The sequence below is a fragment of the Cavia porcellus genome, unplaced genomic scaffold, assembly GCF_034190915.1.
Source record: "Cavia porcellus strain 051 isolate PalLab524CR breed Dunkin Hartley unplaced genomic scaffold, mCavPor4.1 scaffold_27, whole genome shotgun sequence".
NCBI classification, from domain to species: Eukaryota; Metazoa; Chordata; class Mammalia; order Rodentia; family Caviidae; genus Cavia; species Cavia porcellus.
The window spans coordinates 5,419,498-5,539,671 of NW_026947510.1; the positions used below are offsets into that span (position 1 = coordinate 5,419,498).

Here is a 120,174-nt window from a genome sequence, read left to right on the forward strand (position 1 = left end):
AAAACGAAGTTATTAGGGTGGCCCTCAAAAAAAAAAAAAAAAAAAAAAACGTAAAACAAGAGATCTATCTATATTATTTATATGCTCAGCAGCATAAGCGCCTTCCTGGTAAGCACAAGGTACAATTCTTGATACCAAAAAGCCCAACTAAACAAAAAGATCTATCTAGGTTGGCCCTGACCCTTTGGACAGGACTCTGGGATTCCAGGGACCAGGGCCAGGGGCAAACTACGATGGCGCGTGAAGGGGTGGCCTCTGTAAAACCAGCCCCAGGACAGTCGGGCGTGGTGGCTCACGCCTGTAATCCCAGCATTCGGGAGGCTGAGGTGGGAGGAGCCTTGCGAGTTCCAGACCAGCCTGGGCTACTAAGTGAGCTCAAGGCCAGCCTGAACTGCATAGCGAGACCTGATCTCAAAAAAAAAAAAAAAAAAAAAAACCAAACCAAACAGTCCCAGGAACATTGAACAGCTCTGTTAGGCTCCTAGGCGGCCTGCGGCGCCCCCTAGTGGCTACATGGTTCCTCGCGGCTCTTAACTCGACCGGAAGAACTGCGCTACAGAGCGAAGGAAACCCCCCCCCCCCAGCTGCCCAGCATCTCCAAGGTCCTTTTTCTTTATTTTTGCGTTAAGTATTTTTGAGAAAAAAAAAAATAACATGTGTGCTGGGTATAGTGCAGCATATTTGTGATCTCAATACTCGGGAGGCTGTGGCAGGAGGATCGCTGCAAATTCGAGGTCAGGCTGGACTGCATAGCAAGACCTTTTCTCAAAACACAAACAAAACAAAGTGAGGGGAGGCGTCGCTCAGCGGTAAAGTACGGCCCGCAGTATGGCTCTGCGTTCTAGTGGCCTCTAGACCCTCCAGCTTCATACCCTTTCATCGACAAGCACTCCAAACTTCATGCTCTCTAAGCTGCAGGGCCCACACCCTCAGAGGCTAAAGTGAAGGGGAGGCAGTGGGGTGAGATTAGTGTTAAAGGTCAGGGCTAGGATTACGTTTAAGGTTATAGTAATGGTAATAGGAATGAATGGTGATGGTTAGCTCACGCTAAATCCCGGGCTAGAGCTAGGGCTAGGGGTGGAGAATGGGTTAGCTAGGGTCAGAGTGGGGTCCAGTCCCTCCGGGCCCCCAAGCTGCTCGAGGAGTGAAACTGTCTTTGTCCTGCCAGTCCTGCGAGAGCGACTCCGGGATCCCCTGTTTCTGCTGCCTCTCTCGCGAGGTGACTCTTGGAATATTCAGTGTTGCGGTGTGGCAGGAGAAACGCTGCGTCTTTGGTGGGGAAGAGCCAAATGCCCGCGGGCCGGAACACCGTTTTACACGCTAGATATGGAGCCTAAATGGCAGAGCGCGCATGCTCCCCATTTAAGCGGACCGGCTCCGTTCCACAGCGCCTGCGCGGACCCGTCGCGTCCCGCCCTCTGTAAGCGATAGCGCGCTACGCGCTCGGCCGGCGTCTGTCAGCCTCCCTTCCGGTTCCACAGGCGCGCCTGCCGAGCGCCGAGCAGCCGATAGACATGGCGGTCGCGGCCCTGTGAGGGGCCGAGCAGGCCCAGAGCGCGGGTGGCCGACGAGACCGGATTTCGCGCCCCGACCGAGCGGGTACTGAGTGCTGTTGCTGGGGGGCTCTCTCGGCAGCGGTGCGGCTCATTTCGGTGTCCGTGTGTGGGTCGCGGTCGGCGGCGGGTGGTGGTGATGCGGTAGAGCGGTGGTGGTGGGCGGGATGTTGGTGCGCTAGGTTCAGTGCGCTCCGCAGCAGGCTGTGTCGTCCGTCCTCCGCCGGGTCCTCCGTGTCGCGAGTCCTTCAACTGGGTCTTGGGGGATAGTCGGTGTCCCTGCGATACCTCCTGATCGGGTAGCCCTGAGGCTCGCGGGGGCGCTGAGCGGGGTTTTGGGGAAGGGTTTGGTATGCTGCATACATTCAGGGTTATGATTTAGGATTCATACATTCATTCATGGACTCTTCTTTTTCTTTCTTCCTTTTTTTTTTTTTTTTTTTTTGGTACTGTGGATGAAACCAGGGTTTTCACACTAAGGTGCAACCCGACCCTTTTTATTTATTTTGAAACAGGCTTGCTGAGTTTCCCAGGCTGACCTCCAGCTTGTGATTCTCCTGCCTCAGCCTCCCGAGTGGGCCTGTGGCGCCAAGCTTTTTAGTTGTGTGTGCCAGGCACTCAGGAGGTCTGGTATTGCGGAAAAAGACATTGTCTGACCCCTCACAAGTCTTAGGCTTGTACTATTTAGTCCCTGTGATGCACACTGAGATCAATGGCTCTTGCTGGAAACAGTTTTGAGTAAGAGCTGGCTCAGAGGAGCTAAGGTTTGGAGAGGTGGGTGTGTGGCAGGGGCATGGGCCCTGAAGGAAGCTGCCAGTCACAGCTGGCTGCAGACGGAACAGGTCGGACCTGGAGGTGCACTTTCAGTGATGAGCTGGGACAAGGGCTGGGTTATGTGTGGATGTGGTCACTAGGTTTCTTAACAAGAAGGAAAAGCAGGCCAATGTCTCCTTTATTTTCTAAGTTGCTGCCACCCTCAACTTTGAAGGTGTTCCCCCTCATTGCTCTACTAGGCTATCTGCAGCTGAAGGTCACACATGCTGCACTGTGATTTGTGGCCCTTGCGACATGGGGGAGAAGTTCTTTCAGCTTTGTCTGAATTCTCTTTATGACAGGGAGTTCTTCTGAGGTGCCATTGGAAATTACTACTAAGTTTTATGTTTGAAGTAGTGAGAACATCACGCTTGCTGTTCAGCTGTCACTGGTTTATTAAATGTGATAAGCTGGTTGAAGAGGAGTTACTTTGCAAATACTAAATAGGTTTTTCTTTCTCCTGTTTACTATTTGTTAAGAGAGTGTCTTGCTGCGTTGGGCAGGCAGCCTCCTGTCTGTCTCCTGGGTGTCTGGGACCACAGACTTATACTACTGTACCTGCATGGTTTTCCTTTTCTCACCACTATGTTTCTACTGTTTCTCCTTAAACTGTGGTTTGGTTCAGGTTTTGGTTTGGTTTTGATTGTGTGTGTGTGTGTGTGTGTGTGTGTGTGTGTGAGAGAGAGAGATACTGTATCTTTTTCATCTCATTTTTTACACATAATGCTTTATAAGTACCAAGATTGGTTCAATACCTGAACATGCCCAATCTTATCTGATCTTAGAAGCTAAGCAGCATCCGGCCTGGTGAGTGCTTGGATGTAAGTTTGGCTCAATATAGTATATGGCTGAATAAATGATCAAGGTAGAAAGTCAGATAAAACTTACACTTGTTGATAAGTACATGAAGTATTTTCTTAAGTGCGATAGAAATGATGAAGTTCAACCATTTGGAGTAAATATAAGAACAGTCTTGTTTGCAGGAAGTGCTTCCCACTTCAATTAGGTGTTCCATGAGGTCTCACATTCTGGGTTTTGTATCCTAGTCTAAGGAAGTGGGAAACAGTTTGTTTCTATAGATTTGCATTGAATGTGCAACATGTAGGCTGTTGAACTGTGAGAAAAACAAAGAAGATTCTTTGTTAATTTGCAGTTAATTTGCCTGATTGGCTTTTCCCTCTTTTTCTTAGAGTTCCTTCTGCTCCAGAGAGAAAACTTCACCCAGGACCGTAACACTACTTCCCTGTCATCCATGTGCTGGTTGGCTCAGCTAATGTTCCAGGAGCCCTGGTCTGGGGAGGAATCAAGCTAACTGTTGGTATGAGGCCCTTGCCTTCCTGGAATTGAGAGCCCACTGCCATGGCTTCTCTGGATGACCCAGGGGACGTGAGGGAGGGCTTCCTCTGCCCGCTGTGCTTGAAGGACCTGCAGTCTTTCTATCAGCTCCAGACACATTATGAGGAAGAGCATTCGGGGGAAGACCGTGATGTCAAAGGGCAGATTAAAAGTAAGAAGGAAGTCCTGGCTTATTCCATTCTGTGACTGAGGGCTTTTATTCATGGGATGGTTTTTGTGGGGCTTCATGGTGGCACCAGCATATGATGGTAGTAAAAGTAGCCAGTGGCTATCTTGTGCTATCCACGTGCTTGCAAGTGTTCAGAGTCTCCTTGCACGTTTCTTTGAACACTCCCCCTGGTTGTGTGACTGTGAGCACCATTTTGCTGATAAAGGTATCAAACACAGAGATGAGATAACTGACCTAAAGGCACAGCATGAAGCAGAGCCTGGCTTTCAGTGGAGTGGCTATAGTCACTGTGATCTGCTGTCCTTTGCCAGATTGTTCAAGTTTTCTGATCCCTTGCTGCGAGGATTTGGACAGGAATGCCTTTCATCTACTGTGATTTGTCTTTCACAAATTCAGGCTTCCCACCATCTTTCCTTTCTCAACTGGACCTTGACCTCTGTAGCCCAGAAAGGGAAGGTAATAGTTGAAAAGCAAAAAATAAAAAGCATCCCCTCCCCCTGTATAACCTATAAGTTAAGATCTTGGATTTTGAGCTTCCAAGGACTCAGATTCTGACAAGTTACAGAAAGAATTTTTCAGAGGTGATTTTGATTATGTATGCTGTGTCTCCTGGATTTCAAGTTCTGTTTCCTAACTGAATTGCTGCTCCTCCAGCACCTGTTCTTCTATTTACTTAGCTACCTTGCTTCTTGTACCTAACAGCCTTTCAGAAAGCCATGAGGATATGGAGAGACTGGATGTTTGTATTCATAATCTTTACTGGGTAGAGAGAAAGGAGTGATGCTGGGTGTATTTCCAAATGGGATCTGGCTTTTAAACATCCTGAGCTACATCTCTAGCTCCCCAAGAGGAGCCTCAAGTTTTCTTTTACAACAAATAGAAGTCATGTGCACATTAGAATCAGATATCTCTACCTCGAGTTCCACTGTGTGCCTGAATTCTCAGTTCAGGGGGTAAAAGAGAGTTGATAAAAACATCAACAATTATAACTTACCCCCAAACATGGGAGAAAGGCAGACATTTTCAAAGTCCTGAGAGCTGTAATGATCAAGGGGCCTCCTGGCTGTAGAGGTTGGAACAGAGCCATCACTCAAAAGAGTAATAAAAATAGCACTGCATTTTATAGCTTTTACAGTTTCTTTCTCATACTTATTACTTCAGCAAGCCTGAAAGAAGGTGGTCAGTCTCACTTACAGATAAGTGAGGCCCAGAGCTTTTTGGTAACTTATCTAAAGTCACATGGACTGACAGAGGTTCACCTGAGAACCAAATCCTCTGTCTCCCTATGTCTGTTGACACTTTTTCCACAGCATATTACTGATGAGGAAAGGCCTTGTATTCTGATCTCAGGATGCATTGCAGCTTCCAGGAGTAAAAATAGGAACAAAAATCCAAAACTGGTTGTATATATGTTCTTTGGGCAGTGGAAGGGCTTCCCTGGTTCTAGCAAGCTCAGTCATGTGCCATGCCTTTCCTGAGACAGGTCATACTGGTTCGCCAGTTGTGCAGGTAGTCAAGGCCCTCAGGTGCCTCCTATGATCTTGTTTGAAGAGGAAAGATGTTTGAGATTATTTAAAGAATAATGCATATGGAAATCTATTCAGGGAACACAACATGGAGTGAAAACTTTATTCGTGGTAAAAGAAACTTGAGGCTTCTCTTGGGCTAGAGGTGTAGCTCAGTACATGCCTGAGCTCCTGGATCTGATCTTCTACTGCAAAAACAAACAGAAAGGCCCTCTTGTTTTTTTCCCTCCTGAAAAAAACTAAGAAATTGTGCTAACCATTCCTTTAGGACTAAAGGTCACTTGTTTAATTAGGAAGGAACTCTTACATAAAATTTTTCTGGTTTCAGAATCAATGAAGGGATTCTCTGGTTTTGTTTTGTCTTGTTTTGTTTTTTGTTTTTTTGAGACAAGGACCCTTTTTTGTCTCAAACTTGTGGTAGCCTCAAACTTTGAGTGATCTTCCTGCCTTGCCCTCCTAAATGCTGGGATTATAGGCATGTACCACTGTGCCCAACTAGGAAAGTAAAGTTTTAGAGTTTGACATCAAAGTTTCTTTGAAAAATCCTTTCAAAATCAGATTATATTTCCATTTTGTCTTGTCTTTTGAAATTTTAGGCATTTATATTTTTAGACAACTTAGAAGTTACAAGTCAAAAGAGTAAACTTTGATACCAGGTTTAGAAGGCAGCTTTAAAAAGAAAGATAAACTCATCATTCCTGAAGAGTGGGCTATGGGTTGGAACCCTGGCCTGGATTCAGCTTCATTTACAGTAGGGAAGAGAGAAAGGAGTTGAAACCAGCTATAGCTCTGCTTTGTGTTTCTAAGATTTCGTGGTTGGTACTTATGGCCAGCTCTGGAAGGGTTGGACTACTTGGCAGGGTGTGGCACTATTTCAGTCTCGTGATGTGGTTACATGATGACTCTCCCCTCTCCAGTCATGTTTGCAGAAATGAAGCCTTGTTTGCTGTCTCCAGTTTCCTGACTGCTGGACCTTTAGTTCATGAGGCAGTTGACTTCCACTGTTGGCTTGAGAAGACAACTCTCACGCATTGTGAAGGACATCCTTCAGCGTAGCGTTTTTCCTGTTAGAAAAAGCCCTCTGAGTGACAGATAATGTCACACAGAGTGTGACTGTTGGGCAACTGGGTAACTGATGCATCTCTCTCCTCTTGTAGCCCCTCCAAGTCTGCGTCCACCTGACTCTTGAAAGCCCTTGGGCATTTTTGACATTCCTGAAGGGACACAAGTCATAAGAATTCTGTGAAGAATTGGTCTGTTACATGTCATGGCAGCAACAGCATTTCATATCCAATCTGACTTTTTCTGTTAGATCCTATGGCAGACAGGCGACAGACACCTGGGATTTAAGGCCATAAAGAGAGGGGAGCTTGAAATTGGAACCTGAAGCCCTTTTTCCCTGCTGGTGACCTGCTATTCAGGCCAGTGGTGGCTTCAGTGGTGACTGTCTCTCCTCAGCAGGACTGGTAGGAGCTCCATTCTGTGGAGGTGTAGGGCTGATGGGTGAAATGGGCCTTGTTTCACGCAGGCAAGGTATCCACTATCCCTGTTGTCTTGAGCTCTGTGATGGGGGAAGCAAGTTTTCCCCACTGTAATGTCACCTCCTTTTTTGTAAGTAGGGCTGTCACCACCTTAGACACTGAGCATAAACTAGCATCACATATTTGGGTGCATTGTACCTGGTGCATCCAAAGACCTGATTCGGAAAATACTCATATTTTTCTTTTTCTTCTGCTAGCTTTAAGAATCAAACACAGCCTCCCCACTGAGCTCCATCTCCACTCTTTTTAAAAGTTATTTAAAGACAGACTCTTGGTAAGTCACTAAGTTGCCCAGCCTGGGCTGTAACTTGTGATCCTCCTGCCTCTACCTGCCATAGTTTTCTCTTCTTCTTCTTCTTTTTTTTTTGGTCTTTTTTGAGACGGGGTCTTGATAAGTTGCTAAGTCACTCAGGCTTGGTTGGGTTTGTGATCTTCCTGTCTCAGTCTCCTAACCTCCCAGAGAGCTGAGATCCTAGGTGTGTATATCACCTAGTTTATAGGGAATCTTGAAGCTAGACAGTGTTAGTCTCCCAACTTTGTTCTTCAATATTGTATTAGCTATTCTAGGTCTTTTGCTTCTCCATATAAACTTTAGATTCATCTTACTGAAAATATCTTTCTGAGATGTTGATTGGCTTGTAGTCACCATCCTTATAACTGCGACAAAACACCTGATACAGTGGTAAGGAGGAGAGGTATAATTGACCTCACAGTTTCAGGGGGCTCAGTCCACGGTAATCTGGCTCCAAGGCAAGAGCATCATGGCAGGAGACAGACGTGCCAGAGAGGAAGGAGTGAGGGCCCCTATGTGGTCCGTAAGGCCATGCCTCTGTGACCCACCCAGGCACACCCAGAAGTGTGATTTACTGATGTCTTGTGCAGCTCACAAGTCAATTAAGTGGACATGCTTAAGCTCAACTACCACAGTCAGGTTTCACTGAACCTGTTGACCAACTTGGGCTGATGTATTTTTATTTTTATTTATTGATTGATTGACTTTGTCTTTTTGAGACAGGGTCTCACTATGCAGTTCAGGCTGGCCTTGAGCTCACTTTGTAGCCCAGGCTGGTCTGGAACTCGCAACGATCCTCCCACCTCAGCCTCTGGAGTGCTGGGATTACAGGTGTGAGCCACCACGTCCGGCTAGTTTTCTCTTCTTTACCAAGCCAGGTTTTGTGATGTGTGTTGTGTTGAGGTTTAGAGGTGTGTTCCTTGGAGCTTTCTGTAAATATTCTCACATGTTCAAGAAGTTTCTAGGCACAGGTGGAAGAGAGGAGTTCTATGTCTGGTTAAGGTCAGTGGGATGTTGGTTTGGCAGCATCCCATCCTGAGGTTTACTTACAAATGAGAATTGTTTACTCAAAAATTTATTTATTTATTTATTTTTGTGTTTTTGAGACAGAGTCTTGCTCTGCAGTTCAGGCTGGCCTTGAGCTCACTTTGTAATCCAGGGTGGTCTCAAACTCACGACAGTCCTCTTGCCTCCGCCTCTCGAATGCTGGGATTAAAGGCATGTGCCACCATGCCTGGCTTCTTACTCAAATTCATAGTGCTGACAGTATGAAATTTTGAGGACAGAATCTAGGACGTTATACAAGTAAGGCAAACAATCTACCACTGAGCTGCATCGCAGCCCGTAGCTTGTCTTGTGGGAAAACCACAGGAGCTTAGGGGTAGGGTGCTTGCTAAGTGTGCACCAGCCCTGGATTCAGTCCGAGCACCACAAGGAAACGAAGGAGCAAGCTCAACCACTTTATTTCATTGTGGTGTTTATACAAAAGTTTCTAAGAGTATAATAGGTTTTGAAAGTGTGAATAAGCACCCCCTGGTTTCAGACATAGAAAACTGTTTCTGTTATCCTGGTTTCCTCATCAGATTTGATCTTAACTGCTTTGTTCAATTGGACTCTTAAATTTGGTGATGAGCAGTGATTTACATTTTATGTAGCACAGAATCCTGCTTTCTGGTGATACTGACTAGTGCTCTATGCAGTTTATTATATGGTGTTCATGTGCTTACTTCTAGGTTTTATTTGGTATCCAACTGTCTCTCTCTCTCTCTTTCTCTCTCTCTCTCTCTCTCTCTCTCTCTCTCTCTCTCTCTCTCTTTGTAATAAGAATTGAACCACCTTAGGTTCTTTGCATGAAACTGTAGCCCTGGCCCTTAAAAAAATTTTTTTTTCTTTTTTGAGACAGGGTCTCACTAAGTCATTAAATTTCCCAGGTTGGGCTTGAACTGGCAGTCCTGAGCCTCCCAGAGTGCTGGTATTATGGGTTGATACACAGCTTCTTATGCATTTTAACAAGGATAATTGTTTTATCAGCTTTGTTTTTTGATGTTGCTCCTGACCTTTTATTGGGTGTTCTTGATGTGTTTACTTATGCTCTTTGTTCTGTTTTTCAAGGTCTTGTCCAAAAGGCTAAGAAAGCAAAGAATAAGTTGCTGAGACGGGAAGGGGATGATCGAGCAGAGTCAGGGGCCTCAGGATATGAGTCCTTCAGCAATGGAGGAGTTGACCCTTACATGTGGGAGCCCCAGGAGCTGGGTAAGAAACTCACTGTTGATGTGAGCATTCCTTGTGGAAACAGGAATCAAATACCTCCTACATTCTGGGCAATATTTTCAGATTTGGCTAAGGAGGCATGGTGAAACTAAGCGCTGAATTTCTCATGCCTCTCACACCTCATAGGAGAAGGAGCTGTGCCCCTTGTGTTGGGCCCTGTGTTGATGCTCCATGAGTGCATTATTGCACCCTCATGCACCAGGGGACTTGCCTACATGACGCAGCCTTGAGCTACAGAAGTAGGTATGACTGCAGCTTCTTGGGGTCACCCTGGCACCTAAGCGAGGCCTCCATAGCTCATGTCACTCCTAAGTGCATTGAGAGGCCCAGGTGTGGGGAGCCTACTTTCTGAGATACTTCCTCACTTCTTGGGGTACCATCTGCTGATTTTCAAAGGGATCATCCAATCTTTTTGTGGATCATCCACAAAAAAATTGTGCCACAAACTGGTGTTGAACTTGCTAGTCTTACCTGTCTTGTAACTGCCAGATGACAGCAATCATTAATGGCAGGCTTGTGGGTGGTAAGCATGCACTCTGCACTGAACTACATCCCCAGTAGGATGTTTTCTGTTTTCTATTTTTGAAGTGTATAAATAAGAATTCTTTCACAGTTCTCCCCCCCCCCCCCCATATATAATACTTGGTTTTTGAGATGGTTTTGCTATGTAGTCCAGGATGTCTTCAGACTCACAATAGTCCTCTTGCCTCAGATTTCTGAGTGCTGAGATTATAGGTGTGGCCACCAGGCCCAGCAATATTTTTAATTCACCTTTTCTTTTGTGCAGTGATACTGGATTGAACCCAGCAGCTTCACATTGATCTACATCCCTAGTTCTTTTATTTTTTTAAATTTTGTGACAGGGTCTTACAGAACTGTCTAGGGGGATTTGAAACTTGTGATCCTTCTGCCTCAGCCACCGACTGTGCTGGAATCACAGGCATCCACCTCCGTGTCCAGCTCATGATCATGCTTTTGTTCACCTTTCATGAACACCTTGTGAGGTACAATGGTGATGACGCTCTCTTCCGCTCAGGGAAGAGAGCCCTGAGGCTCTTAGAGAGGAAGGGATACTGGGCCACTTACTCTATCTGCTACTACTCCAGAATGCAGAAAGTTCTAGAGTGCTGCTGTCTAGTCAAGTAGCCACTAGCTATCATTGCTGTTCACATGTAACTAAGTTAGGCTGAAATAAAATCCAGCCTTTTCTTCGGCTGCATCCTAGCTACATTCTACATGTTTAGTACCCGCTGGTGCCCAGGGCCCACTGTGTTAGAGGGAAAACATTTCACTGTCGTGGGGGGAAGTAGCTTTAAAAAATATTGCTATATGTAAATGTAACTAAGAGTCACACATGAAAGCTGTTTGGGAACATGAAAGAGAAATTTCGTAATATATCTTGACTCCTACTGGCCTTTCATGATTGGCAATGTCACATTACCAGGGTGGTTTTCTAATTAGCTTGTCTATTTGAACATTGAAGGAAATCATAATTAAAGATAATATTTATAATCATACCTAGTAATTCTAAACTAAAACTTAATTAGCTGTTACGGTATGGTTAGAGAAGAAAAGACAGGGCTGGTTACAAATACAGCATTTGGAGATGTTGATCAAAGGATATAAAATTTTAGACAAGAGGTTAAGTTTAAGGGATCTATGGTACAACATGGTGACTCAAGTTAGAAAAATGTGTATTCCTCAAACTTGCTAAGAGCATCACAGCGAATGAGTGAATGAGGTTAAGACATATATTAATAAGCTTGCCATTCCGTGCTGCATGCGTATTTCAAAAGATGTGCACAATAAATATATGCAATATGTAGTTGTCAAATAACATTTCTTTCAGTTAACATTTTATATGTGATGGATACCAGCTGTGACACAGGGAAAGTGTGACTGACTGGTTACTGGGAGGAGTACAGACACTGGGTGCTGGCAGGTTGGAGGGTAGCGCTGGTTTTCAGGAGGAGGTGGGATTGAACAGGGGCTGCTTCAAGTCCACTTAGGTAACAAGTGATGCAGTTGCACTTGTTTAGGGACCTTTGATCTAGTTTTGGCTGCTGTCTGAGGAAGAGTAAACTTAGCTGGCTGCCCCCACAGGTGTCTGTGAACCCTTACCTTTTGTGGATATTTCAAGATGGGTTGCTTTTATTATGATTAAAAACTATATTATATCACCTTTAGAAAGTACAGAAAAATGGGAGAATAAAATACTGATCCATAGTGTTACTGAGCTTTTTATTTAACAGACAGTCAGGTACCTATCTGTGCTTTAAGGGCTTTATTTAGCCTGCACAACAGCCCTGTAAATAGAAAGCATGGTTATTCTATCTCAGGGTGAGTTCTTGGGGTCACACAGAGGCTGGGTGACTTGTCTGAGCTGATGGTGCCTACAGAGTAGCAGCTTGGGAACAGGCTGGCCCCAGAACCCTGGCCCCGTCTGCTGTGCTGGAAGCTTCCAGAGGCCACAGTGAGCCAGTGAGTAGACTCCTTCAGTTCTCAGCTGATCACAGATGTTCTTGAAGTTTTGCTTTTGAAGTTATTGAAGATCAGCTATAAGGTCAAGAGGCTATATCAGAAAAGTGATAGGTCTCTTACGCTCTGCCTTCCCTCCTTCTAGGAACAGTGAGAAGCCATCTTTCTGACTTCAAAAAACACCGCGCTGCCAGAATTGACCACTATGTTGTTGAAGTCAATAAATTAATAATCAGGTTAGAGAAGGTAAATTTTCTTGTTCAAAGCATATTTTTTCTGCAAGTACACATTTTCTGGGGGAAAGCCTCACATTTTATAGCTTGTGTTACACGTATCTGATGCTGGTAGGGATGCTAAGGACTCGGAGGACAGACATGGCCTGGGCTGGCTCTCCTGGGGCAGTGGCCAGGGTGTCATAACTGCCCTAGGCCTTGCTTTTTTTCTTCTGTGCTAAAGGCCACTGACTGTTAGGAAATATTTCCTTTTTTGGGATGTCCTGGGCAGGGTCACTCCAGGGTTTAGTATGTGGCATTATTTGATGGGGAATAGAAAAGTGATGGCAAAGTCTGTACTGTGCCCTCAGCCAGGGCCAGGGTACCATGTGGGGACCTGTGACTGGCCCTCTCATCATGCAGTGAGTGCTGTGCTTTTCCCTGGAGGTCATGCTAAGTATGGTCTGGATTATGTGGTGAGTGTGGCAGAGCCATACAGCTCTGTGAATTTTGTAGGTAGAAACATGTGCAATCTTGGAGAAGGAACCCAAGGTGCTGTGCTGAGCTCCTCTCCAGACCTTACTTTATGTTTTGAGACAGGGTTTCACTAAGTTGCTAAGCTGAGGCCTCCTAGAGTATTAGGATTGCGAAAATGCACCACTAATGCCAAGCTTGTGGCGAGTTTTGTTGTGTAGGAGGAGTGAAAGACGAATTCCCCACTACTTTTTTACCTCCACATCTTCACCTGCCTGTTTGTTGCTGGTATGGGTAATGAAAGGCAAGAGTGAGGCAGGGGCTCAGAGGAGGGAGGAGCCTGGAGATGTGAAGCCTCAGGGTTGGGCTGGAGACCTGGCTGGAGAAGTGCAGATGTGCAGAGCAGTGCTTGTGTCATGGACAGTGAAATGTGGCTGGGGTGACCCTGGCTAACTCACCTGGTCCTCTTTTCCCATCAGCTCACGGCATTTGACAGAACCAACACTGAGTCGGCAAAGATTCGAGGTAAGCAGAGAACTTTGTTCATGTTCTTTCTATTCCTTCTCAATTTCCCTGACCAAATCTTTCTTAAATGGGGTATGTGTGTTTATTTTGTCCTTCCCAAAGCAATTGAAAAGTCTGTGGTGCCTTGGGTCAACGACCAAGACGTCCCTTTCTGTCCCGACTGTGGGAGCAAGTTCAGCATCCGTAACCGCCGCCACCATTGCCGCCTCTGCGGCTCCATCATGTGTAAGAGGTGCATGGAGCTCATCAGCCTGCCCTTGGCAAGTAAGTGCCAGACATGCTTATTTGCCAGTAACCGCTGGCGTCACAGGGCCCTGAAGTTGATGCTATGGGGGTGCCCACACAGCCCACTGTAGTCTCCATGAAGCCCACATGGCCTGGAGACATGGAACAGGCTTCAGGCTGTCTTTTTTTTTGGTGCCGGAGATCGAACTCATGACTTCGTATTTGCGAAACAGCCATTTACACCTCTGAGCTAAACCCCCGGCCCTGCTTTAGCTCTCTTAAAAGAACCAGAGAGTAAATACTGCCAGCCTGCTGAGGGTTGGTGTGCCATTGCTCCTTCTTATTTTATTTTTTAACAACCTCTTAAAAATGTCAAAACCACACTAAGTCTGAGGCCTGTACAGAATAGGCAGCAGCTGGATCTGGGTTTAGGCAGTTGTTCCCTACCTTTATCTGTAAAGGCATCATCCACTGCTTTGAGGAGCATGGTGTGTGCGGGGCCATAGACTCCCAAATAAATAACTGCTTGGTTGGAGGGGAGGGGAAGTCTAGACCCAGGATGAGGAGAGTAGCTGTTGTATCTGCCTAGAAGTGGCAGAGACGCTTTGGGAAGAGGACCTCAAAAGCCATTCCTCTGGGGTGAAAGTTACAAGCAGCCCTCAGTATCCTCATGCAGATGTCTAGGGTACCTGGGGGCTTGGAGTGGAAGATGACATTTGAGAAGCTCTGGGCTCTGTGTGTCCCAGGGCAGTCAGGAGTGTGGGCCTGAGGGAGCACTGCTGCAAGCAGCTTGAAGACACGACAGGTATGAGGGTGGCCTGCCTTTGAGATCTAGTCAGAGGTTGATGCTGGTGGCTCCTGGCTCCTGGGACATGTAGGTGGTACTACAGGTGCCTGGGCAGCATAGAAGCTGAGGCAGGCCATTCTCAGTGGCCCTGATACCCTCCTGGCTCTCCTGGGACTGCCTAAGCCATGTTTTCTGAATACTTTTCTCCTTGGGGACTGTTGGCTGAAATTTCCCAAGTAGCTGTCTGGGGTGTCCCTGCTGGCTGTGTTCAGTGTGCAGATCAAAGTGTCCACTCCAAAGAGCTGCCAGTGTCTGGGGTTGCTTCTGTCACACAGAAAGAAGGCACCCTGAGGGAAGACAGTTTGCCCAGAAGATGTTCACTGTGAGCTGTGCTATGGAAGGCAGGGACCAGGTGGTCAGGCCAGGGATGGCTGTGAACAAGGCAGAGGGCCATTCTGGTGGTGCCCTTGGGATCTCCCTGCATGAAGGAGCCTGTGGAGCCTGGTCTCGGTACCCCCCCAATTCCCTCCCTGACACCCACATGTGGCAAGGGTGGTGAAGACTTGGGTGCCCTCTGTGTTTGCAGATAAGCTCACCAGTGCCAGCAGAGACACCCTGAGCACCCACACCAGCCCCAGCCAGTCTCCTGGCAGTGTACATGGCTCGCGCCGTGGCAGCATTGGCAGTGTGAGCAGTGTGAGCTCCGTGCTCGATGAGAAGGAAGACGAGCGCATCCGCTGCTGTGGGCACTGCAAGGACACACTGCTGCGCAAGGAGCAGCAGATGGATGAGCGTGAGCACACGCCTGCCATCACCAGGCTCTATGAGGTGACCATGCCACCCTGTCTGTGGAGTGCTGGAGTTGCCTTGATTTGCATTCATTCCTGCTGTGGGCCCCTGAGGAGTTGCAGAGCTGCCCTGGGGTGTGGTTCCAGCCCTGTCCCACCTGTTCTCATCCCCTGGAGAGTGGCAAGGCAGGGGCTAGAGAGGAGCCCTCTGTGGACCAGGCAGGAGCTGGAGGCTTGGAGATAATGAGCTGGACAATCCTGGGAGACTTGCCTGAGGAGAAAGCCCTGCAAAGTTGCATGTTCCCTGCCATGGACCAGGAGTACTCCCTCAGCTGATTCAGGCACCTCTGCTCCCTGATGCCAGAGCACCATAGCAGGGGCACATTTGAGAGATGGCACCTCAGGAAAGCTGGGAGTAATGAGATAGCTCAGGCTCCTGCGGCCAGGGAGACCTGTGGGTTGGGGACCAACCAGAGGGACCATCAGGGAGACAGGACACTGGAGTAGAAAATAGGTAGAGGAGCAGTCTGCTGTGGTCACCATAACTGTTTGCAGAACCCATGCAACTATGTACTTAGCTACTAGTGTAGCACAAATCAGAGCCAGGACTGAATGTAGCCATTTTTTACCTTTGTGGAGCCTGTGACCTCCCTGGGAGGTCCTCCCTGGCTCCCTTGTTCTGAAGGGAATAGTGACACTGTGCCTGGTCATGCTGTTGCCTGGCATCACCACGTCCTACTGTTGGCAGACTCACTGCCTGGGGACTGGCAGGCCTGCTGGTCTCGGGAAGTCTAGTTAGACTCCACTTAGTCTCATTCCCTCCTGTAAGAGCTTATGCTTGGAAAGTAGGTCTGTAAGTTAGGAAATTGATAGCCATAAGGAAAAGATCCCAGTTTTGAAAAAGGAGCATTTCTCATGTCTGTTGGTACAACCTGTTTCTGGGTGAGTGTTTGTGTTTTGAGAGTGGCACTTACCTCTCCTCTGCTCTCAGAAATTGCGGCTGTGCATGGAAAAGGTGGACCAGAAAGCCCCGGAATACACACGGATGGCCGCATCCTTGAAGTAAGCTTTCTTCATGGTGTCCTGAGGTCGGGCACTGCGTCTCAGTACTTGGGCAGATGAGTAATACAGATGAAAACCTTGCTTTGCCTCTCTCTTCTTTTTTTTCTTTTCTCTTTCCTTCCTCCTTCCTGTCTCCCTTTTTCTTTCTCCTTCTTTCCTCTCTTCTCCCTCTTCCCCTTTCCCTCCCTTTTTTTTTTGTCTTTTTGAGACAGGGTCTCGCTGTGCTTTGAGCTCACTTTGTAGCCCAGGCTGATTTCGAACTTGCAACAATCCTCCTGCCTTAGCCTCCCTAGTGCTGAGGTTACAAGCATGTGCCACTATGCCCAGCATGAAATCTTCCTTTTTACAGTGTACAATGGAGTCATTTTTACCATATTCACATAATTGAACAGCCACTTCCTTGCTTCCACACCCTTGTCTTCCACACCGTCTCCTTGCTCCAGTACAAACCTCACACCACAGGTAGTCATCTCTGCTCCCTGGCACTCTCTAATGTGCTTCCTGTTTCTGTGGCATGGCAATTTTGACATCTTCGATAAATGGTATCATAAACGTAACTTTTTGTGTCTGATTTGTCACAGCACAGTGCTTTCAGGGTTCACCTGTGTAGTTGTGTGTGCACCCTTCATTCCTTTGCTATGAATGCCCTGTGTACAGTACTGTATTCATTTATTCATTCATCAAGTAATAAACATTTGAGTCTTTTTAATTGCTATGAATGACATGCATTTAACATGTGTGTGCAGATTATTCTGCAGACACATTTCCATTTCTCTTGGGTGGATATCTGTGAGCGCTAGACTTTGTGGTAACTGTTTACTATGAGAAGTGGCCACATCCTTTCAGAAGGACTGCACCACACTGCATTCTGCAACAGAGTGAGGGTCGCATGTTTTCCATCTATTTCGCTGTACAGGGTTTTTTTGTTTTTGTTTTTGGTTTGTTTGTTTGTTTTGGTACTGGGGATCGAATTCATGATCTCATGCTTGCCAGGCAGTTGCTGTGTAACTGTTTTAGTGGAGCAGCCTTGCCCTTTGTGTGTTGCTGCCAGAGGTGGCTTTGGGGCTGCAGCAGCAGAGCTGCGGGTTGCAGCCACTGGCCCTTCACTTGCTGAGCCATGTGATCATATGGCTCCAGCAGGCGAAGTGGGAGCTAGAGCCACTGCTGAGGCCAGGTCAGTCCCACTCTTGCCCAGCCTTCAGGAAGCAGTGCTGGCAGCCGTGGTTTGATTTGAGTTCTTTACCTTTGTCTCTTTGTGCTGCCTGCCTGCCTGCCACATGGAGGGGGCCTGTAGGGCATGGGCCATGTTAGGAGAGAGTGAGGCTTTGCTCCAGTATTCATGTGGCAGTTTTGTAGGATTTTAGAAGCAGGGTGTGAACATGACTTTCCTTCACAGCCTACTATGTCTATCATGTAGTTTTCACATGTAAAGAAAATAAATTTGAAGCTGGGCATGGTGGCACAGGTTTGTAGTTCCACCGTTCAGGAGGTTGACTAAGGAGAATCACTTAAACCATCCTGGGCTACATAGTGATTCTGCCTCAGAAAAGTAAAAGGAAATGAACTTTTTGACAGGCACAGTGCTCTTTCCTGTCTTTGGAGGAAGTGTCCTGTAAATGTCTGCCACATGGAATGTGAGTGACTAAGCTCAGGTGGTTTGTTCAAAAAGTGCTGCCTCCCTTGTGTTTTGTGTTCCAGCAGAGCTCTGGGGCTCTTCTGTCTGTGCTGACCAGGCTGCATCCCTACCTGCACACAGGACAGGGTGCCGCTGTTCTGGGGTCCTAGGCTTTGTGTTCCTGCTGGCCTGGTTCCTTTCCAGGCTTCCTTGACCAGTGGGGTGACCATCTCCTGCTTCTTGGCCCAGGACATACTCTGCCAGGTGCTGCTCTAGGTGTAGGCCTGGGGCAGGTACTAGGGATAGTAATGCTGCTCGCAGGAGCATATGACAGATGAGGTAACTTTGGATGTGACAGCACTTTGAGGGATTGAGTTGCCTAATGCGATTGAGACCTCAGGAAGTGATTTCAGATTTGGGCTATTTTCCAGACTTGGAGGTAGCAAGAAAAAGCCTTTACGTCAGCTAAGGTGGACAAATCATTGAGCCCAAGGTGCAAGGCCAGTTTGGACAACATGGTGTTATCCCATCTCAAAACAAACAAGCAAAACCTATTTTCCTGCTTCCAGCCTGAGGTTCTTTGTACTACTGTGTGCTGAGGGATGATGAACCCGCCATGCTGGCTTTTTGGATTCTGTGTCATGGCAATGTTTCTTCAGCTCAAGTTGTTGGTTGCCCCAGAGGCCTAGAACCCTAGTCCCTGGGCTGCTTCAGTATCAGCAGTCTGAGAGGGGTTGACAAGTCTGAAGCAGTGGCAGTGTCACCCATGACATCTCCTGCCACTCTGAGGCCCTTTTGTCACATGGGGCACAAGCCTCAGGAGCCCTGTGAGCTGGGTCTGTGGCCCAGGCCTGCGGAGGGGTCCTTGGTCATCCTTTTCCTGCAGTATTTGAGTGTGAAGAGTCAGGGGGCTTTGTGCCCTAAGGCTGTGTGACTGACTCTTTCAGTGACCACTTTGTACATCTCACCAGACACTGTGAGGTTTCTTAGGACAGGATCTGGTGCAGCCACTATGTCTGCTACTGTGGCTGGAGCTGGTCCTCAAGCCTGGCCCAAGCTGTCCCTGTGGTCTGCATGTGGAGATGGCTTCTGGGTGATGGGGGTGCTATATCACAAGGGGTGTGGTCAAAGGGTACAGTGAATATTTAAGAAGAAAAATAGTACAATAAACCCACCACCATGAACCCACCTAGAAGTCCTCCAACCCACCAACCCCTACTCCCACTTTGAGCACACTTATCATTTTGCCACTTTCTGTAGCAGATCTGGAGTCCTCTTTGCTAAGTCTCTTTATGAGCTGTAATTTGTGAATGTTGTTGCCAAGTGCCATCCAACAGAAAGGCAGGCTTATAAAAACATACTGTGCCCTCATTTACCAGATCTTTTGGGCTCTTCCCCAAAGTCAGAATGAAAAGAGAAACATTTTAATCAATTAAGGACACTGAGACAGCAAAAGAGGACTCTAGAGTGGCTTCTGAAAGTGGCCAAGAATGATGGGATAAGTGTGCTTGAATTGGATGGGGGAGGTTTGAGGGGATTCATGGCAATATGTCTATTATGGTTTATGGATACATGTCCTCCCAAAGCCTCATGCTCTCATAGGTAAGGCTTTGGGAGGTGATTGGTTAATGGGCATGTGATATCAGTGGATTGGTCCACTGATGAATTTGTAGTTGAATGTGATGTTACTTCACGCTCTCATAGGTAGAGCTTTGGAAGGTGATTGGTTAATGGGTGTGTGATATTCATCAGTGGATTGGTCCACTGATGAATTTATGGTTGAATGTGATGTTGCAAAGTAAAGCCTAATTGAAGGAAGTGGATCGCTGAGGGCATAGCCTTGTAGGGTCTGTCTCCCTCCTCTGCCTAATCACACTCTGCTTCCTGCTATCTTGCCAGGAACTATTTCTTCTCTGTCTTGGCCCCTGCACTGGAACTAAAATGGACTGAAGCCTTTATGAACTGTGAACCAAAACAGACCTCTCCTCCTTGGAGTTACATTATGTCTCAATGATGAGAAAGAAATGAAGACAGTGTGTTTCACTGTAATATGTTTTTAAAACATGTAAACATGGTCTGTATTTTTCAATTGCAACTCCTGTCTGAGACTTGAAACACCCCTTTCCAACCACTAACCATCTTGGTATAGCCTCATGTCTTGAGTGTCCCATGCAGCCCCCATTCAGCATGACCTGACATGGCCCTGTCCTGTGCTTTCTCTGCAGTGCCGGGGAGACTACCTATAGCCTGGAGCAGGCCAGTGACCTCCGCTTGGAGGTGCAGAAAGTATATGAGCTCATAGATGCCCTGAGGTGAGACTGGGAATAGTGCCAGGAATGAACTTTTTCTGGGCCTGGGGCCTCAGGCTGGGGCCAAGTGTGACCCCATGACGCGGTGCTAGTGACAGCAGCACAGTGACCCCAAGGTCACTGAGGCCAGGGCAGTGCCTGCACTGTAGGTGAGGAAACCAGCAGAGCCACTGCTGGTTTACGGTTCATAGCTGTGCCTGCATCTCAAGTCACAGTTGCTTTCAAACGGTGGCCTGGTGATTGGGGTTCAATCAGCCCTTGGCAGTGTAGGCAGTACAAGGAACTTAGGGACAGTTGCACTGAGGGTCATTATCTGTCCAGACATTCAGGGCCAGCTGCATGATTTTCAAGACCTGGTACAAACTGAAAATGCTATTTCCTGCTTCAGCATTACCAACAGTGTTAAGAAGGTAACAGCGGAGTATTAAACAAGCACAAGTCCCTTAAAGTGCTAGACCCTGTGCAGTTGCACAAGTTGCTCACTAGTGAAACCAGGTCACTGGTGTAATGAGTTGATTAGCAACTGAGCATGTCACATACTCTGTGCTCTGTTAGGTGCTGTAGTTCCACTCAAAGGGTAGGAACTGGGCTCTGCCTTGCAGGAGACAGTGGAGTCACCCATCTTCACCTGTCTCGGCATGAACACCTGCAGTTCTGGAGACGTCTTATCTTGTTTCTGATGTTTTTGTTCTGGTCCAGTAAGAAGATCTTAACTCTGGGCTCGAACCAGGACCCCCCACCACACCCCAACATGCTGCGGCTGCAGAGGATGATCCGCTACTCAGCCACACTTTTCGTGCAGGTGAGGTCAGGGAGCTCACCTGGACACTGTTTCTCATCTTGGGCAGGTCTCTGCTAAGAGCAAGAGCCATCACGGCCACTTTTTGAAAGAGAAAAATGGGAGTTTCTGAGAAAGGAAGACTTTTAGTCATGGCTCATTCTGGTGTTTTTCCATTTGGATTTTCAGATGCAGTAGTTAGGGCTCACTTCCATTGCCAGTCTGCTTCCTTTCTCCCGAGTTCCATTTCACCAGTCCCTGTACTGCTGCCATGTGAAGGGCTATCTTCACCTGACCTTGGCCCTCAACTGGGTGTGAGGGCCCCTGGGGCTCTATGGCTGGAAGCGATAAATGGCAGGATATGGAGCCTCTTCTTGGGCCTTTGGCTGATAGTTTGGGACACCTGTACCCCAGGGTTGGACCCAGAGTCATCTTTCTGCCATATCCCCGAGTACCACAGCAACTGCCTTCAGCCTCTTTGCTAAGGTCTAGTGGGGATATGAGGCAGTGTCCCCACACAGTAGTGCCGAGAACTGGACTTTTGTCCCATTTGCTAAGGGCCCACTGGGCACCAAGCTGGTTCCCAGGTCTGTGGTTCACACTTCCTGTTCTTGGTAGCTCAGCTCCTAGAGTGGGCAGGTGATACACAGCTGAGGAGTTGGCTCATGAGTACAGTCCGTCAGAGACTGGGAGATGACAAGTATGACCCTATCGTGACCTCTGCAGGAAAAATTGCTGGGTTTGATGTCACTGCCGACCAAGGAACAGTTTGAAGAGCTCAAAAAGAAAAGGAAGCAGGATTTGGAGAGGAAGAGGATGCTGGAGAAACAGGTATGCAGAGCCTGGGAAGGTGGCAGCCACTGTCTCCTGGTGACCCACCGGGTTCTGATGTCCCCCTGCCTGTGTCACCAGAGCCCTGCTCATGCATGTGTGTGGTTGCTCTCTCTGTCTGTCTCTCTGCTTCTGTGTGCATATGTATGTGCGTGCGTGCGTGCGTGCGTGCCTCTGTGTGTGTGTGTGTGTGTGTGTGTGTGTGTGTGTGTGTTCTTTCTCTCCCTCTCTCTTGTCTCTTGAGTTTGGTTTTGTGTTGCAGCTCAGGCATGTGATATCTCTGTCTTTGGTGCATTTACTTTCATCTTTTGTTCTTGGGCAGTATGTACCCACCAGTGGAAACTAGAACAATTCTTTCTTGTTTTGTCTGTGTGATTCTATTGCTTCTCATGCCGAAAACATCAGAGATTGGTAGTATTCCCCAAGAGGAAGCACTTGCTGGGTTCCACATTGAAAAGTGCAATGTTAAACAGAAAATAACCAGGCCTGCTGGCTCATGACTGTGATCCTAGTCTTTTTAGTAGACTGAGGCAGGAGGATCACAAGTTCAAACCTAGCTTAGGAAACTTAGTGACTTAGTAAGACCCTGTCTCAAATCAGGAAAGTAAAAAAGGCTGGAGGTGTAACTGTGCAGAGGTCCTAAGTTCCATCCCCAGTATCACAAAAACCACAGAAAGTAGTCAGGGGTGGTGTCTATGTCTGTATTCCTAGCTACTTGAGAGACAGAGGCAGGAGGATCGAGAGTTTGAGGCTGTTGGGTGATTTCATGAGACCTTGTCACTATAAGGGGAAAAGAAAGGCTTATGGGTATAGTTCAGTAGTAGAATACTTGAGGGCCTAGTTCAATTTCTGGCATCCCCAGAGTAGAACCAGAAGCAGCCACTCAGGACACATTTTCTCTGTTCATTCTGAGTGGATGGCAACACTGGGGACAGGTGAGAGACATGGAAGTGTATGCCAAGTGTATAACTTGTGACTGAGCTGCTCCCTAACATGCCACTCACACTTTTGAAAATCAGAGATTGCCCACTTTTTCGGTCGGCAGAGGGGCTTCCTAATCCAAAGGAGGGGTGGTGGAGGTGGATAGAGTGGCAGGGAGCAGACTACCCGTCTCTGTAATCCTGTAACCCTGGCTCTGGTTCTCCCCAGGATGCCCTGGAATCACAGCGCAGGCTGGAGGACAGGCACCATGGCCCAGCAGCCAACGGAGACGTGGCTCCCGCGAGAAAGGCTGAGGGCTGGCTTCCACTGCCAGGGACGCAGGGCCAGTGTGAGGACCTTGACCCCCTTCTGCAGCAGATCCACAACATTGAGTCATTCATCAAGCAGGCCCAAGCTGCCGGCCGTGCAGACGAGGTGCGTACCCTGGGGGAGAACCTGCGGCAGCTACAGGATGAGTACGACCAGCAGCAGACAGCCAAAGCCATTGAGCTGTCCCGCAGACAGGCCGAGGAGGAGGCCCTGCAGCGTGAACAGCTGCAGAGGCTGCAGGAGCGAGAGTGGGAGCGGGATCGGGTCGCCTCCCTGCACTCTCGGACCCGGGCCCAAGACTCAAGGGAGGCTGCACCATTCCTGCTGGAGCCCAGTTGGGGCCCTTGCTCACACCCAGCCTTCACACTGGAACTAGGACCTTCTCCAGGCCTGGGCAGCATAGCCTCTGAGATGCCCTCACCAAATGCCACATGGGCCCTGGGCCAGGGGAGCCTCCCCCAGAGCACTGAACCTCAGCAGAGCGACAATGCTCTTAACTCCTTCAGTGGGGATGGCCTCTCCAGCCCTACTGCTGTGCAGGCCACGCTCCCCAGAGAGTACAACCCTTTTGAGGAGGAAGAGGAAGCCGAAGAAGATGCACTAGCCTCAGCCATGGCCACAGGGAACCCCTTCATCAGCCCTGACAGCCCAGCACCTAATCCCTTTGATGAGGAGGATGATGACCACAGCAGGCCCAACTGGAGGCCTGCCAGTCCACCTGTGCCAGGCAACCCCTTTGAGGAGCCTACCAGCACCAACCCCTTTGAGGTGGACAGTGACAGTGGCCCGGAAGCCATGGAGCCCATTGAGGAGGACCTACTCCTGCAGCAGATCAACAATATCAAGGCCTACATCTTTGATGCCAAGCAGTATGGCCGCCTGGATGAGGTGGAGGTGCTGACTGAGAACCTTCGAGAGCTGAGATGCACTTTGGCCAAGCAGAAGAGGGGCCCAGAGTGATAGTGGGGAGCAGGGCATGCAGCCCAGGTGCTGCTGTCCATACCAGATGTATCTCCATGACATTGGCTAACACAGAAACTCCTGAGGGACTAGCCTTCACTCAGTGGCTTTTCCTACATGCCTTGTTTTTTCTTGGGGTTTTTCCTTTCAAGGACTTTGCATTTTTTCTGGGAAGCTGTAACTTGGTGCAGCTACCTGGGCCAAAGTGGACATGGCCACTGGCACCTCATAGTTCCGTCTGTTATGCAGCCTTCGAACGACCTCTGAAGGGCAGGCATCCTGGATCCCCCAGGTTGTGCTGCTATGGCAAAAGCTTGTGCCCACTAGGCTGTGAGTCCTTGGCTTTTCTAGGGTCAATTCTGGGGACCAGTGCTGTGGTGGAGGGAACAGTGGAGCAGTGGCCATACCTTGGAGGACATGCTGCCAGTGTCCCCTTTGTTCTCGGGCTACAATGTGGCTCCCAGTGCATTATGCACTGTGACTTGTCCACAAGCCTGCAGGAAGAGGCACAGTTAATGTCTTGGTCTCTGTTAATGTATCTGGGAGAAGTTCCACCTGGACGCAGCCCTGAGCCAGGCGTCAGGAAAGGGGTAGTGTGTAATTCCAGAGATGTTGAACAGAGGACTCTTTGGAGAATTGCCAAGAGAACAAGGCCTTCTCTGAGGCTGAGAGTAGAGTCTAGCAAGCTCTGTGCTCTCTGGCCAGCATCTTCCCCCTTGGGCCATCCTAGCTGGGGTGCTGGTGAGTGTTTTCCTCATCAGTGTTAGTATTAAGGAACCAAACTGTTCAGAGGGCCAAGCAGCACCCTGCATTGGCCTCTGGCATTTGGGTCTTAGGGCAGAAAAGTCAGCTGCCCCTGTGGTTCTGGTGCTCTGGTGCGCAGGAGCTGGACCCTGGACCAACCCAGCACCTCACGGCTCTGAACAGTGTGCTGCAGGGAGCCTGGTAATGAACAGTAACTTCACTCGCCACTTTATACCCTTGCCTCCCTCAGGGCCATGCTTCCTCCAGGTTATGAGGGTGCCATATATCCACTTGCTGCTGGAGTGGAGGAGCTCTGGTGGAAAGGTTCCACTGAGTCTCTTGACTGAATAGAGACAAGTTCTGGATGTCGGAGGGGTGGGATATAGGGGACGCTGGCAACTGGGCTGTGTTCATGAAGAATGCAGCCCCACTCTGCATGGTGAGCAGTGTCAGGCATACAAGATGTTGCTTGCTGCAGGCCTCTCTCCTTCCCCAGGCAGGGTCCAAGCCCTCTTGGGCTGTGGTGCTGGGGCTCGGAGGTGCCAACTCACTGCTCTCTGCTTACTCCATTTCTCTCTTGAAGCCGGTGGCCTTCGGCCCCAAAAGAAGCTAATGTAGCTTGCGATCAGCACTTTCTGCAGGAGCCTGCACTCTCCATCAGTGGGGTTTCGTTGGAGACGACTCACCTCTGCTGCTTCCTGAAACCAGCACTAGGTAGCAATCTGCAAGGAACGAAGTATTGGAGACACACACAGAACATTTTTAAAAACTTAAGAAATTAACTCTCTGAACATACTAATCCAAACTAAAGTCAGATCCCTCAGGTTCTGTAGAACTGTCCAGTGGCTGTCGTCTTCCAGTCTCGGTCTCTATCCCTTGAGCCTGTGGAGGACAGGTGACAGTGGAGGAGAGACAGCTGTGTGCTCCACCTGTGTGGATGCCTTGCCTTTCCTCAGCCATGGTCACAGAGCTGGCAGAACCCGCAGTGGCCCTGTCTGGTTGTGTGTGAACAAATCTGTGCTCAGGTTTGTATCTCCCCATCTAATACACTAAGGATACTCCTACTTTTAGCCCAGTGTCTGTTGTTCTGATGCCAAGCATCTTTGGTGTCATCGAGAGCTACATGGTAGTCAGGTGCTGGAACACAGTGAGAAATGGGCTAGATCCTCTGGTCACAAGACAGTGCTGTGCACACACCACTCTGTTCCTTGTGTCAGAACCATTTTTGAAAAATAAACAGCTATGAGTGGTGGGTGTTTATGTGCATGTACGTTTTGAGTGAGTTACAAGTTCCTTCCTTGATAGTAGCCTAGTACCTCAAAACCCTATCTCCTGAGCCTTAGGCCCTTCTAGTGTGTTGGTTAGGGATGATGTACAACCGAGCACAGTGCAAGGTCCTGTCCGGTGCCTCGTCCTTTTCACACTGAAGAAACCGGCATTGCTGCTGGTCCCTGCTGGCACAGATGAAGGAACAGGTTAAGAGGGAGCAGGCTTGAGTTGCAGTTGCTTAGTCTTCCTGCACTCAGAGACAGAGGTCTAAGCTGACTCGGGTGCAGGGTGGATTGTGGGTCACAGGCTGTACAAGTGGTTGGTGAGCGGGGCACAGTCCAGCAGATCTGACAGGGACTGGGGCCTCATGGGACCTGTGTGGATTCTAGATGAGGGCTGGACAAGCATGCTGCATGGTGAATTCTGCTCCTGTAGCTTTGGGACAGGCGTAGATTGAGTGATGAGCTCCCACTGCTTGGGGACTGCCCTCAAGACCCTGCTGCCCCCACCAGCTGTGTGGGGTCCCCAGATTCTAGGAGAGTGCAGCATTTCATCCATCGTGAGTGTTTTGCAGACTTCCAAGACCAAGAGCTTTGCCAGTATGGTCCATGTCTAGTGTCAGTACTCAGGAGGCTGAGGCTTGAGTATCACCCTGAGTTTGAGGGCAGCCTGGAATACATAGATCCTGTTTCAAAAAATAAAAAAGACCAAAAACTTCCCTCTGTCTTTAGAGTAGGGTCTCAAACTGGGTGTGGTGGTGCACTCCTGCATCCTAGGATTTTGAGGCTGAAGCAGGAGGAACAACATGAATTCAAGGCCAGCCCAGGCTACGTAGACTCTTTCTGAAATAAAAATAGGGTCACACTGGGTGGCCAGACTGGCCTCAAACTTGAGATCCTCTTGCCTCAGCCCTCCAAGTGACTGGTGCACACTACCCACCCACTAGGAACAAAAACTCTTTTGCCTAGAACTCTTTAGTAGCCATCCTTTTGAGAATAGTTCTAGCACTTCTAGTTTTAGCTTGACACTCAAGAGCTTGAAAGTTGTTACTGTTGTTCCAAGCAAAAGCTGAATACACTGTCTTTTTTTGTATAGGGAATTGGATTCAGCACTTTGTGTTTTTCAGGCAGGCACTTTAACCCTGACTTTTGTAGACTCAAAAAGAAGAATGGGCAAGGACTCTGCTCTCCTGGGGGCAGTGAGTTCAGCTACCTTGGCAGGGCCTAGAGCCACCTTTGGAAGGAAGAGCTATTTGAGACTGCATGGTAGCATCATCATCTTTGTCCTGGACACTCTTCCCTAATGGTTGTCCCCTGAGCCTTCCTGGCTAGGGCCAGTGGGAGTTAAGAGATGCTGATGGCCCACAGAATGCCATGTGTCATCTTGAATCATGGAACCTTCACTTCTCACACCTTGCACTGCCTAGCAGGGCTCTGGGACAGTGAGAGCCAGCTGATCACAGCTGGAAACTACAGGCTGAAGACCCAGGGTAGGCACTAAACAGATAACTCCTGGCCAGTTTAACATACCCTTACTCTAGAGGCTCATTTACTTCATCCCTGTTATACAACACAGCCAGTGTTGATCCCACTTTTCAAAAAAACTACAACCATGTCTATAATGCCAGCACTAGGAGGCTGAGGAAGAGGATTGCAAGCCATTTGGGAAATTTAGCATGATCCTTTATTCTGTCTTGTTTTGTTGGATTTTACTATCTTTGAAAAAAAAACCTCGGGGCTGGGGATTTAGCTCAGCGGCATAAGCGCCTGCCTTGCAAGCAGGTAATCGTGAGTTCGATCCCCGGTACTGATGAAAAGGAAAAAGACAAAAAAAAAAAAAAAAAAACCTCCTCACCTTGGAAATGAACTTCTGGAAGACTTGAAATCCCTGTTCAAGTTTCAAAATAATGATTATAAACGTTTATATGTGTACGTATGTATTTATTACCAAATTGATGTAGAAAGGTCCATCCAAAGCCAAAGATAAAACATGATTGAACAGAACTGGTAACTGAAGCCTCATGTGGGCACCATGGTCCCCAAAAGTACTAGGACCAGCAAGTAACTGTTGCAAGCTTCCAAGAAAGGAAGGACATCCAGCATCAAGGTCCATGTAGCCCTCTGCTAGAAGGCAGGGTGGGCATAATATGATACTCAAGTACTTGGACAGTGATTTCAAATCTTCCAGAAGTTCATTCCCAGGGTGGGAAGATATTTTTTTTTTAAAGATAGTGAAATCCAACAAACCAAGACAGAACAAAGCCAATTAAAACTGGAGCAAACTGGTATTTCAAGCAGGATACCCCGAAAACAACAATAGGTACCATAGTACATCTTGTTATCTTCACAATAGTTGTCCATTCCATCAGATACAGCAAAGTCAAACCCAAAACAAAACAGAATAAAACCATTCAAAGCAGAATATTGGGATAAAGCAAAACAACCAGAACAAAGCAAATCAATGAGAACAATATTGGACTTCAAAGACAAGATAGAAGGAAATCCCCCCCACATTTGCTACACTGCATACAATCATCCTCGCAAGAGATGCTCAGACTGCTGCCCCCATGGCCTGTATAATCAACCCAACAATACAAGCCTTTAGTTGCTTTAGGTACCTTAGCCGCAGTCAACTCAGCCCTGTCCCCTGAAGCATCCAAGCCTCCAGTTTGGGGATGGGGGGAACCAACAGTGTTTTGATTTTCAACCTGGGCACCAGTAGGCTTACAGGAGATTCTATCTGACTTCTCTCCCTGGAACCCAGGCAGCTTGTGTGGCTTACTAGAAAGGCTGGCTAGTTGATTTGGTTGGTCGCCCAAGTCCTAGCATGGCTGATTCTCTGGAGATGCTGACTTTTCTCTCCCTGGAACCCACGTGGCTTGGCACAGCTTACTAGCCAAAAGGCTGGCCAGTTGATTTCTTGGTAGGTCCCCCAACCCCCAGCATCAGGAGGTCTCCTTTAAAAAACAAAACAAACTAGGTTTTTTGAGAAAGGGTCTATTTTAGTTCAGGCTGGCCTTGAACCTACTACATAGCCCAGGTTGACCTTGAACTTGGCAACTACCCTCCTGTGGCCTCCTGAGTGGTGGAATTACAGACATGCTGTACCATGACCAACTCAGGAGGTTCCATGAGAGGCTTGTGTCTTCTAAGATTTGACTCAAGCATGGTGAATCTATCTGCCAGTGTTGGGGACCCTGGAGAAGGGAGAAATATTGCAGAAAGTCCTTTCAAAAAGGAGTCAATTACTGACTTTGTGTGCTCTCTTTGGGAGAGAGTTGAAACAGTGTCTGACTATGTGATTCAGGCTGGCCATCAACTCCTGCCTCAGCCTCCTGACCACTGGGTTTATAGGTATACGCAACAATGTCCAGCTCTTACGTGTTTTAATGAGATAGTGTTCTAGGTTGATAGGCCTTTGAGCTCAAGACTCTTGTGTCAATACCTGTAATTGGGGCTGGGGATTTAGCTCAGTGGCATAAGCACCTGCCTTGTAAGCAGGCGGTCATGAGTTCGATCCCTGGTACTGGTAAAAATGAAAAAGACAAAAAAAAAAAAATACCTGTAATCTACATTTTTATAACGCCTACTGGAGAATACTTAGTGGAGATTATCTTGGCCTTAGTACTGGGCCTTCACATTTAGTGGGAATAAGCATATAAGAGAGATCAATTGTGCAGCACTTCAGATGACCCAGTGTCAAGGACCTGGGTAGGTTCTTAACCGAGCTGTTGACAGCGCTTCTTTGGCGGGGGGGGGGGGGGGGGGGCTGAGGTACTTTAGCCACTATGCCCTGGAGGTGGAAGGTGGACCATTGTCACTTTGAAGGGACCTAGGAAATCCAAATCTAGAGATAATCTCTTGGGGAAGTGTTCTATTCTGTAGCTTTTCAGAGCTAGCTGGAAAGGTTTTGTCCATGCCATAAAGATGTTAAAAACTAGGCAACTGAATGGAGTTCACCTCTGCCAGCCTCACTGAGTATGGCTTACACTCTGAGCTGTAGCCTCCTGATAAGGAGGCTTAGGTCTCTGGGTTTAGGACGAAACAAACCCCCAGCAGAGATCTTGGAGAACCTGTAACATAAAAGAACCACTAGGGGCTGGGGATTTAGCTCAGCGGCATAAGCACCTGCCTTGTAAGCAGGCAGTCATGAGTTCGATCCCCAATAAAAAAGAAAAAGACAAAAAAAAAAAGAACCACTGCATACTTGCTGTTCTTGGTTGGTCTCACACAGCAGGAGCCTTGTGATTCCTTAGTATTTTCTGTCACAGTGATGAAGGGCAGTGGGGGAGACATTTGACTTGAGTTGGTACCCACCTGGCTCTGAATGTGACACAAGTCAGGCTCGAGCACCTCCGAGGTGAGCAGAAGATGAAGCTGAGGGGCTTGGAGTGGCACAGACTCTGGAGACCCAGTTGTATTTTCACTGTAAGTCGGCAGCTTCCTCGTGGCAGTGCAGTGGATACAGTTACTTTAGTTGACAGTGGACAACTTCTGATAAGTTGTGGACATTGGGTCTGAGGTTCTCAGGTGGGAAGTGAGACAAATAGGAAATACAGTAGCAGAATTATGTGAGGAACGTCTGTGGAGAGACACTTCAGGATTATCAGTAATAAAGCTCTATAGCATTAAAGACAACATTCTGTGAGCCCTGAGAACTCTACTCTCAGCAGGAAGTTGCTTAATGAGCAGTGTGAAGAGGCGGGAGGGAGATCTTCAAGTAACTGTACAGGATTCTCTGCTAAAAAAGCTGAAACCACCTGGCCAGCGTAGGCCACAGTGTCCTGCTGCTATGACTGATGTCGTCCAGGCCTTTGAAGGCTCTGAGCCCTGGACGAAAACCCCAATGCCCTGTCTCATGCTCAGGTCCATGTGACTGAAAAGTCAGGTTGTGGCCGTCCTAAGGTAGGGCTTGAGGAGAGAGGCTTCTGGTTTATCGTTAGCCTCTTACCTTTTCTGTCCCAGGAAAGGGGCATTTGAGACTCATATAGGGTTTAGCCAATAGGCCATCTTCTGGGAATGACAGCTGGCACAGCCAAAGAAGTCTTGGAAAGCTTGAAGTTGCTTTCTGGCACCATGGGCTGGAGGGCGTGGATGGTCTGTGTGTGCTGAGGTGTATGTGCTTGATGCCCTGCAGTTAAAATTAAATAATGGGATTGTGGGAACAGCAGTTGAGCCTCAGACTTGAGACTTGATTTCCCTTGTCAGCCATCAAATTTTGAAGCAAATGATCCTTGAGCTTCTGTCAGTGGAGAGCAAAAAAAAGGTCTTTTATATGCTGTATACCAGCACTGCCTTGCAGGTATTGGAGTTCCTAGGCAAGACTGTGCAAGCCATAGGGCTGTCCTGGAGCTCTTGCTCAGGCAACAAGGAATTAAAAAGCTGGATGTGGTGGCACACACCGGTAACCCTGGCACTCAGAAGGATGAGGCAGGAGATCCCTTCAAGTTTAAGGGACTACATAGTTCAAGGATAACTTGATCTACATAGTGAAAGCCTGTCTGAAAACAACAACAACAACAACAAAAAGGAATTGGAACTGATGAGCCACACATCTCTCCGGTCCATGCCTGTAAATCATCAGGTGTAGAAGGAGCTGGCCCAGCAGTGCTGAAGACCCTGGGTATTCAGGAATGTCTGGCTGCCTTGTGTACACACAGTGATCCTTGCTGGACAGTTAGAACAGGTATCACAAGGCAACTGACAAGGCACTCAATGCTCCTGGTGTAGGGGCTTATCAGAGATTGTAACCCAGTTTGGGCTTCTGGTTAAAGGAAATACTCTTTCCAGTGTGAGGAGGTATGAGGATCTTTTAGTCTGATCACTTAGTGGTGCCAGTACCAGGGGTTTGACAGAAAGGTCAGTAGGTACAGTCATCTGCATTGCCGCAAGAGGCAACCACTGCCATACTTGGGCTGCTAGATGAGCGAAAGACAGTTTGTTAAGAAGTCTTGGTCCTTCAAAAGGACTGGAGAGTCAGATACCACCACAAAAGCATGGGTAAGGAGGAAATTATTTTATAAATGACAAAGAGAAGGAATAAAGCAGTGAGTACCAGAGTCACACTGATGCCCATAACCCAGCAATGGTCCAGAATGGGAGGTAAGAGCAGACTAAGAGACTCACTGCTGAGCAGTGAGCTGAGCAGGAAGCTAAGGTCTTTCGTGGGACATCCAGTGTCACTGAGGATGGTCCCTTGATGGTGATGATTGAACTAGGTACTGACTCCAGCCTTTGCCTCCTCATTCCAGGGACAAGGCTGGGCACTGGACCAGGGCCCTCCCATCCTGGGAACAGTGAGCCCTTCAGGGCCTTGTTTTGTCCCATTTAGGGCAGGGTGACACCCTTCTGTCAGCAGAGTGACACTGTTAAGTAGCTTGCTTTCCTTGGGGGAGGGTCCAGGAGCCGAGGTAATATCCAGTGACCAGCAATACAATGGGAAGTTCCGCATACTTTGTGTCCTCTTGTTTTAATTTAATCTTTTTCATTTTTTTTCTCATGTGGTGCTAAAGGTTGAACTCAGAGCCTCCCATGTGCTAGAGGTCCTTATTGCCTCTGCCACTGAGCCACATCCCCGGCCCTCTAATTTAATCTTTGTTTCCTTTCTCCCTCTTTTTCTTCTCTAGATCCAAGTTATAAAAAAGATTAGCTAAGACAAGTGTGATGGTGTGTACCTATAATCCTAGCACTTGGGAGGCTGCGGCATGAGGCTCACTACCAATTCAAGGCCAGCCTGGACCACATAGACCCTGTCTCAAAAATGAACAAAACAGGGGCTGGGGATTTAGCTCAGCAGCATAAGCACCTGCCTTGCAAGCAGGCAGTCGTGAGTTCGATCCTTGGTACCGATAAAAATGAAAAAGATGAAAAACAAAAAAAACCAAAAATGAACAAAACAAAACAGAACAAGCATTTAGTAGGTCATCAATGGGAGATTAGGTCACAGAGATGACATTTTTTGTAATTTCTTTTGATATCAGGAGCTGACTGGGTAAGAAATATTTTAAAAAGACCTATCCCTCATACAGTGAGGGTCACAGTATGCTTTTGCAGAACATCTTTAAGTTATTTAAGAAATATAGATTTTCATTTGGCCTCTGATATGTAGTAGCCAATTTAGAATAATTTATGGGTTTGACTTTACTGGTCTTGCTTTTTGGGGGTAGGTTTGAGAAAGTCTCACTGTGTTTTTCAGCTCAGCCTGAGACAACTCCAGGCCCTATAAGGTACCTGTGGTCAAGAGTATGTGGGTTGAGCCAGGCGTGGTGGCTCACGCCTGTAATCCCAGCACTCGGAAGGCTGAGGCAGGAAGATCGTTGCGGGTCCGAGACCAGCCTGGGCTACAAAGTGAGCTCAAGGCCAGCCTGAACTGCATAGCAAGATCTTGTCTCAAAAAAGACAAAAAAAAAGTATGTGGTCGTCAGTATAATGCCTGGCCTTGTAGTTACTTGGGAACTGACTCTGTAAGAATCTGTCCTAAGAGTTTATAACTATTAAAAAGATGTCAAAAAGCTTCTATTTTTTTTTAAAGGAATATCTGAAAAACTACTGCTTGATTTGTTTTAGGTCCTGCGTAGAGAGGTTGTTGGGCTCCAACTGGTCCACATTTACACAGCAGCTCCTGAAGTGGGCATATGTATGCTGGCATGGCCACAGCCATTGCTGGGGACCTGAATATGGGGGGTGTTGTAGTCAGGGTTTGTAAAGGAAACAATTTAATACAGGACACATAATTTGTAGAATTATTTTATGATAGTCAACCTAATAGTTAAATACAAAAGATATGCCAGCCAGCACAAGTTACTCATGTAATTCCCGCCAAACAATATTGATGCTCTTGATCTTATGTTAGTGAATGTATGAGCTGAATGCTACTGGAAAGTTTAGACCATCTTTCAAAAGGGAGATGACAATTATACTAAGGGATAATCAAGGCCCTTGTAAATCTTCCCTTATGGATATGATGTTAGAGAAGTAACCTGGGGTGGTAGGACAGCCTATCATAGCTGAATCTCTCTGTGTTGCTCTCTGACATACAGCCCCATTATTTCATTTCTTTCTCTATATTTACAGAGCTGGAGCTCACTAAAACCTACCACATCATCACACTTGGCATCTAGTAATAGTCTAATATTTCTATCCTGGATTTCATTGTTTCCTATCCTGGACATTCACAGTTTCCACCATTTTCTTAAACTCTGTTTTTCAATCTGTATCTTCTCTGGAGTCAGCAAGCATGTCTTTTATTGTGATCACCATCGCTGTAGTAATCTGAGAAATTATTTCTGATTTGATTTTCTCTAGAGTCTCTTTGCTTTGTTGTGACCACTGCAGAGCACAGTGGATTGCTCTACCTCATTGCCCGCTGGGTTTGCCTTTGGTGAGCTGAACATCTGGGGTTGCATCTTAAATGTTTTTTCATTTTTTAAAGTTTAATTCCTAGGTTGATTCCTAGGCTTGTAAATTGCCTATGGTGAGTAGCTTTATTGCCAGTAGTTAGAAACTTTAAAGAATGACCACTTCTCAGAGGGAAGGAGAGTCACCTTCAGTGGGCACCTCCTCTAGAGCCTCAGAGTCACAGCCAGGGTAGACAGAACCAGCACCTGGCCACAGCTACCCAAGTGCCCTTGGTGTCCTTTCAGCAACATGGATGTTTACTTATTTGAGAGACGTCTCTTCCTGTCTCCTGGAGGGTATCCCTGTGGTGGGCCATGTGACCTGCATGTCCTGGTGGTGTTGGGCCCAACTCCCAGCTATAAGGGACAAGGAAAGCAGAGGATTCCACATGAGTGCCCAAGAGGGACATCCAACAGCCAGGCACCCTCCTCCAAGTCTCTGTCTCACTTTAAAGTGTCATGGCTCACGTGGCCTACAGGTCCCATTGAGAGTTTTCCAATTCTATGAAAAAACTTTGTAAGTGGATGCAGGGGGTTCACTTGTGTGTGCAAAGAGGAAAAGCACAAAGTTAATGAAAGAGTGGAAAAAGCATTATTTGCAGGAAGCAAGGAGAGCTTGTGGGCTACCTGCCTGAGCATCACCTCCTGATCAAAGGAAGGAAGGGACTTAGTCATGGTATGGAAAACAGGCCAAACACTGGAAGCAACAGCACCAAAAAGGTTTAGGAGGCAGTTTATTACACTGGAAATGTAGACCCAAGAGATGATGGAAGAGTCAAAAGATTAGTAAATATTGGAAAAACTAAACTTTTTCTTATTTCTTTGAAGCTTAATGATCAGATAAAGGAAAAACAACAGAGTATTGTGGATTTTACAACAAAGGCCTTGTTCAAATGTAAGTTAAAGGAGAGAGCCAAGTGTGATGGTACACACCTGTAATTCCTTCATTCAGGACGCTGAGGAAAGGTGATCTTCCGTTTGAGACCAGCCTATGCTACATGGTGAGTTTGATGTCAGTGTGAGCTACATTATAAGATCCATCCTCAGGAAAAAAACCCCAAAAAATTAAAATTAAAAAAATAAGTTAAAGGATAGAATTGGTAAAAGGAATTTTAGTGTACTAGTTCTATACTTACATATACAGTATTGACATAGGGTATTGGAATAGGTGAGAATACATATTACATAATCCCTAGACTCTTCTTCTCAAGAGACTTCATTGTACTTTAAAGTAATTGAGAGTGTTAAAGTTCTTGTTAAATATGAAGTATATAAAAACTTAGTATATTAAACCTGAGAAATCCTAAAAATATTTTATATTAACAATAAATGATTTAAAACCGTTATGTTAATATGTATTTTAATAAAAAAAAAGAAGCTATATTTTCAGGCCAGAAGCCAAGTGTACTGAGGAGATGGCATTGTTTATATTTTTCTGTCTTTATGTCTGGCTTGAGAGAAGGGAGTAGCAGTCCTACATTTATCACTGCATGCAGTGGCTATGAGATAGTATTGTGCATGAAATTTGTGGAAAAACTGATCTTACTGTGCTTGTAAGTGGCCCAGGGGGAGGGTTTCTCATTACCTGTCCATGGAGAGTGTATAAAAGACTTCAAGGCCTGTGTCCTTTTACTGTCAGTGACTATTTGGAAAGGGCACACTGAGTCCACAGTATGTGTAATGGGCCTGGCATGTCTGCTTTCACATCAGCCACAGTGGGACATTTCACAGTGCTAAAGGGCAAAGATTGCTCCAAGAAGATGTGGTCAGAGTGAGTGCATGTAGAATTATCTACAGAATTATAAAGTATACTGTAAAAGTGAAAACACAAAGGGGAAAAGTGACCAATCAGAAATCAGGTCTTTTAAAATTCTCACTTGATAATTTAATTTACAGAACAAGAAGTCAAAAACCTATAAAGACAGAAAGTTTAATTTTTTTGACTAATAACTTTCACTAATTTGATTTATTTGATGTTTATAAAACACTCCATCCAGCTGGTACCAAACAGCAATTTTTTTCAGTGCACATAAAACATCTGCCAAGAGATTCATGTGCTGCCTAATACATTCACAAAACTAAAATTAAACCAATTGTATTCTCCAACTATCCAGAATTGTATGAGGAAAAAACAGTTTCCTAAAAGTTCTTGAAGCATAAAGAAAACACTTCTAAATAATTCATTCTCAAGGGAAAAAAATTCTGAAAAGCAATTAGAAACTATTTCAAACAAGTAGTCGAAGCCTGCCTAATAGTTCCCACTCACTGTGCACCCAGATAAATGTATACTGTCATCTGCTCTTATGGAAAATATATTTAAAATAAATTGTGCTTTCAGGCTAAACCTAGGGCTCTGCCCAGCAGGCAAGCGCTCACTGAGCTGCACCCGTTGTTTGACTACTGCACATTTCTGTATTTTCTTATTAGAACAAACATGTCTCCTTTGTTGTTTCTACAAACTCCCTTGCTCCTTGTGGACATTGTTCCCCAGGAACTTTAGAGTCAGCTCCTAAAGAATCCTGGTAGTAGGAGCAGGGGCTCCCTGGCCACCTGTGGTCAGCAGGTGCCACGCTGGGCATTGCAGATCAGGACAGGAACACATATGCAGCCTAGATCCTTGGGGCAGGTCCAGATGGTATCCACAGGCCTTCCTTCCCGTGGAAGCTGGGTGCAGGTTTGTGTGGAGCAGACTCTAAAGCCCTGGCCAGATACCCAGCTCAGCCCTGCTCCAAGCTCTGTTTCCTTCTTGGCCCTGTGGGGGCCTGGTGCCAGCTCAGGAGGTGTTGGGGGAACTCAGTCCTCTGTGTTGGGGGCAGCCAATCCTCTAGAGTTGTGTCATTTACTCACCAGTGCCTCCTCTTGCAGGTTTAGAGTCTTTCCATTTTCAAAGTCTGTCCATGGCCCTGCATTCACTGCCAGGTCTCCCCGAAGTCTCTCTGGGGCACAGAGCTGTCAGCAGGTCCCCAGAGTACAGAACCTCAGGTCCTCTGCAGCTTCTGCAGAATTTGTGAAAAGACCAGAGAGAAGACACAGTACCTGAGGCACTTGGAAGGTGTAACAACTTTGTTACACAGTGGCCTGATGGGAATCTCAGTTCCAAATCATTAGCCCTGGTTTGGGGCACAGCAGACACTTATATAGATGTTAGAAGGAAATACAAAAGGTAGATAACAGGATATTCTGTAATTGGTTACATACATTTGGTCATAGCTTGTCAGGCATTTTTACTTTGAGCAAGTTAACTGGAAATCTCTCATCATGTAGCAGAGAGGTCAAGAGCCAGGTTGAGCAGAAAGAATCAATTATCTTAGACCGAGAAGTCCATCTTCAGGTGATAAAATCTTTGAAACAAGCTAACATAATGAGGGGCATTGGTTGGTTGAGTTACACTGACCTTATGAGTTGCAGGTGGTGCTGGAATGTCAAGGCTAGTTGAGTTTTGTTACTCCTCATTTATGGGATCGGGCTGCACATCCTTTGAATAGTGTCCAGCTATTAGCTTTTAAATTGCCTTTACATTTAAAAGTGCGTTTACATTTAAAGTTGCCATTATACAGCGATGGGGCCAGAGTTGACCACTCGAGCCTTGCCCAGCTGGGCAGCAGTGCATCTTGTTTACAGAGTGGGCCATGGAGCTGTGAGCCAGGGTTCTGCTGCCCAGGCCCAGGTCCCTAGAAAGCTATACCCTATGCTCCCCACTGTCATCCCTCATCCCATCACCATCCCTTCTAAGCCCCATGTTGCTTGCACTCTCTACCCCCAGGACAGCTTACTCCCCCATTCCCTACCCCGAAGAGAGCCTCCCTTGCAGCCCTCACATTCTCCTGGTCTAAAGGGAGTGAGTGCTCTGTCTCTGAGGAACATGGAAGCAGCTCCTGGGTGATGTTGGGACTCCTGCAAAGGCTGGGAGCCGGGCACAAGACCTTTATATCCCCCAGGCAGAACTCTATGTTTGGAGGTAGCCAGCTCCCAGTGCCCACCCTACCTGCTGGAGCTGCTGCAGGATCGAGGCAAAGCCCTACAGGGACACTGGGTGATGCTGAGAGGCTGTGTCACCATCCAGCACACGTCCTCTCACTGCCCTGTCCTCAGGGTTGGGGGGTCTGAGGATGCTGGGACAGTTCGCACTTCACTCAGGGATAAGTCTGCTGGTTGCACAAACAACAGGAACAATGCTGGGATTCACCTGTGCATGCAATCTGTCACCCAGTGATGAGCCATGGCAGGAGGAGAGTGGAGGGGGTTGAGCTTGGTGAGACCTGGGTGAGACCCAGGCAGGGCCAGTTTCAACTCCAGTGCCAGTGCTTGCACACAGTGCGTTCTGCCAGGGCCTGTAGGGAGTCCAGAGAACTGGGCCTTTGGAAGTCAGAGTTCCATTTAAGAAGCAGCCACTGGATGGTGACCCTTGGTGCCATCAGAGTCTCTAGTGCATCCCTGGGCCAGGGCAGCTGGTATCATGAGCCTGGGTGGCTGGAGCCCTGTGGGGTAGACGGTGAACTGTGGAGGACCCCAGCCACCATCAGCTTGGTCCCTACCATCAGTAAGGGCTATGTGAGTATTGGAGCTGGATGGAACCACCAGCCCTTCATGATGCCTGGTCCTTCCAGGGTATAGTGAGTCAGATAAAGAAGGGGTAATGGAGGTGCAGTCAGGAAACATGTGGGAGGGCTTTTCAGTGATGATGCACAGGAAAGACAGGGAATATTTAGGGGCTTCCCAGGGAAAAGGGGTGGGTTAGAACCCTGCACTATTTATGCAGAGGGCATCTGCTTGCCAAGCCTCCCTTGTCACTGCCTTGTCCATGTCACTGTGGCATCATCCTGGTGGGTCTTCTCGGGCCTGGTGTGCTCTGCCCAGCCCTGTTTCCAGCAGTGTTTCCCGCATGCTTGAACCATCTACTATGCATGTGTGAACTCACCCATCTCTCTGGTATTTCTGTGGTATGCGCTAGTGGCCTCCCCAGTGTACACTGTCCAGCGAGGGTCCCCCAGCTTGTAATGCAGCTGAAATTGAAGCCCAAGTTCCTGGCCATGCCCAGGCCTCCTAATGCTGCAATGCCCCTCTGTGTCCTTGGGTTTTTCCTCCCTCCTTTGTCATGCTCCAGTGAGAATGTCTGTTTCTCCGGAGTGGGGGCTTGGTTGGGGATATCACTGTACTGGCACAGCCCTGACCCAGAGCAGGCACTCAGTCAGTGAACACAGTGAAGGGAGGAGGTCGCTGGTCAAGCGGACCACTCGTGACACACAACCCTCCATCACATCTCAGTGGCCAAAGCTCGTCCAGAGGGATGGGGAAGCAGGGCCCCTACAGGAAGCAGTGGGACCTGGGGGCCACCCAAGGGCCACTCTAATGTGTGTGTGATGCATCACCAGTCTATGGGACATCTGTCCTTGATCAACCAACATGGAGCTCTACAGGAGCTGCAGGAGAAGTGGCCACCTGGAAGGGCCACCAAGTTTAGGTTTAGGGGTAAGCAAGGCCTCACAGGGTTGGAGGACAGAAAGGTCCCCAGGCAGGGCTTCCTGCTGGTGAGTGCCCAGCATGCTGGCCATTCCAGGGCAATCCAGAGCTGCCCACCCTCCCTATCTGTCCTTGCTGCCCATCTGGCTAGCCTGGGCTTGTGGCCCCCACACCTTCCTTCTGACTGCTCAGCTATGTCCTAGATGCTGGTATGGCCTGGGGACAGCTGTGTCCTCCCTGCTGTCCTGTCTGGGCTGCAGGCTGGAGCATCCTGGCCTTGTGACTCTGTCCTTGCCCCCTTGCTCTTACCTGCCCTATTGTCCAGTGGCAGTGCTATCCTCTGCTCTCAGACTGTGTCCTAACCTTGTCCCCTTTTCTATCTGCTCACTTGCTCCTAGGTGAGGCCCAGCAGGTTCTCCTTGGTGGTCAGAGGGAGCTTCATAAATGTAGACACCCAACTCTTCTCTGTCCTGTGAAGAACATGCCCAGCCTCTGGCCCCACCGGTGCCCTCTTCCCCGTTCACCCAAGGCCCTTCCCCAGCCACCTGGTGATAACCTCAGGGCCCCTGGTCCTGCCAAAACTGTTCTCCCCACCCAGGCACTACCCAGAGAGCTCCTGGCCAATTGGGCTCTGTCCCTTGGTCCTGCCCAGAAGTCTCTGTGGCTTCTGCACGGCTCCTCCATCACACAAGCTTTGGCCTTCTGGGCTCCTACCTGTCCCCATGCCAGGTGTCTATAGCTGACCCTGTCCACTGCTGTCGTCCACACAGCTCTGTACCTGACAGAGCTGACACTTGGTTCCAGTCCCAGAAAAGCTGGGTCTCAAGTACCGGCACCACCTCCCCTTTCCCACTATGCTTTGAGCTGCTGCAGAGCAGAGGAGCCTGTCCTGAGGGGCTCTGGTGCCATGGGGTCCTGTGGGCAAACACAGGACGGCTGGATGGAGGCTGAGCAGGAGATGGAAGCAGAAGCTGGAATTTCCATGTCAGCAGCTATGAGAGATGGCAGTGCCCCCCACGGGGAAGGGACCAGGCTGTCCCAGGCCCCTGTGTAGCTGTGGGAAGCAAGGCCACTCTGACACACTGCTCTGCTATGACCTCCCCGTTGGTGGCTGCTGCCTGCTAAGCCTTGGAAATACTATTTGGGATGTGGCTGTTGTCAGATGAAAACAGCAGGGCCACCCTAAAGTCATATGCGCATGTTGGGGCATATGGCCACCGGGAGTCACATGGGACATGGGAGGGTACAATGCTGCCTTCACCTGCACTACTGACCAGGGGACAGAAAATGGCTGGCTCTGCCTGCTGAGGCAGAGGAGGGTACTAGGTGTGCTCCAGGGCAGAGGGGCCTCTCACAACTCAGGGAAGCACTGGATCTTGGAGGGGGCTTGATGCTGAGTAACTCCAAGGACTCAAGACAGTGGGACAGGGAACCAGTCTGGCCAGGGCATAGCCAAGCTTCTCAGCTGCTTGAGTAACCAGGTGAACTCCTGAGAAGAGGACATGTGGCTCCTGCAGGTCACACATGCAGCTGTCTTCAAATCCCTCTCATGCTACCCTGTCTCCTGGGACCTGCCTGCCTGTCAGGTTAGTCCAGGGCAAAAGCTTCCAGGAGATGGGCAGCGCAATGGAGGCTGAGGGGAACATGAGCCTGCCTGGCTCCTGTGGCAGGAGTGCCACTGCAGAGTGGGCACTGCCACCTCTGGCATGAGCCTCAGGACAAGGTGATGCCCACAGCCCACGCTGGCAGGTGCAGAAGGGCTGCACTCTGTGCCTGTTCCTGTAGTCTTGGCTCTGCACTTCCTGGTGGGGGCACCCAGCTCCGTGGGGACACAGCTCTGCTGTCTCAGCCTTACTTCCCTCTGTGGATTCACCATGAATCCTCTGGAAGGACTGGGCCATGGCCTACATGGTGCATCCTTGCAGGTCTATGATATGGGGCTCATCCAGTCCTCTCACCTGAATATGTCACAGCCAGATGAGGTCATGTGGCTGTAGAGCTCGTAGCACTGTGGGCCACCAGAGTGCTGAGTCCCAAAAGTGGGGGTTCAGGGAGTGCATTGTGGGAGGGGGACACAGGGGCTGCCTAGGAGGGCTAGCAGGCAAGACTGGGGATGAGGCTCCTGGTGGTCAGGCCAGCCCTGTCCATTGGCTTAGGATGAAGATTTCATTCCAGTACCTCCCCGTTTCAGGCTTGAACCCAGTGCTATGAAGGAGGGACAAGAACAGGGCCCCAGGCTGGGGCAGGAGGGAGGAGGCTGGCACCTGGCCCTGTGCAGAGACCTCCCCTGGCACAGGCCCTGGGCACTGAGCTGAGCACATTTCTCGTCTCCCAAGAAGCCTGAGAAGAGCGTGCAGTACCATACTGAGTGTGACTTTCTGCCTGACATGCTGGTGGGCATGGCCCACTTCCTGCTATAGTGCAAGGCCCCAAGCTGCCAGATGGTTGGAGAGTTCCTGGGCAACCTGCAGAATCGGTTCAACCATGATGTGCTTGAGTGAGCTCTGGGCCCAGGGCTGGGGACACAGACCTATGTTGTACTGGCAGAGCCATCCTCGGAGCCCTTGTGTCCTGTGTCACCCCCACTCACAAAAATACCTTACCAGGCTCATCCTGTTGGCTGTGACATCACAGTCGTGCCTGGGGCCAGGTGCCAGAACTCTGCAGAATCCGCACTTCCCGAATGCTCTGCTCCCTTATGTGACACAGCCTGGTCCTTTATGTACACACTTGTGTGCAACATTGGTGTATATAAATATCTGTTGTGCTGTGTGATTTAGGAAGTGATGCCCACCAAGCAGTCTACATATTCAGGATTAATGAGAGTTGTTTTTATTTTTCCCAGGAGATTAGAATGTGTTGTTGTTTAAATTTGAGGATTCAAACCTAAGGATCCAGAGGGCAACTGTACTATCTCCTCCCCTGCCTTTTCTCTTTGAGTCCTGCACACATAGGTTTTCACCCATGCAGGTGCTCACATAGCCATCATGCTCCACTCACACAGGTGCACATGAATACAAACTCAGACACTCAGACTGAGTGACAGGACCACTGGCAATGGCTGTCACATGACGAATCCAGAAGTCTGTGTCCTTCCTGAGCAGGATGCAAGCAGTCTTGGCTTCCTTTTGCCTTCTTCCCACTCTGTTCCTCCACAGCGAGGTCCCTGCTGTTTTGTCAGTGTGGCCCTCCTCTCTGAAATCTGTGGCCTGGGTGACGAGAGGCAGTCCGCACCGTCCTCTGCAGTCCTTTCTGAACTGTGTCCCCCTAGCTGGTTCCTGGTCCCTAGGAAATCCGGGCATTGTCCACCTGCCAGAAAACAGCAGAGGCCTCAGGAAGTCACGCGGCTCCCCTGGCCCATCAACACCCCAGGCCCGCGTGCTCTCTGCCTGCCCATCCTCCCACCATGCACAGCTGCTCAAGAGGCCTGAACCCACTGCGCCAGGGAAGGGGAGGCCCTGGAGGGAATGAGGCCTTTGGTGTCTTCTGCCTCTGCAGCTAGCGCTTATGATAGTGGCTGCAGCTATGTGACAAAGATGAAGCCTGGTTTCGGGAGGTAACTCTACCCTGGGACCCCGGTACAGACCACCCTTCTATACACATGGTCACTATGCCTGGAGGCAGGTGCTGGGTCGGTGTGAGAAGATGATGACCCTCCGAACCCATGTACTGGCTGCTCCGCAAGTTGTTCCTACAGATGGGGGTGCTTCAGCTCCCCAAGATACCCCAGAAGAGACTGCCCCAAACCAACTCTCTTCTCCAACCTCCACCCCACCCAGAAAGCCTGGGCCTTGAGTCCCAGTTATCAGGTACCTGGGAGCCTTGGAGAGCTGAGAAGATTTGCAGCCATGGCCCATAGGCTGGAAACAGCTAAATGAAAGGCTGTCTTCAGGAAGGGCTTCCTCTGCAGTAAATTACACACGTAAGCAGAACACAAGCATTTCCTGAGGTTTTGGAGTCAGTTGCCTCAGGAACCCTCATGCTTTCTGAAGTGCTCTTTGCTGATTTCAGAGCCTGGATGCAACCCTCCCTGCCCAGAGGCTACTGTCCCCCTGGGTGGTGGCAGGGCTGGGGACAAGAGGGGTGAGCAAGCTGTGCAGAGGGGTTTGAAGGCAGGGACACTGCTCACTGTGGTGCTGCAGGTGTGGATACACATCCTCAACACACCTGTCTGTACCCATAGATCGCTAGCACACAGAGTGAACCCCCACATGAACAGGGGACTGTGGGTAACCCCTCACTGGGCAGATCATCAGCTGTAACAGACAGACCCTCCAGGGCCCAAGTCTGTGGGGGCTCTCTGCTTTCTGTGGGATTTTCCCAGGAGCCTTCAACTGCTCTTCAAATCAAGTCTGCATTAAGCAACCAGAAAGTCCTAAATGCTCCATAGCCAAGCTCTCCTCTTTGCCACCCTGCTGCCCAGGTCATACCCTCTGCCCTGGACAGCCACACCTTCGCCCCTGATGTCCCCTGGGCTCCCCTCCCAGGCTGTCACATCTTTGCTTTACCTACTTGGTACCTTGCTATCTCCTTTTAATAAACCTTGGAGAAACTGGCCTGCCCACCACTCCTGGCTGTTTGCACCAAGCACCCCCTGGAGCTGGGAGGAAGAGAGATTTCTTTCCTGCAGGCCAGACTGAGGGCCATGGGGTCTCTACCAAGGGCACAGGGACTGTGTTCCCCAGCCCAGGGAAGGCTCAGGCTGGGCCTGTGCCACATCTGGCTTCTCCCTAGGGTTGGTCCCTGAAAGAACAAGAACCTTGACTGTCCGTCCTGTCCTCCAGGTGCCAGGCCCCAGGCAGGAACTTTCTACTGTGACAGGCCTTTAAGGGGGCCACATACAGTGATGGCAGAGTCTCTCTGCTGTACTGAGGGACTGAGTTGCCAGCCAGGATAGCATCACAGAGACAGGAACTACTGTCCCCAGCATACTGTCTGCCCAGATCAGAAGCCTGGGCCCCTGGCCTCTGGTCTAAGGAAGGTTCCCAGGTGCCACGGGGTCCTTGCAGTCCCAAGTCCTCACTCTGTCTCTGTACCCTCAGATCATCAAGATCTTCCAGAGGAAGAAGAACTCAGTGGCATACAGCTTCTGGCAGTCCTTCTCCATGTACAGCCTGCAGATCTTGCTCTTTGAGAACCAAAGTGAGTCTATGCTGGGGGCACCTACATCCCTTACCCTGCTCCTGGTAGGGAGCATCTTCCCCTATCTGTTGCCCACCTCAGCACAGTGGGCATCTGAGAGTGTGACTGGGCGTAGACCTCGGGTTCCCAGGCACAGCCCCAAATCCTGGAACATGGTTGAGCCCATATTTAAGTCTTCACATTAACATTTAAATATCTCGTTTTTACTGATTTTATCTACTCGTATACATTTCTGATGCATATGTGTTAATATCTCCTACAATGTTCTGAAATTGTACATATCTGCATTTAATTCTGAAAGTTTTTTGTTTGCTACATTTTGAGGCTCTGTGAAGAAATGCACAAACATTTTATGGGTGTGTGTGATCTGCCTGATTACTTTTTATCATTTTGAAAAGTCTCTTTGGGTTTGGGGCAGTATGCCTAGTGTTACTTTTAGCTGAAACAAAATAGCTGTAAGGCGGGGTGATGTGACTAGGGGCAACCTTTCATGGCAGCTGCAAGCTACAAGACTGAAAAGGGCAAAAAGGGACAAAGCACACCTCCTTGCCTTCCTTATATTGTATGCTGATTACCTGCTCCTGGGCAGATGAAGCACTCACATCACCAATCCCAGCACTAGACAGCAAACCAATCACAAATGCTAGATTCAGCTGCCTTCGTGACTGCATGAGGCTTTGGAGGGACACTTAATCAAGCCATAGCCTGGCCCCCCAAAGACTCATGCACATTCTTTATGCAAAAGACATTTAATCCATCTCCAAGAGTTGCCTAAGTCCTAACAGTTTCAGTGTTCCTGGAAAGTCCAAGTCTCCAGCCTCCTCTGAGATGTAAGGCAAGCTCTTACAAATGAAAACAAAGTTAAGTTAAACACTTCCAGCATTCGATGGCACAAGATAAACATTAATAATCCAAAGGGTAAAAACAGGGACACAAAGCAATGAGACCTTTAAAAGAAGTCCGAAATCCAGCATGGAAAACATTAAGTCCTGGAGTTCCATACTCAGCATCTGAAGCATTCTGGTTGTGAGCTCCAAAGGACTTGAGTGACTCTACTCTCATGACACTTTTGGTGGTTTTAGCTCTTACAGTTTCTCTTTTAGGCCCACTTTGCTCCCTCACAGGTTTCCTTAGACAATCCATGCTCCTGGCTTTTCCAAACTTTTGGGTTCTCCATTGCCCCTTTGGCTTCACACTCACAGCTTCACAGACTACCCTCTCACGGGCCAACTGCCTGGCCTCTCAGGCCCTTTGAAATCAGAGTAGAAGCCTTTTTAACTTCTGAACTCATGCATTCTCCATGTGTCTAAAACCAGTGCCACATGGATGCTGCCAAGGTCCACTGCCAGCTGGAGCAGTAGCCAGGTTTTCCTCTTTATTGGCTGTAGGGGCTGAGTACCTGATTGCTGAGCACTCTGAACCTGATTGTGAGGAACACATTTCTATGTTGCCACCATTCCAGAACCTGGTGTGGCTGCCACCATTTTGGGAACTCATATGGCTTCCACTGCCATTCTGGAGCATGGCACTCTGTGGCTTTCTCCTCCAAACAGTCTTTTACTTTTGCAGTTTTGGGGCTGCAAAGCATGGGGATTCATTGCTTCCCCTGATGTCTGCAGGCCATCTTTTTTATTTTTGTTTACTCTGTCTTTACAGTCTACAGCTTTATTGAAGCTTCCTTGTTGACCAAGCTTATAACATTTTAAATCATCTTTCTGGGCTTTTGGCTCTTGATTCACAACATAAATCTGGCTAAAATCCTTCCCATAAGCCATTCCCAAAGGCTCTTGAACCACATGGTCTGGTACAGTCACAACAATGACTTCACTTCTCTGGTACCAATCCTAGCACTTGAGAGGCTGTAATGTCAGCACTTAGGAGGCTGAGGCAGGAGGATCACTGTGAATTCAAGGCCAACTCAAGCTACACAGATACACACATGTTGATGAAACGCTGAGATGAAACAGAAGTAGGCTTTTCTAGTTGCTCAGCTTTTTACCTTTGTGTAACCCTCTTTCCCCTGAAGATCTCTCTGGATCACTTGCCTTCAGAATAAAGTACTTTGTTTAGCATTTCCTGTGGGTAATATTTGATACTGAATCATTGTTTCAGATTTAGTTCCAATGGGAATGTCACTTTCAATCCTGAAGGACATTTTTAATTGTAGGTAAAATTCTGGTTAACCGGCTTTCACATTGTTTGAAAGGTCTTTAGAAGATATTTTTCCACTTTCTTCTGACACTCTTTTGTTTTGTTTTTTTTTAGACATAGATAATTCAAAAAACTGTCCTTATATGTAATATACCAATTATCTCCAACTGCTTTCAAGATTGTTTTAACCTCTGGATTTCAGTAATTTATGATTTTCTAGAGTATGGTTTACTTTAAATTTTGTCTCCATAGCGTGGTTGCTGAGTTTCCAACTCTATAATCTGTTTCTTTGATCAGGTTTGGAAATGTTAGAGCCATTTTTCCTGTGTTTTTCTTCCCAGTCTCTTTTTTCTACTATTAATATAACTGCATTGCCATGCATTTTTAGACTTTTTAATATAATCTTATAGGTCTTTGAAGCTCTGCTCGCTTCTTTCATATCTCATATTTTTGTGTTTTTTCTATTGCTTTATCTTCAAGCTCACTGGCTCCTTAATTCACATATAGTTTTTCACTTCTAAAATTTCCACTTGGTGATTTTTAAAGATTCTGTTTTTCTAGGAGAAATCCTGTTTTTGTTCCCAAAATTTAAGTGTATTTCTAATACTTTTTGAGGATTATAATGAAAGGAAAATTAAAATGTTGAGTAAAAGCCTGCTGAGAGAGCCTGCTAAAGATGCTCATCAAGATCAGGTGGACAGATTTGTGTCTGGACAAGCCTGGTAACAAAACATTCCTTCCTTTATAATAGGTGGCTAATAGATGGCCATCAAATGTAACTTACATTGAAATGTATCAAAGATTTGATGTCCATAGCCAACCTGTTAAATTAAATGAACCTGCTTCAGCCCTGCTGTGGAGGTGAGGGAGGCTGGGGCCCTTTCCCGAGCGTGCTTGCTGTGGGAGTCCTCCCTGTCTTCATGGTCTCAGCAGTGCTGCTCCGGGAGATGCTTCTGCACTGCCTCCAGGGATTAGCACCACAGACTTTCCCTACGGGTCATGCGAGACCAGAATCCCAGCACTGGAGAAGCTGGGGTCTGCTCAGGGCACAGTGCTAGCCCCACCAGCTGTCCAGATTCTGTGGATGGCGGTTACCACCTGAGGCCTGAGAGCGGACAGTTATAAGATCTTTATGGGTTCTGGGAGCTGTGATTCGGCTGCCATGGGAGGAAGCCTGGGCTGGGTTGAGGCTGCTGGAAGTGACCTATGGACACTGGGGTGGTGGTGCCACTGTGAGAAGAGGTTTGGCAGGCATAGATGTAGTGGGGACTTAGTGCCCAGGGTCCTCCTTGAGGCTGGAATCAAGATTCTATCACTTGGATGCCTTTACCATACCCTTCCTCCCCCAGCCTGGCTGTTTCCTCTGCAGGAGGACGGTGACAGTGACACTGCAGGGACTTCTGCCCAGTCTATGGCTTAGAGACTCTGAGTGCAGGCCTGTCCTCTGCCATTGCAGGAGGCTTGTAATGCCTCCTGGCTGGAAGCACCTCACCCGACACCTGGCACCTGCCTTCCTTGGGCACTGCCTTGGGGAGCAGGATCTCTCTTGGCGTGGTTTCTCTGTCTTCTTAGAATGCAGCAGGCATTGGGACCTGTGGTGAGGGTCCTGTCACTAAGCCTTCTGTGCAGTTCCATGACACCATTCTCCACTCAGAAGCTTCAGTGATAATTTTAGTGCATCCACCTTTTCGAAGCTGGGGATGGAGCCCATGACCTTGAGCAGTTAAGCATGTGCTGTACCTCTGAGCTTCACCCCAGCCCCTGAAGTTCCTGGCCTTCCTGGTCTGCTTGGATTTAAGTATAGGGCACCTGCTCTGGGGACACTGGGAGGTGCTGGCCAGGGCTGCATCCTACCCCTGGTTCCTGTTGTGGGCAGAGACTGACCCTGACTGAACTTTGGGGATGGGGGACATGTCTCACAGTTGCCCTTCTATGGGGTAAAGGGGAAGCTCTTTGCACCTGACCCTATAAGTCAGGGGGATTCTAGGTGGCTGGCCCTGCCTGTCTGGGTCATGAAGACGAGTGCAGGTGGCTTCCAGCAGGCCACCTCAGCCAGACTCTGGTGTTCCAGGGCAAAACAAGGCCTGTGTAGTAGGGGTCACCTGTGTGAAACTGGGTGCTACAGTGTGACCAGAGAGCAGGGACCCTGATACAGTGGTCTGCTTTGGAAGTCTGCAGCTTTTTATTGTCATGACTATAGAATCCTTATAAGATCCTATGTGGGCTGACTCCAGCTGACTGCCTGACACATCTTCCTCATATCCATCTGCACACTGCCCTCTGTGTCTCTCACATGTTCAAGCCTTTTCCTGCTGCTGGACACTGCCCATGTGATTAATACTCATTATCTAGGCCTCTACGCAGAAGTCAACATCCTGGCCTTCCTGGGCCACGGAGGTGGCCTTTGCTGCCCTCGGAGTGCTGGGCACCCTCCACCTACTCAAAGTGTGTGTAAAGGTTGTCTACCTGCCCCTCCTACAACAGATGCTGTTTGTGCTTCATTCCCTGCTTCTCGAACAGCTGAGAGATGTGGCAGGAGCTCAGTACAGGTTCAATGAAAAGCCAAGGAACCAGGTATGATAGATAGTATACTTTGGGAGGCAGAGGCAGGGAATCACATGTTCCAGCCCAGCCTGGGCTACTTAGCAACTTAGCAAGACCTTATCTCAAAATTTTAAAACAAAAAGGGCTGGGTGGTAACTCATTGCAAAGACCCCAGTACTTACTGCCAAAAAAACCCCAAAACAAAACAAAACAAACAAACAAAAACAATGTGCACATAACCCGACAGTTTTCTTTCGTTACTTCATATACTCTACTTGGCATATATATCTTTCTTTTTTTTTTTTTTTGAGGTAAGGTCTTGCTATATAGTACAGGCTGGCCTTAGACTCACATGTAGCCCAAGCTGGCCTCAAACTCACAGTCATCCCCCGGCCTCAGCCTCCCAAGTACCGCAATTACAGCACCACCATGTGCACCACCATGCCCAGCTATTTGGCATTATAGAAAACACTGTTAGCCACAAAATTACAGTAGCTCAAAAAATATTGTCCCATGGTCACATTTATTCATATCAGCACTGCACATTGGTTTCATCCTCTGACCCGGCAACACCTTTATTGACAGATGAAAATGGAATAGTTCAGAGACACAAAACAGATAAGTGACAGAACAGGGTCACAGCTCAGGCCTGCTGGGCCTGGGGGTCCACAGTGTCCTTCCCTCCCCTTCCTCTAATTTAGGGGCAGGATGGGAGCTTCACCTGTCAGGGAAGCATGTCCTTTCCCAAAACACCTCTTCCCTAACATCCACCGTACCCCAAGGGCTTGGCCTAGAGTCCTTGGACTGTAGTTATTTTGCTGGTTTTCCATTTCATTGTACTTTATTTTTAGTGTTCTTTTTTATTATTTTATCTTTAAATGACACTGTTTATGGGGTCTGGTATGAATTTCAGTACATGTATTCAATGGGTAAAGATCAGATTACAGTGATTATCTGCGGCCTTGGACATTTTCACTTCTTTGTGTTGTGAACATTTAAGAAGCAATTTGGAACTTTTCCAGTCAGGGTTGTTAAGCACAGTTCCCCGCCTGTGCTGGAGATGTTAGATGCTGTTGCTCTTGTCTACCTGCACCAGTGATGTCCTCTCCCGTCTTCCCTCCCTGCCCTACCTAAGCTCTGGTTTCGCTAGCCAGTTAATGGCTTTCAGTTCTGTTCACCCAGAGTACTGCTTTTTAATATTTTGTTTATTTAGCTGGGTGTAGTGGAACATGCCTGTAATCTCAGCAAGCCCCAGAACGCTTGGGAGACAGGCAGGAGGATTGCTGTGAGTTTGAGGCCAGCCTGGGCTGCAAAGTGAGTTCAAGGCCAGTCTGAACAGCATAAAAAAACTTTGTCTCAAAAATGAAAAAAGATTTGTTCACTTATATTTGAAATAGAATCTATGTTGTCCAGGCTGGTCTTTAACTCCTGGACTCAAACAATCCTCCTGCCTCAGCTGTCTGTATAGCTGGGGCTACAGGTATATACTATTGTGGTCAGTTTGTTGCTTTTATTTGAAACAGACTAAGCACTGTATGTGGTTTAAAGAGTTATTTGGCTCTAGAAGGATTGTTACAAGGTCTGAGGATACCCTTTCCCCACCTCCAGGGTATCACCTCCAGTTCCGTTTGTTGACAGACTTTTCCGTTTCTCTGCTTATACTGATTTTTATTCCTCTCCAGCTGTAGGCATAATCCATGAACTTCTTGCTTCAGAAGATGAAGGTGTAAGGAACTCTTATAAGTACAGTTGCTAACCTTGTATTGCATCCTCCCAGTAGTGTGGGTTGCTGATGTGGATTAAGTCTGAATTCAGGCCCTTGCAGCCTTATTTTCAAACTATCTGCTGACTCTGGTCACTCCTCTGAACCTTTACTGCCCTGGTCTTAACCATTCTGTCAGACCTGGATGCTGGCACTGGTCTGCTCTTTCCGCCCTTGCTCTCTCTGTATCGCCTCATTCTCTGTCATCCTCCGTGCAGCCATCAGAGGCATCCCATTCAAAGAGACCTGAGGGGCCCAAGACCCGCCAAGATTCTGCCTGTCCCACTTCGCTTTCATCTGTGCTCGTGCCCTTTCCTTGCTGCAAACATTGGCTTTGCCTTCTTTCTGATAGAGTTTTTTTTTAATAGACAGTGCCTTGCCACATAGTTCAGGAGGCTAGCCTTGAACTCACTACGTACTCAGGGCCATCCTCAAACTTGCAGGGATCCTCCTGCCTCAGCGTCCCAAGTGCTGGGATTACAGGTGTTCGCCACCATGCCTAGCCTTTTTTCTGTACTCTGTTCCCAAGATACTTTGGGCAGTGTGGTCCACTCACATTCGTATGACAGTGTCCTGAGGTGATATGTTACCAGGAAAAGATAACATATTTCAGCATTTTGGCCTTTAGCTTTGGATGTCCGTGCAGGACACCAGCACTTGACCTGTACTTATGTGGGTCCCCTTGTGTCTCTTGGGAACATCGTGACCTAGTAAATGGTGTCAGGGCTGGAATGCTGGTGAGAGGGACAGAGGGCTCTGGTGACACAGGACCTGGAGCTGGGGAAGGAGCTGTGTCTAATAGAGTAAGCTGTTGTCATGGAAACCATCTGGGGCCCCTTCCCAGGGAAGCAGTGACTCACTCTCCATAGTCTCATGACTCAAAAACACCAGCACAGCATGGCCAGGCTTCTCCCCCATGAGCCTGTGGGACACTCAGGCTGCACCCATATCACACAGGGCCTTGGTACTTGCTGTCAGATGCCCAACACAGGGCCTGAAGCCTAGACACTGGTGCTGAGGCTGGATGGGTGGCTGCTGCTACCTAGGAAATGGCTTCAGCTTGGCTGTGGGGACCTCACGGCCACAGGCAGGACTTGTTCTCCCAGGGGACTCAGCTGTGCCCTGATGGATCATTGGTGAGACTCTAAGTGATGGGAATGAAATGGAGGAAGAAGATGAGGGTGGGGGGAGAAGGGTTGGGACAGGGAGGCCCGGTCAGTTGGGGCAGCACAGGATAGGACAGGACAGAAGCTGAGGCTGAGTGTGGACCCCGTCCAACGGCCCTGGGAATCCTAGACCATGTGACCTTTCAGACCTGCCACTGAGCCTGTCATGAATGCTAAGAAATTTATGCTATCTTTGTTTAAATATTACAATGAATAATAAAATAAAATATAATCTAGCATTTTACATTTTTCTCTAAAGGGAATTTTAGTGTCACAAACTAACAAGTACAGTGGTATTATTATAGACACTAAGTTAGATAGAGATAGTCTAGGGCAGTCAGATGGGGTTGCACCCTTGAGGGAGGCCAGACAAAAGGTAAAATCCCACTACAGCTGTAGCCGGAGAGGCCAGGCCTCAAGGTAACTACAAAACAAGCAAACCCACACACTCCCCAAGGAGGTAAGTGAGAACATCACCTTGAGGTAAGTGATGACACTAGTCTAATACAAAATCTAGATGAACATCGGTCACCCCAGTAGGTGGCCACCAACTCTGAATCCATCATCTCCCTGAGAAGTTCTTTGTTCTTTCCTTACCCACTTGTTATGTCACTTCTTATCCACTGGACAATATTACCTAACAGTTATATTTGTAATTTTATTGGTTGAGCCTAACTGTAACCTACACTGTACCCATGTGGATTTGCTGTATAAAATTTTCCTATCAAGTCGGGTCCCTGGGTTCCCATTTAGGACCGTTTCTGTTCCTCTGACAGGAGCTTTCTGTCTCTCCTTAAATCTTGCCTATTCTTACTCTTCATTGTTCCTAGAATTCATTCTTTGATTTTTAGAGAACATGAACTTGGCATACCAGACATCTAATAGATTAGGAGATATAATATTTTCATATTTCATCTCCTATTATATCCTGTAACAGTATCTTCACTTAGGAATGCTTTTGTCTGTGACTAATTTGGTTTGTAAACAAAAGTGCTTGATAGAGTTTTGTTCTTGTTTGAAAACTCTACATCAGGTGACAAACCTGACAACAGTTATCTTTCCTGCATAAACACAAACATGGCCATCTTTTCCAAAATCATGGAACTAATAAAATTTGTGAACTGATGTACCTCTGAATTTTATATAATTTGAGACCTTATCAATGCTTTGTTTTATTTTTAATGAGCACAAAATATTTAAGGTTATTTATATGGTAGATTAAAACAATTTGATAAATCTACATAGTGTGTAATCAAATAATGGCTATTATCATTTTCATGTCCTGAAGCTTTTATTATTATTATGAGGTAAAAATTGGAAAGTTTGGTGTTACTTTAGTAATTCTGAACACATACTGTTCTCTCAGTACCATGGTGTGCTATAGAAGACTACAACTAATTCGTCACATCTAACTATATTTTGTTACCCATTTTATAGCCTTTCATTGTTCTATATAGCCCATGAGGGTTTTTTTGCTTTTTTTTTTAATCGGTACCGGGATTGAACTCACGACCACCTGCTTGCAAGGCAGGTGCTTGTGTCCCTGAGCTAAATCCCAGCCCTTAAAAAAAAAAAAAAAAAAAAAAAAAAAAAAAAAAAAAAAAAAACCCTGTTATAATACACTTTAATCTAAATCCACAAAAATTCTTCAATTTAACTCCTCTAGATTTTTTTTTAATATAGAGGACTGGAGATCAGATGTAATGCATCTCAGCTGAGTTCCGGATTTGGGTGGTCTGCAGTCTCCACTGGGCCCTGTGTTCTTTTCTTTTCTTTCTTTCTTTCTTTTTTTTTTTTTTTAAGTCACTAGGGAATCTTCCCCCAACTCCGCAACAGGTTTGTATTTTGTCAATACCTACATGTAAGGACTACTGTTGGCATCTGACATACACTAAAAGATTATAGCTGTTTTAGGATCTGTTGGCGGGAGATAGAATTCTCAGTACATTAAAAACACTTGCAACAGAAGGCAGATTAAGGGAAAGGCGGCAGGGCCGTTGACAGTGCGCCATCTTCTGAACGAAAGTGGCAGGACAGATTGCAGAAATGTGACCAGTGAGTAACAGAAGCCGATACAGAACGCCAAGGAAACCTGGTGGAAACATCTATAACATCACAGCCTGTGGTGTCACCTTGCGAGGCGACACCTCCGAGGTGCCAAGGCTCGAAAATTTTGAACGATCTTAAACCCATGGGCCGCTGATGCACAGCGCAGACTGAAGGGAAAGAAAGGCTCATGACTTAACTGCAGAGATAGAGGTTTTGAGGGAGACGAAGCTTAGCTCACCACCGGGTGAATCCAGCATCCACGTCAGGGTTCTGACACAGCGAGGAGCGGCATCATAGTGTGATTCCTCATGTTTTGACGAACGGTTTCAGACAAGACAGCCGTTACATGGAGTGTAGTCGAGTTCATTGCAAAATGATAGCTTTTCAGAGAGAGAGAGAGAGAGAGAGAGAGAGAGAGAGAGAGAGAGAGAGAGACAGAGACAGAGACAGAGACAGAGAGAGACATAGCAGGCAAGTACCGAGAGGGCAGCTACTATGAAGTCTCAGGTTGTGTTCACACGATCACCCTGGTCTTTCAGGAACATCCTCTCCTGCTTTGAGATCATTGCTTACTGACCTCCGAAGGGAGCGTGTCTTGCTTACTCTTAAAGCTAAGGATTATGAAAACGAAGGGTGAGCAGAGTCCTTTGGAAGGGGTGAATTCCAAGCCATTCTTGTTTTCTCCTTTGGAAGTCAGTTTGCTTTTGAGTTAGAAATTTCGGGTTCAAATTTTCAACTTAAAAACTAGAGATGTTGAGACAAAGTTGGATTTACCTGGAGCCGAAGAGCCAGCCATCAGTTGACCTACAGACGTTCGGACCCTGATCATGCGTGGCAGACTACAAGTCCCAGGCTGCCTCGCGGCGCGCGCTGCTGGTCGGGAGCGCCTCCCATGATGCCCCGCGGCGTGCCCGCTCCTGTCAGCGGTCACCATGCCTATGAAGGGCCGTTTCCCGATTCGCCGCACGTTGCAGTATCTGGGACAGGGCAAAGTCATTTTTAAGGACTCGGTGAAGATCATGACAGTGAACTACAACACGCACGGGGAGCTGGGTGAGGGCGCTAGGTGAGTGGGGCAGCCCCTTCCCAGCGCGGGACGAGAACTGTCTTGTCTCCTCCCGGGTCCGCCAGCACCGCCACACGCTCGCGCGGACCAGGATCCCAGGCGGCACCTCCCACCCTGGTTTTGGGCCCCAAGGTGGACTTGCCTAAGCCGGAAGTCATATTTTTCATGTCTTGAGTTTTTGAAAGGCCAGCCTATCAAAGGAGACCTCACCCTGGTTTTCTAGAGTGTTTTAATTGCCTCCAGGTAGGTAGGTAGGATCCCAAGTGTCTCTCTGGTAACCGCACTCCTGGTGAGGACGCGCGCCTATCCCACTTGTGCCCTTGGGTTGAGTCCACTTACTCGCCCATTTAACCTGTCAGCCCCAGCTTGTCCTGTGTCCTCCGCAGTTTTGCTGTCCAGTGGGACTTTCCTGCAATCTGGGTCTTCTGGGGGTAGTGATGTGGCCCGGGACTTCTGGATGGGAAGTAGCTGCCCTCTGATGGCAAAGGGCTTCGTACTCCTCTGCATGGGTAGATGCCTCACCGCAGCCCCAGGATGCGGGTAGATGTGAGGACTGGATGGTGACAGGTCAGAGTGGTGAGAGGGGGCGGTGACAGTCGTGTGACCTGGCGCAGGTCACTTGTCTCCTGGCCCACTCGAATTGCAGCCCATGGTGCTGCAGTGTCCGCAGGGCACCGTTCTTCCCTTTCACACTTCAGGATGAACCAACCATCCGAGATCCTTGGTATGAGGTTGGCCCAGGCAGATCCAGCTATGTCCTGGTTTCTTTGTGTGGCTCTGATGCTTCATCGTGGTAACCTGCTGTGCTTGGACTTTCCATCAGTGCATTACTAGTGATATGTCAGGGAATTAGCCTTTTGTTTTGCAAACTTTTCTTTTAGTTTGGCAGATGTTGAATTTATTGTTGGTAACCTTTGCCATGCAGAGATCTTCTGGAGCCACTGTTCTGCCTCTGTCTGGAATATGAAACACTTTCATTTTATTTTCATGGTGCTGTTCACCAGTAGTTGACATGGTGGTCACCTCTCCAGTTTTGTTTTTCTCTTTCCACTTTGCCCTGGCAAGTTTCCTCACTCTGGTGCCAGTGTCCCTCTTGCCTCCAGCTGTGCTCTTCTAGCTGTGCTGCTCTGTTTCAGGGTGGGGGCACCTGAGAGTCCCACCAGTTCCTTTCCTTATGTTGGCAGGAAGTTCGTGTTTTTCAACGTCCCCCAGATCCAGTATAAAAACCCCTGGGTGCAGATCATGATGTTCAAGAACATGACCCCATCTCCCTTCCTGCGCTTCTACCTGGGTGAGTGAGGGGCTGTGTGGCTGCTGCACCTGGGCACTGTCACTTGGGCACTGTCACCTGGGCACGGGATGTCCGACACCAGAGGTGGAAGATGTGCCTGGGGAGCACGCCTTCTTCCCTGCCCCTTCCCTGAGCCTTCAGCTGGCTTGTGTCGCTTCCGCCTATGCCACCCTCAGTGCACAGCACCTTGGAGGGTGCTGTGCTTGGTTGTTTCTCGCAGAGGCCTCTTTTCTTTGTGGTTTTGAGATCTGCCTGTGTGAATGTGTCAGTACCTAGTTTTGTATTTGTTGGAGTTGGGGATAGAACACAGGGCTTTGTGGAGTCTAGGCAAATTCTATAACAGGCCACACAGAGAGCAGCGGATTTATTTGCTTTTGCTTTCTTTATTAGTACATGTTTACAGTACACAGTGAGTACATTCACCTTGGGGACTCATTTGTTCATATTTTGAGCCAGTCTCACTGTGTTGCCAAGGCTTGCCCTGAACTCCAGGGACCACAGGCAGCCCCTAGTGTGCCTGGCTTTAGTTATCTGTTTATTGCTGAGTAGTATTCCATTTAAGGAGCACCACAGTCTAGCCAGCTGTTGATGAGCCCAGGACCTTAGATTGACTCCAAGACAGAGGAGCTTGGCCAGAGATGAGGCCTCACAGGGCAAGGGCTAGGGAGGAGGGTATAGGCCGCCCACCCTGAGAAGGAGCTGCAGATGCCATGGCAGCCCTGAGGGACCTGGGGAGTACATGACAATGGTGCAGCTAGGTGGAGGCAAGAGTAGCCAAGGAGGGCATGGGCACTCAGAGATCTGCGAGCTCTGTGGGCTCTGTATCATGCTCAGTCTGAGTGACTGGTAACGAAGCAGGTTTGTTCCTTACAGTTCTGGAAACTGGGAGCCCATGGGCATGGGGATCCCTGGGGGCATGAGGCTCCACCTGGGGAGGGTGGCACACACCAGAGGGCGCGCATGGAGCTCCGATGCTCTCTGGGGTACTCTCTGGTGAGCCATCTAGCCCTCCTGTCTTCCTTACTTCCCTCTCTTCTGGAATGCAGGTAAAGCTTTGATCTGTTTTGGTCTGAATTGTTGATTTGCACATGGATATCTGGTCACTGGACAACCTGACTTCACTAGTTTGGTGTCCTGGCTGAGTCCAGCTACCCCAATATCTGCCAGCTTCATCTGCACCTGGCTCTGTCCACTTGGTCATGCAGCTGCTCAGGCTGGGCCCACACTGTCTCCCTCACAGTCACTTTTGCCTCATTGCAGATACTGGGGAGCAGGTCTTAGTGGACATGGAGACCAAGAGCAACGGGGAGATTGTGGAGCACATTCGCAAGATTCTTGGGAAAAGCGAGTGAGTCCCAGCATGGTTTGGGTAGTGGGAGGGAGGGTAGGGGTGCATCTAAAGGGAGCCCCAATGGTGGCACCAGCCTCATGGCTCATTGGGCCTTTGAAGCCTCAGCTCTCTGGGGTGAGGGCACCTGTGTTACATCCTTTTGCTTCCCATGTGTTCAGACACAGGAAGGACCTGTGGGATATTCCAGCTCCTTTGCCCAATCCCCAATCCCCCATCCCCATCTCTGTGCCCCCATCATGCCCTGCCATCTGCCCTGGCAGGGAGACGCTGCAGAGGGAAGAGCAGGAGAAGCAGCGGCTGTCCCATCCAGCTAACTTCGGGCCCCGGAAGTACTGCCTGCGGGAGTGCATGTGCGAGGTGGAGGGCCAGGTGCCGTGTCCAGGCCTGGTGCCCCTGCCCAAGGAAATGACAGGCAAGGGCAGGGCTGCCCTGAGAGCCAGTGCCCAGGACTGAGGTGCTGTGGGGAGACAGCCTCTGCGAGCAAGGATGCTACATGTGAGGACCACATATGAGGACCCTGCATGGGAGGGTGTGCAGGTTGCTGCGTGGACAGAAACCCCTACCCTGTCAATAAAGGCTCCATGCGCAGCCCAGCTGGATTTGGTCCGGGGGCGGGGGGGGGGGGGCTGTGGTCTCCTGGCTGGAGGGCAATAGAGTTTTAGAGTTACACTGTCATTTTCTACCTGCGTCCTTCTCCCAGCCTCCCCTGATTAAAGGTTGTTGGGTCACTGGACCCCTTTTTAGGGCTGGTCACAGGTCTCCATGCAATAGTGGGATCCTCAGGCTGCACAGGACCTGGGCTTGTGAAGGGCACTTGGCGTGGCCTGTTGTGGCCAGGAGGCCATGTGATGTCTTACTAAGCGCTTGTCAGCTGCTTGGTCCCTTGGCTTCAGCCCTGTCACTTCTAGGCACTGGCACAGTGAGGTGGCCCTAGGGCTTCTTCATGCTGGAGAAGGCTGTCTGCTGCACAAGGTCACTGGCCAGCATGGTGACAGAAGTCAGTGTGATGCGTCAGCACTGGAGGTGACAACACTGGACAGTTTGTGTCTTTTGTCTGCTGCTTACGTTCTGGTTTGTGGTTCAGGTGAGGGTGGTGGGCAGGGGCTCTGCCATGTGACAGACAGGTGTGCGTGGGTGACCTTGTGTACCAGGGTGACCTTGTGTACCTGGGTGGCCTTGTGCTCTTCGCCCATGGGGTTTTGGAGCAGGCAGAGGAAGTATTCCTCTCTGCAGTGTGGGGCAGGCAGATGATCATCTCCATGGCCACCCTTACCGACGGCATGGACTATCCCAGACAGACAATGACAATTGGAAGTCAGTGCCAGTGGGACTTCTCACCTAACCTTGTCTGGTTCTTTAGTGGTGGTAAAAGATGGGTTTAACTACAGTTACATGGAAATGGGAAAAATCGGCAAGACTTTGAGGAGCAGTTTGCATGCGAACACTCCTGTTCACAGAGCTGCATTCCCCAGATGGTTCTAGAAGCCCTTGTTTCTGAGATGTGACCATCTTGTTACTTTGTGGTTTGCTGGGCCATGCCGTTTTTTAACTCTGGCTGCACTGAACTGAAAGAGCCTGTAAAATGAGTGATTACATGGCATACTAAGTTCACCCGACTTGGAATCCATTTTTTTTTTTTTTTGAGACAGGGTCTTGCTATGTCGCCCAGCTGACCTTGAACTCACTATGTAGCTGAGGCTGGCCTTGCATTCACAGCAATCCCCCTGCCTCGGCCTCCTGACTGTGGGGATGACAGGCATGAACCACCATACCTAGCTAACTTCCAAATCTTTTAGTGCACATTTTCCCCAGGAAAGTGATGGTGGAACCCTCTTGGGAGGACTTGGTGGCTGTGCTCTGCCCTCTGGACACCCACATGGCAGCCTTGTCTCACCGCGGCTTCCCACTCACGCCTATAAGCCCGGACCTTTGGTTCATTCTGGTGGCTGGGCCAGTGTTGCTATTGCTGAGGTGAAATGAGAAGCGGTGCAGTGTCTTTAATCCACGTTTAATAGTATAAACCTCGTGTAGGTAGTAGTATTAAGCCACAACAGTAATGCCACATTGAAACAGCATTTAATAAAATGCATAAAGCTAACTCATGCACTGCGACACTCTATATACAAACACAACAATGCAGATTCTTCAAGACTGAAGACACTGATTAGATATAAAATCCACTTTAAAAAGAACATGCTAGTTTTTAAATGCCATCACGTAACAAAGTTGATTCGTACAGGCAGGAAGCTGTGTAAAGCCACAGCTTCCAGCAGGTTTGGAACCTGGAATTAAAAGGTAATGGCATGAACAGTATTTTCTATCTCATGAAGGGCAGAGGTTATAGAAACGGTCCCAAGAAAACCTAACACCTGGTTCCCCTTTAACAGACATCATCTCAAATGGGCTGGTGACACGTGTTAACAGAGGGCTGAACGACAGCAGGAACTACAGGTTTTGCTGAGAAAGAAGTGCAGCTTTTTGGGTATAAAACTAGTTGAACACTGATTTCAGGGTAGAAAAAGGTTCTAGCATTGAGTTGTGTGTGGTGGCAGTGTTGAGTCCATAAGCAATGTTATAGCCAGCGAGGTGACTGTGACGGGTTCTTTACAAAGAGCTGGGTCCGTTGTCAGTGTGCCCCTTCCTGGTGTTACCTCTATATTAAACTAAAGCACTTTCTTAACTGGTAAATGGTGTTGGGGACTTTTGTGTGTAAATATTGAGACCAAAATTTAGCTTCTTAAATGGAAATATAGCAGGGCATTAAAAATACCTACTTCTCTTTCCCCCAAAAGATGTTTTGAGTTCCCAGTTTATTAGATTGCTAACTTAACAGCCCCAAAAAGATATTTTAAAGTCAGTCAGAGACAATCAGGCTCCCATACTGACTGGAAAGCCGGTTTATTTAGTGTGATTGTCACAGTAGGCCAGGGTTAGGACTCCGTGGAAGCTCCCATGACATCAGAACAGGGATTTGGAAGGTTCAGTGACCCACATCTCACACAAGGCACTGAGTGCTGTGGCCACATGAAGTGTTACTAAACGCCAGGCCAGCTTAGTTCAGACCTGAGGCTCCAGAGAGCTCCTGTGCCATCTATCTGCAGGTCCCGTGTTTCAGTGGAAAGCTGGCTACAGGGAGAGAGCGCGATAGATCTGGCAAAGAAAATTGGCTTCTACAGTTTTAAGGGCGAATACATCCACACTGAAGTGGGAGTTTTTACTCGAAGAACACAGACCCTAATTTATGGAAAGTAATTAAGCCAGTGGGTTTCATTCACATGCGCCCAGTTGGAAAAGTGATTTAAGGTGCATAGACTCTGTGAGCTGGCAGCAGTGAGGCCTGATTAACATTCCCAGGACTGGGTTTGTCTGGCTGGGGCCTGTAGAGAAGACACATGCTACTACCCTGTAGTGGCTCTACAGACAAGCCATGTTCAACCCTAACCTGGCAAATGGCTCTAGTGCCTGGGGAGGCTGCTGGCTGTCACCAAGATCCTTCAGTCAGGCCAGAAGCTAGTGTAGAAAAAGCCACCACCCAGTCCTGCCTGTTGGGTGGTAATTCTCCCACCCTGGCCCCTGGGGCCTAGAGGGTACAGACCAATGCCTTGGGCTAGACTGCTCCTGTCTGAGATCCTCCTGGGTCCTGGCCCTTCTCACAGTCCCTTAGAACGCCCACATCCGGGGACGTTGGATGCTCTGCTAGCTGTCACTGTGGAGGCTGGGTGATGGCTGAGACTGTACACATAATTTACACCTATGTACACAGATGCACACCATGTATACTGTATACAGGCGTGGATACTCAGGAGACTTGGGCAAGCCCTGCTTGGATGGAGGCTGGTTCTGGATGTTTCTCAGGAGCCATGCTATCTAGAGGCTGAGCTGGGCAGAGGGAGCAGGTGGGCAGAACGGTGTCAGATGGTACCCTTCATGCCTGGCAAGCGGAGCACCAACACCATCTGCCACCCCACTGCACATCACAAGTTCACACTGGAAGGCAGACAGTGAGTGTTAGGACTCTAGGGACAGCAGACCCCACTCTGGGACTCTTCTTGAGGGTAGCACTCGCCACCTCAGAGCCTATGATCTTTGGCCCCCTGCTAGGGTTCCCACAGTGTGGATATAGGACCACTCTGAACAAAGCTGCTTCTAATACTTACGTTGACAAGCCAGATGATAGCCTGTGAGAGCAGAGTGTGACTACCTGACGTTAAATAAAGCCAAAAAAACCAAAGAGTCCATGCCACAGAGGCTGGACAATAAATGCAGCTCCCCTCTACATAGTCATCGCTGCACACTAGAAGGACCAACATACCTCTAGACACCTTCCAGGAGGAACTTGAGGATCACTGCCATACATAGACCACACAACTATCCTAAAACAGCACTGTTTGAAGTGCTTCTGGAAAGACGTGGCCAAGAAATGACTGCATGTGCCTGAAACAGCTGTCCACTGAGCACTGGTCCCACCTCATGGGCCCAGGGCATACCCACTTCCTTGAGCTGAGGACTGAGGACTTGGTGAAAACTATGCTAATGCACAGCCTGCGTGAATACCTAAACCCATCTGACAAGATGCACAGTTGAGGGCTAGAAGTAACTTTGGGCAGCAAGATCGTGGGCATGTGAGGTGACCTTAAAGACAAGACGCTGCAGAGCAATGCCAGGGTCTGGGAGGTTCCCATGCCACTGGAATTGGCCAGCACTGGTCAGTCAGCAGCTTCTCACATAAAGCCACTCTTCTGCAGACCTGGGCCCCTGACTTCTGCATGTCCCTTGTCCCTTGAGAGTACTAATACCAGATCCTGAGGAGTAGGGGGCAGCTGTGGCTATGACAACAGGACATACTGCCCTTGGCAACACCCCAACTGGAATCCTTGGTAGGTAGAAGAAGGGGGCCCACCAAACCCTTCAGTCCTGGCTAGTCTTTTTAATTTTAAAATTTAAAACACTCAGGTTAGAAAACTAAGTCATACTTAAAGCTGGCGAAATTACATCATCATTTTATACTGGCCACCTGATGTCCCCAATACCTGCCTCCCAGGTGCACCCAGTTACAACACCCCAAGATCCAATGGCAATGCAGGAGCCAGAGATGCCATGCACACTCAGTTCCACTGAGTGTGAACAGCAGCAGCTAGCAACCCTAGGGACCCTCTGTGCTCCCTGGAGCTGGCACCTACTCAGCTGGGTGCTCTCCAAAGCCAGATCTGACCCACAGTCCTGGCAGATGCAAACTTCACCCTACAGGAAGGGCTTTCTTACTCCAGCCCAGACAAAAACCAGGGTGTCTGACACAGTCTGGCTAGGAGTCTGTTTTCACTGCAAACCAGTTAGTGTCATTTTTTGCAGAGAATGTGGCTGGATCGGGGGGGGGGGGTCCCTGATGTTTAACCAACAGCAAAGAACTATCCTGTTGCACACAGGTCAGGTGAAGGCGTGGCAAGGCCCTGTCTGGCTGGACGGCTGCAGTGCCAGAGAGATATATAGGTCCTTCTCCAGGGCACCAGTAGAGAGGAACAGAAGCCATTTGAATGAGTCCAAGGGCTGTCAAGGTCCCAAGTGTCCGCCATGCATGTTGGGTCAAGAGCTCTGCTGCTGTGAGTGGTGGTGACATTTCCAGTGCCAGTGGAGTTGGGTGAGGGTCTGTTGAGCCGCACTCTGATCTTGAGTCCCTTAGCACAGAACCCAGATTCCGGCAGTCTGTAGACACTCACAGGCCAGGACTGTGACAAGCCTCAGCCCACGGCTGGTGGCTTCTGGTTTAGATCCCTGCCACTGGGCCACCATGCTCCCATGGACAGTGTAACACACTCTGACACCCGCGTGCACAGTCAGAAATGATCCTTCCTTCCTTAAACGCTTGATTGTCTCCTGTGGCCCAGTGCATTTCCACAGGGATCATGAGCATCTTGGTAAAAGACAGTTTCCATTTGCCCTGCCCACAGGCAAGATGCTGCTAATGTCACAGATTCTAGTAAGAAGTGCTTAGAAAGTGCTAATGTTGTTACCCTGGTAATTAGTAGCTATTAATTCCAAGGATTTTTTAATATATTTACACGCATACTGTTCTCTTAGGTTCTTTTAGTTTTAATACTAGTCTCTGACATTATAAAACTTCATTTTTTTGCCCTTTGAGAAATTCTAAATACAAACTGAGTTCAAAAGATTGTTCCAAAGTCAGCTGCTTCATCAAAAGGCATGAAAACATTTCTCACAGCAGGAAAGGATCCTAGTCTTTAGTCAAGACTGCTGGGGTCACAGTAAGAAGAAACCAGGTGAAGAGTGGCTGACATGGAAACATCTGCACATATCGGACTCCGTCCGCCACTGTCTTCTGGGCTTGAGGGGCCTAGGAGCCCCCACCGGCAGGGCGTAGTGCCTATAGGCTGGCTCCGGTGATCTGGCCATTGTACTCCGCTGTCTCCATCTTGAGGATGTAGGGGATTATGCTATCTATTGAAACGTTGCCAATGAGGCCGGTAAAAAAGAGTTCTTCTGTGATGTTGGAGCTCATCAACCTGAGTGCTGGCAGGCGGACGAGGATGCGGGCCAATCTGCAAGAGGACGAAATGTGAGACAAGGGGCGGATGCTGCCTTGACTCAGGCTGGCTACTGAGCAGACCCCACCCACCTGGCATCAGATTCCTCTCACAGGAGTCTGGAGGTAGAAATGCAAAGGCACACATATGTGTGTTCTCTCCATTTGCGTCTGTCGCCACCCTCTATTGACTCCACAGAAAACAGCATGTTAGAAACCCAGCAGCAGGTGGGGGTCTGGGCCTAATACCTACACTACAGGGAAGACCATAAGAATCCACACCACAGAGGACAACAGACCACAGGACACTGCTTGAGCCATGTGGAGTGCACACACATCTTGATGGGCATCGCCCCAGTGCTGAGTCTGGGTTCTGGGGTTGGAATGACTGTCCGAGGAAAGCTGTCTGTGTGGCCCTCATTTCCTGTGTCAATAATGCAAGTGGACAGTAACATAGATTCATCCAAAGAAACCCTGGCAGGCCACAGCCCAAACTGGACTGGGCTGCCTTCCCATAGCAGGGAGAGGTCAGCTGTGGAAATGCTCATTTATGTTTAATGGAAAAAAAGCCTTTTGGGTTTTATGATCCCAATCACACTATTATAAAAGTTTCTGGAAGTAAGTACATAAAATGTTAATAGTTGGTATCACCAATAGTGCTTTTCATTGGAGTTAAGTTTTCCCTCTCCTTTTTGCTCTCTAGGATGTCTTGTTACTACAGTGAGCACATTTTCAGAAGAGAGCACACACCTAAACTATGCATGGAACATTATCCATCTTGCCAGGTGCATGGAGGAGGGATTGCACCCAGATCCCAGGGACATATGGGCTGCAGGCTCTGGAGGTGGCAGGGCTGACTGGGGGGGGGGGCATGGTTCCTGGTGGTAGCTGTCAACAATATATGGAGGGTCCTGGGAGAGTTCAGGAGCACCAGCTAACAAAAGAAAGGGCCCCAGAGCACGATAGCCTGGCCCATGAGGATCCCAGAGCTAGTATGAGCTCCAGGGTTTTTTCTTGGGGGCCTATTTCTGAGTGGGTCTCTCTCTGGGTTTCTCAGAAAAGTCCAGCTCATCTGTTAACTCCCATAATCCCAGCTAGCTTAGGAGTGGCTGAGAATTTTTTAGGACCAGCCTATCTACTCTCCAAGGTCACAGGGTAGTGATCTAAGGAGCCCCTGGGTGTGGCGGCCTTGTGGGCTGGAGCTGGCAGGTGGTGGTCAGGCAGAGGTCATGGAGAAGAGGCTGATACTCACTGGTGTGCCCACTTAGTGACCCCATCACATGGAGAACCACTGGGGACTGTTATGGCATTAGCTCAAGGCTCTGCAAGGCAGACTGGCCCTGGGCTATACATGGTGAGCTTGTGGACTGGGTTTCATTTGGGGACAGGGCAGGGAGGGAAGCAGGCAATGATGTGCAAGGTGGTGATGGCAGGGACTTGCTCTCTGTAGCTCTGGCACTGTGCCCATTTATACCTTGACTAGCTGCCTGCTGTTACAAACAATACCTATAATTAACTTTCACCCAAATAAAGGAATTTTTGAGATCAGTTTTTCTGGAGTAAAGTCACTGACTTTCATAAACCCCCACTTGGCCCTATTGAGGGCTCTGTACTGTTCTAGGGGGCAACAGAACACGGACCTCTGTAAGGATTCAGACCACTCTGAACTAGCTCGGGGATCACCCAGCCAAGTGCAGTTTGAGGTGTCGCCTCAGGTAAAGCTCTGGGGGGCTGTTCTCACCGGTAGGTGTCCTCGGAGTAGGTCTTCTGCACATAGTCCTGCAGCTCCATCTGGGCCTTCTCTTGGAACTTCTCAATCTGGCTTGTGCCCGTTAGACCCGGGTGGTCTGAAACAGGAAAGGAGCCCAAGTTTCCCTCTACATTTGGGAGGTGCAGTAGCAGACTCCCTAGAATTTCACTTCAGTCAAATCCTAACAGATGCTCAAGCACGGTGGATGAAAAGCTGGTATAGCTGGGACAGAGGCTCAAGTTTTGGGGCCCCTGGCCTGGGCACCCTCTGCCTGAGTGGCCCTGCCCAATGACTGGATGTTATCTTCCTACTACTGTAGGAAACACAGACCCTAAAGTTATGATTAGGAATGACTACTTTCTAGTTTATATGTCATCTCTCCTATTTTTATTAGCTATGTTAAGCTTAATTAGGGGGAGGAGAAAGGTTAAGCATGCCCAGCTGCATGTGGGGTCAGCAGCTGCTCTAGGGGCCAGGGGATAGGCAGGGGCCTCACTCTCCACCATGGCCCACTGCCTCCTCTTTACCTGCTTCCAACAACCTGCCTGGTATGACCTGCAGTAGCTGGCCCGACTGCTGCCCTAGGAGGCTGCATCTGCCTGGTTTGGCATGCCAGGGCCCTGGGCATTGGCAGGGCTGGAACGGAAGTAGACAGCACCAAGGTCACGGGCCAGATACCTGCTCTGCATGCTGCCATCCTGGTTGGCAGCTGGGACCCACCAAGCTGCTCAGTGCCTGGTATCCCAGGCCAGGGAGCATTTCTATGAGCTGCAAGGGATGGGTTTAGAATAGCTGCACAGCGAAGCCAACAAAGCATGGGGCACGAGGACATGGGTCACACACAATCTGGTGGGGCTCTGTCTACACTGCCAGTGACAACACGATCACTCTCAGAAATCACAGCAGACACAGTGGAAAGGTGGCACATCCCCACCGCATATCTTACCAGGGCTAAAGAGAACTATAGCTTTAAGGTATGCGTACTCGTAGCCGTCTATCTCCAGCCTCGCCATGCTGTTGCAGAACTCCTGTAGCTTCCAGATGTGCTCCATGACCTGCTTCACGCGCTCACCCGACAGCTTGTCTGCAAGGCAGCAAGTATTCTGGCTAGCAAAGGCCTGACAGGGTCCTCCAGCCCTGCCTGCCTGGCCCAATCCTTGGACCCACCCGAATGTTAGTCTGGCCCAGCTGGTTCTACCTTCCTGGATGCTGTTCTGCAGATGGTTGACGATGGCCGCCAGAATGGTGGACAGGCTCATGACCTGTGCACACTGCGCCAGGCCAAGGGTGAAGAGCTCGTTCCAACAGGCACGCACCAGGCTGGTATTGCAGTCCTGCCTGTGGACAGAGGGGTGCCAGCTGCGCTGCATGCTTGGCCTGCCTTCAGGCATTCCCACACATCACTGATCCAGAGACTCTGCAGTTTGCAGGCCCTGTCACTGTGTGCCCATGTTGTACCCAGGTAGCATCAGGACACAGTGGCTGCCAGGTCCAGGCTTGGCCTCAACCCTCAGCACACAGGGCACTGACTGAGGGGTGTACAGTATGGCACAGCCACTCTCTGGCCACTTACCCCAGTGCCTGGAAGGCTGGGATGGAGCGTGCCCAGTGCATAGACAGGAAGAGCAGGCGTGACGCAGACTCGCAGATGTAGTGCACATTGAGGTACTCAGGCATTGGGCTGGGCATTGTCAGCTGCAGACATAAGGTATAGAAGTTAGGCATGCATGTGCTGTCTCAGCGAGCTAGGGTCTCAGCCCCTGAAGGGTAGTGGCCAGGCCGAGATCTGTCCTGCTTGGGTCTAGAATATGAGCTAAGGTCTAAGTGGGATCCTGGCACAGGGTCGTTCTACAGGGAGCTGACAGATGCTGTGTGCTAAGGCAATGCTCTTTCATCGTGGAGCAGTATCTTGTCCAGGGCAGCCCCAGGCAGCATGGAATGGGACCCTTACTTTAGTGTGATCACTGGATCACTAATGCAGGGCGGAGGGAGCAAGACAGTTCCCATACTAGGACCTCAACACCCTGAGAATGGCCCTTCTACTTCCTGTGGCTCTGGAGGAGAGTAGGCAGATGGATGGCTCCCACACCAAGTGGCCACAGGCCATCAGTGCACCTTGAGACATGACAGCCCTTACAGAGACACTGCCATGGAACCCTGCCTGGGTCCTGGGGGCTGGCTTGGTGCAGAGCCCCTCACCCTGTGCCACTACTTACCTTGAATGTGACATGTGTATCTGACAGCAGCGGGCCCTCAACCTCAATGATGGGTGTTGACTGGTCCCTGCTGATGACATGGATGCCACCTCCTCCGCTGGCATCCAGCCCGTCTGGCAGGCCAGGGGGCGAGGCGCCGTCTGCAGTGTTAAGTGCTTTGGCTAAAGTGTCAAATGCCCTGCAAGCAAACAGAGTGGGCTGTGCCATGGGTCTGCAGCTTAGAGGCCCTGAGCCCTTCAGCCACCACAAGGGACTGCAGGCCTCACATAAGAAAGGGGTACCCACCTCAGGCCCAAGAAATATGTCTTAGGGGGGACCCCTAGCTTGAGTGCTCCCTCTTACACCCACCCTCCAGAGAGGCAGAGCTTCTCTTCACCTAGATGTCACTGCTCAGTGTTAATAACCACCCCAAACCGCCATATACTGAATTTCCTCTTCTGTCATGTGGGATGAAAAGCAGTGTCACTGTGGACATGTCCACTTCACAGTCCTTGATCCTCACAGCGGCAGTGTAGGTCCCTGGCTCATACCGGGTGATCTCGCTGGCAGACTGATCCTCTGGCTGGATGTCCGAGGTGTCGCCATTGTTCAAGGATTCACTCAGGTTAGCCAGGGAGGTCACAACATTTGCCAGTGTGCCCAGGGCTCCCTGGCTTGTCTCAGCCTATGGGACAAGAGGTGATGTTACTACAAAGGCACGCACAGGGCAAAGGGTGTGTGATGTGATTCAGACGCTGCTTCCAGGGGCACATGAAATATGAGACGACAGGAACACTGTGTCTTGGATGTGGCGGTCACACAGATCCATGCCCATACCACAGCACAGGGGTAAAATGATAGAAGTAGGGCTGGGGGTTAGCTCAGCAGCACAAGCCTCTGCCTGGAAAGCACAAGGTTGTGAGTTTGCTCCCCAGTACCAAACAACAACAACCAAATGACAGATGTGAAATGGTAACTGGACTTCACAAAGCAAAATGCCTGTGCTTCAAAGGACATAAGCAGAAAGTCATACATGTGTTCAGGTCCTGGGATGACAGGGTTTAGTGGTCAGGGTTTAGTGGTTTTAGGGTGTCTAAAGGCCCCATTCTACATGCTGAGGACCTGAGACAGTGATTCTTCAAAGTGGGGACGGTAGCCAGCAGACACAGGCAGAAGCATGGTGTGGCAGGAAACAGAACCAAGGCCCTAGTGGCCCCACACTGATACCCCCAAGGAAGGGCAGAGCCAGGTCACAGTCACAGCCCTCGAGCGTGGCTGATCCTCACAAGCAGCAGTGAAGCTGTCGCCAGATGATCTGCACCTCCCATCCAGAGTAGACATTGCCAGCACCCAGGAGTTGGTGCCCAGGTGAGCATGGTGTCACAGCCACATCATGTACCAGATCAGCAACACCGAGGAACGACCCACCCCGGGGACAGTCGCACACAGTGACCATGAGATGAATGCCAGGGACTGCGTGCACAGCCCCTTGGTGACAGAGACACAGTGGGCCTGCTGAAGGAGTGAGTGGCTGCTTTCAGGGGTAAGGGAAACACACCGAGGGAGTGGCATGGCTGCAAAGCCATGTAAACTGCTCAAAACAAATTTCCCACCAGAGCCTGTGTGGTGTGCAATGTGGCTTTTACTTCAGTTATGAAATAAGCAGAGATGAGCCAAGATACAGGGACGTTTGTCTGTGTGTCTTGATTATGAAAGGGAGACACTTCATGCTGCACTGCCAACATGTACTAGTAAACATTTCCAAAAGTTAGTTTTTTATAGACAAACAAAATGAACTGCAGCTTTAGAACAAGTCAGAAACAGAAGTGAAAACTAAAATCCACAGAAAGGTCAAAGTCATTGAGTATCCCAAGGTCCTGGAACAGGAGGAGTCAGGGAGGAGGCTGCAGGATGCATGGCTCAAGAAGGACATATTTGGTCTGTAAGGCCACCGGGCCCAGTGTCACACTGTGCATTGGCTCTGTGTGACAGAACCGCTGGGGACTTGCTGCAAGGTGCCTCTGAAAGCTTTGTAGTCATTTCAATGTCAATTATTTTGAATACATGACACTTCAAAGTAAAAAGTTGACAAACCTACTCCTACAAACACTACTTCAGGAGCTCTCCATGTGTTCTCTTTCCCAGCATCCTCTCTGGGGCTTTCTGGTGGCACTGCCTGGGGGGGCGGGCAGCCAACTCTGGAGACCTTTTTGACTAGGTAAGTGCCACACAGCTTTTGTATTCATTCTCCTTTCTCCAGTGACAATAATTAGATCTCAGTAGTTCACAGGAGTGCTCACTGTGTGATGTTACAAATTAACTACCTCTACACTGGGGGTGGTGCTGTATGCCTGTAACCCCAGATAGTTGGGAGGCTGAGGCAGGATGATTAAAAGCTCAAGGCTAGGCTGGGAAATTTAGGGAGATTCTGTCTCAAAATAACAAATAGTAGTAGCTCAGTGTGAAGGCCCTGTGTTCAATCCTCTATCCTACTGAGGAACTGGGGGGCTTTTGCAAAGGGTTATTATATGCATGTGGCAGATCTGCCAATGTGTGTACCAGGGAAAATCTGAGTAGAGAATGGGACCACAGAATGTCTGCCACCCTGAAGTCCAGACTCCAATACCTGACAGTAGATATGATCACTGGCCTCGGTTGAATGAAGGTTCTAAAAAGCCAGTGTCCCTGAGCAAGGTGTCCCAGGGTGCTATGTGAGGGCAGAGAGGGGAGGAAGTGGAACATGTGCCTCACCTTGGAGTCTGTGGCCAGGAGCACTGTGCCATCCTCGCGGATCAGAGGCTGCTGGATGTTCACGAGCATCCCTGGGTCCAAGAGACCTGGCTGTCTGCTCAAGAAAAAGAAATCAGTGTGGCTTCTGGCAGCCACACAGTGGTCACCAGACCCCGTGGAGTCATGGTACCCACTCTGGCCCACGGCATCATATCCCCTGGGTGGATTTGATGCTGTCTTTTCAATGCTCTGGGGGTCCTGGCTTCCCTCTTCCCCTTCCCTTCCTAACAGGCTCACAGATCACAGAAAGAAGGCACCATTAACTTGCACTCTGTTGGGGATCTCAGCTCATGTGCTGTGTACACTGCAACCTTGCTCAGATACTGAGCTATGGATGACTGCTGTTCTAGGTGGAGATGCAGCCATGTTACCCTTTGGGGAACAGGGGCTGACCTTGCACCGTCCTTGTCGGCTACAAATGTGGGCGTGGCTATCAGAGGGCTCCGCAGGTCCTTCCGGATGTAGATTTTCTCCGTGGAAGCAGCACAGTTGCTAGGCTTTTCCCGCTGTACATCAAAGGGCTTCCGCTCACTCTGCACAGCTTCATTCACAAGGAGAGGACTCATGTTTACAGAGGACTCTGACAGGAAAAGCTACCCCTCCTGCACAGACACCTGTGCTGCAGGGTTCAGGGGCCAGCAGTGCGAGGTTGGTCTCAGGGCACATGGAGCACAGGGTCAGCAGCAGGTGTGGAATGGGCTCCTCACAGATCATCCTGGCTATAGCAGGGGAGCCCCCAACAGCCTCAAGACTTCGGCATTGTCCCTACCCATTCTCCTGCAGCCTAGCACCACATATGTCTCGGGCCACAGAAGAGATACAAAGTCCAGAGACTTGTGTTCCGGTATCCTGGGAGTCAAGATGAAGCCCAACTGGTCTCAAATTTGTAGTTCTCGCTGTAACTGCAGAAGTCTCCCCTCAGAGGACAGACATCACTGCTGATGGAGAAATGGCAGTGTGGGCCAGCTCGATGCCAACCTAGTGGTTCTGGTATTTTTCTTCCCTGGGTACTGGGGATTGAACCCAAGGACTTCATACCAAGCCACATTCACAGTCCTTTTTTCATTTTTTATTTTGAGATAGGGTCACCCTAAGTTGCTAGGTAGCACAGGCTGGGCCTCAGCCTCCCCATCCGGAAGGACATCAGCTTTGTTATTTACTTTGGGAGAAGAGTAAAATCACTGTGTAAAATAAAAACATTCAACTAGGCAGACACTGAATTGATCACTCTAATTTCTCAAAGGACACAGCTCTGCAGTGATCTGTGCAGTACTGGAATGCATTGTCTGCAGTCTTCCCTCAGAGTCAGGTACCCTCAGTGGGCCTGTTGTCTGGGCAGGATAGCAAGTGTGCCCTGCCTCTGTGACCCCAGGCCCTCAGAGCCTCTTGGGCACACATTTTCACCACCGAGATAGAAGTGACCCCCAGGCTGCTGGGTTTGGAATTCCTAAGCCCAGTTCTGGCTTGGGAGCTGGGAGGAGGGGCCCAGACTTCGCTGGTGCCCCATGCAGGGCACCCTCCTGCGCAGGAGTGGGAGGATGGGGCAGAGAGTGGGGACAGGGGCTGGGAGGCAGTGGGTCCCCAGCCTTGCAGGCAGTCAGTCCTTCAAGGGCAGGTCTAGAGTGCTCCAGGGTCTCAGCCTCCCTTGTCACAAGCGCCTCCCCCGTCCCACTGGCTGTCCTGGAGGAAGTGGAGCCACACCCTAAGCAGTTTCCCTTGACTCAGGCCCCACCCACCCCAGGCGGCTTTGCTTACACTCCATCTTCATGCCCATCTCCAGGCACTTCTTTAGCCGGCAGAACTGGCAGCGATTGCGGTGGTGCTTGTTGATTACGCAGTCTTGGCTGCTGCGGCAGCTATAGGTCAGGTTCTTTCTCACGCTCCTTTTGAAGAAGCCCTTGCAGCCTTCGCAGCTGACAGCCCCATAGTGCCGGCCTGGGAGGAGAGGGAGGAGAGGGTGCCGAGCTCCACAAAGCGTCTGTGCATGGTTTCTGTACCTACACACAATGGCACATTCAAGCAGCAAACTCTGTGCCCCTCTACCTGTAGCAGGGTGTCTGTGTCTGGCAAAATTACTTCAGGGCCCCCTCACACCCTGGTCCTATTTTCCTCAGGGCTGGGCTGGCTGGGCTGCAGACTCACTGGAGCAGTCCTGGCTGCTGTAGCCTGTCCAGGCCACCCCTTACCCATGACAGGAAAGAGCGTCCTGCCTCAGTGGACCCCTCTTGGTGCACAGGGCGCTGTCACAGACATCTCCCTTTCTTCCTGGCAGATGCGAACCTCTACCCAATGCTACTATGTTCCACAGAATGCCCACTTCTGATGGCCACTGAGGTTCCAGGTCTTAAGTTTCTAAGGCAGAATTGTTTTCGAGTGCATCTAGGGGACCCCCAAGTTTGCTCTTCTAGAACAGTGATGTAAAAACCACCGAGAGCACTGCTTTCCCTTCTTGGTGCACTTTGCCCTAGGGTGACTTGGGCTGTGTGCAACCAGAGGCCCTGCCAGGTGAGGGGACCACAGGCTGGTCTGCTGCATGCCTTTCCCTGCCAGGCAGGGGATGTGGGTTCTCTGTGTGACAGTTGGCGGGAAGACAGGTCTGCAACTCTCCGCAAGGAGTTAGTGCCAGAGGAAAGCAGAAAATGCCAGGAGGTCTGGCCCCATGGCCCTACTGCTCCTGGGGTCAACGGCATCAGGCTACCTTTTGGGGACAGGGAACAAGGCAGGCAGCCTGGGCAGAGGTAGGTGGCCTAGAGGGAAGCAGAAGGCTGGGCTGTCCGTCCAAAGGTTATGGCCCATCTCCTTCCTTCATTCCTCCCTTTCTTTTCTTTTGGTCTTTTTGAGACAGTCTCACTGTACAGTTCAGCCTGGCCTTCAACTTGTGGTGATCCTCTTGCCTCAACCTTCAAGTGTTGGGATTAGAGGTATGCACCACCACACTTAGCCTCCTTTCTAAATAAACACAAACAACCAAATCCAGGACAAGCAAGTGTCTAGCTGCAGCTGTGCCCTGTCAGCACCTCCCCTCTCCTGCTCCTTAGTGACTTTGTGGTTGGACTCCATCCTCCAGGTCCCTCCACTATGAGCACAGGTGTCACATGGCCCAGGCTGGCACTGTCCCTCCTGGGTGCAACCACAAGGGTGTCCAGGAGTGGCTACCTCTGGGGCTGTCACCCAGTGGGTCCAGGGATGGCCCAGGGAGGCCTCTTGTGGAGGGGCAGAGCTTGCACAAGCAGAAGCCAGGCATTTGCCACACAGAAACATGGTGCCCCCAGAGGCTCGTCATAGGAGTTGGTGCTCCATCTCCCTTTCGGTCTAATTCCTGAGAAGCCATTTTGCTTAATTCCTTACACTGATGGCAGCTCTGCAGAATGGAACCTGCATACACCACCCATGTACGCACACACATGAGGCTTCCTTAACGCCCCCAACCCCCAGCAGGCCACTTACCCGAGGCTTTGTCGCCACAGACCACACAGTATTCCACCACCTGTGGCCGCTGCAGCTCGGCCTTCCCCAGCAGCCGCTCCACAGACGCCGAATCCGTGACGATCTAGGGAGACCAGCAGATAGCTCACTCAGGACCAGGGCGAGAGCAGAGCGATGTGTAACTGACTGGCTGAGCTTGAGCAGCACCTGCGGACAACCTGGGTAGCCTGTGGCTGGGGCTCTGGCAACCACCCAAGAATGGGCCACAAGGAGTCATGTGGTGCTCCTAGAGAAGGGGGAGGTCCTCCCAGCACCTCCTTATCAGCAGTGCTGGAAAGGACTCCCATCGGTGTGTTTCCTGGGGACAGCTGTGGCAGGGGTCCCTGACCGCATGTCATCTGACACTTTGCAGGTGATGCTCTGGGAGACACAGTGTCAGCATTTGGGAGAGAATTAACTCTTGTCCCAATGAGGAAATTTAACCCTTCATGGGAGCCCAGGACATGCTTGCAGGGACCACACATACCACCATGTTGCTGTGGCCCTCTGACTGAGCAAGGGTACACTAAATACGCAGCTATCCTGGAAGTGAGTGCACTGGGCTCTGAGTCCAGCTCTGCAGAGAAAATCATTCTCTTCCTCCTGCAGTTTCCTCACAGTGGCAAGGGCCATTACATGGCTGTCAGGAGGAGACTCAGACACGTGCTCTAAACACAATGAGCCATGAGAGCACATTAAGGGAAATGAACCTGTCATAAGGGACATACTCTGTGAGACCATGGCTATGAGCTGGTCACAGGGGCTATTGGATTCACACAAATGGAAGTCACTATTCAGCAGGTCCAAAATGGTCACTTGTGAGTATCTCTATCTTGGAGCACTTGTATGCAACTCCCATAGCAGGGCTACCATGAAGGAGGGAGAGGTACAGACGGATGGCATACTCCTAAAAGTGGTTCCTGTGGTGAACCACTTATCATGTACATGCATCCAGAGGCAAAAAAAAAGATGTTTGGAACACACGGTGGTTGGAATAGGCCAGAGGGAAGGGTTCTCGTCCAGCCAGATCGCCCTAGGCAGCATCTCTGAAATGTACTGGGCTAAGCTGCCTGGACTCTTGCTTGTGAAGGGTTCTTAGGGGCTCAGTGCTACCTAGGATCCCAGGGCCTCCAAGGACAACAGTGGCCACCATGAGAGGTCGAGGCAGGCAGAGACAGAGCTGCAGGGCCTCACCTGGATCCTGCCTGGCACCAGGCTGTCTGATGTGGTAAAGATGAGCTGTTTGGCACTGGGTGTCTCCGGGGAAGCCAGGATCACCTTCCCAGGGCCAGCGCCATCGGGGCTGGTCAGGAGGAACTGCTGTTTGGAGGAGCCCGAGGCGTCCACTGCGGTGACAATCTGGATCTTCTGTCCCGTCTGCTGGTCTGTCACAATCTGCAGGGCAACGCAAGGCTGCGTGGTGAGTTCAGGAGCTCCAGGCCCTGAGACTCGCTGCTCCCGAAGTGTGCCATTGCCTGTGGTGGTGTGTGTGGGGTGGGACACAATCTCACAATGCTGATTTTATGCTAGGATTACAGCTTCAGCAGGAAGTGAAGGCAGTCACAGGTACGGATGATATGGTTAACTTCTGAAAGGTCCCTGTCCTGGCGCAGTGGAATGCTGAACAGGGTGTGCACAGTTGCTAACAGTCACCAGTCCTGTTACCTACAGGCTCCCAGGCCTTCCTTTGTCTCTTTCACAACCTCCTAACAAACTAGGTGTATCACCACTGCACAGCTGCAGGGGTTGAGAACTGCACAGTCACACAGCTAAGTGGGGACAGGCGACCCTCAGTCTGTTCAGCCCCAGCCAATGCTCTTCCTGTCTAGCCTGTCATCCATGTGAAATCATCCTTCCTTCCCTCCTTTCAGATGAAACCCAACTGTTCCGAATTAGAATATACTAAAACAAACAAAAAGCCAGGTGTGATGGCACAGTGCTTAAATCTAGCACTGGGAATGTTGAGGCAGGAAGACTGCCTTGAGTTCAAGGCCAGTTTGTCTCAAAAACAAAAACTAAAAATCTAAAAACAAACAAACAAACAAACAAATCCCCCCAAATCCAACCAAAGAGCACACTGAAGCCTAGGCTGGCTGTGAGATCACTGAGCTCACCAGCGGCCTGCATGAGAGACTGCACTGAGTGGTACCTGGTGCACCCAGTGTTGCTCACCGCTCACACAGCAAGGTTTCCAGCTGTGTTCACTCTATGGGGAGTGCCTGCCCACCCGAGGCTTTCCCCGATGGCCTCAGTTTCAGGCCGAGGGCAGATCAGCAACATGGGTGCTGAGCACCATGCCAGGGACAGTCGCTGCCTAGTGTGACAATATGGGGGATGTACACCTCCCTTAAGAACTCAGTGCAGCCTACAGAGACTTACAGCCTAGGTCCTTACCTGCCCCTGTGTCACTGGAGAGCAGAACCCAACAGGGTGCTCAGCAGCACCCTAGGATGAGATAAGGATAAGCATGCATCAGGCCCTGTTCAGGCACCAGTGCAGACAACAACAAGCAAGTGCATGTGGCTCCTAATCTGAGGATGACAGCCCTCTGGGTGTCTTCCCAGGTCCCCGACACAACAGACACAGCTTGAGGTGAAGATGCAAGAGCCACAACTCTTTGGCTTCTGTACGTACCTGGTGTAGGTAAGGCACTTTTCCTTTCTTTCCCCCCACCTTTTTTTTTGAGACAGGGCCTCCCTACCTAGACCAGGCTGGCCTCAAACTTACTGTGTAGCTCAGGTTGGCCTCATATTTGCTGTGATCCTCCTGCATCAGCTTCTTGAGTGCTGGGATGACAGGGGTGTGCTACCATGCTCAGTGTGGATAAGACTTCCTAAGGCATATCCCTCCCTCATCCTAATTCATCTCCAATTTGTAAAGTCTCTTTAAGAGTAGGGAGAAGCTGGGTGTGGTGGCACACGCCTGTAATCCTAGCACTTGGGGGGGTTGAGGCAGGAGGATTGCTGTAAATTTCAGACCATCCTAGGCTACAAAGTGAGCTCAAAGCCCGAGTGAACTGCATAGAGAGACCCTGTCTCAAAAAAAAAAAAAAAAAAAAAAAGTAAGGCAATGGTGGGGGTGGGGGGAGGCCCAGTAACAGCGCTGCAGGGTCCACACCAGACCCTCTCATCACCAAAGGCCTCTCCACCATGCTCTATACTCCTGCCCTGCTGTGCAACGTGGCTATGCTCTGGTTTGGCCTCTGGCCCCTCATGCACCTGCACTGTCATTCACAGTGTTGCTGCCCTCAGGTGCCTAGCTCATCAGTTCACAGGCATATGAGTGGCGATTAGCGAACACAGCATCACTGGTGACTTGTTACCAGGCACCAATAACCAGAACCCGTGGAACACCATTAAGTGCCAGCACCCTGGGAACATCCCATGGCTCCTTGCTACCAACTACAAGGCAAGCCCTGCTACCACCCATGTGGTTTCTAATGGGAAAGAGGGACATCCTTAGAACTGTGACTGCCCAGGACAGAAACTATTATCAGGGTACCAGTAAAGATGGTCCACTAGGCACCAGGCAGGGATCCAATGAGCATTCTTCCACATGCTATAGCCCCACAGTTCAGACTTCTGCTTTAGGAGTCAGTTAGAGCAGGAATAGTAGTGCATGTTTATAATGCAGCACTCAGGAGGTTGAGGCAGGAGGATTGCTGTGAGTCTGAGGCCAGCCTAGGCTACATAATGAGGTCAAGGCTAGCCTGTAGTAAATAGGGAGACCCTGTCTCAAAAATCTAAAAACCAAAACTGAAACTCAGTGTGGTGGTGCACGCCTGTAATCCCAGTAATCCCAGCATCGGGAGCTTGAGGCAGGAGGTTTGTCATGAGTTAGAGGTCAGCCTGGACTACACAGTGAGACCTCTGTCTCAAAAAAAAAATCCTAAACAACAACAAATTAGTGACATGAATATCAGCTGTGCCCTTTGCTGAGAGCTGGGTCTGTCCCGGATGGGTGGGCGATACCTGGATACGCTGGGGTGAGGCAACTGCAGAGTCGGTGGAGATGATCTGGATGCGCGGGGAGGGGCTGGTCATCCCTGGAGCTTCAGGCTGCAGGGTCTGTGTACGTGGGACCTGCAGGAGATCACGGGTCAGAGGTGAAGCTGAGGCATCAAACAGGGTGACTAGACTGATGAGAGTCAGCCCTAGGGGTGCAGGCACAGGAGGTATGAGAGGGCCTCAGTTCTCCCTGTATACTCAGGAGAGCCTCCCAGTAATCTTCAGAGACAGGCTTGGGATCCTCCTCCCTCCCCAGCCAGCTGCACACTCCAGATGACTGCTGGAGGCATGAGCAAGGCAGGGCCAACCTGACACTCAGGAAGGGTCCCTTTCCCCAGTGCCAGAGTGACGACATTGGGAAAAGCTCGCAGGAGCACTCAGGCCTAGAGGTCAGTCAGTGCCCACCAGAGTGAGGCTGAAGGTCCTGAGTGTCCACTGGTACTCGAATTCTATACTTGAAGGCATTACTATCCTGGGTTAAAAGTAGAACATGAACTGCCAGGTGTGGTAGCACATGCCTGTAATCCTAGTACTGGGGAGGCTGAGGCAGAAGGATTACCATGACTTCAAGGGCAACCAGCTACACAGTGAATTCAAGGCCAGCCTGCATTGCAAAGTGAGACCCTATCTCAAAAAACCAAATCATAACCAAAAAGAAAAACACAAAATAGTTAATCATTGTATCATGAGCCAATCAATACCTTAAAAACCACAAATAGAGAAGAGAATATTCCTTAACTCATTCTCTGGGGCCAGTATTATCTGATACCAAAACAGGACAGAGACATAACAAGAAAACTATAGGCCAATATTATGAGTAGAGATGTAAAAAAAAAAAAAATTACAACCAAAAAAAGCACACAAAGGCAGATAGACCACACTAGAGTGAGTTTATCTGGGGCATATATGGCTGACTCAAAAGTTTAAGACACTACACTAACAGAATAAATTAAATGACCTACATACAGAAAAACCTACAGAATCCACAGGAAAGTAAAATGATTAGGGCAAAAAAAAAAAATTAGTTCCAAGGCTGCAGGACACAAGATCAATGAACAACTGACTGCATTTCTACCCAATAGCCACAGCTGTTTAAAAGGAAGTCAAGGAAACGGGAAGTGCCACCAATGTGACATCAGAGTATTTAGCAACAAACAGCCAAGCAAGGGCAGAAGATCTAATGCTATGAGATGGCAAGCCTCATAGTGACTTACGGATGTAAGTAATCCCTACCAAAAATGCAGGTGCTTTTTTAAAATTTTAAACAAATCAACCAGCTGACCGTAAAACTCACATGGAAACACAAAGGACCCAGAGTAGCCAAAAGGATCTCGCAAAAGCAAAGCAAAGTTGGAAGACTAACACTTCTTTCCAAAATGGAATACAGACCTACCCTAGTCACGACAGCATGGGATCCAGCAATCCTAATTTTGAGCATTTACCCAAAGGATATGCACATAACGAACTCAGTCCGCCACCTGCAGTGTGTGGACAGAGGAGCAGAATCCATGCTTTTAAGGGCAACGTGCAACATCAGGGACACATCTGCATGTTTCTGCTTCTGTGTAGCATCTGAGGTGAGCAAGGGCATAGAACGAGGACAGAATGTCACATCAGAGGCTGGGGCTGGACAAGGAGAGGGATGACGGTCCCAGGAGACAGTCCACACACCCATGTGGTGTCTTTAGATCTGCAGAGTTTGGAGTGTGACTGCACACCGCGCATTTCAGAGCTGCTGGGGCCAAATTCATGCGCTCCATCTTGTGCTGATTAGTTTGCCTCAATCACTCCATACCGCACGTGAACTCCACATCACTACAAACCGCATTTACAATGCAAACATCACTGTGGAGCGAGCCAAAACAGACAGAGGGACACACAGAATGATGGGACAGAACTGAGACCTCAGAAAGGAGCTCACAGATGCTCAATGATCCTGATATGCAGAGACAACCATGGGTCAGCAAGGGGAAGGGGCGTGATGACCTAGTGCTGTGTGGATCTGAGTGACTGTGCCTTCAAAGGCGTAGCTTTTTTCTTTATTGGGGTGCTGGGGAGCAAACACAGGCAAAATTGTTTTCTTACTGCAGGTGAAGCCTGCTGAGGACTTTACTGGGATCAGCTCAGACCTCTGGGGCACTGGGCTCTTCCTAGGTAGCCAAGTGGAACTCTGCTCGCTGAGCACCAAGCCTGTGCCACAGGCCTGTTGCCCGTCTTCAGCACAGGAATGGACACAGAAACATTCCCTTGAATAACCTGCTGACGCCAAAAACATCACGCCCAATGAGAGACGCCAGTCACAGTGACACAATCACAGGGTTTCATTTGCCTCCAATCAGTGCAGGCGAACCCACATGCAGAGGAAGGGCTCAGTGGTTGTGCAGGGGACCAAGGCCTGGGTTTCTTTCTTGAGTAATAAAGTATGCAGGAACCAGGCAGTGGTGACAGTTGCACAACTGTATGAAAAACTAAAAACCAAGCTGGGTGTGGTGGTGTACCCCTCTAATCCTGGCATTCAGGAGGCTGGGAAAGAGGATTGCCATGAGTTCAAGGCCAGCCTGCACTATACAGAGAGAGCCTGTCTCAAAAAACAAAACAAAATGAAACAAAACCTCACAAAAATACATTCTGCAATGTGAAGAGCTCATTTTTGTTTTGTTGCAGTGCTGGGGACAGAAACCCAGGGCCTTGTGCATGCAAACAAGTGCTCTCCCATTTAGCTATGCCAGTCCAAGAACTGTACTTTATTTTTTATGTTTTGATTAGATTTTCAGACAGGATCTCACTACGTAGTCCAGAGTAGCCTTGAACTTTTTAGTCATTCTCCTGCCTCTGCCTCCCAAGTGCTGAAATGCAGCAGTGCGCCACCATCCCATCAAGACACTATAAACAGGTAAACTGGGTGTTCCGTGAATTGTATCTTAAACTGGTAAGACTGTTTTAGCTGGATGTCATGATACACGGCAGTAACCCAGGCTATTTGACAGGCTGAGGCAGGAGGGTTGTAAATTATAGCTCTGCTTGGGCAACTAAGAGAGGCCTTGTCTCACAGTGAAAGGGGAGGGAGTTTTGCTTAGTGGTATAGCACCCTTAGCTTTGAACCCCAGTACTAGAAAAAACAATTCAGGCAACAAGTGAACAGCTCCCCCTGTGTGTGTGTGTGTGTGTGTGTGTGTGTGTGTGTGTGACGCTGCCCCACAGACATTCTCCAAAATCATTCCTGAGATGTTACACTCCAGTCAAGAATTGTGTGTGTGTGTGTGTGTGTGTGTGTGTGTGTGTGTGTGTGGCTGCCCCACAGACATTCTCCAAAATCATTCCTGAGATGTTACACTCCAGTCAAGAATTGTGTGTGTGTGTGTGTGTGTGTGTGTGTGTGTGTGTGGCTGCCCCACAGACATTCTCCAAAATCATTCCTGAGATGTTACACTCCAGTCAAGAATTGTGTGTGTGTGTGTGTGTGTGTGTGTGTGTGGCTGCCCCACAGACATTCTCCAAAATCATTCCTGAGATGTTACACTCCAGTCAGGAAGTACTTTGCAGAGACTCCCAAGAGCTGCTTAAATCCCTGAGTCTCAGAGAAAGGTAGTCCACACTTTGTGGGGACCTTGACTATGGGGAGATGGGGACGAGCGCTATTGCCACACTGGGCAAGGACATGGCTAGCCTCTGGCTTTGTGAAGAGGAAGCGGGAAGCCTTGGGGTGACTTTGTAGCTCTGTGGCACCAATGTCAGGGACATGGTACATGTGTGCAGACTTTAAGTTCCTCTATTGCGCAGTCCAAGCCTTTCCCCAGAGGGGCATGGCCCCCCAGCAGTAGACTCAGTGAAGAGTTCAGACAGAGTGAAGAGTTTAAATATCCTGACGCTAGAAGTGACCTGTCACTGGGAAAAGAGGAAGTATGGACTGGGCAGCAGGCAGGCCCTGGGTTTGATGCTACAAAAGCAGAGAAAAATAAAACAGTAAGTGAAAGGGAGGAGTGGTGGCCCTAGGGGCATTTACACCTGGCTTTGCTGAAACCAGAGTAAGGACTGGTGGAGCCTGAGCACTTCTGCAGCCACTGGGCACCAGACCAACCTCCACTGGGGGTTGTTCGTGAATTATATCTTAATGTGTGAAAACTCACCTTGAGACAAGGTATCACTATCCACCTGCTGCAGAGCCTGCATGCAGCTGCTATGCACAGCCTCTCCTGTCACAGAGGACAGGTCACTAAATGCCTGCTTGAGAGTGGCTGCCAGTGACATCCTGGCCAGTATAATTATCCGTGAGCAGGGGAAGGGAGTCCCAGGATCCCAGGGAAACTATGAAAGTGGTCCTGGCCCTTTCAGGACTGACTTGGACTCTGCACAGGGGCATAGCTGTTCCCAGGTCAATCTGGTGGAAATGGCTCCTCCCACAGCCCTCAGGGTGAAGGGGACACAAGAGGTCCACAGGTGCAGGGGTGGGAGGGCAACCTGCTTCACACCCAGGTCCCTGCCTGGATCTCAGTGGGGTCCCAGAAGTCACAATGTGACTAGCCAATCTCCTCTAGGCCAGTGCTGCACCTCTGTCACCACCACTGAAGAGTTTGGGTTGGTTTTTCTTTTCTTTTTTTTTGGTCTTTTTGAGACAAGGTCTTACTATGTAGTTCAGGTGGTCTTGAACTCACTTTGTAGCCCAGATTGGCCTGGAACTCAGAGATCCTCTTACTTCAGCTTCCCAAGTGCTGGTATTACAAATGTTTGCCATTATACCCAGTGTGGGTTTGTTTCTTTTTTAAGGAAATAACTGTTAGAAACAATTTTCTGGTTTGTATGCACAATCATTTACTGAAAGACAAATATCAGGATTGAGGATGGTGCTTACAGTACTAAAGTAACATACACATTACAACTTAGCAAGACCTAGCTCAAAAATAAATAAATAAAAAGGGCAGGGGCTATAGGTCAGTGTGAAAGGCCCTAGGTTCAGCCCTCAGTATCAGTTTTGGTGGGAACATTCCCAGGTATGACCAAGAGGGTGATAGCATTCACAGGGTGACAGCTTGGTGTGGGAACCGAACCTGACTTCTGCCACCATCCCCCTGTCCTGAACGCTCCCTGCCAGACCATGAGCAAAGGTTCTAGGCAGCAGCCACTCCCAAGCTGCACTGCAAGGTCCCACACCACCTCTGCCTTCAAGGCTACTGGACAGTGGGGGTGGCACAGGTTACTCAGCAAGCAGCCCAAGGACACAAGGACCTAGCAGAGGCCCAAGCTGTCCAGAGCCTTGCTCAGTTCACAGGGGCAGTGCCAGGGCCAGGTGTGCATCCTGAATAATCACCTCTCGCAGGGGCCTTGTTCTTCCTCACAGCAAAGTCCACAAGGTTCTGAATCCTCAGCCCTGTAATTATGCACCATTTCTTTTTTCTTTTTCTTTTCTTTTCTTCTTTTTGAGACAAGGTATCACTATGCAGTTGAGGCTGCCCTTGAATTCACTTTGAAGTCCAGACTAGTCTTGAGCTCGCAAGGCTCCTCCTGCCTTAGCCTTCTGAGTTCGGGGATTACAGGCATGTACCACCACATCTGGCAATTTATGCACCAATTTCTTTCAGAATCAATCACACTGCATATTTTCCAGTTGATAATATATGTTTAAAGAGAGACAACCAAGCCAGGTATGGTGTGCACTCCTATAATTCCAGCACTCAGGAGGCTGAGGCAGGAGGACTGTGGCAAGTATGAGACCAGCCTGCGCTCCAAAGTGAGCCCAAGACTAGCCCGACATGCATAGCAATACCTTGTCTCAAAAAGACAAAAATAAATAAACAGAGAAACAACCATACCTCTCAATTTCTTGGTCCCAAAACAAAGTTCCAAAGTCAATGACTACCTCCCACAATGATGCAAAGCAATGCAATGTTCAATAGCAGTTTGGTTCACAAACCTATGGCCTACAGGCAGGTGGACCTGACCCCACAAGCTGGCAGGCAGCTCTGGCCCTGCCTGAACAGACTTGGCCACCCCAGGCACATGGTAAAGAAACAGGGTGCTCACAGTCAGGTGTGGCAAAGACGAAGGCACACTCCTTCACAGCAGGTGCCTACATCTTCTGCTGTTTCACTCACTGCTTTTAAGAATAAGCACCTGTGAAATTCACTGCAGAACAGGGCAGCATCTCAGAAAGCAGGAGATTGCAGGCTTCAGTGCAAAGCCTAGCATGGTTTTCCTAAGACACACTCCTTGGGCTGGCAGCTCTATTTACACTTTCCTCTGTGACCCAGGCGGTGGTGCAGGCAGCCCATCGGCCCTAGAGAGCCCATCTACGACGCTGCACAGGGTTGCCATCCGCGGTCCCCTGTGTGACCTTCTCTGCCAAAGGTCAGATCATTCTCTACAACCAAGAAAGCCACACAGACACAGTTCTGTGTTGTTCCAGCAGCTGGTGTGTCCATTTCATAATGTGACTCATGGCTCCTGGGAGGATGGGCTCTGCTTTACAAAGCTCCCTTTCCCCAGATGAATCCTCTCCTCCCAACTCTTTTTCAAACAGAGCGCTCACAAGAACGTCCCTATGGAGCCTAACACTACCAACAGTTGAGCCCAGGAGTGGGGCAAGGCTGAGCACATGCAAGGCTGTGTACATGCAATGCTGCTACCTCCACAGGCAAGAAGCGTCCCATCAGCAAAAAGTGTCCACAGCAACCTAAGGCTTGCAAAACAAGAGTAAGAGAAGCAGCCAGCTGAGCTGTTTGGTGAGGAGAGGGGTTTGTTCATTGAGGGTCACAGTAGGAGGGGCACGTGGGTCAGGGGCCACGGTGGAAGGGGAGAGGGTCACATTTGGTCAGGGGATATGGGGTAGGGTAAGAGTGGGGCTGTTACCAACAACTAGGTGCTCTGGCTTTGTGACACCAACATAGGCAGCAGTGTCTGGCTGGGGCCTCTACTCCTTCAACAAACAGCTGCATGGAGGCGCATACAGGACAGCTGTCAAAACAACAGCTAGGGGAAGCAGCCAGGGCCTGTTTCATGTATATTGACTTTTACGTGGATTGGAGAAGGAAATTGAGATAGGGAGGAAATTGTTTTAAAAAGTTCATGTTGCTATTAATGGAAAATTTTCACTCCAGTTTGCATGTGTATTACGTTAAAGTAATGTCTGTGAAACGAATATCCCAGGAACCCAATTCAAAAGAGAAAAGAGATGATTTTTCCCTCTGAGAAGGTAGACTGAAAGTCCTTCCCTCTCAACCACTTACTGCTGAAAGAAACCTAACATTTTACTCACTGAACAGTAAGGAAATTCATTCATGAAGCCAAAAGTCCCCAGACCAAATTACTGAGCTCACGAAGCATAAATTGTGCCCCAGCTATCTGGGTACTTCCACTCCCAGGAGTCTATTCTAAGCCTTCTGTGGTATACCTTGTGGTGGGACACAGATGGGGATGCCCTCTTGGGTGCAAGGTGCTCTGTGGATATAGATACAGAAGTGTCAGGTGCTTGTGCAGCAGGACAGCCAGGATCTCAGTCCCGACTCAAGTCCTGTCACCCTTAAAGTGAAGAGGCCCTGTCCCACCCTCCCCACCATCATCCCAAGCAGCAACAGCAGGGGCACAGGACATCTGAAGGATCTGAGCAGCCCCTGCCTGTAGGTTCTACACCTGGTAGGAGAGGCATCCCAGGCCCAGCCTGGCCAAGCTGGCCGGACCTTCCCAGGGCCAAGCCCACAGTGCTCCCAGGGGAGTCCTCCCCCCCTCCCCCCGCCACTCCTAAGCCTCATTAACCTGCTGTTGCTTCAGGGGAAATTTCTGATACCACCAAAGCAGTAAGTCCCTGTCCTGGAAGCCCTGGGAACACTGGTTGGGGGGATACATAGCCATGTATCTTCAGGCTGGATCCCTGATGTGCTTCTGGGTACAAAAAGAGAGGCTGCAAACAGTGAAAATGTGAAACAGAGGCGTTCTGAAAGACCGTATCAACACATCTGTCGACATAGACAAAAAGGGCAAATTCTTAGAAAAAGGTTTAATTTAAAACAAAACAATAAAAAGCACATTTTAATCTCCAATAATTATCTGGGCAAATCCCTAAATAAAATGTTAGCAAACCGAGTCAAGAATGTGTATAAAACTCGGACCAAGCCCAGATCACTCAGCACATTACAGAGTCCATAACTCACCATGCAACTGACCAGAAGCGGGACCTCACATAGCACCTTCGTTAGTATCACCGACAACCCAGTGACCTCCACAGGCCAAGCCTTAGGGCAAACGCTTGAGACCAGGATTTTGGAGGTTTTGGATTTTAGAATATTACATATACATAATGAACCATCATGAGAATCTCTCTCAAGTCCAAACACACATAATTCGTTTCACACACACCACACGCACACAGCCTAAAGGTGACTTTATGTGGCATGTCACAAGGGTTCAGTTGTGGAGCCTTCTACTTCTAGGGTCATATTGGCATTCACAAAGTTTTGGATATTTCGGTAGCATTTCAGCTTTTTAGATTAGGGCTGCTCAATCTGTGTTACGCCCCTAAAGACGCCCTTGTACACATGTACTGGGGAACATACACCAAAATGTGTCCTGACGTACTGCTGCAAACACCAGCCACATGCTGTCACCCCTCAAAGGGGTCTGCAAGGTGTATTCATATGATGTGATACTGTACCTAGGAGTTGATTTAGACAGCAGCACAGACAAATCTCAAGACACAAATCGAGCTGAGTGAGGAGGGAGGGGGGTACATGCCTGTAAATCCCAATTCTGTGGAAGGCTGAGACAGGAGGATCACAAGTATGAGCCCAGCCTGAGGCCCTGTCTCAAAAATACAAAATACAAGCTGGGGATACAGCCCAATATGAAGGCTAGGTTCAACCCCTAGCACAACAAACCAACAAATCAAGAAAAAAAGAAAGAATACACACAAGAGAATTACTTTTACTAAAATTTAAAATCAGAAGATATTAAATATGAGGCCCTGGGCTCAATTTATAAAACTAAAAAATATAAAATCAGAAGACACCACCATTTAGGAGTAACATATGTGCAGTGAAAGTCGTGAGAAGCAGAGTGAGGTCCCTGAGGCTCAGCCAGCACTCATGTGCTGCTGTAGTGAGGCTGTGGCCCATCATCTGGAGGAAGGCACCCACGCTGGCACCAGCTTTGGCCTGCTCTCTGGGCAACTCTCCCACCCCATTCAACCACATGTGTATTTGGTACGTGACAGCCATGAGCTTGAACCCAAAAGATAAGTTTATTCAACCCCACAGGCAAAAATCCAAGGGTCCTTCTTAATCAAAAACTGAAGTTTATATCCCCAAAATGTGACTTGCAGATAAATATCAAATATGAGAACTTGAATTTTAGTTCTTTGGTCCATGATCCTTTGGTACTTGCGCCAAGAAAAAGGCAGGCTTGGCCCAAAGGCAGTCGCAAAATGAGCTCCAGAGGGGCCACTGGGAACCAGGGCGCAGTTAGGCAACTTCTCCTCACTGCATCCCAGGGCCACAGGACTCAGAGCCTCTTCCTGCTTGCTCTTTGGAGCCGGCCTCCTTGCTTCTCTGGAAAAACAGGCTTCCCTGCTCCTCTGTGCCCCAGCAGTATCATGTGTGACACCAGGGCCCATGGCACCTCTCTATCTCTGAGCTTTGTTCACCACGAAGGGTACTAGGGCCAAGGGTGCAGACCAGTTAACAGAGCATCTGCGCAGCACACATTTGGACTAGGGTGCGCACACACACACACTACTGCATGGCTCCAGGTTAAACACAGTGCACAATTTGTGAATAATACTCAGCAGTATTTGCTTACCGCAAAGGTTCGGTGGCTATCACAGGGCCTCCCGTGTGTTCTACTGAACTAAGGTTATTTCTCCAGTCTGAATTTTATTCTACAAAATTTAAACAGAAAAGCACTGCCCAAACATCAGTGGAAATAATGCTGATTCACAGGTGCCTGCTTCCAGCTACTCAGTGCTTTGTAATGTCAGGACACAGCCACAGTGCAAAGTATAAGGCTCAGTGGCAGCACCATGGACAAGGAGGGATACAGTGCTTTCCTGGGACTGACTCACCTACCACGTGCTTCCGCAGAAATGCTAGTGGGCTGTGGGGTTCTCCCTACACAGGCGTTTTACAAACCTTTACACTTTTATCCTATAACTCAGCACCTGGAACCCTTCCAATGTGCACGTCCATAAACCTCCTTTCATATTCTTCAAAGCTGACTGACTGCTGGTGCTGAGAATGAAACCCAGCGCTGGGTATGGCAGGCTGTGCCCAGCCTGAGCTATATCCCACTCCTCTCGCTTTCTCAATGGCCTACTCAGCACTTGATTTATTAGTTCATGTGTGCAGCGCATGATTACATTCCTCACGGGGAGCTGGTGTATGACACACCTGATTTCTTTTTATTCCTTCTCCTCATCCCAGTTCCTTCACCTCTTGGTCCCCTTATCATTTGCAAAAAATCAATCTCTCCATTTGCTCTTATCTATCCTTTATTTTGCTCTTTATACTTTGGGGTTTCTCATATAAGAGAAACCATGCAATATTTAAACATGTGTGTTCAGTTTATTTCACTTGACATTATAGTCTCAAATTGTATCCTTTTTCCTACAATTACTTGTTTACCCCTTAAAAAAGTATTTGTTATTAGTACCTATTTCTCATGACGCTCACATCATTCGGAGCTGTACCTGAACGTGATATACCTTAATAATCCTCTTCTTGCTTCCCATTCCCCCCCTTCCTTCAACCCTTCTTCCCTTACCCATTTGCAGAAGCTTTGTTTTCTTTTCCCTTCTATTCGTTTTTAAATCTCCTTTCCCTTCCTTCTCTCCCCCCTGCCTTGTTCCCCTTCCCATTTGAACATGTTTGTCCTACTTTCCAATATCTAACCTCCCTTTTACTCCTTGTTTACACTTAGGGTTTCTCACAAGGGACAAACACTGTGATATTTACACCTGTGTATCTTAATTATTTCACTTAAAATTATGGTCTGAAGGTACATTCATTTACCTAAGAATGATTTAAGTTTATCCTTTATGGCACAGTAGTATACCACTGTACATAAATGCCACATTTTCTTTACCCATCTGCTGATGGGCATATGGGCTGTTTCTAAGATTTAGGTACAATAAATTATGCTGCTATAAATGTGAGTGTGCATATATCACTGTGGCATGATGCTTTTAACTTTCAGGACAACAACTGGAGGAGTAAGGTGGGACAAAAGGAACCTCTAGTTTTTGTTTTTTGAGGAATCTTCATACTGATTTCCATAGTGGTTGTACCAGTTTAGACTCCCACAAACAGTGGAGAAGGGCTCCTTTTGCCCTACAACCCTGTCAGCATTTGTTATTGGTTGATTTCTTGATGATAGCCATTCTTTCTGGAGAAAGAATCTCAGTGTTATTTTAATTTGCATTTTTCTTTTTTTTTTTTTGGTCTTTTCCGTTTTCATCGGTACCAGGGATCAAACTCACGACTGCCTGCTTGCAAGGCAGGCTGTTATGCCGCTGGGCTAAATCCCCAGTCCCCTAATTTGCATTTTTCAAATGACCAGTGATGTTGAACATCTTCTCTCTCTCTCTCTTTTTTTTGTCTTTTTTTGAGACAGGGTCTCGCTATGCAGTTCAGGCTGGCCTTAACCTCACTTTGTAGCCCAGGCTGGTCTCAAACGCGCAATGATCCTCCTGCCTCAGCCTCCCTAGTGCTGGGATTACAGGCGTGAGCCACCACACCCGGCTTGAACATCTTTTCATGTGCTTATTTGCTGTTTGCACTTCATCTGAGAACTGTCTTCAATTCAGATACCCATTTTTGGATGGGTATTTGGAGGGGGTCTGATGTTTTTAAGTCATTTATATATTCTCAATATTGGTCCTTGAGTAGCTGATAAAAATTTTTTCCCATTCTGTGGCTTGTCTCTTCACTGTTGACGGTTTCTTTTGCTATGCAAAACTTAATTTGATGTGATTCCAGTTGTTCTTTGTAATATTTCTTGAGCAATAGGGATTTGTTCATAAAGTCTTTGCCTATACCTGAGTTTTACCTTCCAGCATAGTATTTGTTTTTATATATAATTTTTATATATAATTTTTCATTCACTATTCCAGTGAAGGTGTTTGGCCCTTTTGTCAAAGACAAGGTGGCTGAGTATGCTTGAAATTATTTCTGCATCTTCTATTTTGTTCCATTCGTCTTCAAGTCTGTTGTTTAGCAGAACCATGCTGTCTTTACCACAGTAGCTTTGTACTATAATTTCAAATTGGGCATTGTGATGACCCCTGCCTTGCCCTTGTTGCCCAGAATTGCTTTGCTATTTTAGGTCTCTTCTGGTTTCATGTGAATTTTAGAATTGTTTTCTCTAGTTTTTGAGGTATGGTACTAATATTTTGATTGGCACTGCATTAAATCTGTACAACAGTTTTGGAAGTATGGGCATTTTCATTATATTGGTTCTGCTTATTCAAGAACAGGAGATACATTTCCATTTTTGAGCCCCTCTTTGACCTTTTTCAGGGTACTATAGTTTCCTATGGTGGGGGGTGAGATGGGGTCTTGCCATTAGTGGAGCCTAGCCTCAAACTCGGTGATCCTTCTACCACAGCCTCCTGAGTGCTGGGATTATAGGTGCCACTATACCTGGTAACACTGCAGTTTTCCATATAAAATTCTTTCAGTTCCTTGTTAGACTGATTTCTACTACTATAATACCTTGGATCACAAATGCTTCAGCTGGCAAACATTCAGTTGGCAAAGCTATTCAGCAAAATTTTGCTGCTGTTTGTAAACTCCAAATTGGCATGGCCATCTTACCTACACAAATGCACCTATCTTCCCCAAATCATAAAACAAATTAAGTTTGTAAACTGAAGTACCACGATATTTCAAAGGTGCTGTTTTCCTAATTGTTATTTGTATATAAGAATGCTATTCATTTTTGAGCACTGACTTCGTATCCAGCTATGCTGCTGAATTTGGTTATTAAAAATAGAAGTCTTTTGGTGGAGTTTTTCGGGTTTTCCAGGTAGAATATCATGTCATCAGCAAATACGAATTAAACTTCCTCCTTTCCTATCCTCATTCCTTTTATTTCTTTCTCTTGCCCAACTGCTCCCACTATACTGAACCAGAGTGGTAATAGTGGACAGCTTTGTCTTGTTCCTGACTTTAGAGTGAAAGCTTTCAGTTTTTGACCATTTAGTTTGATGCTGGTTGTTGGTTCATCATAGATGACCTTTATCAGATTGAGATAAAGACCTTCTATTCCAATTTTCTATAGGTTTTTTAATAACAAATGGGTGTTGGACTTTGTCAAGTACTTTTTCTGCATCTATTGAGATGATCATGTGGGTTTTGTCTATGGGCTGAACTTTCCTTGTTGAACCCTACTTAGTATATAAGCTTCTTGATGTATTTGTCAGTATCATATTGAGGATCTTTGAAATTACGTTCATCAGGGAGACTGGCCTGTGGCTTTTTTTTGGCTGAATCTTTCTCTGGTTTTGCTATAAAGGTAATACTTACTTCTTGGGATAACTTTAGGAGTATTGCTTCTCTTTCAATTTCATTAAAGAGTTTGAGGCATAAATCTTCTCTAAAGTTCTTGTAGAACTTAGAAATAAATCATCAGAACCTGGGCTTTTCATTGCTGGTATTTTTTAAATTACTTTTTCAATTTCACTAACTGATAATAGGTTAGAATTTTTTTATCTTCTTGATTCAGCTTTGGTAATTTATATGTGTCTAGGAACCTGTTCATTTCTTCTAAATCTTCCATCTTATTGAAGTACAAATTCTCAAAATAAGTACTTATGATCTTCTGGATTTGTAAAGTATCTATTGTGATTTAACCCTTTTCATTCCTAATTGCATGGATTTGCATCTTTCCTTCTTTTAAGAAGGTTGGTTAAGGGTTTGTCTATTTAATCTTTCAAGGAATCAACTCTTCAATTCATGGATTCTTTGTACTGATTTCTTAGATTCAATTGCATTAACTTCTTTCATCTTTGTAATTTCTTTCCTCTTATGAGCTTGGGGTTTAAGTCACTCTTCCCTTTTCTAGAGCTTCAACATTAGGTTATTTGAGCTTACTCCCACATGAGGAAAATAACCTTATAAACGTTATTTTCAAATAACATCATGTTATTTTCCTCATGTGAGAACTCATCACTCTAAATTTCCTTGTAGGACTGTTTTCACTGCATTCCATGATTTCCAGTATGTCAAGTTGGCATTATTATTGAATTGTATAAATTGTTTAATTTCTTCTTTCATTCATCTGCGTGCATTTCTTTTGAGATGGGGTTTCACTGTGTAGTTTGTGCTGGCCTTGAACTCATTTTGCAGCCCAGGCTAACCTTGACCTCATAGCAATCTTCCTGCCTCAGCTTCCCAAGTGGTAAGATGTGCCCTCATGCCCGGCCTTCTTCTGTAATTTCATCTGTGAACTATCAGTTGTTCGGGAAGGTATTAATTTCCATGTGTTTATGTAGTTTATGTGGTTTGCTATTGATTTCCAATTTAACTGCACTATGATCTGATAGTATGCATGGGATGATTTCAATTCCTTTGCATTTACTTAAGCATGTATGTGGTCTACTTTGGAGAAAGTCCTGTGTGTTACTATATTCTACTGCTGGGTAGAACACTACATCTACGAAGTCCATTTAATCAAAGGTTTGGTTCAGCTCTGATATTTGTCTAGCTTTTCTATTTGTGACAGTGGGGCATTGAGGTCTCCCATTACAACTGTATCAGTGCTTATTTGATTTTTCATATTCATTAGAGTTTGTTTTATATAGTTGTATGCACCGATATTTAGTCCATATATATTTAGGATTGTTATTTCTTCCTCTCGGGTATTTTCCTTAACAAGGAGTGACCTTCTTTGTCTCTTCTGATCAGTCTTGTCTTGAAATGCACTTTGCCTGCAAGTAGAATAGCTAACCCTACTTTTTTCTGGGTTCCTGTAGCACAGGACATAGCTTTTCATTCTTTGACTTTAGACTATGAATTTCTTTTTGAGTTAAAGGTGTTTCTTTTGTGCAGCATACTGTTGGATCTTGTTTCTTGCTCCAATCTGTCAATTTGTCTCCTTTGACTGATGAGTTGAAACCATTCATGTTGATAGTTATAACTGATATATACTTACTTATTCTTATCAAATTATTTTCCTGTTGTTGGTTTCTTTTCTTTTTCTTCTGTTTAATTGCTTGCCTTGCCTGGTAGAGTCATTTTACTGGGATTCTTGGAATTGTTTCTTCCCGGAGACTTCTGGAGTTGCTCACTTTCATTGTGTCTCTGTAGATTCAATCTTTTCTCACACCATGAGCTGGGATCTGGGGAGAAAGTGCAGGTTGTCCCTTCCTTTTACTGTATTGTCTCTGTGGGCTCCAATTTTCCCTTTAGGTTCTTCCTGTGTCCAAGGGATATACCTCTTTCTTTTTTTCCTTCCCCAAATTGTTACTTTTCAGTGTCTGTATTCAAAAAAAATGTTTTTGAATCAGAGATTGAACTCACAACCTTGCATCTGCTGGGCAGGTGCTTGTACCACTGAGTTAAATCCCCAGTCCTATATTCCAAATTTTGGAAAAGCTGACTTGTTGCTGTTTATCTCTCTGCCACCTTCTTTTCCGTTGTTTCGTTTTTGATACAGGTAGTACAGTTAGAAGGAGCTGAGTGAGTCACTCCTTTCCCCTTTTGTTCAACTGCAAACACCATCCCATTCTAATGATTACCCATGCTTCCAGAATCCTAAAACAGGGAAGTTGTGAGCCACCTCAGTTCTCTCCATTTAACCATAAACACAACATCACTCCCAGTCAAAGGAAGTGACAGAGAAGAAAGGTGACCTGCACTTCCCTACAAAGTCCCTGAGATGAGCTCTAAGTCAGGACTGCTCCATGCAAGGAGAGCAGATAGACTAAATGGAGAGGAAAGACGAGGAACTGGCAGGGCATAAGATCCAGCACCCACCATTCAGGTCCTAAAAAGACATCAGAGCAGAGCTGGGAGAACAAAGAGGACCAGGGTGTGCATTTCCAAGGTGGAGCCTCCAAGTGCCTGTATCATCAAGGAGAATTTCCAAGCAAGGGCAAGGAGGAAAGAGAGCACCTAGGCAGGTGAGGGGAAGGAAGGAGGCCACTCAGAAGGCTCAACAATGAGGGTGCTACAGTCTAGTCCTTGGGTTCCTGAACGAGGAGCTTGAGTCCAGCCTGGCAACACAGCGAGATCCCAGCTTCAAGAGGGGGCAAAGAGAATGAGAGAAGGAGAATGGCAAGACCTTTGCAAAAGCAATACGCAAAGCTGGGGACAGTGAGCTGGACATGGCACATACCTGTAATCCCAGCACTTGGGAAGCTGAGGCAAGAGGATCACTGCTAGTTTGAGGCAGCCTAGACTACAGAGTGAGCCCTGGTCACCATTCGTCACCCCCACAGACACACACACAAAAAGCTGGAGATAACAAAGCGACACCCTAAACTCTATCCCTAGGCTCTTGGTAAGCATGTGAGTGAAAATGGAAGATATTTCAGCTCAGGAACCTGGTCCTCTCTGCGCATGGTTTCCCAGGAAGCCATGGAAGCATAGCAGTACATCAAAAAGGAACAGAAACACAGAGACATGAGGAAACAAAGGATCCAAACACAAGAGCACCCCCAGGGACTAGAGCAGATCAGTGGGCCCTAAAAAAGAAAGGAAACAAAAGAACTTGGAAATTCCTTTGATGCGCTTGTATGGAAAAAGGCATCCAGGGAGTTTCACCAGTATATGTCACAATGTCATGGTTGTATGAAAGGGGACAGTGGTTTATGTAGAGAAGAGCTACTATCTTATGGGTGAACAGAGGTAGGAGATGCAGAAAAGTTCAGGGAACCAAGACACCAGAGCATCCTCCTCATGGGGAGAAGTCAGAAGGCAAGGGCTAACCAGAAATAAAACTGGGGCAGTCTTCCAGGGTTCACAGATATGAAAAGGGCTCTCACTATCGTGGACCATACCTGCCAACACCCCCTGCCTGTCATAACAGATGGTGTCTGGACATGAGTGTGTCCCCTGAAGAGTACCATCGAAACCTAAAGGAACAATTACTGCCTGTCCTTCTCATGCCCTTCTAAGTAACTGAAATGCCCTTTTAAGTAACTTCTAAAACTCACTTTGTGAGGCTGGATGGCTAAAGCCAAAGACAGCAGCAGAAGAGAGAACCGCAGACCATGCAGCAGCAGGCTAAAATGGGATTCAGCAGCGCAGTGCAGCGACATACACCACACAACAGCTGCCTGTCCCATGGGAGAAGGAACCCATGGTTGAGTCCACTGGGCAAATGGACATTTGGTAGGAAAAAAAAAGACACTGTCAAAACCTGATAAATGGAGAAACAACAGAGCATGTGTACACTGGGAAGCAAGGAACCAACATCAGAAGAGCCGAGTTCAGAGCATACTGCAGCCATGATAAGGCAGGGCTGCTGTGTGACCTGCTGTTTTCTGCTTCCCAACCACCATGGTGACAGCCACTCTCCACTCTGTCTGGAGAGATGTGAATAGGAAGATGAACACTTCTGTGTCCAGTCTACAAGGTCACATTCCATCAGAATGGCCTGGGGTCCCCAGGACATGGGACAACATGCAGGTCTGTTTTCTTTTCCTGGAGGGCCATCTTTAGTAGCTGCAGTTTTGTCTGCTTACTTATTTTGTTTTTTTGACACAGAGTCTTGCCATGTAGCCTTGGCCCTGAATTCATTATGTAGCCCAGGCTGGCCTGTGATCCTCCTACCTCAGCCTTTTGAGTGGGAGAGTTATAGGTATGGCCACAATGCCCAGTGTCATGCTTTTGAACAGCTCCTTACATAGAAGCCACAGTATAAATTTCCTGTAATGAACATAAGCCCTGATGGTAAGAGGAAATAGGTGGTAATATGCTGGTTTTTTCAGCCATGGCAAAGCTTTCTGTTCAGAGCGTCTGATAGCTGAGAGCTCTTCACATAGCGCAGGGTCCAGAGGAAAGCCAGACACAGATCCACATTGCTTCCAGTACATATATATATATATATATATATATATATATATATATATATACCTACAGCACAGGGGTTGCATATGGACCACAATACCCAGAAAGCACCTCATTTTCTCCCAGCTCAAAACATCTTACACAATGAGAAAGGCCATGCCTTCATTTAGCAAACATCGTGTACATGCTTATATGCATGCACAAAGCTGCTTTAAGTTCTCAGTTACAGAAGCAAATCATACATGCTCAAAAGATACTAAAGCTCCTTTAGAAAAATTCATCACTTTCATATGCAAAAAGCAAAGTTAATGCCACTGTTTGATAGGATCCAGGCTCACATGGTCTAATTACCATCCTTATTCCTTTTTGTAAAAAAAACTACCCATAAACCCATTTAATCACCTTTCCTAGTCCGCTCCCAGGTGGTAACAGCCAGGTCAGATTCTCTCCAGTGACGCTGAGGGTTGCAATTTCTCCACATCCTCCTAACACTGATCATCTCCTGTCTATAAATTCTAACCTACCTAATGGATAGCAGATAGTATCTCATTATGATTTACAGTGAAAATTAGTAAAACAGACAAGAGAAAAACAACAGGAAAAAAGCTATAAGCCACTGGGTGTGGTGCATGTCTATAATCACAGCACTCAGGCTGAGGCAGGAGGATCACTGTGAGTTTGAGGTCAGCCTGTACTACACAGTGAGAACCTGTCTCAAACAAACAACAAACAAACAAACAAACACAAAAAAAAGAAAGAAAAAAGGCTATAAATCAAAAGCTTTGATTTTTTGAAAAGATTAATGAATTTACAAGGAATTTAGCTAGACTGACTGGGGAGGAGTTGTATTTAAAATAAAAGAGAAGAAATTACAACTGACCTTCAGGAATAAGAAGAATTAGGGGACAAATTTAAATTCAGAGTCTAGAGACAGTTATGTACATGACCGTCAGTGCTGCTGTTTGCCACTCAGGGAGCAAAGGCAAGACACTGCAGGGCTGCTGCACACCTGCAACTCCAGCTCGCTGGGACACTGAAACAGACTGCTTGAGCACAGGAGTTCAAGGATAGCTGGGAAGCACAACGAAACGAAACAAAATGAAATGCATAATTAAAAACAAACAACAACCTCCCAAAGTGCATGCTTTTTTAAAAAGCATGACACTTACTAAACTTCTTTACACATGATGTCACTGACTTTCTGAACCAACCTTGAGACAGATTGGTGTCATCATCATCACTATTATCACTGTCACCACCACCACCATGCTCCACCACCGTTGTCGTACTGAGGACAGAACTCAGAGCCTCCCATCTGCCAGGTGATTGGTCCACCGACCACCAGCCCATATTCTCAGACCCAGGGGTGTGAGTACTCCTGCACCTGTGCACTCACTGATCACTGAGGGATGCCAGGGTCTGGATCTGGCTCCAGCCTGCTGATGTCCCCACTCCCTCCTCTCATGTGTTCATCTTGCACTTCACCCTTTTGGTAGGAAGCTCTTAGAGAGCAGAAGCCTCCCGTGACCCCAGTGCACTTGCCTTGGTCCAGACAAGCAGAGACACATGTTTCTCTGTGGTTTGCTGACTGAATAAACAATTCCAACTGACTGCTAATAACTGTCTAATTTGGATGCTTGAAACACACCACTACTGCCAAGCATTGAGAGGGTAGAAGGTAGGCTATTATTCACTGTCTTAGTTACTCTTCTCGTTGCTAAGACAAAATACCTAATACTCAAAGTTAAAAGAAGAAAGGTTTATTTAGCTCAGTTTGCAGAGGTTTCAGTCCATAAGTGGCTGGCTCCAATGCAGGGTGGCATGGCACAGAGGAGAAACAGTCGATGGAAGGGTAGGCAGGAGGTAGCAAGTAGTGACAAGCAACAATCAGCAGATTCTTTCTGTCCCTTTATATTGTATCCAGGGTGAGGCACCCTTAATCCTACCCAGTAATATGCCAAACCAATCCATAAACTAATTTAGTTATCACATAATCTGTAACCAGTATCACACGCTACATCCTGCTATCTCTGAAAAATCCTCACCTATGCACTCATGAGGCTTTTGGGGCTCATCTAGGCAAAAATCATAATATTCACTTAGCTAATTCAATACATTCAGCTATCCCAGGAGGTTTATAGTTTACGGTATTAAGCTCAAAGTTTCAAAGAACACATATATTTATCCCTGAAAATAACTGCAAGGAAATCTAGGGGATATTTTAAATAGGGAGACTGCTTTTGGACATAGTTAAGAAAGCTTTCATTAATCTGAGCTCCCCACATACACGCTTTTGTGTGCCATGGGAAACCACACTTGCACTAAGTTATATAGAAATTCCACTGCCTGAAGAAAATTCATAATGTATTTAGCAACAGATAAATACAAGCGTTTTAAAAAGCATTTTAACCTCAATACTTTTACTGTTTTGATAGCTGTTTTAAAAATGTAATATTAAAAATTGTGAAATCTATCACCTCTTATCTTCGGTTAATATGACTAACATTTACTATTGTTTTAGTGCTGATTGGATATAAAACCTGAAAAACTGGATCACTATTGTTAGTGGCTTCATCTGGCAAGTGTATACCCAGATTTTGTTTAACAGTCCTTTCTCTGAATGTCTGTTCCTTATAAATTGGTGTTTGCCTTACAAACATGATTTAGAAATGCCAATCTAAGTCCTGCTTCAGTGTACCCAGCAGCAGTGTGGCCCAAGGTTAACTGAAAGCACTTTGGAAAGGCGAAGACCTGGGGCAAAACCTTGGTTCTGCCACACTGTGCCCTGGCCTTGGTCATGTCACCTAGGAAATGGGAACAGTCACAGTGCCAGCCTTCATACGCTACTGTGAGGGTGAGAGCCTCACCTCAGATCTGACTCAAGCAACTTGCACATGCATTTGTGGTGGTGACAGGGCACATTGCACAGAACTGAAGAACCAGCCCATGAGCCCCCCGCCACCACATCTTCACTGTCCACACAGCTGGTTAAGTCTCCCACCTCTTTCACAAGTTTCTGCCTTGGGTGGCTACCACCTGGACCCAAAGGCAAATACTTTTCACAAGGCTGGCTCCAGGGTCACCCAACTGGCTTGGAATCCTACTTCCCCATAACCATACCTGTTCTTTACCCCGAGGTGTAAAGAGCACCAGAAAAGTGGCAGATGGCCAAGGACAGCTGACTGCATAGCACTTGCAATGTCCTAAGGATGTAAGAAACCCAGATGGAGCCAACAGTTAAAACTGGACCTACAGTAAGAACCACCTTCTTCTTGCCTGTGCCATGGGGTGACATTCCAAGTCTCCCTATCATATGTAGCCACTCTGCTATTCCAAGAGATAGTCTCATCAATGAATATACCTCCTATTTGTGATGCTGTCCTATAACAGTCTCCTACTCTGGCTCTGGACCCTGTTGAGGCCTCTGGCCTCTGGGAGTGCTAAAACAACAGAGCTAGTGCATTCTGTTCTCTCCTTCCACTAGCATGGTGCCAGCTGGTCATTCACCCACTCTGTACTGAATCAGCCCTTCCACATGGGCAGCCACAGAGATGCAAGACTGTCAGAAGACCTGGTTGGAAGGAGGTAGCAACATCCATCAGTGGGAGGAGGTCAGGCAGAAAATATCACTCACCAAAACCCGTCCCATGGACTATGCCTGTCATTGATGACAGCGTCTATGCAGGCCAAGCTATCTGGATAAGCTGTGGTGGCTTCTTCCATGACCAGCGCCAGAATGAATCTGTAGAAACATTGCAATTTGGAAGCAAAACTTTCCCGCAACTCGGCACTTTTGCTATCTGGTCTCAGAGAGAGGGGATGACACATAGCTCTATGGAAAGCTCTCTGCCACTGTACACTGTAGGAGGCAGCCACCCAAGCAGGTGTGAGGTTGACTATGCAGCAGGCACTAGATTGCTATCATCAACATACTCCTGTTACCTGTGGCAATGTGAGAAACAGCCCTGTCACACTCACACCTCACCTCCATGGCAAAGGTAAAGAGTCACCATGCAGAAAGACACTTCATGGCAAATGTGCTAACAAAGTGCATCATACCCCAGCCAAGTACGGTGGCACATGCCTGTCAATGAAGCATTCTGGAAGGCTGAGGTAGGAGGATCACAATTTGGAGCCCAGGATATGAGGCTGACCTGGCTATAACATCTATCACCCCACTGATCGCCAGGGTTGATAGCTGATCTGGCTGGCTAGGCAGGTGTTCCCTACCTCCCTCACTACTCCATGTACGACCCTCCTGAAGCTGTACACTTGGTTGAAGAGGACGACCACTCCTGATAAGAGAGGGTTTCTTTGGTGAAGAATATATACATAGCTGTACTCCCCTGCAAGAACCTCCAAATAATCCCTCACAAGTTTCAACCTCATCGCCCCCATCTCAAAACCAAAAACAAAAATTTAAAAAGGGCTAAGGATGTAGCTCAGTGTGAAGGCCCTGGTTTGGTTCCCCAGAAAAAAACAAACAAACAAAACAAAACCAAACCCCCTCCCCAAAAGAAATCTATTAATTTATATTTTAAATGCTCAACAATTCAAAAACCAGAGAATTCAGCTTTTTATAGAAAAAAAAAAAAAAAAAAACCACACTGGATGCCATCATTTGTAAAGTCTGAGGAAGATCTTGTAAAAACCAAAGCTTGTGCTGGCTGGGGGTCAGAACCACCCAAGTTGAGGCACTGCCAGGAACTTGCCCCAAGGCAGGTCTGGAGTAGCCCTGAATCTGTCTGGTAAGCTGTTGCCAGCTGCAGGACTAGGGCATCCACGGGGGACCAAGGTGGGGTGACTCAGGTACACTGCATTTCCAGGATTTGAGGATCTAGTAAGCAACACCGTGCACACAGCACACAGTGTACCCACACACAGCTGTCAGAGGCCAGTGACATCCCCATACCAAAGTTCTATACTAAAGCACGCCCTACAGTTCCTGCTGAAGGCAACACCTGATCTCTCAGGAGTGCTCTCGTGCTTCCTGTAGCACTGGGGTGCCACTGTGGCTGTAACCTCCTCAGATTATTGTATCACCAAAATGAGTAGAGAGGAAACGGGTGCAGGACCGACTGATGCACAGTAATGGAGCCTGGCTCTACACAGGGCCAGGCCAACGCTCCCCACCACGCTCAGCACGACTCACTCTCACCCAACTCCGTCAGGCCTGACCTGCGGATTTGGTGTTCTGCTGATTCTCTTCACTCTGGTTTTCCTTTTGTTTCTGTTTTGGTGCTGGGCATTTTGGTGTTTTGAACCCAGAGCCTTCCATACACTAAACATACATTCTACCACTGAGAAACCCCGCAGCCTATTTATTTTTTCAATACACAGTCAAAACCTTTAATTTGGGGCTGGGGATTTAGCTCAGCGGCGTAAGTGCCTGCCTTGCCAGCGTGTGGTTGTGAGTTTGATCCCTGGTACCAAAATAAAAAAAAAAAACCCTTTTTGTTTTAAAACAAAAACAAAACACAGAAAAACACTTTTGCCTCTTCCTCTTGCTATAGTTTGGTTTCTGCTAATAGAAAGGAAAGGAAAAAGTACCAGTTCAAATGTACGAGAAAAGCCAACACAATTATTGTGTGTGTATAAAAAGTTGTATTCTCATCTTCCTTGAAACAAAAACAAAAATGTAACTCTCTAGGAAACCAAGTGGATATCAATGGGTATTACACCCCAAGAGTTAAAATCTAAACATGCACCCTGGCTAGCAGGATCTTTTAGATGGTACTGGTGCTTGTGCTACTGAAGTCTGATGTAATATGTAAAGTTTAATATTACAGAAATAGTATCATGGCAATATTGAATAATATAGAAATAACTGTACCTAGAAAGGCATACTTTTCTTTCTATTAGGTTCTCTTCAAGGAGTAGCTTGATCCTTCAAATTTTAAGGTGAATATTTACGGATGAATGCTTGAGTTCGTGGTGGGGCTTTAGGCGCTCAGCAAGCTCACTGTAATGATTCCCTTTAAACCTGCAGAGCCCTTCCCATCAAATGGTGCCTCCGGCCCACCACAATCCTAAGGGCTAGTGACTTAGACATCAGGTCACAGGGAGCAATATCAGCCTGTTTGGAGCAGAAATGCTAAGTATTCTGGACACAAAGCTGCCAGTTTTATGTTACAAATTCTATGGCCCACCTGTCTACTTTTTCTCAAAGAACCTGTCGAAGAAAATTGAATTTATCAATATTCTATTTAATTATTATTTTTTTAGGGACGTTCTATTCTAGCCTACAAATATGTTTTCTTGTAAATATTACAAGTCTTGCCCCTCATGGACATCCTCAACCTGCCATATTTAGGTTTACGATCCATTTTTCCATTTGATGAGTAAGGTTCTAACTTTTCTCCACTATGCCTCCCAACCTCTTCTTTTCCTCACTGATCCAGTCTCATCTGTGCACCAATCAGGTCTCCCTGTCTGTGTGGACATTGTCAGTTCCCAATGCTATCCCACTCGAGTCCTGTGTAGCTTATGTTTGTCACCATATATCTTTTTTTGTTTGTTTGTTTCTTGGTACTAGGAATTAAATTCAGGACCTTGTGTTTGCCAGGCAGGCACTGTGCTACTGAGCTATATCCCTGGCACTGTTTGTTTTTGACAAAAGGTCTCCCTATGACAGTCCAGGATGGCCTTGAATGCACAGCAATCTTCCTGCCTCAATCTTCAGAGTGCTAGAATTACAGGTGCGTGCCACCACGCCCAGCTTGTGACCACCCATGTCATCACAGAGTTTTATGATTAAGTCTTGGGACCTCTTCCTGGATCACCTCCAATAACTTTCTTTACATAATGGGGCTGAATGATCCCTTTCTGTGCATACTGGCACTACTACAATTCTCGAAGTCACTGCTGGTGAGTGCCAGGTGTCATCATTAACAGTTTGGAATGGCTGAAAAATGAGTAAGGATAAATGGGCACCTTCTAGAAAAACAGGTAGAGACAGTGTGAGAGTGAGAGCAGCTCAGAGAACCTCCATACTACAAGCTCATGCAATGCAAAGGTTCAGGTCCACTAGCAGTAGACAACAAGGGGGCTTCAGAAACCATCTTCCCCTTGGTTGACTTTGGAAACCATCATAAATCGTATTCTAATCTGAACAGAAAATACAGACAGAGGCTGCTTCTTCCAGTATACAACACAGAAAATGAAATAGTCCCTCAGGTGACGAGTGACATCACAAGGGTGGGTTTAACCCAGAACAAGAGTGCCTGGGGGCTGAACCCCATCCCCACTGTGTGACCCTGTCCCCATTGTGTGGTGCTACAGGCAGAAGACACCTTCCCAGCCCTCTGACGTGGGGCCAGACGGCTGGGAAGGGCTACTCCCTGGGAACAAGGAGCTATAGGCACAGTAGGTTGTGTCTATACATAATTTGGAAAACTATATTCACCAGCACAATATAATTTTAATGTTATGAACTACAAAAATAAAACATTTTGTTTTGTTTTGATTATGTAGTCCAGGCTGGCCTCGATGTAGCCCTAGTTGGGCTCAAACTCCAGGTCCTCTTGACTCAGCCTGTTAGGATTACAGGATGCAATGTCAAATCCAGCTTCAGAAATAAAGCTTTTAAAGACAACTTTTGCCAGAAGAGGGGGCACATGCCTATAATTTCTGTACTCAGAATGCTGAGACAGGAGGATTGTTGCAAGCTCAAGGCCAGTCTGGGGTACATGGAGACTCTGTATCAAAAAATACAAGTGCACTGTGGTCAGAAGCTGAGGTACTCAGCTGACCTCCCTGGTGATGAGGTGATTGGACAACAAGGTGATGGGGAAGGCTGTGCTAATAACACAGGCAATGAGTGACAACAACTGCTGGTTAACCTGACGGTATTGCTTTTACTTTCTCAAAAAGCTCTGAAGGCAGCAGCTCAGTGTACGGGGGTGCATGTAATTAAGAACAGCACCAATGTGTGCATGTTATATGGATGCCAATTTATTAAACAGCACAGCTGTATGCAATGGAAGCACTGAATTAGGGTAAAATCTCATAGACTTAAAATCAACTGGCAGGTCTAACACAAATGTCTGTCAGCAGGAACAAGGCCCTGGGATAGATATTTTGAGGTCAAGATCAGGTGACATGAGGCTCAGACGCAGACTCCAGAGCCTCTAGGTCATGAGGCAGAACCTTAGTTCTCCCACATTCAAAGCCACTGGGTAGCAGGTGGGGAGCTACATGCAGGTCGGCTAGTGGTTTCCAAGGAGAGGGCATTTCTGTGCTCCCAGGACAGCCACCACAGGACTCTATGGGTGATTTCCCACTCTGCTTGGCCCACATGTAATGGTGAGGTCAATTCTTTGTTAACGTGAATTGAGTAAATGCATGGAGAAAGCCAATGAGGGTCCTGGCCCTGCAATGTGCTTGCTATCAAACTCAGCACAGTTGCCAGGAGCACACATGCAGACAGAAAATTCTGAGATGCATGGATAATCAGCTGTTCAAGGTCACCCAGCTATGGAAGATGGGGCTGGCGGGGCTGGCATTCCAACTCAAACCTCTCAACTTGCAGACAGAAACTTCTGACCCAGGTCCACCATGGTAAGGTGACAGTTTATTAAGAAATCTGATACTTTTCCTTAAAACTACATACACAGTAACCACAATGAGCACAGTACGAAAACACCAAAGTACACAAACTACACTGTGATGAGTGTTCATCAGCTGAAGACTCTGCAAACCCTCCATACGTTAGCTCCCTTTCTCCCCTCCTGTCATCATGGATTGGCATGGCTTTCATGGAGCTATCTGAACCACTTTTTGCACGTTACTCTGGGAAGGCCAGGAATCACCACTTGGGCTTGTTACCAGATACTGCACTGCGTGCCTGAACCCTCGTGCACCCTTTTATAGCTGAGGGACACTCAGTGTATAACACTAGCTCACAGTGCACTGTGAGCACACCTGACCATGCTTGAAGTGTACTGCTATCTCTCTTGGGTTGAGAGATTTTCTTTGTGTTTTCAGTTGTGTGTGGTGCTGGGGACTGAACCCCTGGCTTTGCATATACCAAGCACATGCTCTACCATCTTATTCTTCAGAAAATAAACGTGCATCACAAACTTACATTTTATTTCTTAAAAACCTTGGACTAAATAAGTCAACAAACACATTCTAATTATTAGCCTTCTCTGCTGAGGATCAACATACACTTTTTGACATCTGCTTTTAGTTTTGGTAAAATGAGGAAATGTTTTCAACAATTCCAAGGAATTCATTAACCCAAGAAAAAGATGTGTTGTCATAGAAGCAGTGAGGGGGAGGGGGTAATGAGAGGACAAATAGCATGTGAGACAGTGTCTTGATTGACCTCATTTATGTAGCCCAGGCTGACCTCAAACTCATGGCAATCTTCCTGCCTCAGCCTTCCAAGTGCTGGGACTACAGGTGTGTGCCACCATACCCAGCATTCCAAATGGCATTTCTGAACCATCCTATGGATAATGTACACTGTCATGGTTAAGCTGCATACTATCAAGTTCCAGAACGGTGGCAGTTGTACCATGTTCCAGAATGGTGCATAGAAAATTTGTTCCTCAGAATCGGATTCAGAACATCCAGCAATCCAGGCACTCAACCTCTACAGGCAAGAGAGTAAAAGTGTGGTTACTGCTCCAACTGGCAGCAGATCTTGGCACCATCCACACAGTGCTGGTTTTAGGTGCATGCAGAATACAAGAGCTGTAGGGTTAAGAAGACTTCCACCTTGATTTCAGGAGGCCTGGGCAGCTAGGCAGTGCACCCCTGAGAACATAATGTGTGAAGCTGTGAGTGGGAAGCCAAAGTTGCAATGGAGACCCCAGAAGTTTGGAAAAGCCAGGAACACTGATCATCGAAGGAAAGCTGCAAAGAGGGAGCAAAGTAGGCCTAAGAGAGAAGCTGTGGGAGCTACCACCACCAGAAGCGCCACTGGGACAGAGTCACTCAAGCCCTTTGGAGCTCACAATTTGCCATATTGCTTCAGATGCTGGATGTGGAACCATATGATTTAATATTTGCTCTGCTGGATTTTGGACTTGCTTTGGTCCCAATCCTTTGTATTCCCTGTTATAAACTCAAAAACCCAAAATGTGCTGTACTTATTATAACTTGTTCTCTTCCTGTAAAACTTGTGTAATTGCCAGTTAAGTTGCAACCTTGTAACATACCCACCATGTAACCCCCTCCCTGCCTCCCTGGTTTCTGTAAAACTAAACCAAATTACCTTTCATGGAAACAAGACCCTGACCTTCCCCTTGTGGCTTGCTACTTTGTAACTCCCTGCAGCCCCTGGCTCAGCACACACTTCCCTGGCTGCTTTTCTGGGACAGTGCTGCTGCTGAGCTCAACTAATAAAGCACTTCTTTTTAATTTTGAGTCTGTCACTTTTCTACCCATATCATTTGGGGGCTTCTCCATTCGGGATCCCACGTTTTACCAGGATTTACTCCACCCACCCCACCAAGGCTCCTACTCTTCAGATGACATCCGGATCTTTTTGAACGTGGCTTCTTTCTACCAGCAGGTACTGTACTTATTACTTTCATTTCGCTTCACAATCTTTCTCCTTTCTATGACTCAGGTCAAGTTTTCAAGCTTGTTCCCATTTGGGCGAGATGTCCGCAAAATCTTGTCTTAGCTCTCCTATATCTTCATCTTCTTGTTCTGTCCCTGATTCATCCCTTACTGAGAATTTCTGCAATTTAAGCTGGATCTAATATGTAAATCATCTCCTAGAGTTTTTTTTTTTTTTTTTTAGCTGATTAACTCAAGTTGACAAAATTAGGTGATTTTTATGGGGTTATTACTCAATTGAAAACAAAATTGGTTATTTAAAAACTCCTGGGGCAGGTCTGCCATCGACAGACAGGGGAGTGGCCAACTGGTAATTTTAACTAGCTCCTGGTTACAAAATCAAGGACCTGCTCTAGTCTCCATAGCCTGTTGGGTGATTCTTTGTCTTTGCGGCAGGTTTCCGCCATCTTGTCCTTGTGGTGGGCTTCCACCATCTTGTCTTTGTGGCAGGCTTCTGTCATTCTGTATTCACTCATCTGTATCCTTGTCTCGAGTGTCTATGGGCCAGCCAGCTTCCTCCCCTTTGTCACCCTTGCAACTCCTTAATCCTTTTAAGGATTTCAGGGATCGAGCTGCCAGATATGGAGATCCCATCTACCCTAAGAAGCTAAGAACGTTGTGTGAACTCGAATGGCCTTCCTTTGGTGCCAGATGGCCCTCACAGGGAACTTTTAGCTTACAAGTCTCTCAACACAGGTCCGTCAAGTCATTTTTGTACCCCTCATAAGCCGGCCATGCATCCTGATCAAGTGGTCTGCATCAAAATTTGGATTGATTCGATCCAGGATCCACCCTCATGGATTTGAAAACTCCTAGGGGAAGGATCCTGGGGGGGGGGGGTGTAACCTCTTCTCCTGGCAATGATGAAAACTAACGTGTCACCTCCTCTTGCTGTTCTCCCTCCTCCTGAGGATTCCCCTCCTCTTTTCCGGCCCCCTTCTTACTGCCCTGATTCCCCAAGCTCATCAGAACCCCCCCCCCGTGGGCCTCTATCCCACCAAGTCCACCCCATACTCACAGCCATTGTCCCCCACCACCCTCCTCCGCACCCAGCCCCGACTCCACTGACCTACCCTCCATTCTACGCCCTGGAGAAGTCCCTCCATTGGACTCCTCCCAGGTGTCTTTCTTCACCTATGCCCCCTTCTCTACCAGTGATTTGTACAACTGGAAATTACAGAATCCGCTTTTCTCTAAGGACCCTCAGGCTCTAATATCTCTACTTGAGATCATTTGTTTCACTCATCGGCCAACCTGGGATGACTGCCAGCAGCTTTTGCAGGCCCTCTTCACAACTGAGGAGCGCAAACAAATCTGCACTTTGGCACGCCAATCTGTTCTTGACACCAATGGGGAGCCCACTTCAGATCTAACGAGGCTCGATGCTGTTTTCCCTTTGACCTGCCCCAACTGGGACCGCAACAGCGATGAAGGTAAGGAGGCTCTCCATCGTCATCATCAGACTCTTCTTATGGCACTCCAAGCTGCTACCCAGAAACCGCCTAATCTATCAAAAGTAACTGAGGTAAGACAATTGGCTTCTGAGTCTCCGTCAGCTTTCCTTGAGTGCTTCCTAGAGGCCTATCATATATATATATATAGACCTGGAGGCACCAAAAAATAGACAAGCTATTAATATAGCATTTGTCTCTTAGTCGGCCCCTGATATTAATCGAAAATTGCAAAAATTAGAGGGTTTCAAAGGAATGATGACAGGTCAGTTGATAGAGATAGCCCAAAAGGTTTCTGACAAGAGGGAAGACCCATAAGAGAAAAAATTAACCAAGATTTTGGCAGTGCTAGCAGAAGGACATACTCAAGGCAAAAAGGGAAAAAACCAACAAATGAAAACCCCACTAGACAAGAATCATTGTGCATATTGCAAAGAATTGGCCCATTGGAAAAAGGATTGTCCACAGTTAAAGGCCATATTGGAGAAAGGGGAAACCACCCCTCGGGTCTTGTTAGAAAAAGATTGACAATTTCAGGGTTCGCCTGCTCCCCTCAACCCCAGGTAACTTTAACTGTGGTGGTGGGGGGGGAGGACAACTCATAGATTTCCTGGTTGATACTGGACTCTGTTGAGCTGGCACAACCCCTCCACACTACAACTGGAACCCCTTCTGACCCACACATTTGGACTGAGAGGAAAAGCCAAGCATTTCAAAAACTAAAAGCAGCCCTTGCCCAAGCTCTAACATTGGCCTTGCTAGATCTGACTAAACCCTTCATGCTGTTCGTTGCACAACAACGAGGAATAGCTAAGGGGATACTAACTCAAATGTTGGGACCAGGGTGCCGCCCAGTTGCATATCTCTCAAAAGGATAGGACTCAGGTTCCTCGGGCTAGCCTAATTGCCTCCGAGCCATCCTGGCTACTGCCTTAATAATAAAAGAGGCAAATAAATTAATTTTTGGATAGAAACTCCAAATTGTGACACCTCATGCAATTAAAACCTTCTCAAGGCCCCGCCTGACAGATGGCTCTCAAATGTGAGGACTGTGCAGTACCAGGCCCTCTTGCTTAACTCTGATCTTATTGAATCCAAGACTACCATCTTAAACCCAGCAACTCTGCTGCCAGATGATGACCCACAGCTGCCCATCCATGATTGATGGACTTGCTCTGTACCACTGCCAGTCTTCGTTCAGACCTTACTGATCTTCTACTAGAGAATCCAGATGTTGAATATTTCACCGATGGTAGCAGCTTTCTTTTTGAAGGTAAATGTGTGGCAGGGGTGGCCACAACCACTCCAACACAAGTAATTTGGGCCCAACCCCTGTATCGAGGTACCTCCACTCAACGCGCCGAACTCATTACCCTCAGGGAGGCTCTAAAGTTGTCTAAAGATCTAAGGACCACGATCTACACAGATAGCCATTATGCTTTTGCTACCATTCATGTACATGGGGCAATCTACCAAGAGAGGGAGCTTTTAACCTCTACTGGTTCACAGATTAAGAACGTTCCTTTTATTCTAGACTTGTTAGCCACCATCTGGCTCCCCAAATCTATAGCAGTGGTACACTGCAGGAGCCACCAAACGGGAAAAGATCCAATCTCGATAGGAAATGCACTCTCTGACAGGAGGGCTGGAGAGGCAGTTCTAAAGTCATCCAGCAGCCTATGGCCCACTTGCTGCCAGTTCTGCCACCCCTTTGTTTGCCCCAATTGGTATTCCAAGTCAGATCAAGCTAGACAACTGAGAGCAAAACCCGAAAGAAAGGCGCTGGGGATTTAGCTCAGCAGCATAAGCGCCTGCCTTGCAGGCAGGCAGTCGTGAGTTCAATCCTTGGTATTGATAAAAAAGAAAAAGACACACACACACACACATACACATACACACACACACACACACACACACACACACACACACAAAACCTGAAAGAGCCTCCCGAAAATTGGCTCCAATTGCCAGACAGACAAATTCTAATACCCGCTGCCTTAGGAAGAGACTTGATTCTTCAAATCCACCAGGCCTCACACCTAGGAGGCTCAAAATTGGCTGAGTTCTTCAAAACTGGTACTTCATTCCTAAGCTAACTCAATTGGCAAAGAAAGTCAGTCAAAGATGCCCACAATGTCTACAAGTAAATACCAAAGTCACTACTATCTCAGAGGGAATTCGATATCTGGGAACTTTTACAGGAGAACACTGGAAAATTGATTTCAAGGACATGGGAAAACCAGGATTACATGGACATAAGTATTTGCTGGTTTTGGTGGGCATTTTCATCAGATGGATTGAGGGATACCCAACGAAGACCGAATCAGCCTCAATTGTTGTCAAAAGCTTTTATATGAAATAATTCCTGGATTTGGGCTTCCCTTATCTATGGGGTCTGAAAATGGCTTGGCTTTCATAGCTTCTATCACTAATAAAGTTGCTCAGTTATTATAGGTTGATTGGAAATTTCACTGTGTCTACCATCCCCAAAGTTCAGGTCAAGTTAAAAAGATGAACTGAACTCTGAAAGAAACACTTAGCAAATTGATTTTAAAGTCTGGCGAAAACTGGGTGAGTCTCCTTCCTTCTGCCCTCCTTCACGCGTACGTACTCCATATATAAATAGAATAACCCCTTTTGAGGCAGTCTGTGGGAGACCTCCACCCTCGTCCCCTGCCTTGATAGTACTCACTTGGCAGAGACTGCCTAACCACAGTTTGATTAAGTCCCTACAGGCTCTTCAACCTTCATCCATCAACTCTTCCGAGACCACCAAGCCAGGCCACATGCAGCAAAGACCCTTCTGACCACAAGCCCAGGAAATCAATTGTTACTCAAATGCCATTCTTGCAACTCCTCCCTTGAACCACATTGGACTGGATCATACATCATTGTTCTCAGCACTCCCACGCTTGTCAAGGTGGCCAGAAAATCCACTCACTCCCACATCAAGGTCCTCTCTCTGGATACCCAGGACACACGTAAGTAGACTGTTACTCAGACCGAACATCCCCTGAAACTCAAACTGCCAAAATGTTCTTGATAATGATAGTTTCTCTTGCTTGTTGGGAAATGGCTGCTTTGTCTTTTGAACGTGACCCACCCCTTTACACCTGGGAATTAACAAATGCCATACAAGGCTATCTCATAGCTAAAAATACCACACCCCATGCTGTCCAGGTTACAGATCTATATAACATCATGGGTGGCCAGTTCTCCACAATGAGCTCTGCTAATTTGGGAATCAGCAATAAATGGGCTTCATCCCAAAATAGGGGCAAATCTGAGGATCTCTATGACTGCAGTAGCTCTAAGGGACAACAACATCTATAGAACAGACAGTTTTATGTTTGTCCCCGAGAACAGTCATCTGGAAACCCTCGCCATAATGAACTCTGCGAGGGATACAATCAATTTTATTGTAATTACTGGGGATGCGAGTGCATCTCTCCATGGGGAAGTAACGATCCTTTCATTGATCTCAAAAGATCCTCAAAACCAAACTGTGCTTCCCAAAATCCCCCTTATGTTCAACTTTAAACAAGTCCACCACTACTCATGGCAGGGGGGAAAACTTGGGACATTGGACATTGTGTCTGGATATGACCCAGGAACAATCTTCCATATTAATAGGAGGCAGGCTGTTGAGCACCCTACCGGACCAGCTATTGGGCTGCTGGCCCCACCTGCTCCCCCTACTAGGACAAATCAGAATCCGCCTCCTACTGCTACCTCTACTCTTTCACTGCGGCAAACCCTGTCTCTGACCTATACAGTCCCTTAGACAAAATGTTTTGATACCTCAACCATAGAAATCCCAATCTCACCCAGGATTGCTGGCTATGTTTAGATCCAAAACCACCCTTTTACATAGGGGTGGCTCTACAAGCATCCATTGGTTCAAATGTCTCTTTCCAGATCCAGAACTCTTCCAACTTAGACTCTAACTCCCCTTGTTGGTGGAGACAAAAACCTGTCCTAAATCTAGGGAATGTTCAAGAAAACAAAACTTACATCCAATCTGATGATGCCTATGACCTCAACTTTAGCCCATACCTCTATCTCTGCCTTAACCCTATTTTGTTAACAAATGTTTCATGTTCATCAGGCCAACATTTAGAAGCTCCCAAAGGATCACGATTTGTTTGTACCTCAGGATTGACTCCTTGTTCATGTTAAATGTCTTTACTAGACAAACTGAACTATGCATTTGGTCCATGTGTTCCCCCAGGTTTATTGGTATTTAGGTACAAGTGGATGAAAACACCTAAATCTTAAATCAGACCTTTTTTGGTCACCTCGAGCAGATCCTGTTTTAATCCCGATCCTTATGGGGTTGGGTCTGTCCAGAGCTACAGCTTTAGGGACTGCAAGTTTAATAGTTGGTGACAAAAATTATGAGTTGAGTGCTCTCATAGATAAAGATCTTAAATAAAAACATTCAGTATTAAAACTAGAGGAGTCACTAGGCTCTTTAGCTAAAATGGTCCTCCAAAATCATAGAGGCCTAGATTTGCTTATAAAACAGGTGGTTTACATGTAACATTAACAGGCCTGCTGTTTCTATACCAATCACTCTGAAGTCATACAAGACAATATAAATAAGTTTAGGGAAAAAAAACTCCAGAAATGAGAGCAACAGTGACAACATGACCAAAGCTGGTTTCAAAACCCATTTTCACTGACCAAAACTGGTTTCTCACTGTCCCCCTGGCTGACCACCCTACTCTCAGCTCTTATAGGACCAATTATTCTCTTCTTACTTGCTTTAACTGTCGGGCCATGTATGATAAAGTGCCTTCTAAATCACATCCAGGACCCATTTCAAGCAGATAAACTGTTTATACTTAGACAAAAAGGATATAACCAGTTATCTACATATGATTATGCAACAGAGTCAAAGATTTGACTCAATGACCAAAAGCAGTGGGGAATGTTAAAGCTCTAAAACCCAAAATGTGCTGTACTTATAACTTGTTTTCTTCCTGTAAAACTTGTGTAATTGTCAGTTAAGTTGCAACCTTGTAACATACTCACCACTTAACCCCCTCCCTGCCTCCCTGGTTCCTGTAAAACTAAACCAAATTACCTTTCATGGGGACAAACTGATCCTAAGACCCTGACCCTTCTGTGGTGGCTTGCTACTTTGTAACTCCCTGTAGCCCCTGGCTCAGCACACACTTCCCTGGCTGCTTTTCTGGGACAGTGCTGCTGCTGAGCTCATCTAATAAAGCACTTCTTTTTAATTTTTGGAGTCCATCATTTTTCTGCCCATATCATTCCCGTTTGTAACTTATGGAATGAAAATGTTTATCTTGTCTCACTGAATGTTAGAAATGTTTGTTTTCATTTGTACAGGGGTTTGCAAATAAGAGTTTGCCTTAAATCTCAGAGGAGATTTGGGACTTAATTTTTCAGCAATGCTGAAACTGTTAGGACTTTGGCAACTGTTGAAGATGGACTAAATGTCTGTTACATAAAATGATGTGGATGAGTCTTTGGAGGCCCAGGGGAAGAATATTATGGTTCTTTTTTTTTTTTTTTTTGGTACCAGGAATTGAACTCACAACCTCACACTTGCCAGGCAAGCACATAAGCCACTGAGCTAAATCCCCAGCCCGAATATTATGGTTCTAATGTAATATAATGTTGACAGACTTAATTCGAGTTCTCAAGAATTGTTAAACCTGTGTTATAATGTTCAAATTGTGAAACGGTATGAACACGTGTGTCTCTGTCTAAATACAGTTAAGAAATGTTTAAAGAAATGTATCAGATTGCTAAATTGACAAGTTTAAGGGACTCAGCAGGAAGCCAGGGATCTCACTTTGTAAACATCTAGAACCTGTGCCAGAGGAGGGTATGGAGATGGTATGCTACCATCCCAAGGGGTGATAGCTTGCTTACAATATAAGGAAGGAAAAGAGGCTTGTTCTTTCCTCCTTTTTGCTCTTGCTGCTTTTGCTGCCTTCTATTGTTTAAGTGTTGCCCCTGTCCCATGCCACCCTGCTTTGGAGCCAACTGATTATGTACTGAAACCTCCATAAACTGTGAGCTAAATAAACCTTTTTTCCCCCTTAATTTTGGGTGTCAGGTATTTTGCCCCAGCAACAAAAGTAACCAAGATATACACTCAGAGTGACTGCCCCTGAAACCTGCAGCTGCAACACTCCTCAGGGCCACTCCAGCTCAAAGCTGCAACTTTCTCAGAGGAGATCTGCCTGCCTCACAGGAGTGCACTGGGCACTCATGGGAGTTTTTGAGCATGTACCAGCAGCTGAGCAGGCAACATTTCCTTTCTTGAACAGTTATTTACTGTAAGAGCAATGAAGACAAGAAAGAGGTGACCCAGTCACCTCCTCTCCAGGCCCTGACCTCTCCCCCATCCTGAGGACTGGACAGGGGAAGCCAAACCTTGCCTCCACCTGGAATCTTGGAACAAACTGCTCTCTGTCCACACGCCACCTCAGGAGTAGGAGCTGGGGCTTTGGATCAAAGGACTTAGGACTCCTCTTACTGGCAAAGGGACTTATTAGCCCTGAAAGCCATGTCTTTGCCCCTGGGGAGGGCCCACAACAGCAGAAGCCACTAGAATCTGGAACATATCTGAAGGGACAGTTAAAAGTTGTAACCAACTTGTCCTGTCCCTAACAGCTCACCCTCAACCCCAAGCCATCTCCCAGGGTCTGAAGCTGCTTTTGCTGTCCCTGTAAAGAATGCCCACCCCATGTCCCATTCCTTATGTCACTGAGCTATGCTCCTTGAGCCACTGCTGTGGGGCAGCCCTGTTTTAGGGACAGAGCCCTGCTGCTCAAAACCCAACACTTGCAGCATGTGCAGTGAGGATGGGCTACCCTGGCTGGTTATAGCTGACAGGTGATGTGGACGAGGGTGCCATGACCCAATGTGGCTTCTGAGTTTCTTGGGGTTAAGGCCTGTGAGAGGATGAGAAAAATAAAGAAAAGACAAAGCTGGGGTCAGGTGGAGCCCTTATCCTCCTGATGGGAGAAAAGGTACTGCTCAACCACTGTAGCACATTTATACCCTACAAAGAACAATGTCAATTTCAACCCCTGCTAGCAACTTGTTTGCTTAGAAGGCCTGGGCCCCTTGCCTTCTTGGTGCTGAACAACTTACATAGTTTGTTTTGGTCTCTGTTTTTTTCTGGGCTAGCCGTGCTTTAGCCCCACACTTGATCAAACTCCAGCTTCAACAGCTCTCAACACAAGGGGAGGAAATGGTAGAGAAGCTCAGCTTCCAAGTGACCTAGGTCACCAATGAAGAGAAAAAATGTGCCTCACAGCATGCTGATGACAGCCTTCCAAGTGCCTACTGGGTCAAAGACAATAACCATACATAAGAGAAATCTGGTACTATTTAAACAAAAGCCAGGAACATACAGGCTGGCAGGGGAGTTCTGCATGACAGGTGCAGCTGGGCAACCTTAGGCCTTGTCGCTGATGTCCTGTGTGGTGCCATTTGGTAAAGTGACATGTGTACCCCCTCTAGGAGGGCCCAAAGAAGCCTAAGCAGGTGCTCAAACACATGTCCCAAGGAGTCTTCATGTGCAGAGATATTCAGGCAGCAGCACCACACACTCTCACTACCCTGGTCTTATGAATGGGTCCTACCTAGCCTCAGTCTCAGCAGGAATCTCCTTTTCTCAGGTCAGAGTAGTTACTCAAGTTTCTGTATCTCCCTCATGCTACACTTGACTCCTTGAAGACAAGCATGAAAAACTGCCACCAAGAGCCTGTAATCTGTTACAGGAGGCTGAGGCAAAAGAATCTCCAGGGCCCAGGAGTTCAAGGCCAGCCTTGGTGACACAGCAAGATCTGGTCTCAAGAATCCTCTCTCAATATAGGCATGATCACAACAACAAAATTTCAAGGTCACTAAAACACAGCGATTAAAAGCAATAAATATGTAACTTAATAGTATAAGAAAATATACAGCTTTTTCATTAAACTATCAGTTTTTTGTTTCCCCTAATTAGTTCAAGAATCAAATGTTGAACAAATGACACCTTTGAACAGGAGACAAGAAACACTAGAAAATGAATAAAGAATTAAATAAAACTCTTTTGACTGTTGCTGCCTTTTAAAATATCATAAGCCATTTTATTTAAACATCTGTATAATGTAAAATAAAGCAGTACAAATGCTCTATTTACCAAACTTTCCAGTGGAAGCTTGAGATATATATATATATATATATATATACACATACATACATATATATCTTTTAACTGTAGTAAAGCCATTAAAAGGTGATTTTCAACAATCCCACTGCATGAACCAATTTAATTTTGACACAAGAATTTGCTACTAATGACTACAGACTTTCAGCTCTGGCACCCTGCTACATCAGCTTCTTCCTGTTCTCTGATCCCGTGACAAAAAAGTGCAGAATTTTTATTTCAAGAAAATGTTAGCCTTGTGCTTTGTTTCTCCAAACAAACTAAAACATGTGATACAAATCCTCTTGTCCATAGTTATACCTCACAGCAGGACAGTGCTGTTGCCCTATGGGATCAGCACCTGTAACATAAAGACTCAGAGCAACAGGCAGTGACTGTTATCAGCAACGCCATTTACTGTCAAGGATGGTGTGCTAGGCATTCTACTGAGCACTGCATGAGCAAATTATCCCTGCTTGATCAGTCCTACACAGGGTGTGTGGTTCCTCAGCGAGCCAGAGGTCGCAGAGTGAAGCAGCACAGCATCAACCAAAACCTCCAATTCTGACTGATAGTGGAGATCAGGGAGGACTGCAAGGAAGGAAGGCAAGATGGGCAAGACAGGCAAGGAGCAAAGATCAGTTCTGCTAGGTGAGGCCCCGCAGGGGACAGCCTGGCCTGTGAGGTAGGTAAGTCAAACTGGTACTGATGTGGGTCAGCAAGATAGGAAGACCACGGCAACTTTGGGATGGTTTCAATGGGGAGCAGAAAAGGGCCTCTGCCGACTCCTGGTCCTGATGGGGCCAGACCTCTCGCCTCTACAAAGTCCTGCAAATCCCAAATGCTCACACAAAGCACCACATGTATTATTTACCACATAGGATTTTTCTTTTTTGAGGCAGGGTCTTATGTCACCCAGGCTGTCCTCCAACTCATACTCCTTCCACCTAGGCCTCTAAAGTAGTAGTTTCCTAAATACACTTTTGAACTCATTGTCAAGTGAGTAGCTGAAAACAGAAGGGTCAAATCCCAGTTCCAGCACCTAAAAATACCATCGTTTCTATTCCTGAAAGAGCGTGGTGGCTAGAAGAGATGGGTGTTTCATGATACTAATCCCAGGTTTTACTGGGTATTTTACTGTGAGGTGCTTTTCTACTTAAGACTTGACCCTCCATTCTGTGGGAACTGTCCAGATGGAACACCAAGGCTCTGAAACATTGTCACCTACCCAAAAATCACACTGCTAAAAGAAGAGGTCCCCGGACTTGGTTCTCACGCCGAGGAGGGGATTCCGACCCGGATCCCTCACCTGAAGTGGGACCCGGACTCGAACCCTGATGCGAGGAGGGAACCAACTCGACTGGACAGAGATATCTAGTGTTAACCACAGCACTGTGAGCACTGTCACCGTCATTTACCTTGTGCACATACAGGCGCGCACGTGGGACTGTATGCACTTCTGTGTGCCCGCACCGATGTGCGTAACTGAAGGCACACATTCGTACAGGCATATGCACATGTATGCATGTTTGCATATGTGTGGATGCCTGTATGCGCGTGCATGTCTATATGACAGCAACTCAAGCCCACCTACGCACTTGGGTATGGGTAGCAGGGTCCGGTCTACAGAGTGACTCTGGGGCCTATCTCTCTACTTTCCCTTTCTATCGAACTAGAGCGCCGTCCCAATCACTTGGGTCGGAGGACAGTGGGAAAAGCGGGACGCGTCCATTCCCGCACAGCCACGGACCATCGTCTCCACCTCGATGCCTGGGCCTCGCTCCGCCCCGCCCACACGCACGACGTACACACGCACGCTCTCTCAGGACGCGAAAGCCGGCACCGCCCCTCCCGAGTCCTCCCTCCCGGCCCCTGCTCTCCGGACCCTGCGACGCCATCCCCGTTCTCCTCGGTCCTCCACGCCTGCCCGGGCACCGAGCACAGGAGCCCCGCCCCCTTCACCAGAACCAATCAGCAGCGCCCGGGAGGCGGCGCCGCGGGCCCGGCCCTCCTCCCTGAGCCCTCATTGGCCAGCCCGGCCGCCGCTCAGAAGGTCACGGCCCGCGCCCGCCGTCCCCCCTCCCCTCCTCCCTCCCTTCAGCAAAGGCTGAGGTGGGGCGCAACGGCCATGGGCCACAATCAGGACCAAGGGCGCAGTGGGCAGCGAGGGCAGGCGGGCCGAGCGGGCCAAGTGAGCCGCAGCGGACAGGGCGGAGGCCGCAGCGTCTCCGCGCAGCAAGATGGCGGCCTGGCGGCGGGCCAGGCGCGAGGCGGGGCGCTCCCTTGCGGGCGGCTCGCGGCCCGAGGGCGGAGGGCGGAGGGCGGAGGGCGCGAAACGGCCGGGCCGCGGCCAGGTGGGGCGCCGCTTACCTGGGGCTCGGCCCGGCGCGGCCTGCGGGCGGGGCCCGAATGTACGGCACGGCGCCCCAGCGCGCGGGACCGGTAGGCGGCGGGGGCGCGGGGCGGCGGGTTGTTGTCGTCGCGGGGGTCAGAGTTCGTGACCCCGACCGCCGCCGCCGCGCGCTGAGGAGGAGGGCGACTGCGGCGCTTCCTCTTCCCGACGCCTGCCCGGCGGGGGGGGCGGCTCGCGATTGGCTGCGCGCGCGCGGACGCCGCGTCGCTCCTCCCGGTCTGCGGCCGCCGGGCGGGCCTGTGAGCGCGGGCGCCACTCGAGTTGGTTCCCTCCTCGCGGCGGGGTGCTGGGTCTGGGTCCCGCTTCAGGAGAGGGATCCGGATCGGAATGCCCTCTTGGGGGTGAGGACCGGGTTCAGTGGCTCTTCACGGGACAAGGATCGGAGGTCGGGCCCTCTCCACGGGTTGAAGGGTCGAGGTCCTTCTAGTAGATCTTCCTCCTAGGGGGAAGTCAGAGTCCACTCCTCGGCTAGTGGGCGACTAGGGGTCCCCCTATGGGCGGGAGAATTGGAGCCAGGGTCTTGCAACTCAAGGTGCGAGGCTTCGGAGTCTTCCTCTTCGGGCGCAGCATGTGCGTGGTGTGGGAGATAGAAGATTAGGGGTCCTTCCCCCTTTT

At 48.0% G+C, this 120,174-nt stretch overlaps 3 protein-coding genes across 13 annotated transcripts; 2 read left to right on the plus strand and 1 right to left on the minus strand.

The window, feature by feature from the left end:
- The first annotated feature begins 1,441 nt into the window (after nucleotides 1-1,441).
- Rbsn (rabenosyn, RAB effector) lies at nucleotides 1,442-25,830 on the plus strand. Of its 5 annotated transcripts, none has more exons than XM_003463181.5 (12): nucleotides 1,442-1,599; nucleotides 3,557-3,873; nucleotides 9,363-9,503; nucleotides 12,145-12,245; nucleotides 13,165-13,210; nucleotides 13,313-13,474; nucleotides 14,809-15,050; nucleotides 16,002-16,072; nucleotides 19,913-19,999; nucleotides 20,696-20,798; nucleotides 21,501-21,605; nucleotides 22,755-25,830. In XM_003463181.5, the coding sequence occupies exons 2-12, from the start codon at nucleotides 3,726-3,728 to the stop codon at nucleotides 23,814-23,816; spliced, it is 2,268 nt and encodes a 755-aa protein (XP_003463229.1). In that variant the 5' UTR covers nucleotides 1,442-1,599; nucleotides 3,557-3,725; the 3' UTR covers nucleotides 23,817-25,830. The 5 variants fall into 5 exon arrangements, with proteins under 5 accessions (XP_003463229.1, XP_013000492.1, XP_023417894.1 ...); XM_013145038.3 differs by having other exon boundaries at nucleotides 3,557-3,684; XM_023562126.2 differs by having other exon boundaries at nucleotides 1,470-1,637.
- A 29,540-nt stretch (nucleotides 25,831-55,370) lies between these two features.
- Nucleotides 55,371-58,794, plus strand: Mrps25 (mitochondrial ribosomal protein S25). The gene is made up of 4 exons (XM_003463193.5): nucleotides 55,371-55,564; nucleotides 56,749-56,855; nucleotides 58,116-58,203; nucleotides 58,467-58,794. The coding sequence occupies exons 1-4, from the start codon at nucleotides 55,431-55,433 to the stop codon at nucleotides 58,657-58,659; spliced, it is 522 nt and encodes a 173-aa protein (XP_003463241.1). The 5' UTR covers nucleotides 55,371-55,430; the 3' UTR covers nucleotides 58,660-58,794.
- Nucleotides 58,795-60,198: 1,404 nt separating this feature from the next.
- Nr2c2 (nuclear receptor subfamily 2 group C member 2) lies at nucleotides 60,199-119,654 on the minus strand. Of its 7 annotated transcripts, XM_063237783.1 has the most exons (17): nucleotides 119,517-119,654; nucleotides 100,579-100,686; nucleotides 78,916-79,026; nucleotides 77,339-77,389; nucleotides 76,139-76,339; nucleotides 74,927-75,029; nucleotides 73,235-73,414; nucleotides 71,873-72,020; nucleotides 71,441-71,534; nucleotides 69,241-69,374; nucleotides 68,711-68,888; nucleotides 68,068-68,189; nucleotides 67,693-67,853; nucleotides 67,441-67,578; nucleotides 66,486-66,591; nucleotides 64,838-64,928; nucleotides 64,619-64,760 (listed from the first exon to the last, which is right to left on the minus strand). In XM_063237783.1, the coding sequence occupies exons 2-16, from the start codon at nucleotides 100,591-100,593 to the stop codon at nucleotides 64,844-64,846; spliced, it is 1,827 nt and encodes a 608-aa protein (XP_063093853.1). In that variant the 5' UTR covers nucleotides 100,594-100,686; nucleotides 119,517-119,654; the 3' UTR covers nucleotides 64,619-64,760; nucleotides 64,838-64,843. The 7 variants fall into 7 exon arrangements, with proteins under 7 accessions (XP_063093849.1, XP_063093848.1, XP_063093852.1 ...); XM_063237779.1 differs by lacking the exon at nucleotides 64,838-64,928 and having other exon boundaries at nucleotides 60,199-64,760; nucleotides 67,693-67,832; XM_063237778.1 differs by lacking the exon at nucleotides 64,838-64,928 and having other exon boundaries at nucleotides 60,199-64,760.
- Between the last annotated feature and the right edge of the window lie 520 nt (nucleotides 119,655-120,174).

Excerpts from the sequence above, each read along its gene's own strand:
- Rbsn (XM_003463181.5), top strand. The coding sequence starts at position 3,726 with ATGGCTTCTCTGGATGACCCAGGGGACGTGAGGGAGGGCTTCCTCTGC. Across the intron at positions 13,475-14,808 it reads CATCAGCCTGCCCTTGGCAA|ATAAGCTCACCAGTGCCAGC; the intron begins GTAAGTGCCAGA and ends CTGTGTTTGCAG. Across the intron at positions 20,799-21,500 it reads CAGCCACACTTTTCGTGCAG|GAAAAATTGCTGGGTTTGAT; the intron begins GTGAGGTCAGGG and ends TGACCTCTGCAG.
- Nr2c2 (XM_063237778.1), bottom strand. Across the intron at positions 69,375-71,440 it reads TCCTGGCCACAGACTCCAAG|GCTGAGACAAGCCAGGGAGC; the intron begins GTGAGGCACATG and ends CTTGTCCCATAG. Across the intron at positions 68,190-68,710 it reads ATACACATGTCACATTCAAG|CTGACAATGCCCAGCCCAAT; the intron begins GTAAGTAGTGGC and ends TTATGTCTGCAG.
- Mrps25 (XM_003463193.5), top strand. The coding sequence starts at position 55,431 with ATGCCTATGAAGGGCCGTTTCCCGATTCGCCGCACGTTGCAGTATCTG. Across the intron at positions 56,856-58,115 it reads CTTCCTGCGCTTCTACCTGG|ATACTGGGGAGCAGGTCTTA; the intron begins GTGAGTGAGGGG and ends GCCTCATTGCAG. Across the intron at positions 58,204-58,466 it reads AAGATTCTTGGGAAAAGCGA|GGAGACGCTGCAGAGGGAAG; the intron begins GTGAGTCCCAGC and ends CTGCCCTGGCAG.